Consider the following 107,971-nt stretch of genomic DNA (forward strand, 5'->3'; position numbering starts at 1 on the left):
GACCTTTTAAAGAGCTGGCATCTCATCCATCACCAAATCAGGGTCTAAGGTGCAAAGGACACTTCCTGTGTGTCTTTCCCCCTATGTGGTTGTTTCTTAGGGGGAGGCGGGCGGGGTAGCGCGCTGAGAAATGAAGCCCTCTTGTCCCCTAGTTCCTCTTTCTGTTTCTGCAGTTTTCACTTCCCCTCCTATCAGAAACCCCCCTGTGGCTGTAACGCTTTCTCCCCTCCTTTCCCTGTCATTTCTTTTGCGTGTCTTCCTTGACACCTCTTCCGGGCTGGTCCCCATCACCCCGCTACTGCTACTTTCTCTGTCTTCACATCTTGATTTCCATTTCCCCCAAGGTATTGGCAGACGGTTTCAATACTTTCAAGAGTACCCTTCACACTTGCAATCCCAGTTGGCCTTTCCTGGCGCTTCTTCACTGCAGACATTGGGTGCAGACATTGGGTGAAGGAGCAGGGGCTGCCGTCTGACTGCTGTCACTTGCCAGCTACCACCAGCCATCTGGGGTGAAAGGGAGAGAACTTGTGTGTAGTTTCCTGATGCTCCCTGGTGAGTCAGAGAGAGATTTTTGGGAAGCCTTTACCTCCCACTCTTTCTTGGAGCTACAGGTCCCCACTTCACCGCAATGGTGCCTTTTGGAAAAATAGAAATGAAATAATGTTGTATTGAGTAAGCTGCCTCTGAAGCCTAAAATCTCATCAGGGCCTTTGCTGCCTGTCAAAAATTCCAGTCCTGGGCTTCCCTGGTGGCGCAGTGGTTGAGGGTCCGCCTGCCGATGCAGGGGACACGGGTTCGTGGCCCGGTCCGGGAAGATCCCACATGCCGCGGAGCAACTAAGCCCGTGTGCCACAACTACTGAGCCTGCGCGCCTAGAGCCGGTGCTCCGCAACAAGAAAAGCCACCGCAATTAAAAGCCCGCGCACCACAACAAAGCCCCAACGCAGCCAAAAATAAATAAATAAACAAATAAATTTAAAAAAAAAACAACTTACATCTGCTAACCCCAGCCAAGGATTTTTAGGTCTCTGATTGAAGAACACCCTTCTCTCTAAAGTAGTTGTCTAGTCTTTATATAAACGTGTTTGTAGAGTAAAAAGTTGCATTTCTTGAAAACTAGTCACAAGTTATTCAAACTCTCTTTCTTGGAGAAAATTAGGAAGGCATTTCTAAGTTTATGTGTAATATTCCTCCTCTATTATAGGACCACAGAACAGGCCCACACCTCTGGCTTGCCCACTGATTTTTATAACTAAGAAAGTGAAAAGTAATTACAAACATCCAACAGGGTATAGGAAATCTATTTTCACTCAGTGTGCATCCTGGAGAATCGTCCTGCTTCCATCCTAAATATCATTCCAAACTCGGCATCATTCAGCAGACTTTTAATTATGGCCCAGGGCTGTGGCCATGACAGCGTTTCCCATTTCATTTATTGATTTATTCAGTTTCCATACAAGTAGCTACTTCAGCAGCACTTTGAAATAATTTTGTTTTCAAGATATTAATGGACATTCGTATATGAACCTACAGTTTACAGAATGCTCTACATCCATTACCTTTTGACTCCCTCCTAATCACTATAAGTAGTTGTGGTTTGTGAAAGGACTTTTAAAATAGTATCTGCAGCTGACATTTGCCTACAGATACGTACTGAGGCAAGGGCTTACTTAATGAGGGGATTCCCAGGCAGTTCTCTGGGGATGTGCAGAAGATGCCATATTAGAATAGCCATAACTCCTCCCATTTTTGTTATTTTTGTGGAAATCTGTGAATAGCATTATCTTGAGTGTACTACACCCTGAAATACTCAAGTGGTTCTGAAAATGTACTAAGAAAAAGGTTATAAAGTGGATCAGTGGGAAAAAGGAAGAGGTTTAATTTATATATGTATATATATACATATATATATAATTTTTACATGTAATTTATATATCACAATCAAAATTACAAATAATAAAAGTATTCCTGTGAATTTTACAACCCAGAAGGTATTCAGTACCTGAGAGAGAATGAGAGAGAGAGAGCAAGAAAGTGAAAGGTGGGACCTTAGAAATCTTGGCTTTCTAAGATTTCTAAATCTTGGAACTTCCTTCCCTTAGAGACATAAAAGGTGAGAACAGAAAACGTGAGGGCTAGAGGTAATCCTTCTCATAAAAATAAACATTCACACACCACACACACACACACACACACACACACACACACACACACTGCTTAAAACAGCTAGAAAGATTCTTCATTTCTTTTTTTCCTCCAAAATGTAAATGGCAGACTTTTTTATTCAACTATATTTCAAGGGTAAGTTGACACTGGACGCCCCTGGTGGCGCAATGGTTAAGAACCTGCCTGCCAAGGCAGGGGACACGGGTTCCATTCCTGGTCCGGGAAGATCCCACATGCCTCGGAGCAGCTAAGCCTGTGTGCCACAACTACTGAGCCCACATGCCTAGAGCCCGTGCTCTGCAAAAAGAGAAGCCACTGCAATGAGAAACCTGTGCACTGCAACAAAGAGTAGCCCCCACTCGCTGCCACTAGAGAAAGCCCATGCACAGCAATGAAGACCCAATGCAGCCAAAAATAAATTAATTGATTTTTTAAAAAAGGGTAAGTTGACACCATCATCTGAGAAGTTACTCCAGCCAGAAACTGGGAGTCACCTTTAACATCGCCTCCATCCCACCCCCACCCATCCCAGCCAACCAGCCATTCAGCCTTTTCTATTCGACTCGTGAAATACGTTTAAGGTCTGTCGACTTCTCTCCCTCCTCGTCCTAATCCAAGCCTCCACCACTTCTGACCCGGATTCTCACAGAACCCGTCTCCCCCGCTGCCAGTCCCTCCGTCGACACTGCACACCAGGAGCCGCCAGACAGACCTGCCATTGCAGAGTGAACGGCAGGAGGAAAAGCTTCAATTATAGAACTTCAAGATAATAGAACTTGAAGATAATAGAACTTCAATTTATCTCATCCTTTAAAACGACTATTCTGTATTTTATAATACACATAACATGATGTGTATACAAACGTGCTTGTATTGGCATGCGGAATTTAAATGTTTTATTGATAGAGGTACACTACTTAAAAAGTTTGGTGGGCACTGCTCTATACAGCAGTCAGAGTGATTTTTAAAAATACATATCTGGTCATGTTAATTCTTTAGCTTAAACCATTCAATGGCTTCCCATCATGCACAGAGTCCAAAATCTGTGACAGTTCCTGCAAACCCTGAAGGACGTGTCTACATCTCTGGTCGCCCTGCAACCTCCTCCCTTTCCCGGGCGTGGGGCTCTGTCCCCCTGACTCTCTGCTCCTCCTCTGAAGCCACGTTTTTCCCCGCAGGAAACCACACACGCCCTTCCCTCGGCCTCCACGAAGCTTTAGGTCTCGGGTTTAATGTTGTTTTCTTCCCCGACACCCCCGGCCCCGCATACCATCTCTCTCCAATCCAAATGTCCCTGGGTTCAGATCTCCTAGCGCCCTGCATTCTCCACCACGGGACTTGACAGAGCTGCTATTATACATGTATAGTTTCTGTTCAATGTCTTCCACACTAGGCCATAATCTTCAGGAGAACATGTTTGCCACTGTAACTGCCGGTACCTAATAAGCACAATAAATGTTTGTTGAACAAAGAATGAATTCAAGTACCGATTCCCACCCACACACTTACTTCCAAAAGTTAGGGAGCCTCAGAGGACTGTCAGAGCATCGTCTCAGGGAATCTCTGGCCTTTCCAGGGTTCACCTGCCCCGCTCCAGAACACCTGAAGACTGGGCCCTGATGAGCCATCTGTTGGTCTACGAGGACTTTTGAGAGGCCCGTGAACAATCCCTCCCCAGCGCTGTCTGAAAAGCTTTATCACAGCACTTAGTGATGTGTAACCACCTCTTTCCGCTTCTGCTTCTACACCAAGACTGATTGTCTTCAGGACTTGGAGCTTCTCATTCATCTTTGGGAGTAAAAAGGAGGCATTTCACAAGTGACTGGAGATTTCTGGTGTCCCAAGTTCTTTTGTAAAAAAAAAAAGTTTCAGCTTGTTTAATTTCCAGAATTCGCAAAAAGTTCAAGCTATCCCTTAGAACAAGGCAACTGTACTGGGTGGATATTTTTATTTTTTATTTTATTTTTTTGCAGTACGTGGGCCTCTCACTGTTGTGGCCTCTCCCGTTGCGGAGCACAGGCTCCGGACGCGCAGGCTCAGCGGCCATGGCTCACGGACACAGCCGCTCTGCGGCATGTGGGATCCTCCCAGACCAGGGCACGAACCCATGTCCCCTGCATCGGCAGGCGGACTCTCAACCACTGCGCCACCAGGGAAGCCCGGGTATCTTTATTTTTTTTTAATTTTTATTGAAGTATAGTTGATGTACAATGTCGTATTAATTTCTGATGTACAACAAAGTGACTCAGTCATAAATATATATATTCTTTTTCATATTCTTTTCCATGATGGTTTATCACAGGATATTGAATATAGTTCCCTGTGCTATACAGTAGGACCTTGTTGTTTATTTATCCTGTATATAATAGTTTGCATCTGCTAATCCCACACTCGCAATTCATCCCTTCCCCACCTCCCTGTTCTCTATATCCATGAGTCTGTTTCTGTTTTGCAGATATGTTCATTTGTGTCGTATTTTAGATTCCACATGTTAAGTGATAGCATATGGTATTTGTCTTTCTCTGATTTACTTTGCATAGTATGATAATCTCTAGGGCCATCCATGTTGCTGCAAATGGCATTATTTCATTCTTTTTTATGAATGAGTAATATTCCACCGTAAATATACCACATCGTCTTTATCCATTCATCTGTTGATGGACATTTAAGCTGTTTCCATGACTTGGCTATTGTAAATAGTGCTGTTATGAACACAGGGGTGCATACATATTTTCTTTTTTTTTTTACTTTTAAAATTTATATATTTATACATATGAACAAGACTTACCAAAACATTAACTATATTTTTTTCTCTATAGAAGGATTACAGGTGATCTTTATTTCATGTTATGTTTATCTATGTTTCCCAGCTTCTATGGAGGTGTATACTAATTTTATTTTTTAGAATTTTATTTTTTTATACAGCATGTTCTTATTAGTTATCCATTTTATACATATTAGTGTATACATGTCAATCCCAATCTCCCAATTCACACCACTACCACCACCCCCCGCCACTTTCCTCCCTTGGTGTCCATACATTTGTTCTCTACATCTGTGTCTTTAATTCTGCCCTGCAAACCACTTCATCTGTACCATTTTTCTAGGTTCCACAAATATGCATTAATATACAATATTTGTTTTTCTCTTTCTGTCTTATTTCACTCTGTATGGCAGTCTCTAGATCCATCCACATCTCTACAAATGACCCAATTTTGTTCCTTTTTATGGCTGAGTAATATTCCATTATATATATGTACCACATCTTCTTCATCCATCATATGTCGATGGGCATTTAGGTTGCTTCCATGACCTGGCTATTGTAAATAGTGCTGCAGTGAACATTGGGGTACATGACTCTTTTTGAATTATGTTTTTTTCTGGGTATATGCCCAGTAGTGGGATTGCTGGATCATATGGTAATTCTATTTTTAGTTTTTGAAGGAACCTCCATACTGTTCTCCATACTGGCTGTATCAATTTACATTCCCACCAACAGTGCAGGAGGGTTCCCTTTTCTCCACACCCTCTCCAGCATTTGTTGTCTGTAGATTTTCTGATGATGCCCATTCTAACTGGTGTGAAGTGATACCTCATTGTAGTTTTGATTTGCATTTCTCTAATAATTAGTGATATTGCGCACCTTTTCATGTGCTTCTTGGCCATCTGTATGTCTTCTTTGGAGAAATGTCTATTTAGGTCTTCTGGCCATTTTTGGATTGGGTTGTTTGTTTTTTAATATTGAGCTGCATGAGCTGTTTATATATTTTGGAGACTAATCCTTTGTCCATTGATTCATTTGTAAATATTTTCTCCCATTCTGAGGGTTGTCTTTTTTTTCTTGTTTATGGTTTCCTTTGCTGTGCGAAAGTTTTGAAGTTTCAGTAGGTCCCATTTGTTAATTTTTGTTTTTATTTCCATTACTCTAGGAGGTGGATCAAAAAAGATCTTGCTGTGATTTATGTCAAAGAGTGTTCTTGCTATGTTTTACTCTAAGAGTTTTATAGTGTCCGGTCTTATATTTAGGTCTCTAATCCATTTTTAGTTTATTTTTGTGTATGGTGTTAGGGAGTGTTCTAATTTCATTATTTTACATGTGGCTGTCCAGTTTTCCCAGCACCACTTATTGAAGAGACTGTCTTTTCTCCATTGCATATCCTTCCCTCTTTTGTCATACATTAGTTGACCATAGGTGAGTGGGTTTATCTCTGGGTTTTCTTTGTCCATTGATCTACATTTCTGTGCCAGTACCATATTTTCTTCATTACTGTAGCTTTGTAGTATAGTCTGAAGTCAGCTCCATTTTTGTCCAGCTTTGTTTTTTTTCCCTCAAGACTGCTTTGGCTATTCGGGGTCTTTTGTGTCTCCATACAAATTTTAAGATTTTTTGTTCTAGTTCTGTGAAAAATGCCATTGGTAATTTGATAGGGATTGCACTGAATCTGTAGATTGCTTTGGGTAGTATAGTCATTTTCACAATATTGATTCTTCCAATCCAAGAACATGGTATATCTCTCCATCTGTTGGTATCATCTTTAATTTCTTTCATCAGTGTCTTATAGTTTTCTGCATACAGGTCTTTTGTCTCCCTAATCAGGTTTATTCCTAGGCATTTTATTCTTTTTGTTGTAATGGTAAATGGAATGTTTCCTTAATTTCTCTTTCAGATTTTTCATCATTAGAGTATAGGAATGTAAGAGATTTCTATGCATTAATTTTGTATCCTGCAACTTTACCAAATTCATTGATTACCTCTAGTAGTTTTCTGGTGGCATCTTTAGGATTCTTTATGTATAGTATCATGTCATCTGCAAAAAGTGACAGTTTTACTTCTTTTCCAATTTGTATTCCTTTTATTTCTTTTTCTTCTCTGATTGCCATGGCTAGGACTTCCAAAACTATGTTGAATAAGAGTGGCGAGAGTGGACATCCTTGTCTTTTTCCTGATCTTAGAGGAAATGCTTTCAGTTTTCACCATTGAGAATGATGTTTGCTGTGGGTGTGTCATATATGGCCTTTACTATGTTGAGGTAGGTTCCCTCTATGCCCACTTTCTGGAGAGTTTTTATCATAAATGGGTGTTGAATTTTGTCAAAAGCTTTCTCTGCATCTATTGAGATGATCATGTGGTTTTTATTCTTGAATTTGTTAATATGGTGTGTCACATTGATTGATTTGCGTATATTGAAGAATCCTTGCATCCCTGGGATAAACCCCACTTGATCATGGTGTATGATCCTTTTAATGTGTTGTTGGATTCTGTTTGCTAGTATTTTGTTGAGGATTTTTACATCTATATTCATCAGTGATATTGGTCTGTAATTTTCTTCTTTTGTAGTATCTTTGTCTGGTTTTGGTCTCAGGGTGATGGTGGCCTCATAGAATGAGTGCGGGGGTGTTCCTTCCTCTGCAATTTTTTGGAAGAGTTTGAAAAGTTTGGGTGTTAGTTCTTCTTTAAATGTTTGATAGAATTCACCTGTGAAGCCATCTGGTCCTGGACTTTTGTTTGTTGGAAGATTTTATTAATTAATTAATTTATTTTTGTTGTATTGGGTCTTCGTTTCTGTGCGTGGGCTTTCTCTAGTTGTGGCAAGCGGGGGCCACTCTTCATCACGGTGCGCGGGCCTCTCACTATCGCAGCCTCTCTTGTTGTGGAGCACAGGCTCCAGACGTGCAGCTCAGCAGTTGTGGCTCACGGACCTAGTTGCTCTGAAGAATGTGGGATCTTCCCAGACCAGGGCTCAAACCCGTGTCCCCTGCATTGGCAGGCAGATTCTCAACCACTGCACCACCAGGGACGCCCCATTGGAAGATTTTTTTTTTTTTTTTTTGTGGTAAGCGGGCCTCTCACTGTTGTGCAGCACAGACTCCGGATGCGCAGGCTCAGCGGCCATGGCTCATGGGCCCCACCACTCCACGGCATGTGGGATCTTCCCGGACCCGGACATGAACCCGTGTCCCCTGCATCGGCTGGTGTACTCTCAACCACTGTGCAACCAGGGAAGCCCCTGTTGGAAGATTTTTAATCACAGTTTCAATTTCATTACCTGTGATTTTTCTGTTCATATTTTCTTTTCTTCCTGGTTCAGTCTTGGAAGGTTATACCTTTCTAAGAATTTGTCCATTTCTTCTAGGTTGTCCATTTTATTGGCATACAGTTGCTTGTAGTAGTCTGTTAGGATGCTTTGTATTTCTGCGGTGTCTGTTGTAACTTCTTTTTCATTTTTAATTTTATTGCTTTGAGTCCTCTCCCTCTTTTTCTTGATGAGTCTGGCTAATGGTTTATCAATTTTGTTTATCTTCTTACAGATCCAACTTTAGTTTTATTGATCTTTGCTATTGTTTTCTTTGTTTCTGTTTCATTTATTTCTGCTCTGATCTTTATGATTTCTTTCCTTCTACTCTCTAATTCCTTTAGGTGCAAGGTTAGATTGTTTATTTGAGATTTTTCTTGTTTCTTGAGGCAGGCTTGTATTGCTATAAACTTCCCTCTTAGAACTGCTTTTGCTGTATCACATATGTTTTGGATCCTTGTGTTTTCATTGTAAATTGTCTCTAGGTATTTTCTGATTTCCTCTTTGATTTCTTCAGTGATCTCTTGGTTATTTAGTAACGTATTGTTTAGCCTCTGTGTGTTTGTGTTTTTTACATTTTTTTCCCCTGTAATTGATTTCTAATCTCATAGTGTTGTGGTCAGAAAGGTGCTTGATATGATTTCAATTTTCTTAAATTTATTGAAGCTTGATTTGTGAACCAAGATGTGATCTATCCTGGAGAATGTTCTGTGTGCATTTGAGAAGAAAGTGTAACCTGCTGTTTTTGGATGGAATGTCCTATAAATATCAATTAAATCTATCTGGTCTACTGTGTCATTTAAAGCTTGTGTTTCCTTATTAATTTTCTGTTTGGATGATCTGTCCATTGGTGTAAGTGAGGTGATAAAGTCCCCTACTATTATTGTGTTACCGTCAATTTCCTCTTTTATAGATGTTAGCAGTTGCCTTATGTATTGTGGTGCTCCTATGTTGGGCGCATATATATTTATAATTGTTATATCTTCTTGGATTGATCCCTTGATCATTATGTAGTGTCCTTCCTTGCCTCTTGTAACATTCTTTATTTTAAGGTCTATTTTATCTGATATGAGTATTGCTACTCCAGCATTCTTTTGATTTCCATTTGCATGGAATATCTTTTTCCATCCCCTCACTTGCAGTCTGTATGTTTCCCTAGTTGTGAAGTGGGTCTCTTGTAGACAGAAGATATATGAGTCTTGTTTTTGTATCCATTCAGTGAGCCTGTGTCTTTTGGTTGGAGCATTTAATCCATTCATGTTTAAGGTAATTATCGACATGCATGTTCCTATTACCATTTTCTTAATTGCTATGGGTTTGTTTTTGTAGGTCCTTTTCTTCTCTTGTGTTTCCCACTTAGAGAAGTTCCTTTAGCATTTGTTGTGGAGGTGGTTTAGTGGTGCTGAATTCTCTTAGCTTCTGCTTCTCTGTAAAGCTTTTGATTTCTGTGTTGAATCTGAATGAGATCCTTGCTGGGTAGAGTAATCTTGGTTGTAGGTTCTCCCCTTTCATCACTTTAAATATATCATGCCACTCCCTTCTTGCTTGTGTAGAGTTTCTGCTGAGAAATCAGCTGTTAACCTTGTGGGTGTTCCCTTGTATGCTATTTGTCGCTTTTCCCTTGTTGCTTTCAATAATTTTTGTCTTTAGTTTTTGTCAGTCTGATTACTATGTGTCTCGGCGTGTTTCTCCTTGGCTGTGCCCTGAATGGGACTCTCTGTGCTTCCTGGACTTGGGTGGCTATTTCCTTTCCCATGTTAGGGAAGTTTTCGACTACAATCTCTTCAAAGATTTTCTCGGGTCCTTTCTCTCTCTCCTCTCCTTCTGGGACCCCTATAATGTGAATGTTGTATTTAATGTTGTCCCAGAGGTCTCTTAGGCTGTCTTCATTTCTTTCATTCTTTTTTCTGTTCCACAGCAGTGAATTCCACCATTCTGTTTTCCAGGTCACTTATCTGTTCTTCTGCCTCAATTATTCTGCTACTGATTCCTTCTAGTGTACTTTTCATTTCAGTTATTGTATTGTTCATCTCTGTTTGTTTTTTTTGTTTTTGTTTTTGCCATACACGGGCCTCTCACTGTTGTGGCCTCTCCCGTTGTGGAGCACAGGCTCTGAATACGCAGGCTCAGCAGCCACGGCTCACGGGCCCAGCCACTGCGGCATGTGGGATCTTCCCAGACCGGGGCACGAACCCGTGTCCCCTGCATCAGCAGGCGGACTCTCAACCACTGTGCCACCAGGGAAGCCCTGTTTGTTTGTTCTTTAATTCTTCTAGGTGTTTGTTAAACATTTCTTTCATTTTCTCGATCTTTGCCTCCATTCTTTTTCCGAGGTCCTGGATATCTTCACTAACATTATTCTGAATTCTTTTTCTGGAAGGTTGCCTATCCCCACTTCATTTAGTTGTTTTTCTGGGGTTTTATGTTATTCCTTCACCTGGTACAAAGTCCTCTGCCTTTTCATTTTGTCTTTCTGTGAATGTGGTTTTCCTTCCACAGGCTGCAGGATTGTAGTTCTTCTTGCTTCTGCTGTCTGCCCTCTGGTGGATGAGGCTATGTAAGAGGCTTGTGCAAGTTTCCTGATGGGAGGGACTGGTGTTGTGTAGAGCTGGGTGTTCCTGTGGTGGGCAGAGCTCAGTAAAACTAATCCGTTTGTCTGCTGATGGGTGGGGCTAGCTTTCCTCCCTGTTGGTTGTTTGGCCTGAGGCGACCCAACACTGGTGCCTGCCCGGCTCTTTGGTGGGGCTAATGGCAGACTCTGGGAGGGCTCATGCCAAGGAATACCTCCCAGAATTTCTGCTGCCAGGGTCCTTGTCCTCACGGCGAGCCACAGCCACCCACTGGCTCTGCAGAAGACCCTTCAACACTAGCAGGTAGGTCTGGTTCTGTCTCCTATGGGGTCACTGCTCCTTTCCCTGGGTCCCGATGTGCACAGTTCTTTGTGTGTGCCCTCCAAGAGTGGAGTCTGTTTCCCCCAGTCCTGTCGAAGTCCTGCAATCAAATCCCACTAGCTTTCAAAGTCTGACTCTCTAGGAATTCCTCCTCCCGTTGCTGGACCCCCAGGTTGGGAAGCCTGACGTGGGGCTCAGAACCTTCACTCCAGTGAGTGGACTTCTGTGGCATGTGTTCTCCAGTTTGTGAGTCACCCACCCAGCCATTATGGGATTTGATTTTATTGTGACTGTGCCCCTCCTACCGTCTCACTGTGGCTTCTCCTTTGTCTTTGGATGTGGGGTATCTTTTCTGGTGTGTTCCAGTGTCTTCATGTCAATGCTTGTTCAGCAGTTAGTTGTGATTCCGATGCTCTCGCAAGAGGGAGTGAACGCACACCCTTCTACTCCGCCATCTTGAACCAGTCTCTCTTTTCGAATTACAGTTTTATCTGGGTGTGTGCTCAGGAGTGGGATTGCTGGGTCATATGGCAACTCTATTTTTAATTGTTTGAGGAGCCTTCGTACTGTTTTCCATAATGGCACCAGTTTCCATTCTGTGTGGGGTATCTTTATAAGGCTTATTTTGGTATATTAAATGCTTATATCCTACCCTTCTTGAGAACTTGCTTTGTCGAGGGGGTAGAACAAGAGAATTAACTGTCTGCCTGGTTCTGCTTTTTTCTTCTCCCTCTTAGAGAAACTAACTTAAAAGAGAGGGTGACTCAGGAACTGAGCGTAAACCTGGAATAAACAGCAGAGAGTACGTGGATGCTGCTTTTGCCCACATCCACAAGGACATAAGAGAGAGAAGCAAAAGGAAAGAAAAGACGTTCTTGATGCTCTTTGTGGTAATTACACAACATGGAAAGATCAGAGAGTTAGAAAAATGCTTTCTTGGGACTTAGGATGGATTTAAAACAGAACAAGTAACTGTTTTTGTGTTAGGACAGCAATCTCATACAGATCACCTATATTCATATCTAGCAGCTTCATCCGAAACAGTATAGTTGATTCATGTAGTATCTTCCAGATTCTACACACAGGACAGCCTTAATCTTAGCCCCTGAGCTGTTTAACTTTTAAACTTGGATCCTAATAAGGGTTCGACTTGCTTGCTTCAGTACCAAGAACTGCAGTGGAACAGCTGCCATACAAGGGCAGGAAGGCTTCTAGGAGGGGTGGGGGAGGGGCGCCACTTCAGCACAGTGTTATGTAACCACAAGGGGGGCGCTGCAAAGGGAAAAGCTCCCTCTGCCTTGCTTCAAAGTATTGAATTCTAAAAATGTCTCAGAGACACCTAATGATCACATTTGAGTTGCTGGAGTTAGAAGCTTAAATATAATTAGACCCAGAAAATCAATTCAATCTGATGGGCTCATACGGCTGCTATTTTCAATAACTTTAGATACTTGGTGTCCCCAAGAAACAGTTGTAAAAATGTATGTACAGTATGTTTCAGCAGGAGAAATGTCAATTCCTTTTTCATTGACAATGAGTTATGCATGTTGATCTACCAACAGTCCCCAAACAAGGTGCATTCCAATAGGTCCTTTCTAAGTCAGTCGTTAGGCTGGAACATTGTTTCCCATGGAAACAATTTTAGATGTGGTGGTTCAGATGGCCAGATATGGCCAAAGAAGTCCATTAACCTAATTTTACTAAAGACCCTGACCACCATGGATGACAATGCTTTTCTGTAAGAAAATGTTTCCTAACCTCTGAGCTGGCCTTCCTGTAACTCATCTTCCCCTGTCCTGGCAGGAGTGCAGGAGGCCCTGAATGCAGAGGCTGGCTGGGGGTGAGGGTGATGCAGGCAAGTGTAGGCTACTCCACAGCAAGACCAAGGGCTCCAAGGTGAGAGTGAGGTCTGGTGGCACCCAGACCCTGGAAGGCAGTGCACCTGTGCAAGTAACCACCATCACTGTATTTGCAGTATTTTATTTTCTCCTGACAAGAACTTCCTAAATGTTCAGAATGACATGACTATCTTCTGCTGAGCCTATACCCTGTGCTAGAGCACAGTGTTAATTGCTGTATCTACATCATTTCACTTAATTCTCCAAACAAACTCCAGATCTTTGAGGCCAGTTATTTTATCTAGATTCAAGAAACAGGGCAGGGGACAAGAGGGGCAACAAACAGGGGAAGAGGGGTCTGCGAGTGGGAGGTACAAACTACTGGGGGTGAGACAGGCTCAAGCCTATTGTACAACACAGGGAATAGAGCTGATACTCTGTAATAACTGTAAATGGCATGTATAAAAATTAAAAAAATAAAGAAGAAAGAAACAGGGCAGGAAGGCGTAGGGATGTTAAGTAACTTGCCTAAATTCACAGTGAGAGCCAGCACTTGAACTCAAGCTTGTTTGACCCAGATCCATACTGTTCTCCAGGGACTTAGGAAACACTTCCAACAGTCTACTGTTTATTTTCATTCAATGGTTTTCATTAAGACAAAATTATCCTGCTCAGCGAATGGATTGGATTAATTGATTCAAGAAATATTAAGTGCTTTATTTATATGTGGATGATGCAAGGAGGTATAAGCTGGGAATCTAGTGGATACAAAACATCCAAACACGAAGATTATTTAGGTAACGTTACAAATGACCAGTGCCACATGAGTGGATATACCGTAACTTGTTATATAGAGCGATGGCTTACGGGAGGTTACTGTGAGCTGGTGTTAATAGAGAAGGCCTCATGAAGGATGCTGGACTTGAGCTGCTCCTTGAAGAAATAGGGTTTAGATAGAGGACATGCCTGATGAAGGGCTCAGATGAGCAAAACTTGCATGCTAATGATCCTTCAATTAAGAGATGAGACTAGAACTTCCGGGAAGATGGCGGAAGAGTAAGACGCGGAGATCACGTTCCTCCCCACAGATACACCAGAAATACATCTACGCATGGAACAACTCCTACAGAGCATCTACTGAACGCTGGCAGAAGACCTCAGACCTCCCAAAAGGCAAGAAACCCCCCACGTACCTGGGTAGGGCAAAAGAAAAAACTAAACAGAGACAAAAGGATAGGGACGGGTCCTGCACCAGCGGGAGAGAGCTGTGAAGGAGGAAAAGTGTCCACACACTAGGAAGCCCCTTCGCGGGTGGAGGCTTCGGGAGGCGGAGTGGGGGAGCTTGGGAGCCGCGGAGGAGAGCACAGCAACAGGGGTGCGGAGGACAAAGCGGACAGATTCCAGCGCAGAGGATCGGGCCGACCGGAACTCGCCAGCCGAGAGGCTTGTCTGCTCGCCCGCCGGGGCGGGCGGGACTGGGAGCTGAGGCTCCGGCTTTTGTCGGAGCGCCGGGAGAGGACTGAGGTTGGCGGCGTGAACACAGCCTGCAGGGCGTTAGTGCACCGCGGCTGGCCGGGAGAGAGTCCGGGGAGAAGTCTGGAACTGCCGAAGAGGCAAGAGACTTTTACGTCCCTCTTTGTTTCCTGGTGCACGAGGAGAGGGGATTAAGAACGCTGCTTGAGAGAGCTCCAGGGACGGGCGCGAGCCGCGGCTAAAAGTGCGGAGCCCAGAGACAGACATGAGACGCTAGGGCCGCTGCTGCCGCCACCGGGAGGCCTGTGTGCGAACACAGGTCACTAGCCACACGCCCTTCCGGGGAGCCTGTGCAGCCCGCCACTGCCAGGGTCCCGGGATCCAGGGACAACTCCCCCGGGAGAACGCACAGGCGCGCCTCAGGCTGCAACTTCTCACCGGCCTCTGCCGCCGCAGGCCCGCCCCACACTCCGTGCCCCTCCCTACCCCCGGGCCTGAGTGACCCAGAGCCTCCGAATCAGCGGCTCCTTTAACCCCGTCCTGTCTGAGCAAAGAACAGACGCCCTCCGGCGACCTACACGCACAGGCGGGGCTAAATCCAAAGCTGAGCCCCTGGGAGCTGTGAGAACAAAGAAGAGAAAGGGAAATCTCTCCCAGCAGCATCAGAAGCAGCGGATTAAAGCTCCACAATCAACTTGATGTACCCTGCATCTGTGGAATACCTGAATAGACAACCAATCATCCCAAATTAAGGAGCCCTGTGGATGAAAGGCTCTTGGTGCTGCAGCCAGGAGTCAGAGCTGTGCCTCTGAGGTGGGAGAGCCAACTTCAGGACACTGATCCACAAGAGACCTCCCAGCTGCACATAATATCAAACAGCAAAAATTTCCGAGAGATCTCCATCTCAACGCCAGCACCCAGCTTCACTCAACGACCAGCAAGCTACAGTGCTGGACATCCTATGCCAAACAACTAGCAAGACAGGAACACAACCCCACCCATTAGCAGAGAGGCGGCCCAAAATCATAATAAGTCTACAGACACCCCAAAACACACCACCAGACGTGGACCTGCACACCAGAAAGACAAGATCTAGCCTCATCCACCAGAACACAGGCACTAGTACCCTCCACCAGGAAGCCTACACAACCCACTGAACCAACCTTAGCCACTGGGGACAGACACAAAAAACAACAGGAACTACAAACCTTCAGCCTGCAAAAAAGGAGACCCCAAACACAGTAAGATAAGCAAAATGAAAAGACAGAAAAACACACCGCAGATGAGGGAGCAAGATAAAAACCCATCAGACCTAACAAATGAAGAGGAAATAGGCAGTCTACCTGAAAAAGAATTCAAAATAATGATAGTAAGGTTGATCCGAAATCTTGGAGATAGAATGGACAATAGAATGGACAAAATGCAAGAATCAGTTAACAAGGACCTAGAAGAACTAAAGATGAAACAAGCAACGATGAACAACACAATAAATGAAATTAAAAGTACTCTAGATGGGATCAATAGCAGAATAACTGAGGCAGAAGAACGGATAAGTGACCTGGAAGATAAAATAGTGGAAATAACTACTGCAGAGCAGAATAAAGAAAAAAGAATGAAAAGAACTGAGGACAGTCTCAGAGACCTCTGGGACAACATTAAACGTACCAACATTCGAATTATAGGGGTTCCAGAAGAAGAAGAGAAAAAGAAAGGGACTGAGAAAATATTTGAAGAGATTATAGTTGAAAACTTCCCTAATATGGGAAAGGAAATAGTTAATCAAGTCCAGGAAGCACAGAGAGTCCCATACAGGATAAATCCAAGGAGAAATACGCCAAGACACATATTAATCAAACTGTCAAAAATTAAATACAAAGAAAACATATTAAAAGCAGCAAGGGAAAAACAACAAATAACACACAAGGGAATCCCCATAAGGTTAACAGCTGATCTTTCAGCAGAAACTCTGCAAGCCAGAAGGGAGTGGCAGGACATATTGAAAGTGTTGAAGGAGAAAAACCTGCAACCAAGATTACTCTACCCAGCAAGGATCTCATTCAGATTTGATGGAGAAATTAAAACCTTTAGAGACAAGCAAAAGCTGAGAGAGTTCAGCACCACCAAACCAGCTCTACAACAACTGCTAAAGGAACTTCTCTAGGCAAGAAACACAAAAGAAGGAAAAGACCTACAATAACAAACCCAAAACAATTAAGAAAATGGGAATGGGAACACACATATCGATAATTACCTTAAATGTAAATGGACTAAATGCTCCCACCAAAAGACACAGATTGGCTGAATGGATACAAAAACAAGACCCATATATTTGCTGTCTACAAGAGACCCGTATGCTAACACATATATATGGAATTTAAGAAAAAAAAAAAAATGTCATGAAAAACCTAGGGGTGAAACAGGAATAAAGACACAGACTTACTAGAGAATGGACTTGAGGCTATGGGGAGGGGGAAGGGTAAACGGTGACAAAGCAATAAAGAGGCATGGACATGTATACACTACCAAACGTAAGGTAGATAGCTAGTGGGAAGCAGCCGCATAGCACAGGGAGATCAGCTCGGTGCTGTGTGACCGCCTGGAGGGGTGGGATAGGGAGGGTGGGAGGGAGGGTGACGCAAGCGGGAAGAGATATGGGAACATATGTATATATATAACTGATTCATTTTGTTGTGAAGCTGAAACTAACATAAAAAAATAAAAATAAAAAAATAAAGCAGAAAAAAAAAAAAAAAAAAGAGATGAGACTAGCTTAATTTGTATCATGCTGCAGAGAAGTGTAAAATAAAATTGAAAAGTTGGGGCCAGATGGCGCAGAGACCTCTAGGATTTCTTTGTTGTAATTCAACTTTTTGAACAAGCAATATACAGTTAAAAATAAAATTTATAAAAAGGAACAGAGGAAAAATCCCTCCCTTTCACATAGGTAACCATCATTAAGTTTCCTGTGCATCCTTTCAGGTTTTCGTGTGTGTGTGTGTAGACACAAGCAATTATATGTGTTACTTTCCCCCTTTGTTAAAAGGTAGCAATATGGTCTGTAGAAATTTTGGATAGCAATAATTTACTATTGTATATGTTTTTCTTACTATTTAAAATGATTATGGTTAATTATTAAAATATAATAGTGTTTCCCACTGTGGATTTATTAAACAGATATCAATAACTGGGAGCCAGAATAGGAACAGTCATTTCCAGAGGTGGACCCACCCACGGTCAATTTTATATCTATGGAACTACATGCTAGGAAGTGTGGGTGTAGGCTGGTGTGGCAGTGCTCCTCTACCACATCACCCTAACACCTGTACATTCCTCACCTTGGCTTTCTTTAGTTTTATAATTCCCTGCTTGTGTGTCTGCCTCATTCACTTAACTGGAATCCTTTGAGGCAAGGACTATAGAACTCATTTATCTTCGTATCATCAACATCTAATATAATGCCTGGCAAATATGAGATTATTAAATGAATGTTCAAATGATTTCATAAATAGAGAAAAAGTGACTGTGAGTAACCTTCAAAAATGACTTAATTTATCTGAACCCTAGGATATTAGAATATTAGGAGAAGAAATGGTATTTTATCCTATCTGGTAATGTGGTCTGATGCAACACTGTGGAGGCATGTAAAGAAAGATCAGACAGTAGAGAGGAAGAGTGAAGATACTGGGGGAGGGAAAGAGGAGAAAAAATGAAGCAAAGCAAGTTCTTGGAGCAACCAGGAGGGAGCTGGGCCTCGGCAACAGTGGAGATGTTAGCCCAAGCAGAAGTATGGGTGTGAAAATAACTGGAGGTAGGGGGTTAGGGAGTTGAGATTATGCCTGAAGAGCTCATATTAAAAAAATTTTTTTAAAATAAATAGAGAAAATTGAGGAAAGTAGAGTTGAATAGAGAGGCCTGGGCGGCAAATGTTTGAAATAGTTTTAGGGACTGAGAGGAAAAGCTGATTGAAAGTAACAGCTGCTTTATAGCCTTTCTGGAATAAGGCCAGTTATATCTTTAAGTAAAAGCGTTGATAAGCAATGCTGAGAGTCTATTTGAGGCAGGAGATTATGAAGTTGCAATTCTTTTGTGCCAAATAATATGTGAGGTGCCCTGGCCCTACAGAGATTAAAAATCAACATGCCCTCAAGTAGCTTTTGTCTAGTATGGAGAAGAGTATCTTCAAAATATGTTTAGTTCCAACACTACCACCTTACTCTTTAAATGGTTTTATTATAACATAGTTAATATTGCCATATAATATGGCTGTCACTGCTTCTAAATATTGTCTATATGTGAGAAAAGTTAAGCAACCTCTTAGAAACTTTCAGATATGGTTATACAAAATAATTTTCATATCCAGGTACTTTAATCCCTCAAGCTGTGCTATGTCAAATGTTGACACCGTGCTAAAAAAGAAGTTATCTTTCTAAGTGCATTAAGGAAATTGTTGTCATTGAAAGTATATTTCTATCTGTTAAAAACAAACAAACAGGCCATTTCAGTCCCTGTATATACAAACTGATTTTATTAGGGTCCTTAAAGGCAAAATATTTGTTCCAGTTGACCTCAGAATCAAACCAAATCTGCTCGGATGGAAACTTGCTAATAAGCAAGTTAAACTCAGTCAGGTGTGGGTCCCTAGAGCTCACGTAACACAGGAAAAACATGTAAGCAAGAAGTACGTTTACTTAAACATGGTAACAACCACAACTGGACAGAAAAAAATTACACATCTGTTCAATTTAAATGTGTAAAAATTTCCCATAGTTACTTTTCAAAATGTTATGAGAAACATGATGCCTTCCAAGTTCCGGCTTGCAAAATAATTTGCCCTTTCTGCATCAAATCCAGTCTCCAAACTGGTAAGGTACATTTTAGAGAGGTTTTTCAGAAAGCATTTGGGATTTCACTTCTAAAAGCTAACCTGAAGACACCTGAGCATTAATTACAAATTTTCTTTGTCATTAATAAATTTCAGCTAAAAGGCAGTAATTTTTACAAATCTTTTTTTTTTTTTTCTGCGGTATGCGGGCCTCTCACCGTTGTGGCCTCTCCCGCTGCGGAGCACAGGCTCCGGACACGCAGGCTCAGCGGCCATGGCTCACGGGCCCAGCCGCCCCGCAGCATGTGGGATCTTCCCGGACCGGGGCACGAACCCGTGTCCCCTGCATCAGCAGGCGGACTCTCAATCACTGCGCCACCAGGGAAGCCCCCTTTAATTTTGTTTCTTTTCTCAGAAGTCTCTTTCAAGAATTATCTATTGGTTAGAGAAGATCTGAAGTTCAGTAATCCCCTTATTTTCCCTTCAGTTTTTAGTTATGTTACATTTACAGCTATTTATTGATTGATATTTATTGATATTTTTATTTTGGAATAGAAAATAAAGTGTTAATTTTCAAAGTTTAAAAAAAAACTATGTTTATTGAAGATGATATGATCTTGGAAAACCTCAAAGAATTAATTATAAAACAAACTCAAACAAAAAAGAACTTAGCAAGATAGCAGGATATAAAGTTAATATGCAAAACCCAATGGCCTTCAGATACATAAATAATGACCAGTTAGAAGATAAGATGGAAGAGAAAACTCCATTTAAAATGGCAACAAAAAAAGATAAAATACTTAAGAAACACTTAAGAAATACAAAAATTTTATATGAAGAAAACTTTATAGTTTTCCGGAAAACTTAGAGTTTGCTGGAAAAACATAAGAGTATCTTTGAGCAAATGGAAAGACATCCCTTGTTCTTGAATAGAATGTTTCATCATCAAGGTATCAGGTCTATATTAATTTAAAATTTTAATACAATCTCAATAAAAAAAATAGCACCTGGATTTTTTTTCTGGAATTTGAAAAGTTGAAACTAAAGTGTGATCTCAAGTCAGTTGTCAACTTGGAGCAAAACTGTGACTTAAGGAGGAAAGCTGTATTTGGCATTCCTCTCAGAAATGAACTCGCCACCACTGAGCCAGTCCTATTCACCTCTAGCAGATTTGCTGCCATGTGGGTTGCTAAATCAGCCAGTTTCCAAAAGAAGCTGGAAATCTCAATTTGCATGTGACCTTTTACAGGTGAATATATTGACAACTAATTTAAATTAAAAATAAAATACAGGTTAGGCAAAATAAAATATACCTCGCAGGTCATATCTAGACCACAGGTGGTCAGTTTTTGATCTGTTGGAAGTTGGCAAACTTTTTCTGTAAAGCGTCAGATGGTAAATATTTCAGGCTTTGTAGGCTACATACAGCCTCTGTTGCATACTCCTATTTTTACATCATTAAAAATGTGTATAAAAGGCATTCTTAGCTCAAAGGCTGTAAAAAAACAGGCCTTGGATTTGGCGCTCAGGGTGGCAGTTTGCCATTCTTGGTTAATAGAAATCATTAGCCTTGAGATTCAATGAATACTTTCAAAGATAGCCATATTACCTGAACTCTCTTACAAATAATTTTTAAAAAGTCAAGCTGGGATAAACATAATATAAATTCACTGCAGTGGACATCTCATAATGCAGTACATTTCCCTCCTGATATTCAGGAAGCACATCCTGAAAGGGAGTTTATGTATAATTTTAAGACACCTTCCCCCCATCTGTCACATTGTAACTGCTCTTACAAATGATGCCATATTAGCTGGAAAATGCTTTCTATTTTACTCCAATCATGTTCGCAAAAAAAAAAAAAAAAAAAAAAAAAAAGCCCCAGTATTATCGGGTTTACAATTTAGATCTTTCTGCTCAGGAATTATTAGGGTGGTTCTTGCTTCTTGGCTGTCAGCTGTACACATTTCCTTTTCTAATCCCTTAGAATCATGTTTGATAAAGTTTAGGATAATAGCACCTATTTCTGAGACAGACCAAGAACTTTATAATCCTATTAGACTAATGATGCGGCAAGCATCAGAGGAAAAGTCATATCCAATTCATCCTTATGGATTGCTTTGGTCCTGGCCCAACCTCAGAAGTGACATTTCAGTGATCTGACCTGGCCCTGAACCATTGTGAAACTTACTAGGAAACTGTAAAATCTTTTCTAGAATCCTTTAAAAATAAGACAGGTAGTGAGATTTTAAAAATAACTACATGTGAAGAAGATTGATAAGATGGAAATCAGCTCTCAAATACCTTTTAAACTTCACAGTTCATTGAAACGATACTGGGAGTATCAATTATAACATTTACTGAATCAAATTTGATCCTGGATCACTATTCATTTGACTCTAGGTCTACCTAAGTTGCCCTCAGTCTTCAGATCAATTACAAAACCAACCCAGGACTAAGGATTACCTAGAGTTTGGCTGGACCAATGCCCCTGGGCTTCTTAATCAGTATCTCTAATTACAGGGCAGAGCAAGCTCAAAAGCAGCTCTTCAAGATGAAGAAGAGCTGATGTGCTGGAATAGGCAAAAGCCAACTTAGTAGTGAGCCAGCCAACATCACTAAGATTAAATCACATAAACTATGATGAACTATATTACATGAAAAACAATGGTACTGGGATTCCCTGGTGGCGCGGTGGTTGGGAGTCCGCCTGCCGATGCAGGGGGCGCGGGTTCGTGCCCCGGTTCGGGAGGATCCCATGTGCCGCGGAGCGGCTGGGCCCGTGGGCCATGGCCGCTGAGACTGAGCGTCCGGAGCCTGTGCTCCGCAACGGGAGAGGCCGCAGCGGTGAGGGGCCCGCGTACTGCAAAAACAAAAAACAAAAAACAAAAAACAAAAACACAATGGTACTAAAACTAAAAACTCATCACTCCCTAATTATTTTACATTTTACCATTATCTGTGCTCTTGAGATTTACGTCTATTGTATATGCATGGTAGAAATACTATACAACAGTGTGCTACTGGGCATCTTTCCCCAGCCCTGCACTGTCATCATGTTGGTAATCTGAAATTGGCTATGCTGGGAGTATTTATAGGCAAATACTATAGGCAAATAGGCAAATACTATAAATAGGCAAATACTATAAGGCAAATAGATAGGCAAATACTATAAACCAGGCAAATACTATAGACAAATACTATAAACCAGGCCCCACTCCACTTTCCAAAGAGTCAGTTTAGTTAAACATCCACCAGCACATGTCTGGCTTAGGAGGATACCACAACCTCTAAATAGCTCATGAACAGACTCCATCTCAATCATTCTTGTGCTAGACCCATAAAATATTCAAAAAAAATTTTTGAAGTTGTCTAAATATTTATGAAATAGAATCTTTTAGGGATCATTAGAAATGGATTTCTTTTTGAACATACATACCTTCTCTCTGAACAAGGAAGCATCTTTTAATTTTTAAAATAAAAAAATTATTTTTGGCCACACTGAGTAGCTTGTGGGATCTTTTTTTTTTAATTAATTTTATTTATTCACTTTTTTTTTTGGCTGCATTGGGTTTTCGTTGCTGCATGCGGGCTTTCTCTAGTTGAGGCGAGCAGGGGCTACTCTTTGTTGCGGTGTGTGGGCTTCTCACTGTGGTGGCTTCTCTTGTTGTGGAGCACAGGCTCTAGGCGCACAGGCTTCAGTAGTTCTGGCATGCAGGCTCAATAGCTATGGCTCGTGGGCTCTAGAGCACAGGCTCAGCAGTTGTGGCGCCCAGGCTTAGTTGCCAGCGGCATGTGGGATCTTCCCCGACCAGGGCTCAAACCCGTGTCCCCTGCATTGGCAGGTGGATTCTTAACCACTGCGCCACCATGGAAGCCCTAGCTTGTGGGATCCTAGTTCCCCGACTAGGGATCAAACCTGGGCCCCTGGCAGTGAGAGCACGAAGTCCTAACCACTGGACTGCCAGGGAATTCCCAGAAGCACCTTTTCTAATAAATAGCAAACTGGGTCTGAGAAATCGTGGAATTCCCATTAGTGTATTAGGGAAAGGCTTACGATAGGTTATTTTTATTTTTTGTCCTTTGTCTCTCACCTCAAATACTTTCTCCTGTGAGAAGAGCTATTGCCCGAAGGCAACACAGACTGGCCTTGAGAACAAAGTTGGACCAATAAGCTCCCGCCCACATCCAGGAAGTGATTAAGTAGGTCTAGGGCAAGTCCATGCAATACAAAGACCAGATTCACTAACAAACGGCATGAATACCATCTGGGTCATTTCAGACATACGGAGTACCTCATTCAAGTCACTCAAAAGAGTATCAAAACTGGACAGTGTGAAAAAAAATTAAGGCATATGTGTAACGGGCATTACACACATTAGTTTTTTTTTAAGGCACTTTTTTTTAAAATTAATTTTATTTATTTAGTTTTGGCTGTGTTGGGTCTTTGTTGCTGTCGCAGGTTTTCTCTAGTTGTGGCGAGCAGGGGCTACTCTTCCTTGTGGTGCACAGGCTTCTCATTGTGGTGGCTTTTCTTGTTGTGAAGCACAGGCTCGAGGAACGCAGGCTTTAGTAGTTGCAGCACGCGGGCTCAGTAGTTGTGGCTTGCAGGCTCAGTAGTTGTGGCACGTGGCCTTAGTTGCTCCGTGGCATGTGGGATCTTCCCAGACCAGGGATTGAACCCGTGTCCCCTGCACTGGCAGGCAGATGCTTAACCACTGTGCCACCAGGGAAGCCCCCACACATTAGTTTTGATTTTTCTTTTAAGTTTGTCTTGGAGCGCCTGCAAATACACTAAATGCCTAAGCTGAACTGGAAAAAGATATATACACAGGGCATACATTATTTTTAACCTCCTCTTTTTTAGGTAGTTGAAAAAAAATCCCTGAACTCTTGCTGGTTATGTGTGCAATACTAACAGCACTATATCATCTTATAGAAAGTGCATAAATCAGGACAAAGGGCCACGTGCTTGTTCTTTACAGTAGAAAGGCATCAAACATTCAAAAGAAAGTAGTTTTCATGTCTGAGGAATTACTACCTAACTCCAAGTTTGAGGAACACCAACTTTCTGTGTTTTTTCCTGTGGGAAATTTGCAAATATGATGCTATACACTGAAAATCACTCCCTCACATTTTTCCACTAAATACTGAGAAATAGTAAAGCAGCCATTAGAGTTTTTAAGGTTATTTCCAAGCATGTATGTATGGGCGTATAGGTATAATACAGCCTTCAAAATTACCCTTAGTTCTTAATATTTAATATTTGAGAGAAACTAAAAAATGTTATGTCATGGGCTTTAATCTATAAAAAATTATTGGTAAAACTAACAGGTGGATGACTTTACTTGCATTCTCCTACTCTAATGAGCACTGAGAGAACATGGCTATTATTCTGCTTTTGACTGATCAAAAAGAGTGCAAAACATCTACACTTTATACTTTATTTAAAATTAATAAAACAGTTATAGGTAAATGAAAATTCAGTACATTTAGCTGGATAATATAAAAATTTACATATTCACAAGCACATAGCTCCTTCACTGACATCAAACATTTTAATCTAGGTAGTCAAAGTCTTCTGGAATTCCAAAATTTTTATCAATTTTATTTTCTTCGAGCCCAAATTTTCTTTTGGCCCAAGATTTTATTGCAAATATGTTATCTATAAAGAAAATTGAGAAATATTTTTGAGAATTGAAAACATAATCACAAAACATTTCAAATATAATTACATTCAGCTTTTTTTTTACTTCTATTACTTTTAGAAGTATCAAAATAATGAGTTTTCTGTATTTTCAAGAGTAGCAGCAATTAACTTCAGAAGAAAGAAAAGATTTAATGATTATTTTGAATAAACAGATTTCATATTAAAAAATTCAGTAGGGGGCTTCCCTGGTGGCGCAGTGGTTGAGAGTCTGCCTGCCGATGCAGGGGACACGGGTTCGTGCCCCGGTCCGGGAAGATCCCACACACCGCGGAGCAGCTAGGCCCGTGAGCCATGGTCACTGAGCCTGCGCGTCCGGAGCCTGTGCTCCGCAACGGGAGAGGCCACAGCAGTGAGAGGCCCATGTACCGCAAAAAAAAAAATTCAGTAAATTAGCTGCCACTAAAGAATACCCTTTAGAATAATTCAAAGCCAGGGAGAGGTTAATGGTGCCTCTTCCACATTTCCACAGCAAAGGCAGGATTCTGTTACCTCAGGAATTAGAGTTGCTCCTGTTCCCAAATGGAACCCCTTTCCCTCCCCCACAGAGAGAATGGCTTCCAGACAATCAGGCCAGGGAGAAGGGGTGAGGAGGAGAGAAGCGATTCTCTTTTAAGACTAAAAGAGGAACACATATATCCTGAATGTCTTCTAGGGAATTTAAATGCAGTTTACCACTGAAAAAAGTGTTACATCTATATAAAGGGATTTATCCCAAGGAAATAAATTGTGTACAAAGATTTATGAGCAAATCTTCATCCCAGTGTAACAAAAGAAAAAAATAAAAGCAATCAAAAAATCTGGAAACTATAAATGCTGGAGAGGGTGTGGAGAAAAGGGAACACTCTTGCACTGCTGGTGGGAATGTGAATTGGTACAGCCACTATGGAGAACAGTACGGAGGTTCCTTAAAAAACTATAAATAGAAAGACCATATGACCCAGCAATCCCACTACTGGGCATATACCCTGAGAAAACCATAATTCAAAAAAGAGTCATGTACCAAAATGTTCACTGCAGCTCTATTTACAATAGCCAGGACATGGAAGCAACCTAAGTGCCCATCAACAGATGAATGGATAAAGATGTGGCACATATATACAACGGAATATTACTCAGCCATAAAAAGAAACGAAATTGAGTTATTTGTAGTGAGGTAGACGGACCTAGAGTCTGTCACACAGAGTGAAGTAAGTCAGAAAGAGAAAGACAAATACCGTATGCTAACACATATATATGGAATCTAAGAAAAAAAAATGTCATGAAGAACCTAAGGGTAAGACAGGAGTAAAGACACAGACCTACTAGAGAATGGACTTGAGGATACGGGGAGGGGTAAGGGTAAGCTGTGACAAAGTGAGAGAGTGGCATGGACATATTTACACTACCAAATGTAAAACAGATAGCTAGTGGGAAGCAGCCGCATAGCACAGAGAGATCAGCTTGGTGCTTTGTGACCAACTAGAGGGGTGGGATAGGGAGGGTGCAGGGGAGGGAGACGCAAGAGGGAAGAGATATGGGAACATATGTATATGTATAACTGATTCACTTTGTTATAAAGCAGAAACTAACACACCATTGTAAAGCAATTATACTCCAAGGAAGATGTAAAAAAAAAGCAATCTAAATGTCTAATCAAGTAGAAGGGTGTCAATGCATAGGCAGTGAAGGATGCAAGGCAGTACCAACGTGCTCACAATGGCTGCACTGAGGGAATGGGAATGATGGTGAGTTTTCTTTTTTTAATTTTACACATTCTCTTTAATGTACATATACCATCTTTAAAATGAATATGTATTATAAATACAGAAAAGTAATGGTATACAGTTTTCTGGTTCAGAGTACTCTATAAAACATTAAGCACTGTGTTAGTTGTGATAATGAAATGAAGGGTTAAAGTAGGTTCTTTTGGAGTGTTATTGGCCGAATTATCACCTCCCCCTAGTTCATATGTTGTAGTCCTAAACCCCACTACCTCAGAATATGATTGTACTTGGAAATTGGGTCTTTAAAGAGGTGACTAAGTTAAAATGAGCCCACTGGGGTGGACCCTAATCCAATCTAACTGGTGTCCTTACAAGAAAAGGAAACGTGGATACACTGAGACACTAGGGCCAGGCATTGGCAAGACTCTGTCAGGACACAAGGAGAAGAAGCCAAGGAGAGAGAGGCCTCAGAAAAAACCAAACCTGCCTACACCTTGAGTTTGGACTTCCATCCTCCAGAACTGTGAGAAAATCAATTTCTTTATTTATGCCACCTGGTCTGAAGTATATTGTTATGGTACCATTAGGAAATTAATATATGAAGTTCAATCACTCTTAAAAATATTGTTTTAGGAAGTTTAATTCCAAGTATCAAATATTGATAACTAAATGTTTGGAACGAAGTTCACTGCTGAGGTGAATACTACTATATCAAATAGAATAATGTTAACAAAATATCCTCATTTCTTTAAATAAAGAGTTATAGGATATCAACAGATATTAAAATAAATCTTTATGTAATGATCTAAACCAAATCTCTACTTTTCATAAGAATCTAAGAGAGAATACTAATAGCACTCTAGGATAATCTGTTTAATTTGATTAGTGTCTGCACAACTTGTGCAATCTTGACAGTCACAACCAAATACTTATAGAGGGCCCATTGCTACATAAGACAGCTATTAAGTGTATTACAGGTATTCCAGAACATAAAGAGCCTATGCCTTCAAACTGACACAAGAGTAGAGAGAGAAAAATCAATTTATCACTAAACAATTCCAAAGTGATATGTGTGTTAGAGAGAAAAGATCAAGTGTTATGTGTAGAGCTTGTACAATAGGCTCCAAGAATACAGAAAGATTTCCAGAAAACAAGAGGACAGATGCAATGCTGTAGGAGCCTTGGAGGAATGTATTTCAACCCGGGAACAGGAGAGAAGAAAACGAGGCACCACAGTAAGACTAGAGCCTCTGCAGGAAGGAGTTCCTGGTTCATGTGAGGGCAAGAAACCATTTTATTATAAACCTTCAAAGATTAAGAACAAACAAAAGAATAAACAAATAAAAAGCCTCTGTATACAATGCTTAATGGACCAATTCAAAAAGACTCTGATTAAATATGTCCCTGGGCCACTCGATGTCTGCCTTCAAGACAAAGTCACCCGCAATTTTGATAGTTCATCCCTGTCAATTAATTTTTCTATTATGTGGAAATGTTTATGAATGGATAAAAAAATACTTTTATTTTTAAAGAAACAACCTTAAGACTGGTAGAATTCATATTAATTTATATGGTGGCAAACCCAAGATATATACAGGAATAGGATGGGCAATATCACATGCATGTTAGGACCTCACAACATCTTTCCTCCCTCACTCATTTAGATGTCTCTCATACAAAGTCGTAAAAACTCCACTATCTTAGTTATTAGGCAAGATTTTATATAATTTGATAAGTCACTTTTAAAGTTACTTAATGTCGCAAAACATTTAGATGCTATATTTCTAGTTATATTTATACCCTGAGGTGACTTCTCATTCTATAAAATTGAAATACTGAATTACTGAACAGTAAGTATGCTCAATTTAAAATACATTTTAGGGACCTTTTCAGTATAAAGAAACCAAATCTTAACTAATAATTATATAACGATCTTTAGTTATAAGTATTATTGATGTTTTCTTTTTGTTTGTTTTGAAAACAGGAAGGTTTTCTGAGGTGTAATTCGTTTTAACTCCATGATTTTTTCATAACACTTTTATGTTGGAAGGAGCAAGTTGTAAACTCAAATGGAAATATGTTTTTTTGTTTGTTTGTTTTTGCGGTACGTGGGCTTCTCACTGTTGAGGCCTCTCCCATTGCGGAGCACAGGCTCCGGACACGCAGGCTCAGCAGCCATGGCTCACGGGCCCAGCTGCTCCGCGGCATGTGGGATCCCCCCGGACCGGGGCACGAACCCGTGTGCCCTGCATTGGCAGGCGGACTCTCAACCACTGCGCCACCAGGGAAGCCCCCAGAAATATTGTTCTTAACAGCTGTTTCTACTGTTCTGAAAATATTATCCTTCCTGTATGATTTAAAAAGTTTCAGGTTCTTTCTCAGCTAATAACACAAGGGAAAAAAAAGTTGTTCACATTTTTTTAATTATAATTTTTGAAGTTTATGATCAACTGGAAAACATGAAAGGATTTTTTTAAGAGACAGGGAAAAGGGGAGTATTTGTTTATCAATGTGTCTAATGGTGTGCTAAACGGCTTACAAACTGTTTTATTTAATCCTTCCAAAATGTGAGGTAGATATTATCCACATTGAACAGATGAAGAAGCAGGGTCAGAGAGGTTCAATAAATCACATAGCAAATAAGGAGAACAACCTGGATTCCTTTGAAAGTCAAGTTCCTCCCACTATATACACAGGCTGCCTGTGCCTACTGTTTGCTGAGCTGCTTTGTTAATTAGGGGAAATCATTTTGTGACTCTTGTCTTATTTTTAACCTAAAAATCCACTTGCTTTTTTACTTACTCAAAATTTTATATTTCTCAAACCTATATGATATCACTGTATTTATTATTTATTTATACTTTATTGGACACACATTTCATTATTCTCTTTTATTTAATGTTAGTTTGCTGTTTTTACCCTCCTTTGTTCTTATCACTAAAGCATTACACTAGGAAATAACTTTGTAATAAATAAGACTGCAATTTTATAGGGACCAAAGGCCAGTTATATTGATTTTATCACTGTACTTAATTCTAAAATAGACAAGGAAAAACGATTCTTAAGTTTTCTGTGAAATACAGAGGTCTGGACATGGAATCAGGGAAATCTGGCTCTATTCCCTGTTCATCCAGTGACTAATCACCTTTGACTTAAGGCAGCTACTTCAAGCTTTCTGCATCTCTGTGTCAATGCAATCTTATCCATGCTGTCCCACGGAAACAGAATAAGGGTAACACATATAAAGGCATTAAAGACTCTTACCAGGATGGAAAGGTTCAATTACCATTATTTCATAATTAAATACTGAAAAAACATCAGTGTAACTTCCAGACAGGTTTTAACAATAATAATCATACTTGTATATAATTCACAACAATCATTATTTATTAATGTTCTTCTAAATTTTAAGACACATAGATAATGCCTCATTAGTTCCCATTTCTTAGTATATACCTGGTATAGACCAGAGGGTGTATCCATTGGCAAATGGATTAATGAGGCATTTACATGAAAGCAGGTACACAGAGAAGACTACCCCGTGTGGTGGGTGAGAGCTTGGACTCTGAAATCTAATTCCTGTTCCACTGCCTAGCACCTGTGTGACTGTGGGTTCCTAGTGGCCTCAGTTTCATCTCTAAAATTAGGGATAATAATCCTATCTACCTCATAAGATTGTTGTGGAGATAAAATGAGAATGCAGCACAGACACGCTTTATAATGCCTGGCTCATAATCAGCCCTTGACAAATGTTTGCAATTATTATTATGAGCAAGAAGACAAATCTTTAGGATTGCATGAAACTCTTAAAAGTTGTATCTTGCATTAATATATAAGAAGGTTAAGTGATTAGCCCAAGTGATTTATCTAGGAAAAGTTACACAAAACTTAAAGAAATCATTGGTTTTACAAAAATGCCTTACACTTTACAAAATGACTCATAATAAGATTTTAAAAATTCCTCAAGTAAATGAAATGATTTAAGATATAAAAACTTGATTAATACATACACTTTCAGAAATGTCTTTTCTTGAACTTAACCAGGAACAATAGTTCCTGCATTTCACATCACAGTAAGTGTACAAGAGTTTGACTAGTTTATCAGTGCCACTGTAATACATACCAGTCCATCTGTTAGCAGCTTCTTTGGCCACTTCATTTGCTTGACCTGAAAAAAACCCAACCATATATATATAGATTCATCCTTTTCGGAAAAAAAAGCTCAAATAGTGACACTGTATCTCACAAACCTGCTCAACTTCCCAAGGAAATTTTAGATAGTTGCAGTTATCTTAGTCATGAATAGAAAGTCAATGTGAACAATTTCCCTTTCCTAAATGTCCACTATTATGGTACTTCCTCTTTAAAAACATGTTTAACCGAGATGTTTCTCAAATAATTTACACCAGAAGAAGATAAAATAATTTAAGTTTAATGATAAGCATTTTAGTGTATACATATTAGACAACAATAAACTTGACAATATAATTTTAATGGCCATACAGTAGCCCTGAAGGAGGAAATATTTACTTTATATTTAATTATACTTCTTGCTATTATATGTTATCTGTATCTATATGATGTCGTTCAACTTAATCTGCACAGCACATAACAATGCCATGATCACCTGGGCATAAATAGTATTCATAATGATAGCATTTATTTATTTATTGAAATACAAGTTATATACCAAAGAATTCACCATATTCAAGTGTATTATTCAGCGGTTTTTAGTATATTTACAAGGCTGTACAACCATCACCACTACCTAATTCCAGAACATTCTCATAACCCAAAAGAAAATCCCATAGCCATTAGGAGTCACTCCACTTCCCCTTACCCCCAGCCCCTGGAGACCACTTACCTACTTTCTGTCTCTATGGATTTGCCTATTCTGGACATTTCATATAAATGAAATCATATATGTCTGGCTTCCTTTCACTTGGCACAATGTTTTCAAGGGTTGTCAACTGTAGCATGTATAAATACTTCATTCCTTTTTACTGCCAAATAATATTCCATTGTATGGATATACCACATTTCACTTAGTCACTCACCAGTTGATGGACATTTGGGCTGTTATTACTAATACGAATAATTTAACAATTTTTGTGTGAACATGTTTTCAATTCTTTTGGGTACATACCTAGGGGTGGAACTGCCAGCTCAAATGGTAACTATACATACAATATTTTGGGGAACAGATAACTTGTTTTCCAAAGTGGCTGCATGAACACACCATTGTAAAGCAATTATACTCCAATAAAGATAAAAACAAAAACAAACAAAAAAAAAGTGGCTGCATCATTTTCACAGTCCCACCAGCAATCTAAGAGTTCCAACTTCTCCACATCCCCACCAATAATTATTTTGCCTTCTTTTTATTATAGCCATCCTAATGGATATCTCCTTGTGTTGTGATTTGCATTTCCCTAATGACTAATGATGTTGAGCATCTTCCCATATGCTCATTGGCCATTTGTATATTTTCCTTGGAAAAATGTCTATTCAAATCCTTTGTCTGTGTTTAAATTCTTTTTATTGTTGAGTCATGAGTTTTTTTAATGTATATTTTTGATATTGGACACTCGTCAGATACAGGATTTGCAACTATTTTCTCCCATTCTGTGGGTTTTCTTTCCACTTTCTTGACAATGTACTTCGACACACAAAAGTTGTTAATTTTGATGAAGTCAAATTTATCTACTTTTTCTTTGGTTGCTTGAGCTTTTGATGTCATATCTAAGAAAACTAGGCTACAGAGACACACATCTATGTTTTTTTTTCTAAGAGTTTTATAGGTTTAGCTCTTACGTTTAGGTCTCTGCTCTACTTGAGTTAATTTTTGTATACAGTGTGAGGTGGGAGGCCGGGTTGATTCATTTGCATGTGGATAACCAGTTGTGCCCAGCGTCCTTGGTTGAAAACACTATTTTGTTCTGATTGAATGGTCTTGGTACCCTTGCTCAAAACCTTGTTTACTTCTGGACGCTCAATTCCATTTCATTAACCTGTATGTCTATTCTTATACCAGTACCAAATTGCCTTGATTACTCAAGTTTTGTAGTAAGTTTTGAAATTGGGAAATTTGAGTCTTCCAACTTTTTTCTTCCCCAAGGTTCTTTTGGCTGCTCTGGGTCCCCTTCATTTTCATATGAATTTTAGGACTAATATCAATTTCTGCAGAAAAGAAATTGGAATTTTGGAGGTTTTACAGTTAATCTGTAGACCAGTTGGGGGGGTACTTCCACCATGACAACATTTAGGTCATTCAATTCATGAACATGGGATGTCTTTCTATTTATACAGGTCTTTAATTTCATTAAATGTTTTTTACTTTTCAGTACAAGTCTTGCACTTCTTTGATTAATTTTACTCCTAAGTATTTTACTCATTTTGATGCTACTGTAAGTGGAATTCTCTCTTAATTTCATTTTCAGGCTGTTTATTGATAGTTTATAAAATACAAGTGTTTTTTATATATTGATTTTCTATCTTGCAATCAGCTGACCTCACTTGTGAACTCTAATAGTTGTATTTTGCTGTTGTTGTTTTGTGGATTGTTTAGGGGTATCTATCTATCTAAGATCATGTCAACTGCAAATAGAGATAGTTTTCTTTTTTTCTTTTCAATATGGATGCTTTTTATTTCTCTTTCTTACCTAACTGCCCTGGCTTGAATTTCCAGTACAGTGTTGAACAGAAGAGGTGAGAGTGGACATCCTTGGGGAAAGCATACAGCATTTCACCATTCAATGTGTTAGCTGTTCTATTTACAGTAGGCAGGACATGGAAGCAACCTAAGTGGCTATTGACAGATGAATGTTTAAAGAAGATGTGGCACATAGATACAATGGAATATTACTCAGCCATAAAAAGAAACGAAATTGAGTTATTTGCAGTGAGATGGATGGACCTAGAGATTGTCATACAGAGTGAAGTAAGTCAGAAAGAGAAAAATAAATACTGTATGCTAACACATATATATGGAATCTAAAAAAAGAAGGTTCTGAAGAACCTTGGGGCAGGACAGGAATAAAGACGCAGACATAGAGCATGGATTTGGGGACACGAGGAGGGGGAAGGGTAAGCTGGGACGAAGTGAGAGAGTGGCATGGACTTATATACACTACCAAATGTAAAATAGATAGCTAGTGGGAAGCAGCCACATAGCGCAGGGAGATCAGCTCTGTACTTTGTGACCAAGACGGGTGGGATAGGGAGGGTGGGAGGGAGACGTAAGAAGGAGGAGATATGGGGATATATGTATATGTATAGCTGATTCACTTTGTTATAAAGCAGAAACTAACACACTATTGTAAAGCAATTATACCCCAATAAAGATGTTTTAAAAAAAAAGTTAGATGTGCATTTTTTTTTTGGCTGCACCACATGGCACGTGGGATCTTAATTCCCCAACCAGGGATGGAACCTGTGCCCCCAGCATTGGAAGCGCAGAGTCTTAACCACTGGGCCGCCAGGGAAGTCCCAGCTGTGCATTTTTTACAGATACACTTTTTTTGTTTGTTTGTTTTTGTGGTACGCAGGCCTCTCACTGTTGTGGCCTCTCCCATTGCGGAGCACAGGCTCCGGACGTGCAGGCTCAGCGGCCATGGCTCACGGACCCAGCCACTCCGCGGCATGCGGGATCTTCCCGGACCGGGGCACGAACCCATGTCCCCTGCATCAGCAGGCAGACTCTCAACCACTGCGCCACCAGGGAAGCCCACAGATACACTCTTATTAGACTGAGGAAGTTCACTTCTTTTCCCAGTTTGTTGAGTGTTTTTATTACGAAAGGGTGTTGGATTTTATCAAATACTTTGTTTATTGAGACAATTATGTGGGGTTACATCCACGTTTATTCTATAAATAGGTTGCATTAGATTTTTTTTGTACGTTGAACCAACCTTTCATCCCTGAGATGAATGTCACTTAATCAGGGTGTATAATCCTTTTTATATACTGCTGGATTTGATTTGCTAGAACTTTGTTGAGAATACTTACATCTATATTTGTAAGCAATACTTAACTATAGTTTTTTTTCTTACGAAGTCTTTGGTTTGGGTATCAAGGTAATACTGACTTCAAAGAATGAGTTAGGAAGTGTTCTCTCTTTTCTAATTTTTTTTTAATTGAAAAGTTACTTCTTTAAACTGACAGAATTCACCAGTGTAGACTTGGCTTTTCATTGTAAGAAGTTTTAAATTTCTAACTCAGTCTCTTAACATGTTATACATCTATTTACAGCGTTCATTTCTGCTTGAGATAGTTTTGGTAACTTGTATCCTTGTAGAAATTTGTTCACTTCATATAACTTATCAAATTCATTGACATACCACTGCTCATAGTACTCCTTTATAGTCCTCTTTCTATCTGTAAGGTCAACAATGATCCTTCTAATTCATTCCTGATTTTAGTAATTTGAATCTTCCTTTTTTCCTGGTCAGTCTAGCCAAAGTTTGCCAATTTTGTTGATCTGCTTAAAGAACCAACTTTTGGTTTTATTGACTTTCTCTTGTTTTTCGATTATCTAGCTCTTTTATTTCTGTTCTAGTCATTTTATTTCCTTTCTTATATCTGCTTTGGGTTTAGTTTGCTCTTCTTTTTCTAGTTTCTTAAGATAGAAGTCTAGGTTTTTGTTTTGAAAGTTTTCTCTATTTTTCAACATAGGCATTAAAATATTAATAAATTTCCCACTGAGCAATGCCTTCATTGCACCCAATAAGTTTTTGTATGTTTTCATTTTCACTATCTCATAGTATATTCTAACTTCCCTTGTGATTTTGTTTGAGCCATCCCTTTTGGGAGTGTGTTGATTAATTTCAACATATTTGTGAATTTCCCAAATTCCCTTCTGTAATTTATCTCATAACATTCCACTCTCATCAGAAAACATACTTTGTATTATCAATCCAATTAAATTTATTGGGACTTAAGCTTAATATGTGGTCTACCTTGAAAAATATTTCATGTGCACTTGAGAAGAATGTGTCCCCTGCTGTTGTTGAATGTTCTATAGAGATTTAGTTGGTTTGTAGCATTAAGTCTTCTAATTTCTTGCTTATGTCCCATCTTGCTATTCCATTCTTTATTCAAAATGGAGTATTTAAATTTTAAACTATTATTGTTGAATTGTCTATCCCTTCAATTCTTTTGGTTTTTGCTTATGTATTTTGGTTCTCTATTGTTAAGTGTATATATGTTTGTAATTGTCATATCTTCTTGAAGAGTTGATCCTTTTATCATTACAATTATAAACTGTACTTGTCTCTAGTAACAATTTTTGTCTTAAAATCTATTTTCTCTGGTATTAGTTTAGCCACTCTAGCTCGCTTTTGGTTATTGTTTTCATGGAATATCTTTTTCCAGCTTTTACTTTTACCATATTTGTGTCCTTGAGTCAAATGTGACTCTTCTGTAGATAATATATAGTTTATGTGTTTTTAAAGTATTCTGCCAATCCCTGCCTTCTAATTGGAGAGTTTAATCCATTTACATTTAATACAATTACTGACAAAGTAGGATTTACATCTGCCATTTGCTATTTATTTTCTATAAGTCATATGAATTTTTGTTCCTCAATTCTTCCACAGTTGCTTCATTTTATGTCAAACAGATATTTTAGTGTATCAGTTTAATTCCCTTATTTCTTTTACCAAATATTTTGGGGATGTTTTCTTAGTGACTGCCCTGGGGATTACTATTAACATCTTAATTAGAATGACCAATAGTACACAAAAGTTTTGCTCCTATGTAGCTCCATTCCCCTCCCCACTTTTATGCTGTTATTGTCACAAAATATATTTTATACATTGTGTGCCCAACAACATGTTTATCAGTATTGCTTTATGCAGCTGTAATTTAAATCAGATAGAACATAACAGATACAAACAAAAATACACACATACTGTCCTTCAGATTTACCTACGTAAATCTATTTTATCACTTCATCTTGATCAAGTTACTGTCTAGTGTGCTTTCACTCCAATGAGAAGGACTTCCATTTTTTTTTTTTTTTAAGGGCAGGTCTGCTAATGACAAACTCTTTCACTTATTCACCTCAGACTATCTTACTTTGTCCTTCATTTTTGAAGGAAAATACTTCTGTATATAGAATTCTTGGTTGACAGTTTTTTCTTGCAGCACTTTGAATATGTCATCTCAATGTCTCTGGCTTCTATGGCTTCTAATAAGAAAAAAGCTGTTAATCTGACTGAAGATCCCTTATATATGATGAGTTGCTTCTTTCTTATTGCTTTCAAGCTTCTGTTTATCTTCTGACAATTTGATTATGGTAAGCCTATGTGTGGATCTCTTTGACGTTGTCCTAATTGGAGTTTATTAAGCTTTTTGGATGTGTAAATTAATGTTTTTCATCAAATTTGGGACATTTTCAGCCTTATTGTTTTGGCCCTTTCTCTCTCATCACTTTCTGGGACTACCATTGTGAGTATGTTGGCATTTCTGATGCCATACCACAGGTCTCTGAGACTCTGTTAAAGTTTCTTCACTCTTTTTGATTTCTGTTCCTCAGATTGGATTATCTCTATTGAACTATCTTCAAGTTACTGATTCTTTCTTCTGCCTGCTCAAATCTGCTGTTAATCCTTCCAGTGAATGTTTTACTTAATTACTATAGTTTTCAGCTCCAGAACTTCTATTTGGTTTTTTCTTAATAATTTCTACCTCTTTATTGATATTCTCTACAGTAAACTCCCTACATATGAAACTTCAAGTTGTGAACTTTCAAAGATGCAAACATGTGTTTGCATGTCCAATCAAGTAAGTTAGTTCACATATCTGGCGTACACTGTCACGTGCATGCATCCTCTACAAGTGGTTGTGCTTTTGTGTACTTTACTTACAGTACTATATAGAGTAAAATAGTACAGTATCTTTATTTCAAGCAAAGGATGCCCAGAAGCAAGCGTAAGAGCAGCGGTGATGTAGCTGGTACAGCTAAGAACTGCCAATGTGTTTCCATAACAATGGAAACAATGGTGAAAATAATTGAGAGAGTGGAATGAGGCAAAAAGATGGAATTGGAAGCCCAGAGAAAGGATGAAGAGAGACAAAAGGAAGAAGAAGTAACTGAAGAACCGTAGAGATTCATGACGCAGGATATGGCAAGGGGATTTTCTTTATTTGAGGAGGCACTGTTAGTTTTTGAGGCACAGGACCCGAATGTTAAATCAGCCGTTCAGAATCCAATCCAGTGCTACTGTGTCACCTATGATGAGAAAAAAAGAGCTATGACCCAGACATCACTGGATCGCTTTTTCAAAAGGGTAGACAGAATTGAATCCAGCAAGGAACCAGAAACTGTGCCATCAACTTCAGGCGTGAGTGAAATTGCAGCTTGGCCTCCGTCTCCTATTGCTGATGATCCTTCAGCTCTACCAACTCCCACCTCCTCTCCCTCCTCCAGTCAGTAACTCTTCTTGCCTGTTCACTCGATGCCAGCCCCTGTATGCCAGCTGTTGTACTGTACTACTGAATTTTTCAAGTACTGTAAGATTAAAAATGTTTTATTTTTTGTGTTTGTTTTTTATGTATTATTTGTGTGAAAAGTATTATAAACCTATTACAGTACAGTACTTTATAGCGGATAGTGTTAGTTGGGTACCTAGGCTAACTTTGTTGGACTTAGACCAAACTGGACTTACGAACATGCTCTCAGAACAGAACTTGTTCGTATGTAGGGGACTTATTGTATTTGGTGAGATATCATTCTCAGACTTTCCTTTAGTTCCTTAGACATTTTTCTTTAGCTCTTTTAACATATTTAAAATAGCTGATTTAAAGTCCAAAATCATGCATGAGCCATATTTTCTTGTTTCTTTTCATGTCTTGCAACATTTTGTTGAAAACTGGACATTTAAATTAATATAATGTTGCAACTCTGGAAATCAGATTCTTCCCACCTTCCCAGGGTTGCTGTTGCTGCTACCTGTAGTTATTGATAATTTAGTGATTTCTCTGAACTAATTCTGTAAAGTCTATATTCTTTGTTATGTGTGGCTACTGAAGTCTCTAGTCAGTTTGCTTACTGATCAGCCAATGACTGAACAGAGATTTCCTTAAACACCTGGACTAAATCTTCAAGTCTTTGCTGAGAGTCTGTGTGTGTGTGCTGGAGCAGGTTTCAACAATACTCAGGCAATTTACAACTCTGCTTTAGCCTCCACTTCTGTACAGAGTGTCAAGGTCAGCTAGCAGTGGGAGATTAGGACCATCTCAGGTCTTTTCTGAGAATGTGCACAGCCCAAGGTGTGCATGTGGCATTCTAGATTTCCAGGAATATGCTGATTTCAAGGCACCTATGAACATCTCTTTTGGCCTCTCCTTTTAAACTTTATGGTTAGTCTACTCTTTTCCTTAACTGTTACTCATCACCCAAGACAGCTATGAAGTTAAAACTCTTGCCTTTAATTGTTTTAGACAAATGCTCCCCAGGAAGACGCTGTTAGTGATGGGCATACTCCAAGTCATGTCAAAAAAAACACCAATCCTTTCTATTGGTGGCTTTTAGGGAAGCACCAGAGACGCCAAATAATGAAAATTCTTTGGAGTGAGGGTCTTAAAGAGCTCCAGGTCCATTCTATTCCCTTGATACCAAGAAAGCAGGGCCATTATTTTTCAAGATTATTGTTGAGCTGGAGAGTAGGAGAGGAGAATAGGGCAAGTTAAACACCACAAAGCTTGCCCTTCATGCAGAGATCAGACCATTTTTCTTGAACAGGCAATTCTTCATTTAGTTTCTAAAATTCTGGAAAAGTTGTAACAATATTTGCCAGCTTTAATGGAAGTGTACATTTTCAAAGGTCCTCACTCCACCATTTTCATTGTCATCTGGGCATTTATTTCTAAGAAAATCTCTTAAGTACTCCTAAGATTTACTTTCCAAACCTTTTATTGTGAGAACTCAGTTTTTACTACAACTTATTTTATCTGTTCTCACTTAAATAATGTTCAGAATAGCTAAAATAAAAATTTATTATTGCTTTTACTTCTCATTTCTTGGATATTTGCAACTAATCTTGTTAATAGTTGTTTAGTGATATCAATAATTCAATTGGCATGATGAAATATAAGTATTTCCTGCAGGAATTATTGAGAAATAAGAGATAATACATAGCTCTATCTACATGAACATAAGGGTTACAGCTATTATCAGCAGAAAACTTGTTTCAAAATAAGCAATGATGGACTTAGAGATAAGCCTGATTATTATAATTTGGGTACTACAGCCATGTTATTAAGAACCCAATCCTATTAAATTTGTGAAACTCATAATCCTTTAATCTAGTATAATCTGTTCTGCAATAACACATGGCCAAATCCTATGAAGCCCATCATTATCAAAAAGCACATTTTAAAAACAAGAATCTTGGGGGGAACCTTCAAGATGGCAACGAGTAAGACGTAGAGATCACCTTCCTCCCCACAAATACATCAAAAATACATCTACACATGAAACAACTCCTACAGAACACCTACTGAATGCTGGCAGAAGACCTCAGACTTCCCAAAAGGCAAGAAACTTCCCACATACCTGGGTAGGGCAAAAGGAAAAAAAACAGAGACAAAAAAATAGGGACGGGACCTGCGCCTCTGGGAGGGAGCTGTGAAGGAGGAAAAGTTTCCACACGCTAGGAAGCTCCTTCACTGGCGGAGACGGGGACTGGCTGGGGGGGAAGCTTTGGAGCCACAGAGGAGAGCACAGCAACAGGGAGGGGTGCAGAGCGCAAAGCGGAGAATCCCGCACAGAGGATCAGTGCCAACCAGAACTCCCCAGCCTGAAACACTTGTCTGCCCACTGGGGTGGTGTAGGGGCTGGACACAGAGGCTTGGGCTTCAGAGGTCAGACCCCAGGGAGAGGACTGGCATTGGCTGTGTGAAGACAGCCCGAAGGGGCTAGTGTGCCACAGCTGAGGGAGTCTGGGAAGAAGCCTGGGTCTGCCAGAGACTCAAGGGACCATTGTTGTGGGGTGCGCAAGGAGAGGGGCAGGCCGGAAATAGAAGCTTCTTGCTCCATGTGCTCAGATGGCAGGAAACTGCCTACACAAGCTCCAGGGGCGGGAGTGAGCTGTAGCTGTTATTTCGGACCCCAGAAGCAGGCACAATGGCTACTGCTGCTGCTGCCACCAAGGGTTCTGTGAGCAAGTGCAGGTCACTGCCCACGCCCTCCTGGGAGCCTGTGCAGCCCACTACTGCTGAGGATCCCGTGATCTGAGGCCAACCTCCCCAAGAGAGCGCATGGTGTGCCTCAGGCTGTTGCAAACTTCCTGCTGGCCTCTGCTGCCACAGGCACTTCCCGCACATCCCAATGGTGACTGCTGTATCCCTCCCTTCCCCAGGCCTGAGTGAGCCCTAATCAGCCACTGCTTTGCTTCCTCTTGCCTGGGTGGGGAACAGACGCCTGCAGGTGGCCCACACACAGATGTGGGGCCAAAACCAAAGCTGAACTCCAGGGGCAGTGTGACCAAAGAAGAGAGAGGGAAATATGCCCTTGCAGCCAGAGGAGCAGCAGATTAAATCCCCACGGTCGCCTTGGTAAACCCTGAATCTGTGGAATATATGAATAGACAAGGAGTGTTCCCACAATTGAGGCTGCAGACTCTGGGGGTAACTGTGGAGTTTGGGGACAAGTACACACGGGAGTCAGGCCAGATCAGAGTCTGAACTGGCCCCACAGTGCCCACAGCAGGTCCAGGGACCGACCTAGAAGTACTGGGGACATCTTGGGCAGGCAGGGATTGGCTGTGGCTCACTGTGGGGGCAGGACACCGACACCTGAAGGTCCAGGAAAATACTATTATTATTATTATTTTCTTCGTTTTCTTCTGTTGTTCTTCTTTAATTGTTCTTTTAATTTTTACTTTTATTTACTTTTTCCTTTCTTTTTTATCCTTTTATTTTTAATATTAAACATTTTTTTCTATTTCTACTTTACTTTCTCATTATAGTGTGTTTTCCCTTGCCTTTGTTTTTTTCCCTTGTTTTGCTTTATTTTTCTTCTTTTTAACTATATTTTCTATTTTTACTTTACTATTTTGCTGTTTTGTGTTTCTTCCTTTTGCTTTCTTCTTTCGTTTTTATCTTTTTCTTGTTTTGTGTGTTTTATGCTTTCTTTGCCTTTTTTTAGCTTGCTTCTGCTTTTGATTTGTTTTTGGTTTTTGTTAGTTTAGTTTTAGTGTTTGTTTTTGGGTTCATTTATTTGTTTGCTTGTTCTTTTCATTTTTTGTTTTCTCTCTTTTCTTGTGTGTGTGTGTGTTTCTTTGTGTGTTTTCGTCTGTTTGGTTATTCTTTTACCATTTGTATTGGGGTTTTATTCCTCTGTTCATTTTCTTTTTTTTCCTTTTCCTCTGTGCCTTGAGGCTTGCGGAGTTTTGGTACTCCAGCCAGGGGTTGGGCCTGAGCCTAAGAGGTTGGAGAGCCGAGTCTAGGATGTTGGACCACCAGAGAACTCCCGGCACCTGGGAATATTAATCTGTGAGAGTTCTCCCAGGGGTCTCCATCTCAACACTAAGATCTGGCTCCACCCAACAGCCAGCAAGCTCCAGTGCTGGACGCCTCACGCCAAAAAACTAGCAAGACAGGAACACAACCCCACCGATTAGCAGACAGGCTGCCTAAAGTCATACTAAGCTTACAGACACACCAAAACACACAACCAGATGCATCACTGACCATCAGAGGGACAAAATCCAACTCCACCCATCAGAACGCAGGCACCAGTCTCCAGCACTAGGAAGCCTACACAAGCCACTGGACCAACCTCACCCACTGTGGGCAGACACCAGAAGTTCTGAGGAACTATGACACTGTAGACTGCAGAAGGGAGAACCCAAACACAGTACGTTAAACAAAATGAGAAGACAGAGAAATATGCTGCAAATGAAGGAGCAAAGTAAAAACCCAAAAGACCAAACAAGTGAAGAGGAAATAGGCAGTCTACCTGAAAAAGAATTCAGAGTAATGGTAGTAAAGATGATCCAAAATCTCAGAAATAAAATGAAGAAAATACAAGAAACGTTTAACAAAGACCTAGAAGAACCAAAGAGCAAAAAAAACAGTGATGAACAACCCAGTAACAGAAATTAAAAATACTCTAGAAGGAATCAATAGCAGAATAACTGAGGCAGAAGAATGGATAAGTGAGCTGGAAGATAGAATGGTGGAAATAACTGCCGTGTAGCAGAATAAAGAAAAAACAATGAAAAGCATTGAGGACAGTCTCAGAGACTTCTGGGACAACATTAAAGGCACCAAGATTCGAATGACAGGGGTCCCAGATGAAGAAGAGAAAAAGAAAGGGTCTGAGAAAATATTTGTTGAGATTATAGTTGAACACTTCCCTAACATGGGAAAGGAAATAGTCAATCAAGTCCAGGAAGCGCAGAGCGCCCCACACAGGATAAACACAAGGAGAAACACGCCGAGACACATATTAATCAAACTATCAAAAGTTAAATACACGACTTCCCTGGTGGCACAGTGGTTAAGAATCCACCTGCCAATGCAGGGGACACGGGATTGAGCCCTGGTTGGGGAAGATCCCACATGGCGCGGAACAGTTAAGCCCATGTGCCACAACTACTAAGCCTGCACTCCAGAGCCCGCAAGCCACAACTACTGAAGCCCATGCACCTAGAGACCGTGCTCCACAAGAGAAGCCACCACAATGAGAAGCCCTCGCACTGCAACAAAGAGTAGGCCCTGCTCACCATAACTAGAGAAAAGCCTGCGCACAGTAATGAAGACCCAAAAATTTAAAAAAAGAAAAATTAAATACAAAGAAAAAAACATTAAAAGCAGCAAGGGAAAAGCAACAAATAACATACAAGGGAATCCCCATAAGGTTATGAGCTATTTTTCAGCAGAAACTCTGCAGGCTAGAAGGGAGTTGCAGGATATATTTAAAGTGATGAAAGGGAAAAAACTACAACCAAGATTACTCTACCTAGCAAGGATCTCACTCAGATTCGACAGAGAAATCAAAAGCTTTACAGACAAGCAAAAGCTAAGAGAATTCAGCACCACCAAACTAGCTGTACAACAAATGCTACAGGAATTTCTCTAAGCGGGAAACACAAGAGAAGAAAAAGACCTACAAAAACAAATCCAAAACAATTAAGAAAATGGTAATAGGAACATACATATCAATAATTACCTTAAATGTGAATGGATTAAATGCTCCAACCAAAAGACACAAACTGGCTGAATGGATACAAAAACCAGACCCATATACATGCTGTCTATAAGAGACCCACTTCAGACCTAGGGACACATACAGACTTAAATTGAGGGGATAGAAAAAGATATCCTATGCAAATGGAAATCAAAAGAAAGCTGGGGGCTTCCCTGGTGGTGCAGTTGTTGAGACTCTGCCTGCTAATGCAGGGAACACGGGTTTGAGCCCAGGTCTGGGAGGGTCCCACATGCCGCGGAGCAACTGGGCCCGTGAGCCACAGCTACTGAGCCTGCACGTCTGGAGCCTGTGCTCCGCAACAAGAGAGGCCGCAATGGTGAGAGGCCCCCGCATGCCACAACTAGAGAAAGCCCTCGCACAGAAACAAAGACCCAACACAGCAAAAATAAATAATTAATAAACTCCTACCCCCAACATCTTCTTTAAAAAAAAAAAAAAGAAAGCTGGAGTAGCAATACTCATATCAGATAAAATAGACTTTAAAAAAAAGACTATTACAAGAGACAAAGAAGGACACTACATAATGATCAAGGGATCAATCCAAGAAGAAGATATAACAATTGTAAATATTTATGCACCCAACATAGGAGCACCTCAATACATAAGGCAAATATTAACAGCCATAAAAGGGGAAATCGACAGTAACACAGTCATAGTAGGAAACTTGAACACCCCACGTTCACCAATGGACAGATCATCCAAAATGAAAATAAATAAGGAAACACAGCTTTAAATGATACATGAAACAAGATGGACTTAATTGATATTTATAGGACACTCCATCCAAAAACAACAGAATACACTTTCTTCTCAAGTGCTCATGGAACATTCGCCAGGATAGATCATATCTCGGGTCACAAATCAAGCCTCAGTAAATTTAAGAAAACTGAAATCGTATGAAGCATCTTTTCCGACCACAGCGTTATGAGATTAGAAACCAATCACAGGGACTTCCCTGGTAGCGCAGTGGTTAGGAATCCGCCTGCCAGTGCAGGGGACACAGATTTGAGCCCTGGTCTGGGAAGATCTCACATGCCGCGGAGCAACTAAGCCTGTGCACCACAACTACTGAGTCTGGGCTCTAGAGCTCGCGAGCCACAACTACTGAACCGTGTGCAAGAACTACTGAAGTTCCCATGCCTAGAGCCTGTGCTCCACCACAAGAGAAGCCACCACAATGAGAAGCCTGCACGCTGCAATGAAGAGTAGCCTCCGCTTGCTGCAGCTAGAGAAAGGCCATGTGCAGCAACAAAGACCCAATGCAGCCAAAAAAAAAAAAAAAAAAAATCAATTACAGAACAGAAAACTGTAAAAAACACAAACACATGGGAGCTACACAACATGCTACTAAATAACCAATACTAAATAATCACTGAAGAAATCAAACAGGAAGTCAAAAAATACCTAGAAGCAAATGACAACGAAACACAACGACCTAAGACCTATGGGATGCAGCAAAAGCAGTTCTAAGAGGGAAGTTTATAGCAATACAAACCTACCTCACAAAGCAAGAAAAATCTCAAATAAACGAAATAGAAGAAAAGAAAACAACAGTAAAGATCAATAAAACTAAAAGCAGATTCTGAGTAGATAAACGATAAACGTTTAGCCAGACTCATCAAGAAAAAAAGGGAGAAGACTCAAATCAATAAAATTAGAAATGAGAAAGGAGAAGTTACAACAGACACTGCAGAAATACAAAGGATCATAAGAGATTACTACAAGCAACTATATGCCAACAAAATGGACAATCTGGAAGAAATGGACAAATTCTCAGAAAGGTATAACCTTCCAAGACTGAACCAGGATGAAAGAGAAAATATGAACAGACCAATCACAAGTAATGAAATTGAAACTGTGATTAAAAATCTTCCAACAAACAAGTCAAGGACCAGATGGCTTCACAGGTGAATTCTATCAAACATTTAGAGAAGAGCTAACACCCATCCTTCTCAAACGCTTCCAAAAACATTGCAGAGGAAGGAACACACCCAAACTCATTCTACGAGGCCACCATCACCCTGATGCCGAAACCAGACAAAGCTACTACAAAAAAAAAAAATTACAGACCAATATCACTGATGAATATAGATGAAAAAATCATCATCAAAATACTAGCAAACACAATCCAACAACACATTAAAAGGATCATACACCATGATCAAGTGGGATTTATCCCAGGGATGCAAGGATTCTTTGATATACGCAAATAATCAATGGGATACAACATATTAACAAACTGAAGAATAAAAACCATATGATCATCTCAATAGATGCAGAAAAAGCTTTTTGACAAAATTCAACACCCATTTATGATAAAAACTCTCCAGAAAGTGGGCATAGGGGGAAACTACCTCAACATAATAAAGGCCATATACAACAAACGCACAGCAAACATCATTCACAATGATGAAAAACTGAAAGCACTTCCTCTAAGATCAGGAACAAGACAAGGATGTCCACTCTCACCACTATTATTCAACATAGTTTTGGAAGTCCTAGCCATGGCAATCAGAGAAGAAAAAGGAATACAAATTGGAAAAGAAGTAGAATGGTCACCGTTTGCAGATGACATGATACTATACATTGAAAAACCTAAAGATGCCACTAGAAAATTAGTAGGGGTAATCAATGAATTTAGTAAAGTTGCAGGATACAAAATTAATGCACAGAAATCTCTTGCATTCTTATACTCTAACAACAGAAGATCAGAAAGAGAAATTAAGGAAACAATCCCATTCACCATTGTAACAAAAAGAATAAAATACCTAGGAACAAACCTACCTACAGAGGTATAAAAGACCTGTATAAGAAAACTATAAGACACTGATGAAAGAAATTAAAGATGACACAAACAGATGGAGAGATATACCATGTTCTTGGATTGGAAGAATCAATATTGTGAAAATGACTATACTACCCAAAGCAATCTGCAGATTCAGTGCAATCCCTATCAAATTACCAATGGCATTTTTTACAGAACTAGAACAAAAAAATCATAAAATTTGTATGGAGACACAAAAGACCCCGAATAGCCAAAGCAACCTTGAGGAAAAAAAAATGGAGCTGGAGGAATCAGGCTCCCTGACTTCAGACTATACTACAAAGCTACAGTAATCAAGACAGTATGGTACTGGCACAAAAACAGAAATATAGATCAATGGAACAGTATAGAAAGCCCAGAGATAAACCCACTGACCTATGGTCAACTAATCTATGACAAAACAGGCAAGGATATACAATGGAGAAAAGACAGTCTCTTCAATAAGTGGTGCTGGGGAAACTGGACAGCTACATGTAAAAGAATGAAATTAGAACACTCCTTAACATAATACACAAAAATAAACTCAAAATGGATGAAAGAGCTAAATGTAAGACCGGACACTATAAAACTCTCAGAGGAAAACATAGGAAGAACACTCTTTGACATAAATCATAGCAAGATCTTTTTTGACCCATCTCCTAGAGTAATGGAAATAAGAACAAAAATAAACAAATGGGACCTAATGAAACTTAAAAGCTTTTGCACAGAAAAGGAAACCATAAACAAGATGAGAAGACAACCCTCAGAATGGGAGAAAATATTTGCAAACGAATCAACAAAGGATTAATCTCCAAAATATACAAATAGCTCATGCAGCTCAATATCAAAAAAAAAAAAAGAAACAACCCAATAAAAAATGGGTGGAAGAGCTAAGTAGACATTTCTCCAAAGGAGACATACAGATGGCCAAGAGGCACGTGAAAAGATGCTCAACATCACTAATTATTAGAGAAATGCAAATAAAAACTACAATGAGGTATCACCTCAGAATGAGGTGAATGGTCAGAATGGTCATCATCAAAAAACCTACAAACAATAAACGCTGGAGAGGGTGTGGAGAAAAGGGAACCCTCTTGCACTGTTGGTGGGAATGTAAATTGATACAGCCACTATGGAGAACAGTTTGGAGGTTCCTTAAAAAACTAAAAATAGAATTACCATATGACCCAGCAATCCCACTATGGGCATATACCCAAAGAAAACCATAATTCAAAAAGACACACGCACCCCAATGTTCACTGCAGCACTATTTACAATAGCCAGGTTACGGAAGCAACCTAAATGCCCATTGACAGAAGAGTGGATAAAGAAGATATGGTACGTATATGCAATGGAATATTACTCAGCCATAAAAGGGAATGAAATTGGGTGATTTGTAGAAATGTGGATAGACCTAGAGACTGTCATACAGAGTGAAGTAAGTCAGAAAGAGAAAAACAAATACAGCATATTAATGCATATATGTGGAATTTAGAAAAATGAACTGGTTTGCAAGACAGAAACAGAGATACAGACATAGAGAAGAAACGTATGGACAGCAAGTGGGGAAAGGGTGGGCGGGATGAATTTGGAGATTGGGATTGACATATATACACTAATATGTATAAAACAGATAACTAATGAGAACCTGCTGTATAGCACAGGGAACTCCACTTCGCTGTACAGTAGAACCTATCAACACTGTAAAACATCTATACCCCAATTTAAAAAATTAAAATAAATAAATAAAGAAAAACAATAATCTCATTGGGGAAAGGGGATTTGGAGTGAGTCAAGTTAAAACCTAAAACGTTCTCTAGATTTAGTGATAAGGAGATTACTGCCATTTACTACTTACATATCTAAATTTCTTGAATCTGTGGGTTTATAGTTTTTATCAAATTTGAAAAAAATTAGCCTTATTTCTTTTGATACGTATTTCTTCAGATATTTTTCTGGCCTGAAACACCCCTGCCCTGCCCCCACCCCCAACATACACTCCTTTTGGGACTCTAATTACACATATATTGGGGTCACTGAAGTTGTCTTATAGCTCATGGATGCTATTTTTCATTAAAAAAAAAATTTTTTTCCCTGAGTTTCATTTTGGATAGTTTCTGTTGCCATGTCTTTAAATACACTAATCTTTTCTTCTGTGGAAGTTTAATCTGTTGTTAATCCAATTCAGTGTATTTTTCTTTTCAGACACTGTATTGTTCATCTCCAAAAGTTTGACTTGGGTCTCTTTTATATCTTCAATGTTTCTACTTAACTTTTTGAACATATAGAATACATTTATAATAATTATTGTTATGGTCTTCTAATTCTACTATCTGTGTCAATTCTGGGTTAGTTTTGATTGGAGGATTATTCCTCTCACTAACAATTATGTTTTTCCTACTTCTACGCATGCCTGGTAACCTTTCATTGTATGCCAGAGATTATGAATTTTACCTTGCTGGGTGCTAGATATTTTTGTACTCCTATAAATATTATTGAGCTTTGTTCTGGAATGCATTTAAGTTATTTTACAGTAGTTTGTTGCCTTGAAGACTTGTTCTTATGGTTTGTTAGGGGGGTTGACAGCAGAGCTCAGTCTAGGGCTACTACCTTCTATTGAAGCAAGACCGTCTTGAGTACTCTACTCAATGCCTTGTGAATTGTAAATTTTTCTAATCTGGCTGGTGAGAATAGACACATTCCTGGTCCTGCATGAGTGCCTGGCACTGTTTCTTCTAGTCCTTTGAGATGGTTCTTTCCCCAGTTTTGGTTAGTTTCCTCATATGCGTGCATAGAATACTTGAGAGGAACCCTCTCTAGATACCCAAGGTTCTCTTTCTGTGTTACCCCCTCCTCTCTAGTATGGTATCCTGTGAACTCTATCCACGTTGGTCTCCCTGATTCTCAGTTCCACCTCCTTGACTCAGGGAGTCTGTAGGTCTCTGCCTAGGTTCTTCTTCCTTGTGTTGCAGCCAGGAAACTCTCTCAACAAAATAAGCTGGGACAATTGTAAGGCTTACTTTGTTTCCTTTTTCTAGGAATTGCTTCCCTTTGCTGTTTGATGTCAAGTATCTTGAAAATCATTATTCCATATATTATGTTTGTTTTTGTTCTTATGTGGGAGGATAAATTCAGTACACTACTACTCTATCTTGGCTGAAAGTCAAAGTGCCACATTTGAATAAACTTCTGTTAGCTGTTCTGAATTTTAAAAGCAGAGGACAGGACATCACTGTATAAAAGTATGAACTAAAGTTAGTCTAAAAATCCTTTCTATAGGTATACAGGCTCTGACAGGTTTTTTTTCTTCTGATTGTAGTTCCATAGCTTTCCATAGAAAAAGAAATCCTACCGTCACATCTAAAATATATTTATAAAATAATGTAATTATTCTACATATCTACTGTCTATTAAATATGCTGTAATTTTCTATAATTATGTATTCTATAAAAATAGATGATTCTTTAATGGAATTAAAAAGTAATAGCACAAAGCCAGGAAGGAAGGACTCTTATCCTCTCATTCCCCTATTAAGATAAAAAATGTACAATGTGAAAATTTCAAAAATTCACATATGTGTAATAGATTCATGATTATAAATTCTATAAGGCCCAAATACAGATCCATCTTATGTGGATGCATAAATATTAAAAGATAATCTAGATGTGATGTTGATGAAGAAACATAAAGTCTCTTAATTCACTGTAACCAGAAAACTTTCTGCTCATTCACTTAGACCTCATACCCTGATTATTACTCATTCACATTGGTGTGTTTTCCTTGGGTTGAGAAATAAATTACCAAACTGTTAAACTTAAGGGTAAAGATGGAGAGCAGAATTCAGGCAACCAGTATAAAACTATAGTTGCAACTTCTATCTCAACTATGCTATTCTACTCTCCAGAAAACACACCATCCTTAACATACTTGAAAAGTCTTCCTTCAAGTTTTATTACCTTTCTAAGAGGTGATGCACTTGCCAAAATTGCTGCATGATTCAGAGGTACAAGGAATATCAACATCTCAAGTTACATGCTTGAAATGAGTTTTCCCACTTCGTTAATTAGTCTGGCATAATTCTTTACCCCTAGTGATTTTCTGTACCTCAAGATGATCCACTGGCTTAGGATCACAATCAGTATATTTCAGAATAGTTTTTAAGTCTAAATAAGAGTTTTTAGTCATTTCTGTGTGGACAGATATCATCAAATTGTGAAAAGGACTAAAAATGAGAGGACACAAGTGGAGGTGGTATCAGTCAGGGTCATCTGCCCAGGGAAAGAGCTGTGGCAATACAATGGGGACCACAAAGTGAAAAAGCAGAAGCCTTCACTGGGTATGGCTAAGAGCTATGGGTCCCTAGACAGAAAAGGGAATGAGGCGGGTAAGCAAAGAGTTGGTACTTCAAGAAAAAAGTCCAAGAATTACACAAAACTAAAATCAGGAAGGAAGGTAGAACCAAGTAAAAGTGATAAATGAAAGATCAAATTTGGTTACTGTGAAAACAGAATTTCCATGATCAACTGTTGGAGGGCATAGCTATGCTGATCCGGAAAATAAACCACCTGAAGGTATTAAAAATCTGGTAAGAAAACTGTTCTTAAAATGCTCTTTCACAAGAAAATGCTCTAGATAGGATACACACCATTTGATGTCCTCTTTAACAAGCAGTCTGTGTCTCCTTTTAAAGGTGAATCATGAGCAGCCCTCACTTCCTAGTAGTGAACTCCTAACTTGTCTCCTGGCTGCTTTGATGTGCTTGTGTTCACTGAGGGTCACTTGATATTAGTTAAAACTTTAAAACAGATTAAAGTGCTTAATTTTGTAGCACATTCGGTTAGTACTTTCTTCTGCAGGAAGATGATAAATGAAATGAATCCATGGGCAGCACGAAAGAGCTCCCCAAGTACTTAATTCACAGAAAATGACCGGCTCAGAGGGTTCTTCTGCCTCCACTTTGCTTTGAAAATCACCCTGGGTAATCAGCTGAACCAGGGCTACTACATATTTTCTAGGCCAGGCATGGACTACATGTACTTGCATGGCATCTCCTGGAGTTGTGCAAAGCAGAACCTGTCTCTAAAATTAAGTTTAACTTTAGATTATACTAATTGAACTGCTTAAATTTTTTTTTAATTGTAAAGAATACCATCAAACTTAATTGTAACCAAACTATTCTCAGGTTAATTTAAAAATACCAAATATTTTCAATTTCTCTCAAAGTCTTCAATCACATACCATAATATCAGTTTTTCTAGATATTTCACTTGATAAAGTTTCCTAAATGAAAAGACAGGCTAAAACAGAAAAATGAGGAAAGTCATGCATATTTTTCTAAGCAATTAAATGCAGTATCTTTCATTTCCTCAAATATTCAAAATTCTATCTTTACATAAATATAAAAAATATACTGAAAATGAAGCTTTGGGGACTCTGTTTTAAAAGTAAGGAAAAACATCATTGGAATATTTAAAAGGCAAGTCAATACACAGACTACTTTTCTGCAACTTGTAAACTCGTATTTTTTGGTATTACTTTTCCTAGAAGATAATGGTGGATTTCTTTCTGGAGTCAAGGTACTTGAGGCCAACTTAACTCCTTCTCTGACTTCTCAGTTTCCTAAGCCTGTATTTTATGTCTTTATCCTCCTACCCCACCGACCGTCCTTATTCTTGAAATGCTCATAATTTCAAAGTTGTCACTGTTCAGTGCTTTAACATTAAGGCTCCTTAATGCAAATATTAATGCAATATTAATATTATTAAGGGCTTTATTTTCTCATATACGTGGTGAATGGTTATCAGGCAACCAGAAGTATAAAGTATCTTTGTTAGCAAAGATAAAAACCCTCAAGGTGTAATACAAACTTACGTATTTCTTCCACAACTTGCGGGTCACATTCTTTGTATTTTTCTACTTCGGCCTTTAGCTGTTCCCTTTGGTCTCGAAGTGAAGAAAGCTCTTTTGCTAGCAAGGTTCGCTCTTCCTGTATTCAAAATAACATTATGTACAATTAAGACAAACAAAATGCCATAAGTTTATACATTTTATAAACATTTTATTTTCTCATAACTGATACGCATTAGGTTTTGACGATATTATATATACATATACATATATATTCACAGCATAAGAACGAACTCAATTCTCATTTTTCTCTGCAATCTCAATTATCTTATATAAATGTTAACTGAATGGAAATTAATATGTAGAATGGAAGGCTCATAAACAGATGAGAGGTTACCAACTATGTCTGAACTCAAAAGAGGACTGTTATCACATTAGGAAAAAAATTATACCACTTCTTGGGTAGTTTCGCAAGATTGTATCTATATATATGTAAGTAATATTTTATGGCAACATCAATCATTATACAATTTTCCTTGAAAGTGTTCTAGATAATTTTCCAGACTTCAAGGATGATTAACCTTTAAAAATATCAGAAATAACAGAACTGTAGCTTGTGACCTCCTATCACTTTCCTTTAAAGGTAAACCAGAATAAAGCTTTTACACAAAATGATCCAATAAACACCATTTGAAATTTCTAGCCATAGTTTTCACTAACAGGTAGAAGTAATAGTGCTATCGTATTCAGTTCATATGTGTGAAAAATAAGTCCAAATAAAAACCAAATACTGGAAAAGGTTACGGTACAGAATTATAGGAAAAGTCTGAGGCAAAACCAAATAAGAGTTCAAACTGCCTGATGGGACTTGTTTAAGGTTCCTTGCTAGCTTGTATTTTTGTACTTGTATTTTTCTACTTTTGCCTTAAGCTATTCTTCTTGGTTCCAAGTGAAGAAAGCTACTTTTGCTAGAAGTTATATAACAGAATGCATGTACAGACCTCTGAAGTAGCAGAGTCCAACAGAACTGTGCAATGACAGAAATGTTCTAGATTAGTCTTCTCCAATGCAGGAAACTACATAGGGATACTACATAGGGATACTGAGTACGTGAAATGTGACTGTTACTGAGAAACTGAATTTAATCGTATTTAATTTTAATTCAAATGTAAATTGTTACATATGATTAGTGTATACCACATTAGCATAGCGTAGGAGAGATTGAAAATTAACTGCAATATAAGATGATCATTATTTGCTATTAACACCCAAATTATACATACTCCACAATGAAAAGCAAGAGGAGAAAAAGCTAATGAAGACAGGAGAAGCAGGGTGGTGACTATCTGTGTGGATGCAATGACAGCTCTCCAGATACCCTGAGTTGGGAGCCTGGTTATTAGCACCAAGACCTTTGCCAAATTGCTTAACCTTTTTGTGCTTTCAGTTCCTCAAATGTAAAAATGAATATAGTAATAGTAGCTACCTCCTTAGACTGTTGGCAGGATTCAATATAGAAAATGCGTTTGGAACAGTACCTGCCTGGCTCATAGTAAGCAGAATATATATGTTAGCTATTTCTTTTTCTTCATTACCATCATCAGCAGTATCATCATCACCATGAATAATATCTAGGAGATAGAAAAAGCTTTCAGATATTTCTGAAAACTCGTGACTAGTGAACACAAGATGAACACAAGAGTTCATCTTTCTCAGGAGTCTTTCTGAACTCCTATAATCTTCTGATAGCTGTAGGTACCAACTGGGTTTGCTAGTAGGTTTTTTTCCTAGTTTCAGTGGTTACAGTGGACTGGGTAACCTTCAGCAGACTGGCTGACTACTTTGTGGCATGAACATGTCACCATTAGTTGAAGGTGCTTCTACAAGTTATTGCCAAATCAAAGGAAAAAAACAGGATCAAATAAAGAAGTGGTAATTGCTGTCAACTGAAGAAGAAATAAAACAGTTTCAGGTTATGTCCAGAACTTACCTTCCCTTAAATATTCTTCAGCAATTACCATTCTCCAATTCCTATCCGTCACTGTCCTGACTATTCACATGAAAGAATGTATGTAAAATAACTCTGAAAAGCATAAAGCCATGTAAACCTGTGATGTATTCTTTTCTATTGGGTTGGCCAAAAAGTTCGTTTGGGTTTTTCTGTAAGATGTTACAGAAAAACCCAAACGAACTTTTTGGCCAACCCAATACAATGTGACAAGTTTTTGAGTCTCTTTCACAAGTCGTACAAATAGAGGTTGAGATGAAATGCTTAGAGGTTCATGTTGATCTTCAACATTTTTTCAAGTCATAAGTCCATACCTGAGATAATGATAAAACTAAAAAGTAAAGTGAATTTTTAAAAACCCCTAACACTTTTAAAAATAAAATAGTAGGTCAAAATTCATGTAAATAATTTAGAAATATTACAAGGCCATGAAAACACTGTATTGATAGTTTTTTTTCTTTTTTTAAATTTATCTATCTATCTATCTATCTATCTATGGCTGCACTGGGTCTTTGTTGCTGTGCCTGGGCTTCCTCTAGTTGCCGCGAGCAGGGGCTGCCCTTCATTGTGGTGCGCTCATTGCAGTGGCTTCTCTTGTTGCAGAGCATGGGCTCTAGACATGTGGGTTTCAGTAGTCGTGGAGCGCAGGCTCAGTAGTTGTGGCTCTGGGGCTCTAGAACTCAGGCTCAGTAGTTGTGGCGCATGGACTTAGCTGCTCCGTGGCATGGGGGCTCTTCCTGGGCCAAGGATTGAATCCATGTCCCCTGCATTGGCAGGCGGATTCTTAACCACTGCACCACCAGGGAAGTCCGATAGTTTTCAATTTATTCAGTGCCAAGACTCTTACAAAGCTGACTCTTAAAAATTTACATAAACATTTATATAAGGCTTACTTTGTGCCAGGCTCTCTTCTAAGTGCTTTGCAAATATTAGCTAGTTTAATCACACAATAACTCAGTGACATAGATTTTATTATTCCCCATTTTACAACTGAGAAAATCGAGAAGAAAGAGTTTAGGAGACTTTCAAACCCAGGCAGTCTGGCTCCAGGGTTTATGCTTCTATGCTACACTGCCATACACAATATAATACAATAATAATAAATCTAGATTCACAATTAGGGAATCCTACCAGGTCAAATGTTCACAGCCTTTGCTGTGACTCACTTCTTTTCTAGTGGGAACAGCATCCTCCTCACAGGAAGCTCGATGCTTTTATTCTTCTATTTAGAATTGACATTATTAAAGAATCTACAGATACAAACTTACCGTTTCATGTCGGCCAATTCTAGCTTTCTCGATGCTTTTCTGCAGGTTTGCATGCTTTTGGTTTACCTCAGATAACTAGAGAATTGAAACAAATAAAATGGTTTGCTAAGATAAACTTGCTTAACATAAAGTTTATGAATCAAGAAGACAAAATGAGATTTGTCTTCAGCCCAAGTCAGTATAACAAAAATGTCAAAGACTACGTTGGGAACTAATTTCTCTAACCTGAAGAAAACCAAGTACCATGAATCATTAGGGCAGGCTGAAAAAAAAAAGTTTAAAATATTTCTTTTTATACTATACAAAAAAGTATACAATATGCTTTCAATCTTTTCTACAGTCTTGATTTATTAGGTTCCCCGCCCCCATCACAAATAACTTGAGGTATATTATTTAGTTAAAAATTTAACTTGAAAGTTAAAAAAAATCTGTTTTATATAAATTCTCTCTTCACATTTCATTTCACTTCTGACGAAAGACTTGTTTGAAACACTCTATACTGTTTCTTATAGGCTGGTAGTACTGTGACCTGCTTCACTAACATAGAGTCAAAAATGAACACATCACTGTATACTAAGTTCTTAGAGAAGAAAAAATCTATTAGTTTGTTGCCAAATTTAGGCATGCTTTACATAAGTTAAAAGTGAGCAGTTTAAGCATTTTACGAAGCTTAGAAAGTAGTAAGTTATATTGTAAAAGGATTAAATAATACCAGCCTAAAGAGACCTTAGATACAGAATATTCATTAGCATGTGGCTGGGCCCACACCAAAAATGACTGGTTAACTTCAGAACATTGCCTCCCCGTCTCAATTTTATTAATCTCACCTGGGCCCAAGATTAAATAAATAATCACAGGAAATTCTCAGTACTAAATTCTCCATCACATTTTTTGCTACATAAACTAGTTAGAAATTTTAGACTCATTTGATTGGGTAAGGGCTTTTTAAAAATATATTCCACTCCTCACTAACTCTTGAGTTATGATCATTTGGGAAATAATTAACGAATGGATGAGTAATTTCTTTTGGCTGATTCTAAGAAACTGACCTTTCACCACATGACCTTGTTATATGTAGAGGGTGAATTATATTTAGATACCCTTTTTTTCTTAAAAATCACAAACAGTATCTTCAAAAAGTTTGTAGCTTAACCCTGACTTTGGGAAATGTTCCACTTCTCAATATGCACAAAGGGAATATTGTCAGTTTTCCTTTAATGGCTCTCTAGTCCCTGATTCTCATCCATAGCATGAACAAGATCCATCTGTGATGCCAAGAAGACACCACGACCAAACCAGTTATACCTCTTCTTGAGAGTAATTATCTTCCTAAGTTAAAGAAACAAAAATCTGCTGTAGAGTTAAGAGCCAAAATAAGCTTTAAAGCCCTAAATTTAGCAAAGAGACCTTGTTCTTTAAAACAAGGGTTCTCACTTATAACACTCTGTTTAAAAGGTTAATATTCTACCCTGAAGGACCCACCTGAAATAATTAATAAATGCATGTAACATCTGAATTCAGGAGTAGAGAATTTTCCAATGAAAAAATACACACGTACATTAGCATAACACTTTTCCATTACAAATGTTTTAAAAATAACCAAGTAGGCAGATGTTACCCAAAAAATGAAGAACTATGTAAAACTTAGCCAATAATTAATGGACATATATCTTAACTCTATTAATGAAGTGTCTCCCCGGTATTGTACGTCTGCTTGTAATTATTTACAACTTAAAAACATTTGGAAGAGAACTAATTCAGGAATTCCTTAACTCTGAAGATAACCTTATGTATTTTAAATGTGATTTCATGACTCGTCATTTTAAGTATCTTGGTAATGGAGGGAGGCACAATCTAAATGATGTTATCAAATGAGAAGCTTCTGCTAATTATCCTAAGTACTGAAACAATTTGGCCAACTCAATAGTGAAGGCTTCTTGGCTCTGTTTACTTCTTAAAATCTCAACTACTGGAAACAATGAAAGCAACTCTTGTGAGGCAGCCCGTGCTACCAGTTTTTCATCTACATATCGCTTAGAAGGAATACTGCTATAGTTCCTAACACATACCTTGGAATTAAACCAAATCCAGGCCTCAAGTGATTAAGAGCTGAGATTTTCAGCCACTCTATAGGTATTATCTAAACCACAAGTTCTAAACTTTAGCACACATCAGAATCACCTGAACGGCTTGTTAAAACACAGGTTGCTGGGCTCCACCTCCCAGGTTTTGAACAGTAGAGGTCTGGGATAGAGCCTAATAATTTGCATTTCTAACATGCTTCTGGTTAGGGGCACCACACTTCTGAGAACTACTGGATTACACATAAACCTGTTTTCTTGCAGTAACAAACCCAACTAAAACACACAAGATATTAATATATGGGAGAATATTACCTAGTTCATCAGCAAAAAATGAATTATTGCTAAATACTGTAGTCTGAACTAGAAACAAAATATCTCAATATTTCTGTCACTGAAAGAAATACAAAAGTCCACATTTACAAAAATAGAAAAAGAAGCGATACTCTATAGTTAAGAAAAGTATTCACCACAGGATTCCTTTAAAGGGCAAACTCTTGACACATTTCTATAACATAAAACAAGAACCAACTATATATATTAACACTGTAACAAATCCATTTCCAACTTTCACTAAAGCAAATAATAATTTTTAAAGCCAAGTAACTCAGAAAAAACAGCAGCAGCAACAACAACAAAAATGTCTTGTAATTAGTAAGAAGAGGATGTCATCTTTATACTTGAGGAAGGATCTGACACAATGGTTCTCTTTAATGCATTCCAGACCACCTATACAGATACTCAGGATTCAGAAACATAATGCCAATGTTTTCTAAAGAGCTAATTCACTGCCTGGAGGAACTGCCTATTCAGAAGAGGAACAGGAAGATTGATTCAAGCTGGCTGCACTGGAATTCTGATTTGCTCCTTTTCAGAAATAAAAAAAATTTCAAAGCATTATGAAAAAAATATAGAGTTTTCATACGTGGGAAAGAATGTCAAGGAACAGAGGATGGGGAAAAGAGGTAATAGCAAGAGAAACCAGAACAGTCTACTGCTTTATCAAAACTCATGTACGGTATGTTATGGAAAAAAAAGGTTCTATGTCTTGTTTTTCCTTAAAAAAAAAAAAAAAGCAAGGCAGTATAATTTAAGATTTCATATGTTTAAAAACTCTTATTAGTGTCTCTACAATTTTAAAATTTATTTTTTAAGGCAATATTCCATTTAGGAATCAATCATAAGGAAACAATGAACACTATAAAGATGTATTTCTATATAAAGATGGGAGCTATATAATTGTCTTAACAATAGAGAAATGTTAAATCATTATTTCACAGTATGGATGTGTCACAATTATGTAGCCAAGGGAAACATTTTAAAAGAACTTTTAATGACAGATACAGAACAGAGTTTTAAAAAAACTGGAAACAAAAGTGTCAATACATGAGAGCCTATCTATCACCAAAAAAACTCAAAACCCCCCCAAAACTAAAAGAAAGTGCACAAAACTTAACAAATGGTTACCTCTGTATTGTGGAACATACTTATAAATTTTCTATATTATGAGCACATATAACTACTACTTAAAAAATCCTTTTCCTGGGAAAGGGGGTAGGGGGAGGAAAGGAATAGGTGAGGGAGATTAAGAGCTAAAAATTTCCAACTGCAGAATAAATGAGTCATGGGTATGCAATGTACAGCATGGGGAATATAGTCAATAATTATGTGATATCTTTGTACGGTGATGTATCATAACTAGAATTATCATGGTGATCAGTTTGAAATGTACAGAAACACAGAATCACTATGTTGTGTAATAGGAACTAACAAAGTATAGTAACTTACGGAAAAAGAGATCAAACTTGTGGTTACCAGAGACAGGGGTTGGGGGGATTGGATGAGGGCAGTAACAAGGTACAAACTTCCAGATATAAGATAAATAAGTACTAGGGATGTAATGTACTACATGATAAATATAATTAACACTGCTATATGTTATATATGAAAGTTAAGACAGTAAATCCTAGTTATGACAAGAAAGAAAAATTTTTTTCTATTTCTTTAATTTTTTATCTATATGAGATGATGGATGTTCCCTAAACTTACTGTGGTAATCACAGCATGACGTATGTAAATCAAATCATTATGCTGTACACCTTAAATTTATACAGTGCTGTATGTCAATTATATCTCAATAAAACTTGAAGAAAAAATTATTTTCCCATTATAAGCAATATATGAATATATTTTCAAGAGATTAAAATGAGTACATTTTTGTTTTAAAAGACTCAAACAATACAGAAGTATTTAAACAAATTCCCCTTTGCTCTCCACCTCTGCACCATCACCACTACCCCCCTCCTAAGGAGGGACCCCTATAAAGTCTAGGGGGCATCCTTCTTGTCCCAATTCTTTTGCTTCATATACTGATATGATCAATGTGGAGAACATGTCAAAACACACATGGAATTATCCTTTATGTTTCATGTCAACATATTTTCTAAGGTCTCTTCATTCTCTAAAAATTAGATTTTATTTTTTAGAGCAGTTTTAGGTTCACAACAAAATTGAGTGGAAGTTAGAGAGAGCTCCCATACAACCCTTGCCTCCACATACACACAGCCTCCCCCAATCATAATTCCCCAGAGTGGTACATTTGTTACAACTGATGAACCTACACTGACACATCGCTATCACCCAAAGTCCATAGTTCTCATTAGGGTTCACCCTCGGGGTTGTACATTCAATGGGTTGTAACAAATGTATAATGACATGTATTCATCATTATGGTATCATAGAATATTTTCACTGCCCTAAACATCTTCTGTGCTCTGCCTATTCACGCCTGTCTCCCCCCAACCTCTGGCAACCACTATCTATATAGTTTTGCCTTTCTAGAATGTCATGTAGTTGGAATCATACATTATGTAACCTTTTCAGATTGGCTTCTTTCATTTAGTAATATGCATTTAAGGTTCTTCCATGTCTTTTCATGGCTTGATAGCTTATTTCTTTTAATCATTGAATGATATTCCATTGTCTGAATGTACCACAGTTTTTTTATGCATTTACCTACTGAAGGACATCTTGGTTGCTTCCAAGTTTTGGCAATCATGAATAAAACTGTTATAAACATTCGTATGCACATGTTTTCCACCCATCTGAGTAAATCTCGAGGAATGCAATTGGCTTCTCTGTACTGCTACACTTATCTGTCTATTCTTACACAACTAGCAAGTTTTAATTACTGTAGCATTATATTTTGATATCTGATAGGGAAAATCCTACCTCATTGTTCTTCCTTTTTAAATACTTCCCTGGTCTTTCTTGTAGTTTCTCTACTACATGAACTTGAGAATTACCCATAAAAATCTAGTGGGATTTTGGTTACCATAACATAAAAATGACATAAATTGATGTTTTTATAGTTGAGTTTACTTATTCATGAATATGTTGCTCCATTTACTTAAGAGTTCTTTCATGTCCTTCAGTAGAGTTTTGCAATTTTCTTCATGTTTGCCTTGCCCATTTCTTGTCAGGCTTTAATCCGTTTTTTTTGTTTGTTTGTTTTTTTGTTTTTTTGCAGTACGTGGGCGTCTTACTGTTGTGGCCTCTCCCGTTGCAGAACACAGGCTCCGGATGCGCAGGCTCAGCGGCCATGGCTCACGGGCCCAGCTGCTCTGCGGCATGTGGGATCTTCCCAGACCGGGGCACGAACCCGCGTCCCCTGCATCGGCAGGCGGACTCTCAACCACTGCGCCACCAGGGAAGCCCAATACTGGTTTTGGTGCTGAGGGATAGGCAACGACCCCAGGCCTAAGCCTGTCACTGTATGAATGCTCTTCTTCACAGTGGTTGATTTCAAGTGTTGAATCAGGATAAGATCAAAGTCTTTTGTTCAATGGTTGTGGGAAACAACTCTCTCCTGCCCTCTGGATTGTAAACTGTATAGCTACAGGGAAGCAAACAAACCAACTTACTGCTGGCAGCCATCTTAGAACCATGAAGAAAGCCAACTTGAGGACAAAGGCATTACACAAAAGGCAAAACCAAGAGAAACAGAGTCAGAATCTTGATTAAATTATGCCTGAAGCATGCTCTACTTTTGAAATATTTTAATTTAAATGAGCCACTAAATCAATCTCACCGTTATCACTCATACCAAGTAAACTCGGTTTTTCTACCTTTACCACAGTAAACACTGTAACTGTTACAATGGATAAAGCTTTAACAATAGTCTATTTCATACAGTGCTGGCCAGCTATGAAAGCTGTGAAATATTTTGGAAGACATCAAATTTAAAAGATTCTTATTCCTCTATATTGGGTTATAGAACTAAGTCTTCAAGAATAGGAATGAGTAAAGTAATATATACCAGGAAGGCTCTTCATTCAATGAACATTTATGAAGTGCTCACTATACACACAGTTACAATACTATTGGCTCAAACCTTTTCACTAAATAAATATAGTAACAAATAAATCAAGGCATGTATGAGCATTGAATGTCTGTTGAGTATCTTTGAAATATTTTCCTTATGCTACAAGACAATGCTCATTAAAAGATAACACTCCATGAAGCTAGTAAAAATACAGCATATTAATATTCCATTTAACCAGGAGATCAAATTTCCAGCAATCCAGCCCTGTGGAACACACTAAAGAACCTGAGAAAAGTATATCAGGAATCCTAAATAATGGACACAGGAAAAACATGGGAATCCCATCAGGAAAGCAACATAAAGGGAAAGTGAAGCCACTCAGTAAGTGCACAGTTGAGGAGAATTCAAACACCCACACATAATAACTGCTGAAGATGAGATCATGGTAATCAAACATTACAGTGTAAAGAAACAAACTGTTAGAGCAGTGCACAACAAACAAGAGATTAGCATTCCTTCAACTAGAAATATCAGGAATATGTTCAATAAGGTTAAAGTGATAAAAGGAGAAACAGAAAGCTAAAGAAATTACAAGAAGAAAAAAGCAAGATTTGAAAATCAACTATCTGAAAATGAACTATTGTAGATGAACTATTTTTAATTTCTAGGAAGCAGTAAAAAAAAATTAAGTAAAAAAAATATTAAGAAGTAGTTAAGAGATACAGAAGATATAAAAAGAAGCTCCAACAGAAGCCTTCTGGTATCATGAGAATGAAGTTAGAAGTTGTGACTATAGTCAAAGCCTTATGCAGAATCCAGTTAGAAGTCATTCAGATATTTTGAAAGCCAAAGCCATGCAAAATCCAAATGATACTGGGAGGGAAGTTAGATACAAAGTTATGGAGGAACATAGACTCGTCAGACATGAGAACTGGGTTCTAATATGAGAAATTCAGAAATGAGGGCTAAGTAGTAGGGGCTACGAATTGTCTGCCAACTTCCATTTTTTCTTAGTAATAGGACTTCAAACGATAGTGAAAATAAATAGGAATTATTATCTTTCAGTGCTGTGGGCAAGAATATGTCCTAGATAGGGAGTCTGTTAAGAAATCCATCTGACAAGAAAACCCAAAATCCACTCGGTGGAAGGGCAACGCTGAAATTATTTGGAATGACAGAATTGTTTAACAAGTAAACTTTTTTAAATCAAGGGGAAATTTAAAATTAATTATAAAGATGAGCAGATCTGTATTATTAATACCTTTGTGTTAAGAAATAACCTATACATATTTTGCATTGTACTCATAGGGTAAAACCATAGAAGCAACTTAATTCCTCCCCCACATCTGCCATGTTAGAAACAGCTCAGTGAGGGAAGTACTTCCTCTGCCACTAAACGAAGAGTTGGGAGTCCCATGACGTTTTTCATCACTCTAAATCAAGATCTACAATTATTTTAAGTTGCCAAACAAAGCCTTAATTCAGAAATTAGAATGTCTAACATAATAATCAACACTTCAAATCTTGATTTAAAGGTAAGACTTCTCTCCTTTTCAGCAACTGCTGGCTGCCAGTGGGTTTTGCTGGAAAGGGTGCATTGTCCTTTTCTCTTTCCTGGCCTAGAGTTTCTGTCCTCCCTTTAGTCCACTGACTGAAGTTTCTGCCGCCTGTTCCCCACCTCTACCAAGCCTGGAGAAGGGGAGAGAGAACAGAACAAGTAAAGGGGACCTGAAATATCTTACCGTTAAGATGTCTCAGTGCTCTCGGGGCCTGACATGTTTGCTGAATTCTTGCATGGCTGCGCTCCTGGGTTTTTTGTAGTAAGAACCCAGGGTTCCACTATCTGTAATCTCCATGATGCAGAAGACACATTTTATTGCTCTGGGGGCTCCACAACATTCCCGCTCACCGTCCCCCTTCCCTAGCTTGCCTCCTACCCACTTCCAGCCTGTTTTTTCAGATTCATTACACACACACACACACACACACACAGAGTGTTAGGTTTCAATGCCCTCTGGAACAGAATGTAACGTGCCTCCAGATGGGCTCTTGTTCTCTCACTTTTGAGTGTTGGCTCACATGTGGTCCACAGGGACATTCATGTATGCAAAAAACTCCAGGATTGCTGGCCCATTCCTTACTTTTATGTATTGTAATAATTGACAGAATCTACCAATAGATCTACATAGATGCTAAAATCAGCAAATTACTTTTACATAAGGCATTGCTTATTTTCCTATTGTCTCTCAAGAGCACTGGGAAATGATATGCTCACATTTCACTCCTAACATTTATGAATACTTCTTGTGAGAATTAACACTGTCCACTATTGAAATTTCTAATACAAACGTTAACTTAAATACTACTTAAAATGTTTTGATCTAATAAGTTATTCAGTTTAAGTAATTTAGTTTCATTAGAATCTACTCACTGAAAATACAACAAATTACTTGCTAAGAAGCATCAGTTAAAGAGCTTAAGTTAAGCTCAAATATACATTATAATAAACTTCACCTTAAATTTATAAAGCCAAAGAAAAAGTCATAAAGAGACAACAGTGCTGAGAAATAGTGGCTGAATAAAGTAGCTGCCCATAAAGGCTTTTATCTTTTTAAGAGAATGATGCTCTTCTTTTTTTCTTCTATTTCTGCCTCTTATAGTGAAAAGATTCAAGAAAACTTGGATTTTAAAGGATTAAGAAAGGCCTTCTCTTCCACAGCCTAAGCAGCTTTAGCAGAATGAAGAGAGCAACCTAACACATTTGGATGGTATAAACTAACTCAAGAGCTGAGAGCAGCCAACCAAACTAAGATTTGTGGCAAGTTTAAGTGTTAGAAATCACTGAAAAGGTAAAAATGAATTTAACTTTAAAAACTATAATAATTTAAAAAATTTAAATTGAGGTTTCTTTGCATCCAGTCGAAGTTTTTAAAAAAGTTATAGACTAGGAAATTTATGGTTATAAATAAATATAAATACTAGGGAACCTGAACAAAGCCCTATATTTGAATCTGATGAAATGCAGGCCTGGAAGTTCGGACCCATGCCCTTTGGTCAAGTAAGCACCATACTTTAAACAAAAAAAGCACCCAACTAATAGGGTTATTTTTGTGAAACTTCTAAATATATAAAACAGCCAGAGACATTATGAACACTGATATATTAAAATGTACAAAATACTGATATACTTTTTGAGGGCAAAACAAGACAAATGAAATTAGGGCTATCCCAGGAAGCTAAGGATATATATGACTTTGACACTGCCACCACCTGGTGGCACGACACCAAAATTGTAGGTCCAGTTTTTTGTGAAATAAGTTTTTCCAGGTGGCTGATTTGGGGAGAAAATAGTTATGAATGAGAACAGCTGTTACAAACCTGTAACCCATATGAAGCACAGAAGAATGTTTGGGGTATGGTATAGGGAATTCTGTATCTCTGGAGTCAGGCTTCTCAAACTCATCCAGCAAGTAAATCCAACAACAAAGGAGAATAATTACTGGGGGAAGGTTCAGAAGCCTAGCCCAAAGCTACCTACTACAAAAGCAAAACAAACAAATATAAAAAATAAATCACTGAAATCTTAAGTTCTATGGTAAAAATTCCTGCAAGTTTCAAGTTGTAATATTAACTATTATAATTTTTATTATTTAAAATTATTTACTAATAAAAATCCTGTCTACATACTTCCCCTACCTACCCACAATTTTTGAGTCACTCAACCTCAACAAATATATTTAATTCTTGATTATCTGAGACGGTGGAGAGAATAAAAACATTCAATTTAAAAGACATGACTTTTGGGTTTCCCTGGCGGCGCGGTGGTTGAGAGTCCGCCTGCTGATGCAGGGGACACGGGTTCGTGCCCTGGTCCGGGAAGATCCCACATGCTGCGGAGCGGCTGGACCCGTGAGCCATGGCCGCTGAGCCTGCGTGTCTGGAGCCTGTGCTCTGCAATGGGAGAGGCCACAACAGTGAGAGGCCCACGTACCGCAAAAAAAAAAAAAAAAAGACATGACTTTTAAGTGCTTAAAGATATAATTTTGCAGATCTTGTTAGTTGCATGTCTAAAGCCTTTTGTTCTTTGTAAACAGAACTCCAACTTTGTTCAGATTGGGATGGCAGTGTGCTCAGAGAGAAAGTGTCCCCTCCCATTTAACAGGTCCCAGAGGTTAAACTATAATGGCTAACCCTTCCAGCATGAACATGTATCTCAGACTTGGCCAATGAGACAATAAAGGGAAGCCTATTAGGGAAAGGGGGCATTCTGGGATTTTCCTCCTGGAGAGAAAGAGAGAGATGTATAAGAAGAAAGCCCATCATTATTCCTGCTTTGGACACCGTCATGGGAAGATATAGCTGCTGTAGTAGCTACATGCATCCAAAAAGGGAAAGCCAAAAACCATCAGAGAAGCCAGTCCAGACCTCTGATATCAATATGTTCGGGGGGAAGGCTCCTAGACCAAGTATACAATAGCTAGGACTGAGACTAGGCAGTGCTGTATTGATTTACTCATTCATTCAATAACATGTATTTTGTTTCTATGTGTCTCAGTAACTGCATTCCATGCTGGGGATAAAACATGGTTAAGATATCCCTGCTCTCTGAATGTCTGCCGTGGTAATACGGCACATAAAGACTTCACCCTATAAAAGAAATATATGTAAGAGAGACAAAGCACAAAGTAGTACTGAACTTGCTGAGGAGGGGATAAAAACTTCCCAGAAGAAAAGATTTCTGATGTAGGTCTTAAATATCTCTGGTTAATGGACAGGTTGGAGTTTGTTAGGTAGACAAGTAAAAAGAGCCAGTCAGGTGCAGCATGTGAAAACACAAGAAATAAAATGAACAGCATTCATGAAACAGTGTAAACAATTTGGTTAAACTGGTGTGTAGGGTTGTAGAAGGGTAACAGCAGGTTATTAGTCTGGCCAGTGGCAGGAGCTAGATTACAGAGAGCCTTAAAGTCAGGTTGAGGAATCTGGACTTGTTATTCAGGAACAGGAAACCATCCAAATGGCATTAAAAGACACTACTACAGCAGATGGAAGAAAGTGAAGACTGGAGACAGGGAGTTCAGTAAAGACACTAATTCAAAATTCTGAGCCAGAGATAATGAGAGTCTAAGTCAAGACAGTAGCAGTGAAGATGGAGAGGAAGGGAGAGATTTGAGAGATATAACTATGTTGAATCAGAAGAGTTTGGAACCCACTGGGTGTGGAGAAAAGGGAGAGAAAAAAAAATCTAAGGTAAACTACCAGGTTTCTGGTTTGGGCGACTAAGGGGATAGTAGTTTCAGAGTCTATAAGACACAGAGGAGCAGGTTTGGGTAAAGAACTGAGTTTTGAACAAACTGAATGTGAGTTGCCTGCCAGCCATTCAAGTAGGGATGTGTAGTGAGTAGCTGAATACACAGATGTGGAGTTCAGTGCAGAGGTACAGGCAGGAGATAAAACCAGGGAATCAGAAGTATACAGGTGGCAATGGAAGCCATAGGAGTAGATGAGACCTCCCAGGAGAGTGTGCAGAGCTAGGGAAAGGAACTGAGGATATAAGGCTATGGTCCAGTCTGTGGGTCCTTAGTATGTCAAGAGTGGCTGTCTGGCTTTGAGGGCTTTCCCCCCCCATTTCAAAAATGTTAACAGAAAACATGTATTTACTTAAGATGGGGCTACAAAGGCTAGCTAAAATCTCAGGATTTAAATTCTTCTAAATGGTAATTCTTCAAAAATGAGACTCTAATGGAAAGAATAAACTCAATTAGGGAGACTGGAGTATTATTTTAAAGCCTAGATTTATATCAACTAAGTATGTTAGCACTAGTTATTTCACATCAATTTTGAAAAGCTTTCATTGGTGTCATATGTATCTCTAGTTTAAAAAAGTGGGAAAAAAAAACTTAAAATGCAATGGGGAGCAGAAATAAATAAAACAGAGACTAAGCAAAATAGAAAAGATCAATAAAACTAAGAGCTGGTTCATTGAAAAGATAAACAAAACGGATAAACCTTTAACCAGACTCATCAAGAGAAACAGAGAGAGGATTCAAATAAATTCAGAAATGAAAAAGGGGAAGTTACAGACACCACAGAAATACAAAGGATCATAAGAGATTACTATGAATAATTGTATGCCAATAAAATGGACAACCGAGAAGAAATAGATAAATTCCTAGAAACACAATCTCCCAAGACTGAACCAGGAAGAAATAGAAAATATAAATAGACCAATTACCAGAAATAAAATTAAATCAGTAGAAAGAAAGAAAAAAGCTTCCAACAAACAAAAGTCCAGGGCCAGACAGCTTCACTAGGGAATTCAACCAAACATACAAAGAAGAATTAATGCCTATACTTCTCAAATTAATCTAAAAAATTGAAGAGGAAGGAACACTTTTGAACTCATTCTATGAAGCCAGCATCACCCTGATACCAAAACCAGACAAAGACACCACAAAAAGAGAAAATTATAGGCCACTATCATTGATGAACATAGGCACAAAAATCCTCAACAAAATGTTAGCAAAACGAATTCAACAACACATTAAAAGGATCATAAACCATGATCAAGTGGGAGTTATCCCAGGAATGCAAGGATGGCTCAATATCCACAAATCAGTCAATGTGATACACCACATTGACAAATTTTTTATTTTAGTTTTTTAAAAAGTTATTTTATTTTTTTAATTTTTGGCTGCATTGGGTCTTCATTGCCGTGTGTGGGCTTTCTCTAGTTGCAGCAAGCGGAGGCTACTCTTTGTTGCGGTGCATGGGCTTCTCACTGCGGTGGCTTCTCTTATTGCAGATCAGTCTCTAGGCACGTGGACTTCAGTAGTCATGGCACGCGGGCTTCAGTAGTTGTGGCATGCGGGCTCCAGAGCGCAGGTTCAGTTGTTGTGGCGCATGGGCTTAGTTGCTCCACAGCATGTGGGATCTTCCCAGACCAGGGTTTGAACCCATGTCTCCTGCACTGGCAGCCGGATTCTTAACCACTGCACCACCAGGGAAGCCCCACATTAACAAATTGAATAAAAATCATATGATCATCTAAACAGATGCAAAAACAAAAAGCTTTTGACGAAACTCAACATCCATTTATGATAAAAAACCCTCTCAACAAAGTGGGTATAGTGGGAACATACTTCAACATAATATAGGCCGTATATGACAAACCTACAGACAACATTATACTCAATGGTTATAAGTTGAAAGCATTTCCTTCAAGATCAGGAACAAGACAACAATGCTCACTCTCACAGCTTCCATTCCACCAAAAAATTGTTAGAACTAATAAAATAATTCAGTAAAGCTGTAGGATACAAAACTAATATAAAGTATCTGTTGTGTTTCTATACACTAATAATGAACTATCAGAAAGAGAAATTAAGAAAACATTACCATTTACAGTTGCATCAAAAAGTGTAAAACATCTAGGAATAAATCTAACTAAGGAGATAAAGACCTTTACTTGGAAAACTATAAAACACTGACAAAAGAAATTAAAGACAAAATATACCATGCTCATGGATTGGAAAAATATTGTTAAAACAACCATTCTACCCAAGGCAATCTACAGATTCAAAACAATGACTATCAAAATACCAATGGCAATTTTCACAAAACTAGAACAAATAATTCCAAAATTTGTATGGAAACACAGAAGACCCCAAATAACCAAAACAATCTAAAGAAAGAAGAACGGGGCTTCCCTGGTGGCGCAGTGGTTAAGAATCTGCCTGCCAATGCAGGGGACACGGGTTCAAGCCCTGGTCTGGGAAGATTCCACATGCCACGGAGCAACTAAGCCCGTGAGCCACAACTACTGAGCCTGCACGTCTGGAGCCTGTGCTCCACAACAGGAGAGGCCACGACAGTGAGAGGCCCATGCACTGCGATGAAGAGTGGCCCCTGCTTGCTGCAACTGGAGAAAGCCCTTGCACAGAAATGACAACCCAACACAGCCAAAAATAAATATAAATAAATAAATAATTTTATTAATAAAAAAAAAAAGAAAGAAAGAAGAATGAAGCTAGAGGTATCATATGCCCTGATTTCAAACTATACTGCAAAGCTACAGTAATCAAAACAGTATGGTACTGGCACAAAAACAGACACATAGATCAATGGAACAGAATAGAGAGCTCAGAAATGAATCCACACACTTATGGTCAATTAATCTACAACAAAGGAGGCAAGAACATACAATGCGGAAAAGCCAACTCTTCAATAAACGGTGTTGGGAAAACTGGACAGCCACATGTACAAGAATCAAACTAGAACTTTCTCACACCATATACAAAAATAAACTCAAAATGGACTAAAGACTTAGATGTAAGACCTGATATCATACACCTATCAAAAGAAAACACAGGCAATATGCTCTTTGACATGGATCTTAGCAAGATATTATTTTGGGTATGTCTCCTCAGGCAAGGGAAACAAAAGCAAAAGTAAACAAACAGGACTACATCAAACTAAAAAGCTTTTGCACAGTGAAGGAAACCATCAACAAAACAAAAAGGCCACCTACTGAATGGGACAAGATATTTACAAATGATATATTTGATAAGGGGTTACTATCCAAAATATACAAAGAATTCATACAATCCAACATCAAAAAACAAACAACTCAATTAAAAAATGGGCAGAGGCTCTGAACAGGTATTTTTTCCAAAGAAGATATACAGATGGCCAACAGACACATGAAATGATGTTCAATATCACTAATCATTAGAAAAATGCAAATCAAAGCCACAATGAGATATCACCTCAGACCTGTCAGAATGGCTATCATCAAAAAGACAAGAAATAACAAGTGTTGGTGAGGATGCAGAGAAAAGAGAACCCTTGTATACTGTTGGTGGAAGTGTAAATTGGGGCAGCCACTATGGAAAAGGCTATGGAGGTTCCTCAAAAAATTAAAACTAGAACTACCATATGATCTAGCAATTCTGCTTCTGGGTATTTTTCCAAAGAAAACAAAATCACTAATTCAAAAAGACATATGCATTCCTATGCTCTTTGCAGCAATATTCACAATAGCCAAGATACAAAACAACCTAAGTGCCCACCACCGATAGATGAATGAATACAGAAGATGATACACACACACACACACACACACACACACACACACACACACACACAGGAATATTACTCACCCACAAAAAAGAATGAAATCTTGCCATTTGCAATGACATGGATGGACCTAGATGGTATACTAAATGAAATAAGTCAGAGAAAGGCAAATACCATATAATTTCACTTATATGTGGAATCTAAAAAACAAAACAAATGAACACATATAACAAAACAGAAAAAGAGTCATAGATACAGAGAAGAAACAGGTGATTGCCAGAGGGGAGCGGGTGAGGGACGAGTGAAATATGTGAAGGAAATGAAGAGGTACAAACTTCCAGTTACAAAATAAATGAGTCATGGGGATGAAATGTACAGCATGGGGAATATAGTCAATAAAAATTAAGATAAAATGGGGCGCTTCCCTGGTCGTGCAGTGGTTAAGAGTCTGCCTGTCAACGCAGGGGACAGGGGTTCAAGCCCTGGTCCAGGAGGATACCACATGCTGTGGAGCAACTGGGCCCGTGTGCCACACTACTAAGTCTGCGCTCTAGGGCCCGCAAGCCACAACTACTGAGCTCACGTGCCACAAATACTGAAGTCTGTGTGCCTATAGCCCATGCTCTGCAACAGGGGAGGCTGCTGCAATGAGAAGCCTGCGCACCACAACAAAGAGTAGACCCCCCTCACCACAACTAGAGAAAGCCCACGCACAGCAATGAAGACCCAATGTAGACAACAATAAATAAATTTTAAAAAATTTTTTTAATAAAATGGGAATAAAGCAATAGAGTCATGAATCTAAAACATAGCCTAGATCAGTGGTCCCCAACCTTTTTGGCACCAGGGACCAGTTTTGTGGAAGACAATTTTTCCACAGACCAAGGGAAGGGGGTATCATTTCAGGATGATTCAAGTACATTACATTTACTGTGCACTTTATTTCTATTATTATTACATTGTAATATATTATGAAATAATTATACAACTCACCATAATGCAGAATCAGTAGGATCCCTGAGCTTGTTTTCACTTGCCACTCACTGATAGGGTTTTGATATGTGTGCAAGCAACTGATTTATTATGGCCTCTGTGCAGTCAAACCTCTCTGCTAATGATAATCTGTATTTGCAGCCACTCCCCAGCGATAGCATCACCCCTTCAGCTCCACCTCAGATCATCCAGCATTAGATTCTCGTAAGGAGCATGCAACCTAGATCCCTCACATGCGCAGCTCACAGTAGGTTCCTATGAGAATCTAATGCCACTGCTGATCTGACAGGAGGTGGAGCTCAGGAGGTAATGCGAGCAATGGGGAGCGGCTGTAAATACATATGAAGCATCGCTTGCTCGCCCGCTGCTCACCTCCTGCTGTGCTGCCTGGTTCCTAACAGGCCATGGACTGGTACTGGTCTGTAGCCTGGGGGTTGGGGACCCCTGATCTAAGGGAGTAAGTATGGAGAAGAAAACATCCTTTAGAATGATTCTTGAAGAACATGAAGTGGAGAGAAGAAAACAGTAGTAAACGAAAGCAGAATGGTCAGAGAAAGATTAATTATCAAGAGTAAAGAGCTCTAAGAGACAGTCAACCTCATCAAAACTGTTAGAAGGAAGGGGTTATGAAGAGAGTAAGGCAGAAGAACGGCACTGAAAGCATTAAGTGTTGGCACTAAAAGCAGCGAAATTCCAGAGACGAAACTGAGGCAGCAGGTATCAAAAGCAAAACAGAATTTTGCTACCTCTTCTCCATTCTATAATAGTGCCTGCTCGTTTCTCTTTTGCTAAACACGCGTTAATTAATTAATTCAATTTATTTACGGTCTAGTCTTTGCACTAAAGTATGAATTCACTGAGGACAGGGCTATGTCTTAATCTTTTTATTTCTAGCACCTAGCATGGTGCCACAGTACATGCTGAAGGATGGTTGTACTTCACAAGAACTTGCTGAAGGACCGAATGGCTCCCCATTTTACTCAGGATAAAACTATGTGATAGCATGGATGGCCTTACATTGCCTGGCCACCTTCCCACTTTATCTCTATGCTCTGAGTTCTACTACTCCCTTTCACTTATACTTACTCTAGCCAGACTGGTCTCTTTGACGTTTCTTAAACTTACTGGGTATGCTGGTGTCTTGAGGCCTTTGTGTTGGCTGTTTTCTCTGTCCAAACATTGTCTCTCTCTGGATGTTTCTCCCCAAGATGTATTCACAGGTTAACTCCCTCTCCTCCTTCAAATTTCACTTTCTCAAGGTCTACTCTGACTACTCTATTTTAAATCTGCACCCCACCCCCCAACTCTAGTACTATTTAAAAATTTTTTTTCACATACCCACCACTTTTTCATACAATACATAGTTTGCTTAGTGATGTTTATTGTTTGATGTCTGTCTCCCTCCACTAGAATGTGAGCTCCACAAAGGTAGGGATCTTTGTCTGTTTTGCTCACTGATGCATGACCCAAGCACCCTGAATGGTACCTGGCCCAGAGTCTGCTCAATAAATAAACACATGAGTCACAGTGACAGACAGAAAATGAGAGTCTACCAGACGGTGTGGTAATACTTTCTCAGCACTGTGAGTATCTGAGGATATTTCAAATTCAGATACTGGAAAAATCCAGGAAAGGAAGAGAAAGCTGGTAAGAAAGAAGCGATGGAAAACACACAGACTTGCCATAGGTGTGATTGAGCACAGGTGGCCTTGGTGAAGAAAGTAGGGATAGGGGAAGTAGAAAAATAAATGAACGTCTGTATGTGAGAAAGTTTGAAAAGCTAAGACCTGATGCTCTCAGTCTTTTCCATCAAGTAGAATGCAATATCAAAACTCCAAAAAGAACTGGTAATTTTACTTAAGAACTACAAATAGGAAGTAGCTTTGTAATTTAGCTTATTAAGAGGAGAAATGAAAAGTTGCCAACTGTTTACCGTTTATATATATATGTGAACTTTGTGATATCAAATGCTACAAAAATAAAAGTTCCTTCTTATCTGGAAGAGATAGTAAAAATTATAAATCAAGAATGGAATCATTAAAATGTCTAGTGGTGACTTGTAATCCTTATTGAAAATTATTTGAAGAGGTAATATCCAATACAATAAAGACAGAAAGAACTTCCACTGAGAAAAACTGGCTTGATTTTGATGTATATTACTTCTCACAGTTTTATTTCCTAAGAAAAGTCCATTTTGGAACATTAGTTAAGCATAATTATGGAAGTTTATAATGTGATTATGCCATTAGGTGATGAGCCTCTGGCTTACTACAGGAAGTCAATGGAATTCTTGTCTCATTAACAAAGGGATACGGAGCTTTGACATGGGAGAGGCAAATATAAAACTTTTTTTGAGAGAGAAAGTTGCACTATCTTCTATGAAACAAATCAGTTTATTTTAATAAACTGAACATAACCTGATAATCCTAACTAAAGAAGCAAGTAATGTCACTTCAAAAAATTGTCACATTCTTCTTCATTTTTTTCTTTCTTTATGTAAATAAAAACAATGACGAGCAACAAACTACAAATGCAACAAGCCATACAGTCTCTGTGTACTCTCCACTGTCAAGAGTCACTTACCTGTTATAATAGCTACCAGTGACTGCCTTTAGAGAGCCAGGCCTGCAGAGGATGCAGTATATACATGCCCTCATTGGAGGTTTTGATATTGCCATTTTACAGATTAAGGAACTGAGATCCAGAGAGATTAGGTAATTTGATCAGGTAGTAAAGGGCAATATTGCTGGTTTAATCCAGGTCATCTGGATACCAAAGCCTATGTTTTTCACTGAGAATCCTGTTCCTCTGGGCATCATACTAATACATTAAATTTGTTAACTTTCTAAATACAAATACACAATGTCCAGAACAATTTCAAGGGAGGCATCTCCAAGGGAAAAAAAGACTATATTTTGAGCTATAAAGCATATACTTAGCTAATATTAATACTTTGTTTTGTTTTGCTTTTGGCCGTGACGTGCGGCATGTGGGATCTTAGTTCCTCGACCAGGGATCAAACCCGCGCCCCCTGCATTGGAAGCACACAGTCTTAACCCCTGGACCGCCAAGGAAGTCCCCTAATACTAATACTTTGAAACAAGGGATTAGAATAAAATGGCATTTTTGATCAAGAAGAACCTTTCAATGCAGAAACTAAAATTTCTAAAATAAATAAGAGCCTCTGATACTTAAAAAATCTCAGCAGACAAAATGTGCACACGTATCAATGAAAATATATTTGTACAGCAAAAATAGCAAAAAAGAGGTTATCTATACAACAAATAAGATATTGGGCAAGTATTTCCCTATTTCAAGGATATATAAAAGCACAAATATTATTTTGTTGATGCCCTGCATCACCCCTACAACCAAATGGGAAAAAATCAACGATAAAGCAGAGCATTTTCTGTACAACCCATGTATTCACAGGGAATAGGCTACATAACCATTAAACACTTTTAACTGATCAATCGTGCTGCAGTTACAGAATTTATACTCTCACAAAATAACATCCTATTTATAACACTATGCCTGCAGCCAACCCTTTTGGTTGACTGACTCATCTAAGCCGTCCCCAACCTCCTTCCTCCCTTTTACCCACTTCCACTCCTAGTCTCCTCTATAGAGAGATGTGACACTGTTTCGCTCTATAGATGTAACCCAAAGTCTGTTGGAGAGCTCTGAGAAAGCTTTTGTTTTCCTGCTAAGAGAGACAGACATTCCAGCAGCTTCCCTTTCCCCTCTTCCATCCTATCCTTCAGATATGGCAAGAGGAGCCGTGGCAGCCATCTCATGACCATGATGGAAAGGCCAAGAGGACCACAAAGATGCGGACATACCACTAAGCCACCGATCAACATTAACAGATACCTACCTCTAGACTATATGTGAGAAAAATAAACTTCCATTTATTTAAGCCACTGTTAGTCAGATATTCCATTATTTTTAGACAAAAGCATTCTTGATCAAACATACACCTTTCAGGCTAACAAGAACATGGTTTAGAAGCTGGTCAGTTGTCTGATGTGTTCATTCATTCATTTACATGGTTAAATGCCTACTTTACACCAGAATTTAGTACTAGGTTTTGAGGACAGAAAGTTGAATATGGCTTTTAGCTTGAGTCACTCACACTCAATACAAGAGGGAGATGTGTAAACAAGACAAGTGTGATAAATGCTCTAACAGAGCATGAACAAACTTCAATGATAGCACAAAGAGGAACCATGAGATTTTTTTCTCATTGTTGTTTTGAAAGTCAAAGTGTAGGTTTAAGTCAGAAAAATATAAGACCAGCCAGAACCGGTCCTGTTCTGTCCTCTTCAAATGACAAACTGAAGACAGGAGAGGCAGGAGAGTCTAAGAGGAAAGGAAGAACATTAGACACTGTTGAGGGTTTCTGATAAGGGCCCTTATCTACCCTCTCTGGTATTGTAAGATTAGCTACAAATACAGATACAGGAGTACAACTAGAAAACCTGGAGGGCATAGGAACAGAGAAAACCTATCACTTCCTGTCTGGAACCCTGGGAAGAAGCAGCCTCACAGGTACTGTCCACACCATCATGGCACAGGAGGTGCAATGTTTGCCTCTGTTTTCTGGAGCAGAGTGGGCCTGGGACAATGGCTAGCTGGGCAATTTCACAGTGCACACGCCTTATGTGGCCTCCATACTGCCAGTGGAAGCATCTTTCTAAAATAAGGTTCTGACGGTCTCACTTCCTACTCAAAATTCTTCAGCTTAGATACACAGAGCCCTTCATTATCAGGATCTGCCTACCAATTTAGCTTTGGCTCATTCATCCCTCACGCACAATTGAGCGGTACAAAACAACTCAAGATTCTCTCATACATTATGTAGTCCATACACATCTATCTGGTCTTGGCATATAATAACAAAAGCTAAAGCACTTACTATGGATTAGTCATTGTTGTAGGCAGTTATATACAACACATTTAATTGTCACAACTACCCTGTGAAGTAGGAAATATTACGACCACTTTATAGACGAGAAAACAGAGACACGAGAGGTTTCTAGTAAATGGAAGAAGTTGGATTTGAATCTAGAGAGTCTGGGTCTAGAGTCCACTCTCTTAAACCACTGTGCTACACTGCCTTAACATACAGGTCTCTGTACTCAGAATGTCCTTCACCCTCAACTCCCTTATGGACTCCCATACATCTTTCCAGAATGAACTTAAATGTCTCCTTCCTTAACTGTAAAGCCTTTCCTTAGCAGAACTAACCTTCACCCTCTGCCATCCTCTTCCATGTTGTACATTACCACACCATACTGCAGAGGTTTGTTGACAGGTGTGTCTCCTCACTAGACTGAAGTCCTGGAGGACAGGAACTACCTAATTTATCATTATATCCCTCTCATTAGTCTCAATGCCTGCCATAGCAAGCATTCACTAAACATTTACTGAATTGAATGAATTTCAATAGAGGTAATGCCTATTTCTATTCAAAAACATTTCAAGTTGTCCACACAGCCCAAGAGTGGACTTACTCTCTATCCACTCAGTTTTACCAATAAAGAATTCCATATACTGATGGTTCCCAACCTGTGATGGTTTGACTTACAATTTTACAACTTCATGATGGTGCAAAAGCGATCCACATTCAGTAGAAATTGTATTTGGAATTTGGATCTTGTCCCAGCTAGTGATAGGCAGTACATACTCCCCGTGATGCTGCATGCTGAGCAGCAGCTCCCAGCAGCTCCCAGGCAGCCATGCCATCGCCAGGGTAAACAACCAACATGCTTACAACCATTCTGTACCCAGACAACACTTCTGTTTTTCACTTTCAGTATTCATAAATTACATGAGATATTCAACACTTTACTATAAAATAGGCTTTGTGTCAGATGATTTTGCCCAACTGCAGGCTAACGTAGGTGTTCTGAGCCCTTATAAGGTAGGCTAGGCTAAGCTATGATGTTCGGTGGGTTAGGTGTATTAAATGCATTTTTGACTTGCCATAGTTTCAACTTCCCATGGGGTTACTAGACGTAACCCCACTGTAAGTGGAGGAAGATCTGTACTCATTTCTAAAAACTGGTAAAAAGGTTTTTTTACTACCTTCCACTAGTAATAAATAGGTTGCAAACCAGAACTTGGTGAAGAACTAAGGAAGATCTCAGCAGAGCAAGAAAACAAAGGGTATGATTTCTGTAATTCTGACCCTTTAAATTTAAAAAATCGTTAAAAACTGCTACAAAGACTTGCTGCAGCACTGATGAAACTCTCTGAATCAGTGGACTGTTATCAAGACTAACTTCACATCTTTTGTTTCCTCTAATTCTCATTCACTTCTAGCCTCCAGAACCATGAGAAATAAATGTCTGTTGTTTATAAGCTACCAAATCTGTGGTATTTTGTTACAGCAGCCTGAATGGACTAAGATAAACTCTTAAAACTGTCCCTGGCTGAGTGCTTAGTAAATTCTGGCTACCGTTACCACAACAGCATCAGTGGCTCCCTCTGTTCCCCTCAGTAATCTCCATCCATCTAAATCTAGGCAACTTTCAGCTCAAAATAATCATTTCTAAGAAGTCTCCCTTAACTATATAGACTTTTTTTTCATAAAAGCTAATTAACATCTTTTCATTAAAAGTTAATTAACTACGTAAGGTATTTATCTTGCCCTACCGAGTGAAGTATAAATTATCTCAACATGAAACACATATTCTGTTATTTTTATATTGCTCAAAGAACTTAGCACCAAGCATGTACAGAGGCACACAGTGAATATCTGTAGAAGCAGTTAATACAATCCACACACAGTTGATGGTTTATTTGCTATCTTAGAAAATGTCAAAGAGAAACATAAATTATAACCATGAGGATTTTTAGACTGTCTTTAATAATGATCAACATATACAACCTAAAGGCAAGAGAGAAAAAAAAATGTCTCTTGATTTAATTTTCAGACTTGCTACAAGAATGCCCATTCTCAAGAGACAAGTACATTCCTGTACATAATTGGAATCACTGGCAGAAGCGAAGCAGAACAGAACGATAGGAAAAAAAAAATTAAGATCTCCCTCTCTCTAATCTGGAAGTAATTAACAAGAAACTCAAAAGAAGTTAACATTTTACTTTGGCAATATGTTGAACAAACTGATCTTTCAGTGCACTTGAATTTGGAATCTGCTTCAATTCAAAATTAGCTGAGTGACTTCTATCTTTATATAAATCCCACCAACTCTTGCAGCATTTTTAATCTCTATCACTCATTCAGGCAGTCAGCCATATAACACTTTTCACTTTTCATTTTACTATTTCATGTGTATATATCTTATCTTCAGCACAGGTTACAGGTTCTTTCTTAACAAAGCATGGATCTTGATTTCTACTTTTTCGAATTACCTCCAGTATCTGGTAAAATGTTTTGCACACAGTGGACCCTCAAATATTTGTTCTAACTGAACAAATAAACTTACAGTATATACTCCTGGGTGAGTACTAATTTAGTCAAATCTCCAGCCACTACATAACTGAGTGCCTATGTACACTGGCACTTTACATACACCACTTAATCCACTCAACCCTTTGAAGTAGATATAAACATTTTTTTACATATTGGGAAACTTTAAAGGTTTCAAAGAGCTTAAGAAATTTTTCCAAGATACTTACAACTAGTAAAAAGTGAAACTGTGATTTCAATCCATGTTTGATTTCTAACTACTTCTCCCGTTAAGCCATATTGCTTCTCTAAAATGATGAGCACCCTTCAAAGCCATGGTTGAAGGGCATAGTATGATACTGACATTCCCTCTTAAATTTCAGTGAGAGAATAAAGTAGGTTTAGGTTGGTGAAATGGTACTGAGTTTCTTTTTTAATTTTTGAATTTTATTTTATTTTTTATACAGCAGGTCCTTATTAGTCATCCATTTTATACACATCAGTGTATACATGTCAATCCCAATCGCCCAATTCAGCACACCACCACCACCACCACCCCCTTCACTCTCCCCCCTTGGTGTCCATACATTTCTTCTCTACATCTGTGTCTCAATTTCTGCCCTGCAAACTGGTTCATCTGTACCATTTTTCTAGGTTCCACATATATGCATTAATATACGATATTTGCTTTTCTCTTTCTGACTTACTTCACTCTGCATAACAGTCTCTAGATCAATCCACATCTCAACAAATGACCAAATTTCGTTACTTTTTATGGCTGAGTAATATTCCATTGTATATATGCACCACAACTTCTTTATCCATTCATCTATCGATGGGCATTTAGGTTGCTTCCATGACCTGGCTGCAGTGAACACTGGGGTGCATGTGTCTTTTTGAATTATGGTTTTCTCTGGGTATATGCCCAGTAGTGGGATTGCTGGATCATATGGTAATTCTATTTTGACTTTGTGAAGGAACCTCCATACTCTTCTTTATAGTGGCTGTATCAATTTACATTCCCACCAACAGTGAAAGACGGTTCCCTTTCCTCCACACCCTCTCCAGCATTTGTTTTCAGATTTTCTGATGATGCGCATTCAAACTGGTGTGAGGTGATACCTCATTATAGTTTTTTTTTTCATTGTAGCTTTGATTTGCATTTCTCTAATAATTAGTGATGTTGAGCAGCTTTTCATGTGCTTCTTGGCCACCTGTATGTCTTCTTTGGAGAAATGTCTGTTTAGGTCTTCTGCCCATTTTTGGATTGGATTGTTTGTTTTTTTAATATTGAGCTGCTTGAGCTGTTAATATATTTTGGAGATTAATCCTTTGTCCGTTGATTCGTTTGAAATTATTTTCTCCCATTCTGAGGGTTGTCTTTTGGTCTTGTTTATGGTTTCCTTTCCTGTGCAAAAGCTTTGAAGTTTCATTAGGTCCCATTTGTTTTTGTTTTTATTTCCATTACTCTAGGAAGTGGATCAAAAAGATCTTGCTGTGGTTTATGTCAAAGAGTGTTCTTCCTACGTTTTCCTCTAAGAATTTTATAGTGTCCGGCCTTACATTTACGTCTTGAATCCATTTTGAGTTTATTTTTGTGTATGGTGTTAGGGAGTGTTCTAATTTCATTCTTTTATATGTAGCTGTCCAGTTTTCCCAGCACCACTTATTGAATAGACTGTCTTTTCTCCATTGTATATCCTTGCCTCCTTTGCCATAGATGAGTTGACCATAGGTGCATGGGTTTATCTCTGGACTTCCTATCTTGTTGCATTTATCTATGTTCCTGTTTTTGTGCCAGGACCATATTGTCTTGATTACTGTAGCTTTGTAGTATAGTCTGAAGTCAGGGAGTCTGATTCCTCCATCTGTTTTTTTCCCTCAAGACTGCTTTGGCTATTCGGGGTCTTTTGTGCCTCCATACAAATTTTATGATTTTTTTTGTTCTAGTTCTGTAAAAAATGCCATTGGTAATTTGATAGGGATTGCACTGAATCTGTATATTGCTTTGAGGAGTATACTCATTTTCACAATATTGATTCTTCCAATCCAAGAACATGGTATATCTCTCCATCTGTTGCAGAAAGAAAGAAACTATTCTTTCATCAGTGTCTTATAGTTTCCTGCATACAGGTCTTTTGTCTCCTAGGGTAGGTTTATTCCTAGGTATTTTATTCTTTCTGTTGCAATGGTATATGGGAGTGTTTCCTTAATTTCTCTTTCAGATTTTTCATCATCAGTGTATAGGAATGCAAGAGATTTCTGTGCATTAATTTTGTATCCTGCAACTTTACCAAATTCATTGATTAGCTCTAGTAGTTATCTGGTGGCATCTTTAGGATTCTCTATGTATAGTACCATGTCATCTGCAAACAGTGACAGTTTTACTTCTTCTTTTCCAATTTGGATTCCTTTTATTTCTTTTTCTTCTCTGATTTCTGTGGCTAGGACTTCCAAAACTACGTTGAATAAGAGTGGTGAGAGTGGACATCCTTGTCTTGTTCCTGATCGTAGAGGAAATGCTTTCAGTTTTCACCACTGGGAATGATGTTTGCTGTGGGTGTGCCATATATGGCCTTTACTATGTTGAGGTACGTTCCCCCTATTCCCACTTTCTGGAGAATTTGTAGCATAAATGGGTGTTGAATTTTGTCAAAAGCTTTTTCTGCATCTATTGAGATGATCATACGGTTTTTTTTCTTCAATTTGCTAATATGGTGTATCACATTGATTGATTTGCATATATTGAAGAATCCTTGCATCCCTGGGGTAAATCTCACTTTATCATGGTATATGATCCTTTTAATGTGTTGTTGGATTGTGTTTGCTAGTATTTTGTTGAGGATTTTTGCATCTATATTCATCAGAGATATTGGTCTGTAATTTTCTTTTTTTGTAGTAGCTTTGTCTGGTTTTGGTCTCAGGGTGATGGTGGCCTCATAGAATGAGTTTGGGAGTGTTCCTTCCTCTGAATTGTTTCAAAGAGTTTGAGAAAGATAGGTGTTAGCTCTTCTCTAAATGTCTGATAAAATTCACCTGTGAAGCCATCTGGTCCTTGACTTTTGTTTGTTGGAAGAGTTTTAATCACAGTTTCAATTTCATTACTTGTGATTGGTCTGTCCATATTTTCTATTTCTTCCTGGTTCATTCTTGGAAGGTTATACCTTTCTAAGAATTTGTCCATTTCTTCCAGGTTGTCCATTTTATTGGCATAGAGTTGCTTGTAGTAGTCTCTTAGGATGCTTTGTATCTCTGCAGTGTTTGTTGTAACTTCTCCTTTATCATTTCTAATTTTATTGATTTGAGTCCTCTCCCTCTTTTTCTTGATGAGTCTGGCTAACGGTTTATCAATTTTGTTTATCTTCTCAAAGAACCAGCTTTTAGTTTTATTGATCTTTGTTATTGTTTTCTTTGTTTCTATTTCATTTATTTCTGCTCTGATGTTTATGATTTCTTTCCTTCTGCTAACTTTGGGTTTTGTTTGTTCTTCTTAGTCTAGTTCCTTTAGGTGTAAGGTTAGATTGTTTATTTGAGATTTCTCTCGTTTCTTGAGGTAGGCTTGTATAGCTATAAACTTCCCTCTTTTGCTACATCCCATAGGTTTTGGATCATTGTGTTTTCATTGTCATTTGTCTCTAGGTATTTTTTGATTTCCTCTTTGATTTCTTCAGTGATCTCTTGGTTATTTAGTAATGTATTGTTTAGCCTCCATGTATTTGTGGTTTTCATGTTTTTTTCCCTGTAATTCACTTCTAATCTCATAGTGTTGTGGTCAGAAAACATGCTTGATATGATTCAATTTTCTTAAATTTACTGAGGCTTGACTTGTCACCCAAGATGTGATCTATCCTGGAGAATGTTCTGTGCGCACTTGAGAAGAAAGTGTAATCTGCTGTTTTTGGATAGAATGTCCTATAAATATCAATTAAATCTATCTGGTCTATTGTGTCATTTAAAGCTTGTGTTTCCTTATTAATTTTCTGTCGGGATGATCTGTCCATTGGTGTAAATGAGGTGTTAAATTCCCCCACTATTATTGTGTTACTGTTGATTTCCTCTTTTATAGCTGTTAGCAGTTGCCTTATGTATTGAGGTGCTCCTACGTGCATATATATTTATAATTGTTATATTTTCTTCTTGGATTGATCCCTTGATCATTATGTGTGGCCTTCCTTGTCTGTTGTAACACTGTTTATTTTAAAGTCTGTTTTATCTGATACGAGTATTGCTACTCCAGCATTCTTTTGATTTCCATTTGCATGAAATATCTTTTTCCATCCCCTCATTTTCAGTCTGTATGTGTCCCTAGGTCTGAAGTGGGTCTCTTGTAGACAGCATATATATGGGTCTTGTTTTTGTATCCATTCAGCAAGCCTGTGTCTTTTGGTTGGAGCATTTAATCCATTCATGTTTAAGGTAATTATCGATATGTATGTTCCTATGACCATTTTCTTAATTGTTTTGGGTTTTTTTTGTAGGTCCTTTTCTTCTCTTGTGTTTCCCACTTAGAGAAGTTCCTTTAGCATTTGCTGTAGAGCTGGTTTGGTGGTGCTGAATTCTCTTAGCTTTTGCTTGTCTGTAAAGCTTTTGATTTCTTCATCAAATCTGAATGAGATCCTTGCCGGGTAGAGTAATCTTGGTTGTAGGTTCTTCCCTTTCATCACTTTAAGTATATCATGCCACTTCCTTCTGGCTTGTAGAATTTATGCTGAGAAATCAGTTGTTAACCTTATGGGAGTTCCCTTGTATGTTATTTGTTGTTTTTCCCTTGCTGCTTTCAATAATTTTTCTTTGTCTTTAATTTTTGCCAATTTGATTCCTTTGTGTCTCGGCATGTTTCTCCTTGGGTTTATCCTGTATGGGACTCTCTGCGCTCCTGGACTTGGGTGGCTCTTTCCTTTCCCATGTTAAGGAAGTTTTCGACTATAATCTCTTCAAAGATTTTCTCGGGTCTTTTCTCTCTCTCTTCTCCTTCTGGGACCCCTATAATGCGAATGTTGCTGCATTTAATGTTGTCCCATAGGTCTCTTAGGCTGTCTTCATTTCTTTCATTCTTTTTTTTTATTCTGTTCCGCAGCAGTGATTTCCATTATTCTGTCTTCCAGGTCACTTATCCGTTCTTCTGCCTCAGTTATTCTGCTATTGATTCCTTCTAGTGTAGTTTTCATTTCAGTTATTGTATTGTTCATCTCTGTTTGTTTTTTAATTCTTCTAGGTCTTTGTTAAACATTTCTTGCATCTTCTCAATCTCTGCCTCCATTCTTTTTCCGAGGTCCTGGATCATCTTCACTATCATTTTTCTGAATTCTTTTTCTGGAAGGTTGCCTATCTCCACTTCATTTAGTTGCTTTTCTGGGGTTTTATCTCATTCCTTCATGTGGTACATAGCCCTCTGCCTTTTCATCTTGTCTATCTTTCTGTGAATGTGGTTTTTGTTCCACAGGCTGCAGGATTGTAGTTTTTCTTGCTTCTCAGTACTGAGTTTTTGTGTGTGTGTGTGTGTGTGTGTGTGTGTGTTTTAATATTTATAGCAAATACCAAGTGATATCAATCTTTTATGAATGACATATCAAAATCTCACTCTGCAGTGCTGAGAACAGAAGGTATAGGTCCTACTGCCTATGACTTGAACTGTGACTTCTGAGCAAGAGTGTGAGATTAACCTTTGACCTCCAGCTTGTATATGGGGCTGCGAGGATAGGAGTATGTCACCAAACACACTGGAAGCCAACCCTCAGACCAGTAGGGAAAGGAGTTTATTGACAGCAACTAATTAGAACATCTTATCCCTCATTCAGAATAAATAAACAATGATATTAAGTTCACTTATTAAAAATAGATTCACTACACTAGCAAGAATCTCTTGCTTACTTTTTATGCCAAACTCCTTCACTTGCTAAATAGAGATTATGTTAAATCCAGAGGCGAAGAAATGAAAAGCATACATTTGGCCAGATTATCTCTGGTTTACAAAGTCAAAAAAGAAATGCTTAATCAGCACCTGTTATGGCTAGTTTCAGGGATGAATAACTGTCTGGAAGAAGGTAAGAAACAATACCAGAAACACCAACCATAAAGAAACAAGTTAATAAACTGGACTTCCCTAAAAACTTAAAACTTCAACTCTCCTAAACACAGTTAATAAAACAAAAAAAAATGAATCACTGACTGGAAGAAAACATTTGGAAAGCATTTATCTGATAAAGGATCTGTACCCAGGATGTGCAAAGAACTATCTAAACTTAATAATAAAAACAAACATATAGATTTTAAAAAAGGCAAAAGATCTGTATACAGACACTTCATCAATGAAGATATATGGATGACAAACAAACACATGCAAAATACTCAACATTGTTAGTCACCGGGGAAATGGAAACTAAAACCACAAGATATCATTACATACTTATTAGAATGGGTATCATACCAAGTATTAATGAGGATGTGGAGAGATCAGAACTCTCATACACTGTTGGCAGGAACCTAAAATAGCACAGGCGCTTTGGAAAACAGTCTTGGCAATCTCTTAAAAATTTATACATACAACTACCATATGATCCAGCCATTCCGTCCCTAGGTATTTACGCAATATAAACTAAAAGATATGTTCATACAAAGACATATATGAATATTCATAGAAGCTTTATTTATAATAACTCCAAACTAAAACAAACAAAACCCCCAAATGCCCATCAACAGGTAAACAACTGTTGTATATCTATACAATGAAATACCATTCAGCAATAAAAATGCATGAGTAATATATACAGCAACATGGATACATCTCAGTTATGCTAAGTATAAGAAGCCAGGAAATAGAGTATATAATGCATGATTCCCTTAATATAAAATTCTAGGAAATATAAACTAATGTATAATGGCAGAAGGCAAATCAGTGGTTGCCTGGGGATGGGGGCAAGGGAAGCAGTGTGTGTGTGTGTGTGTGTGTGTGTGTGTGTGTGTGTGTTGGGGGGTGGGGGAGGGTGGTGGGCAGGAGACAAAGATTAAAAAGGGGAATGAAGAAAATTTTAGGGGTGATGTGTATGCTCCTTATCTTGATGGTGGTGATGGTTCCATGGATGTATATATATGTCAAAACTTATCAGTATAGGGCTTCCCTGATGGCGCAGTGGTTGAGAGTCCGCCTGTCAATGCAGTGGACATGGGTTCGTGCCCCAGTCCGGGAAGATCCCACATGCCACAGAGCGGCTGGGCCCATAAGCCATGGCCGCTGAGCCTGCGCATCTGGAGGCTGTGCTCCGCAACGGGAGAGGCCACAGCAGTGAAAGGCCCGTATACCACAAAAATAACAAAAAGAACTTATCAGTATATAAACTTTAAATATGAGCAACTTGGGTATGTCAATTAATCCTCAATAAAGCTTTTTTTAAAAAAATAATCAAAAAGATAAGATTTATACATTTGGGAAGTAAAAAGAATGAAAAATCTGTGATATGTATCCTCTAAGATGGTTCCAATGATCCTTGCCTCTTGGTATTTATGCCCATGTATAATCTTTCCTTGAATATGAAATTTAATGATTTGTTGCTAGGGAATGGAATGAGGCAGAGGTGATGGGATGTCATGTCCAAGATTAAGATACAAAAACCCCTGTGGCTTCTGTCTTGGACTCTCCACACACATCTCCTCTGAGGAAAGGCAGCTGCCACATTGTGAGCTGTCCTATGGAGAAGCCCATGATATAAGGAACGAGGGAGGCAGCTGGCTAAAAGCTATCAAGGAATTAAGGCCATCAGTCCAATAGCCTTCCAGGAACTGAAGACCTCAGCCCCATAGCCTGTAGGGAACTAAATTCAATAACCATTAAGATTGAGTTCAGAAGTAAATCTTCTCCCAGATGAGCCTTCTGATGAGAATGCAGCCCTGGCCAACAGTCTGACTACAGCCTCATGTGAGACTCTGAGCCTAACTAAACTACAGCCTCATGTGAGACTTTGAGCCTAACTAAACCTGATCCACAGAAACTGTGAGATACAAATGTTTGTTTCTTTAAGCCATGAAGTTTTGAGGTATGCAGTTCTGTTCCAGCAATAGATAACTAATACAAGATCTAAGTCACATTTATATAAAAAAAGTCTTCAAAGCAAATTTAGCCATTTTGGATATATACTTTTAGAATACAAAGAGAGTATTTGACTAAAACTACATTAAATGGGGGCTTAATTTTCTTATGCAATTTGAAGTCCAAAGGTAAGGCACTCTAAGGCTAGTGCAGTGTGTCAAAATGCCACCAGAGACCCAAGCTCGTTTAATCCAGGCCCAGCCATTCTTAGGGAATGTCTTCATCCTAACACTTGTTACCTTAGGGTCACAATATGATCTCATGTCCATATCACAGATAAGAAGAAGGGGTTTTGCCTTTATCAGGAAAGTGAACATTTTCTCAGAAACCTCAAGCTAGTCTTCCACTTACATCTCATTCATCAAAAGTGTTTCCCACTGCCATTCTTAGATGCAAGGGAATCTGGGAAGATAAACATTTTTTAGCAAGACACACTGCTCCCTCAGCATAGTAAATGTTTTGTTAGTAATGAAGAAGGGGGCAATGTTTATTAGACAGGCAACCAGCAGTATTTGCTAAAGTCATACATTTTATTTATGGTAAAACCAAAAATATTGCAGGAGTTTATAGAAGGGCAAGAACACAGTAAGCTATGGGAGCTTGAGAAGGTTTCTGAGGGGAGATGTTTAGAACTGGCTAGGTAGAAAGGAAAGACGAGGGAAGTCTCAAGGGGGATAAAAGCAAGAACAAAAAGTCATGAAGACAGGAAAATGTAACAAGGCCTAAAAATAAATTACCCTGTATAAAGTTTTTAATTGCATAACTAAGTTTAAAAAAAAATCCTGAGTGATGAATATGCATGTTGTTTCCTAGCAAGGAAACAAAATGCATCATCGTAGATATGCAACAAGCTCCTACTGTATAGCACAGGGAACTATATTCAATATCTTATAATAAACTGTAATGGAAAAGAATCTGAAAAAGAATACACACACACACACACACACACACACACACACATATATATAACTGATTCACTTTGCTGTACACCTAAAACTAACACAACATTATAAATCAACGATACTCTAATAATAATTTTAAAAATGCAGCATCATGTTTAAGAGATGAGACATGGGCAAAGGATCTGAATGGGCATTTCTCTAAGGAAGATATACAAATGGCCAGTAAACATATGAAAAGATGGTCATGATTAGTCATAAGGGAAATGAAAGTCATAACCATAATGAGATACCACTTCAAACCCACTAGGATGGCTGGAATCAAAAAGTCAGGTAACAACAAGTTTTGGTGAGGATGTGATGAAACTGGAAGCCTCATACACTACTGCTGGGAATGCAAAATGGTGCAGCTACTTTAGAAAACAGTCTGGAAGTTCTTCAATCAATGAAATATAATGTTATCATATGACCCAGAAATTCCCAAGAGAAATAAAAACATATGTCCACATAAAAACTTGTACATGAAATTTTATAGCAGCATTATTCATAACAGTCAAAAGGTGGAAAAAACATAAATGGCCATCAACTGATGAGGAGACAAACAAAATGTGGTATATCCAAACAATGGAATATTATTTGGCCGTAAAAGGGAATGAAATACGGATACATATTACAGCATGGATTAACCATGAAAACATTACGCTAAATGAAAGAAGCAAGTCAAGAAAGACACATATTATGTGATCCCATTCATATGAAATGTCCAGAACAAGGAAATCTACAGACACAGAAAGTAAATTAGTGGTTGCCTAGGGCTGAGGGGGTGTAGGTGGGCTGCTATGGCCTTGGTTCAAACCACCATTACTTCATAGCTGGATGATTCCAAGAACTTAACTACCTGGTTTCCTGCTTCCATTCTTTGTTCGCTAATGGATTCCAAATGCCTAGAACAGTATCTGGCACATCGAGGAAAGTAAGTATCCAATAAATCTGTTGTTGTTATTTTGACTTCAAATCCTGTGTTCTTTTTCACTTGATTTATTTTGTGGGTATGTATCTATCATGGGAGGATCCAAACCCCCTTCCTACTTTGGCGAATTGCAGGCACCAAAAGGAGGCAGCTACCTCCCACCATAGAAACTAGAAACCCCAATTATTTACTTCCCCAGTTCCCCTGATAACTAGAGTGTGGGCACATGGTCGAGGCTTGGCCAGTCTCATGTACCTCCAGAACTGTGAGCTGGTACAGAAGTTTCTTGGTGGTTTTTTGTTTGTTTGTTTTATTTTGGTGGCAGCAACATCTGGTTCTTCAGCCAGGAGTGCCAGTGGAGTTATCTTCTGAGGTCAGCAATGTCAATAGAGTTCGGTGCAGTGTTTGAGGCACCAGTATCCTCACCAGAAAGGCTTCATGGTGTGTTCTGGCTGTGGTCTGGCTGTGTATCCTCCCTCAGTTCCTGCCTACTTTTAGAACTGTGTGTCCATCCTTCCCCATGATTCTGGAAGTCTATCTTATATCTTTCAATAAATTTCTTTTCTGCTAATGTCAGCCAGAGTTAGTTGTGTTGCTTGTAATTAAGAACACTGACTGAAAAAAGGCTCCCCATAAAGTTGAACCTTCTTAAACCCAGGAGCATCATTTTAAAAAGTGGTGTTTCAGGAGGATTTTCCTGTGAAGAAACACAATCTCACATAACCTCTAAACAGAGAGAAATTAATTTACTTTACTATTGTTGTTTAACTTTTCCTGTTCTTGTTATCTTCCAGAAAAATCGGGATTCTTTCTCCCTTCACCCCAAAACAAGTCCACAGCCCCTTTCCCTAAAGTTTCATTCCTTGCCTATATAGTAGTCCCCTCATATCTGTGGTTTCATATTCCATGGTTTCAGTTACCTGTGGTCAATCACAGTCTGAGAATATTAGATGGAAAATTCCAGAAATAAACAATTCATAAGTTTTAAATTGCATGCCATTCTGAGCAGCATGATGAAACGTTGCACCTTCCTGCTTCATACCACATGGGACATGAGTCATCCCTTTGTCCAGTGTATCCTATCCATTAGTCACTTAGTAGCCACCTTGTTCATGGGGTTATTGTCATGGTACCACAATGCATGTTAAAAATTTAATGGAAGCCACTAAATGAAAAGAGGATTAAGTAAAACAAATTTCTTTCTTACAAAGCAAATCTATTATTTTAAATTGTGGTGGTGGTGGGACTTCCCTGGTGGTCCAGCGGTTAAGACTCCACGCTCCCAATGCAGGGGGCCTGGGTTCAATCCCTGGTCAGGGAACTAGATCCCACATGCCATAACTAAAGATTCCTCATGCTGCAACTAAGACCTGACGCAGCCAAATAAATAAATAAATATTAAAAAAAAAAAATTGTGGTGGTGTACCTGAGATTCCAGAACCTCCAGCTTACGTTTCCTGGCATGAAGAGCTTTACTTGGAAAAGCCCAATAATAATTAGATGTTCCAATCCTCTCACAGTCAACCATACCATCATCAACCAAGCTTTGAAGGACTTCTTTTACTGACATAGCAGCTAGGAGAGATAATTTTTTAAAGACTTCATATTAAGACACATCATAAATCAAATTAAAAGGTCAAGAACTGGGGAAACACTTGCAATAAATATTATAGATTGAGTCAATAAGTTAATAAATAAGGAGCTTTTAAAAATAATAACAAAAGAAGACAAATACTCCAACAGAAAAATAAAATAGATCAATGGGCATCTATAAAATATGTATGGTCAGGGACTTCCCTGGTGGTTCAGTGGTAAAGAATCCGCCTTCCAATGCAGGGGGGACGCAGGTTCAATCCCTGGTTGGGGAACTAAGATCCCACATGCCGGGGGCAACTAAGCCCGTGCCACAACTACTGAGTTCGCGTGCCTCAACTAGAGAGCCTGCGTGCCGCAAACTAGAGCCCATGCGCCCTGAAGCCCACGCGCCACAACTAGAGAGAGAAAACCTGCACGCCACACTAGAGAGAAGCCCATGCGCCACAACGAAGGGCCCACATGCTGCAACTAAGACCCAACACAGCCAAAAAAATAAATTAAATAAATAAATATTTTTTTAAATGTACGATATTTGTAATAATATCGTCAATAAACAAGAAAAATGTTCAAACCCACTAATAATTGAAGAAATGCAAAATAAAGCATGAGATACGATCTCTCAACTACCAAATTTAAAACACTAAAAATTGTAATAAAGGATTCAGGGAAATGGGTACTCTCAACATGGGTGGAAAAATGTGGCAATATGTACCTAAAACCTTAGGTTTATGCATATCTCTTATGCAGAAATTTCACTTTTATAAATTCAGCTAAAGAAAATAATGATGGATATGTATAAGGATGCTTGTCAAAGCACTGTTTTCAACAGCAAAACCCTGGAAATCAGTACAATAACGGGACTCAAAAGTACTTTTTTTGTAATGATATACAATGCATTCATTAAATTTACATTATAAAATATTTAATGGCCTGGATATATATACATCCAAAATATATTATATAGAAAAGTAAGTTAAAAGACAGTATGCACTTATGTGACAGTAGTTATCTTGAATTAAGGTTAAGAGGCAATTTTTATTTCCTTCCTCTTGCTTATTTTTCGTATTTTTTTCCAACAATGAACATGTATTACCTTTCTTGCTAAGGAAACTAAAACAAAACTACTATATAAAATTAAACAATAAATAAATAAATATATTGGATGTTATGGTTAGGGGTAAGATTAAAAATCAGAAAAGAGTTTTTAAAATAGCATGTAAAAATACAAAGTCATATTTCACAAATGTCTGAAATTATAAACCATTCTTACTTTCTATCAAGTAAAACTATACCAAGAAATTATCCATATTTTAAAGTCCATTTTAATTTTCCCTAGAGCAGATCCCCCAATTTAATAAAATCTATTAAATATTTAAAGATTTAATAAATAAAATAATAAAGTCTACACCAAATGCAAAACATTCAACCTCATGTATAAAGAAGTACAAACTGAAATGAAATGTCAAAGAATTCTAAAAATGAAAATAGTTCTGAGAAACGAATTTGGGTATAATAGCCTTTCCTGAAGGCGATTTGAGAACACACATAAAAAGCCTAAAACTAGACAAGTCTCTTTTTCTATTCAATTTCTGGGGACATTTCTTAATGAAGTAATATGAGATTTGGAAAAAAGTTTACAGCAGGGGGAGAGGAAGGGGTGAATAGGTGGAGAAGCGCAGAGGATTCTTGGGGCAGTGAAAATATGGTGTATGATACCATAATGACACCGTCATGATGGATCCATGTCATTACACATTTTTGTCCAAACCCATAGAATGTACAACACTAAGAGTGAATACTAATGTAAATTATGGACTTAGTGTGATTATGATGTGTCCATGCAGGTTTGTCAACTGTAACAAATGTACGATGGTAAATGATATTGATAATAGGGGAAGTTATGCATGTGTGGGGGCAGGAAGTATAGGAGAAATACTGTGCCTTCCTCTCAATTTTGCTGTGAAACTAAAAGTACTCAAAAAATAAGTCTTAGAAAAAATTTATGGATGGCATGTTAATTACACATTAATTTTAGCAGCAAAATTTGGTAACAACCTAGATGGTCAACAATAGCTAATGGGCTAAGCAAATTATGGCACAGTGGGTGGCCAGAGAATGAAACATTAGGAGATGCACAGGTTGTAAATCATTTTTTTTAAAGCAAATGACATAGGAAAGTGTAGATGATATGATGGTATATGGAAAAATACACAAACACAAAACTGTATATGCAGCATGGTTCCCTCTCAGAGAAATGGACAGATACATACAAACACAGATAAACAGAACCTAAGAATAAGATATCAAAATACACCAAAATGTTAACAGTGGTGATCTCAGAATAGAGGGATTATGAACAACCTTTATTTTTATTATATTCTTTATAATTTCCAAATCTGTTAAAATAACATGTATAGCTTATATAATCAGAAAGTAAGGTTTAAAAATATATATATCATATGTAGTGACCCCTCAAAAGATAACCTCCAGAACCTGTGAATGTGACCTTATTTTGGAAAAGTTCTATAGAGAGGTAATTAAGGACCTCATGATAAAATCATCCTGGATTTAGGGTGGGTCCCAAATCCAATGACACGTGTCCTTATAAGACACAGAAGAGGAGAAAAAAAAAAATGGGAAGGCCATGTGAAGGCAGAGGCAGAGATTAGAATGATGTGTCTATAAACCAAGCACTGTGGGCAGCCACCAGAAGCTAGGAGAGAAGCATAACATGGATTCTCCCTCAGAGCTTCCAGAAGGAACCAACCCTGCCAACACCTTGATTTTAGACTTCTGGCCTCCAGACTATGAGAAAATAAATTTCTACTGTGTTAAGTAGAAATTAAGTTTATGGTAATTTGTTACAGCAGCTGTAGAAAACTAATACACTATGTAAATCACATTTAACAAATACCAGAACATACATGAAGAAGTTTTTACTTCTTCTGAAGTAAATTATACCCATAAATAAATAAATGTGTATAATTGTGTGTATGTATACGTATGTGTGTGCGCACACAGGCATGCATGCATATTCCACTGTAGTTTCCCTACAGCAGATACTTCAAACACAAGAATCATGGTCATGGCCCAGAAACATTACATTGGGACTTTTATAGACATTATTCATCTCTAGAAATTTATGTTTCCATGAAGTGAAAGACTGTTGCAGGAAAGATGATGGGTATTTACCAAAACATTCTGGCACAATTTTGATACTTACTAATGCCTTTTTCTTTGGGAGCAATCTTCTCCATGTCTTTTAATTGAAATACATCTTTCTGTTTAAAAGAGTTGAAAGATGAAAAACATGCATTTATTTTCTACTATATATTTATATTTACCATAATTATGTTTATAAAATATTGTACTAAAAAACCATGACTGGAAGTGAATAGTGCAATAGAATCGAGAATTTTAGAGCTAGAAGAAACTGTAATTATCTTGTTCAATACCTTCAACAGAACCTAAAATGGACAGATTTTGCATGAACATACAATTCTTTAAAGTAACTGGAGGGCAGAATGCAAAAAACATCTTCCCAATGAAGTATAAAATCTAGTTATGATGAATCATTTGTTAACATGAGATAATCAGCTTCTCTGACACTTTGATTTGAAGAAAACACAAATAGTGCTTTGCTTAGCATATACCATACATCACAGATTAGCAGTTCTAACTAAAAGCAAAACAGACAGCTGTCAAGATTTATTTACATTTAAGGTTTCATGGAAGAGCCACACCTAAGTAAGAAAAACATACAATTTACGGCTGTCTATCAATCATTCACCCGTACATGCTGCATGTCCACCACATGCAAAGCAAAACATTATGGGAAGATATACACAGAGAATATTTAATCTTATGGTTGGAAAAAACTCTATGCCGAATACTCCTTTCTTCTTGTAATAAGCTGTGGTTGAACTGGTAAAAAGAACTTGGATAATAAAAGTGAAATATTTGAAAAGACTGAAGTATTCAGTAATTAGAACAGAATTATTGTGATTAGTGTTATGGAAATCTGGGATCTATTTCTTCCAACATAAACTTGAAAAGGTAACTTCAATAGGATGGAAATTAGACATCATAAAAATTTAAAACTTCTGCTCATCCAAGTGCACTGTTAAGAAACTGAAAAGACTGACTGGAAGACAATATTCACAAAACATACCAGACGAAAGACCAGTAGCCCAGATATACAACCCCCTGCAAAAAAGATGAACTGATAGATGGATAAAGGAATGGACAGATGAATATATATATATATATATATATATATGATAAAGCAAGTAGAGTATAAAATGTTAACGGTAGAATCTAAGCTGGGCATATAGGTATTCACAGTGAAATTCTTTCCTCTTTAATAATGAAATGTTGAAAAAAGTAACTTCACCTCAGTACACTTAAGATTTAGTAAATTAAGGAAAATACTAAGTCATTGGTCCTAGAGTGTGAAATAAATTTTTGCACATCTGGGAATAAACTATTAAAAGAGAATTCTGTAGGGTCTCAGAGAACATGTAGTAAATTACTAACTTCAGGCCTCTAATGCGTTTAAAAAAACCCAATTAATCAAACCTATTTGCAAATACCTTAGGAAAAAGAACATGAACTCATTGAGACATCTGCCTAGATGTGGTTATCAAGGAAAAGCCCCAGACATACTGGCCGCCCCCGTGGGGTTGCTATGTAAATAAATGTGCTTGCAAAGAACTAGCCTCAGAACTAAAGTGTGGTCATTTAAGTGGACAGAGAAAATGGTCTCAAGTAAATATTGGTTCTCCCCTACATTAAACAGAGATAATAAAGGAGAGATGAACACAATGGTTTAGCTCTCAAAAACAAAAAACTATGTGTAAAGATACCATGGAAGACACACAGTTATAAAGTTAGATAACTTTTAATTAAGCACTTATGACCTGAGCATTATAATGTTTTACACAGATTATTTCATTCAATCCTCATACCAACTTTGTGAACTAGGTACAATTATTATTAGCCTTTTTAATAGATGAAGAAACTGAGACTTAGGTCAAGTAACTTGCTTAACATCACAAAGCTATCAGGTAATACAGACTTCAGATACAAGTTCACTATCTTTGAGCTGTACTGTGGCCATGTTCTTCCTAAGTGTAACAGGCAAAGAATTAGTAACTTCAAATAAATCTATGTATGTATTCATATGAATTGATACGTATAGGAATATATGAACTGAAATCAATCAATTAATACAATTAATTCCTATCTTTACCTAAAAACTCATTAACTATTGAACTTCTTTAACCTCTAATACTCATTATAGTCATGGTGCCTTAGTCATTAGTGTCTTAATGTCATTGAGAGCAGTGTTGAAAAAATTTTAATCAAAAACAGCCAACAATATCATAAAGAACAAATTAACTCCCCTCACCACTCTCCCCAGCTTTCCACTGCCTGCTAGGAATTAAATCTACTTTTCTTGCTCTAAGACCATAGGAAAAATATTTCAACTCAGCAGAATAAGTAGTCATAATCTTTACCTACAAACGTAATCAATTTATCGTCCTAATCATATCATCATTATTAATATGATACTCTGTTCTGAATTGCCAATGACTTTTAGTAAGTCATTGTATGTAAGGAAGACTAGTAAGATTTCACTTAAAGGGCAAACAGTTAAAAAAAAAAAGTGCCCATAATATTTCACTTGTTTCACTGAGAATCTGCATTATCAAAATGAAAATGTCAAGTATTATCATTACTTATTAATTTTACATTCTATTTTGCCATTTTCCCTACCTTCTTCATATTGATATTTGTAAATAATGAAAATAGCCAGTAGGTTGGGGCCAAACCAGACTTTGAAGGTTCTGTCAAGAGGTAAGACGTTAAGAAGTTAATATTTTTGTAGGTCAAAAGTTTGGATTTTAACCTGGAAGCAAGAAAAGCCATTGTACAGAAAACAGGCTCTAGAGCCACGTGACTGGGTTTGAATCCTGGTTCTGTCACTTAGGAGCAGAAACTTCAAACGTATTTCCTGTTAGTGGCAGGCACGAATAACTGGAATAAATTAAGGAGGCTATGTACCGTCACATGTGTGTTATACCATATGCAGGCTTATAAATGTAAAGAGGCTGTATTTAGCACTATCTCTATAATCAGATGATCCCCCCTGGGTTTTTATCCTAGTACTATCACTTCTTGTTTTGAGATCCAGGGCTGGTATCTTAGGCTGTGTCTCAGATGTCCAGATCTGTAGAATGAGGATCTCAGAGGGTTAAAAAGGATAAGATCAGATAACTACACCAAGTGCTTAGAATAGTGAATGGCGCCTAGGAAGCACTCAGTAGATGTGAGCTATTATCATTATTATTTTCAGGTAAAAGGGGACACAATCAAATATATGCTTCAGAAAGTTAATTATGGTGCCAGAGTATAGGGCAGTCTGGATAGAAGAGACTCTACAAACCCTGGGATAGGATTCTTTCATGCTCCACAGCTCACAGGAACCACAAGTGTTTGTAGAATTTTATTCATTCTTTAGGAAATTGGTCACTATTGATTTCTAATAAAAAAATACAGTTAACACTGGATGACATAAACTTAAGGAGAAAATTACACAAAATACTAAAAATCTTAAGGAAAATGACTTACCGTCTCAAAAAATATTTCCATCATGCGGGTTCTCTTTTCCTCTGCACTTAGTCCTTTTTTCTTCGACTAAAGCACAAAAGTTAAAAAGTAAACAGTGCAATTAAAAAAAAACACAAAACAATGCTTTTTAAGACAACTTGGTTCAAAACATTGTCAGAAATAATGCATGGTCTCATCTGAGACCAAGAGGTTTAATAACTCTCAGAGCGAGGCCTCAAGATGGATTTTAACAACTCTACTACTTTATGCCAAGCCTTGTGGTAGGTGCTGCCAGTATAATAATAAGAACTGTGACTGAGACAGTGCCTGGCATTTTGTAGAAACTCAATATTTATCAAATGATCCAATAAGTCACTGTATTTACCTTCAAAAGACTTAATCTCTCAAGGAAAATAAATAGACATAACTACTTATAGTTAATGAACAGGTACATGTACAAATTGCTACCCAGGAAAGAATAAATTAATTCCACCCTGGAAAGGGAGGAGGGTTAGCTAGGAAGGCTAGAGATGAACAAGATTTTGGCAAGTTGAGAAATGGTGAGAAGGGTGTCCTGGACAGATCACACACAGGCACAGTGTTACGGAAGTACATGGAATGCTCCAGAAAGACAAACACTCAGGGATGATTATTATACAAGTGGAGTATGTAGATGGAGTGGCAGATGAGACAATAAAGGTTGTCTGGGGCCAGATTATGGAAGGCTGACTGTCCAGCCAAAGAGAGCAGACTTTACTTCAGGCCACGAGGAGCTACTGAGCAATTTCTAAAGCAGGGAGTGACAAGATAAGAGTTAGGTGGCATTGTGGAGGGAAGGCTGGAGGAAGGAAAACCATGTCCAAGTAGAAAATGAAAGCCTACTTCAGGTTATTATTATCCTGTCACTACCCTTTAGCTAACTTGAAATTAAGATAATTAAGATGTAACCGAGGGACTTACCCGGTGGTCCAGTGGTAAAGAATCTGCCTCCTAATGCCAGGGATGCAGGTTCAATCCCTGGTCAGGGAACTAAGATCCCACATGCCGCGGGGCAACTAAGCCCACGCACCACAACTACTGAGCTCGTGTGCCTCAACGAGAGAGACTGCGTGCCGCAAACTACAGAGCCCACGTGCTCTGGAGCCTGCGTGCCACAACTAGAGAGAGAAAACCTGCAGGCCACAATGAAAAGCCCATGCACCGCAATGAAAAAGATCTCACGTGCCACAACAAAGACCCAACGCAGCCAAAAAAATAAAGAAAATAAACAATAAAATTAAATAAATATTTTTTAAAAGATATAACTGAAATGTATTTTAATAATAAATTTTACCATATATTTTATATAGGGTATATACCTAAAGCTAAAGTCTGAATTTTCAAAACGCCAAATTTCCTCAATGCAAATATTCACAGAAAATAACAAAAGAGAACGAGAACCATAATCTCTAGTACTCTCATGGAGGATTCCACACTAATGCTTCTGAAGTAATCTGCATCTTTCTTAAAAATTGCATGGGATTATAGAGGAACATAAATTGTTTCGTAAGAACTTTAAAATACTGTATACCACATAAAAAGCAGACATAAATAAACCAACAATAATAAACCTATCCAACCATAAACTCCATCAGAAACGAGAGCCTACACTAGACAAGGAAAGGAATTTGGAATTGCCGTTCTGAATGCATTCCAGAGTACATGGTCTAGAAACCCATTAACCCCTTTTCACAGCAAATCATCCAGTGTTCCTTGATGAGTTACACAGGTAAAATAAGTAGCCTCAAAGTTTATCTTTTTCTCTTTTCCCTCTGTCCACAATTTTAAATACTGCAGTTCCCCAGGGTTCTTTCTCTACTGATCCCCTCTCTCCTCACACCTGTTCTTTGATCTCACCTGCTTTCATGGTTTTAACAAACACCTATGCTGAGAACTCAAATCTTTACATCATTGGATTAAGTGGGCGCCTGAGCTCCAATCTCACGTACCTACCTGTCTGCTGAATAGACGTCAAACTCAGGAGGTCTAAACTGACCTCTCCTCTCCCACATCTACTCCCCAAACCTGCTGTTCTGGATCCTGAGTTCAGTTAGATTCCACCTTGTTACCCGAGCCAGAGGCCTGGCAGTCACCCTAGGTTCCTTCATCTCTCTTACTCCACATCCAACCAATCACCAAGTTCTGCCAATTTCAGGGCTTAACTGTTTCTCAAATCGATCCTGTCTGCTCCATCCCTACTACCTCTACCTTAGTAGAGGCCTTCATTATCTGTTCCCTACTACATACCTGCAGTCCGCTAACCATGCTTTGTCCCACCCTCCAGCCACATTCCACGCTGCCAAAAAGCAAACCTCTCCTTTGCCATGCCTATCCCTTACTTAAAACTCTTCAGTGGCTCTCAACCATCCAGAAGTATCCAATCACCCTAGAATGACATACAAGGCCTTCTGTCACCTGACCCCAACCTACCTCTCACAGGTACCACTCCCCACCTCAAATTTACCATAACAACATGAAGAACTAGGCAATTTAAGCTGTAATACAAAAACTACTTGTAATTCTCCACTTGCAGCATGCTCTTTCCCATTTCTGTGCCTTTTTAAAAATGTTGTTCTATCTAAAACACCTTCCTCTCATGCAAATCAAAACCACAATGAGGACTTCTCTGGTGACCCAGTGGTTAAGAATCCGCCTGCCAATGCAGGGGACACGGGTTCAAGCCCTGGTCCGGGAAGATCCCACATGCTGCGGAGCAACTAAGCCCGTGCGCCACAACTACTGAGCCTGTGCTCTACAGCCCGTAAGCCACAACTACTGAGCCCGCACTCCACAACTACTGAGCCCTCGAGCCACAACTAATGAAGCCCGCACGCCTAGAGCCCGTGCTCTGCAACAAGAGAAGCCACCACAATGAGAAGCCCGCGCACCGCAATGAAGAGTAGCCCCCGCTTGCTGCAACTAGAGAAAGCCCACGTGCAGCAACAGAGACCCAACGCAGCCAAAAAACAAAAAAAAAACCCCAAAAACAAATAAAACAAAACGAAACAAACAAACAAATAAACCACAGTGAGATATCACTTCACACCTGTCAGAATGGCCATCATCAAAAAGACCACAAATAACAAACTGGTGACAATGTGGAGAAAAGGAAACCCTCGTACATTTTGGTGGGAATGTAAATTGGTGCAGCCACTGTGGAAAACAATGTGGAGCTTTCTCAAAAAACTAAAAATAGAACCACCATATAACCCAGCAATTCCACTCCTTTGTGTATATATCCCAAAGAAACAAAAACACTAATTCAAAAAGATACATGCACCTCAGTGTTCATAGTAGCATTATTTACATTTGCCAAGATATGGTAGCAACCTAAGTGTCCATCAACAGATGAATGGATAAAGAAAATGTGGTATATGTATAATACACATATACATATGTACTTATATACATATGTACATACACACACACACACAATGGATTTTTATGACTCAGTCATAAAAAAGTGGCAACATGGATGGACTTGGAGGGCTAAGTGAAATAAGTCAGAGAAAGACAAACACTGTATGATATCACTTATATGTGGAATCTAAAAAATACAACAAACTAGTAATAAAACAAAAAGGAGCAGACTCACAGATATAGAGAACAAACTAGTGGTTACCAGTGGGGAGAAGGATGGGGGGAGGGGCAAAATAGGGGTGGGGGAGAAAAGTGTTATTATGGGATTATATGAAATCATATGTGTGAAACTTGAAAACTGTAAAGTACTATAGAATTTAAAGACTCTTTCATTCAATAAAACAAAGCAAAACAAAACAAAAAGAGTTCTTCAGAACATGAACTGCCTTTGCCTTCCCGGAGGCTAGTGCCAGGTTAGAAGAGCAGTTGTAAAGACCAGCCCTCAATTTCAGGACCATGTATCTAAGATTTGAGGCCATTCAGACTCCCAAATCCCACACCACCTCTCTGCACTCCCATAGATACATTTCAGGGTGAACTGATAATAAGGAAGTCTGTGATAACCAGATATTGCCTTACTTGGAGAGATAAACCAAAGGAATCTCAGTTCCATGAAACCATACACTATGAAGACACGGTCACTAAACCTAGGGTAGAGAGCTAGAGTTCAGTATGACGTTATTAGCCTCCCTTCACACTGGCTTCTGCAGTATCTGAATAAAGCAAGATATCCACACTCAGTTAGAAGGCCCATTCAGCTATTTCTCTAGTCCACTTGGTCTCAAACTGCCATATACAGAGATTAGAATCATCTCGGGAGCTTTTAAAACTACTGATGCCCAAGCACATCCCATAAGAAATGAATCAGAATCTCTGAAATGGGGCCCCTTGGCCTCATATTTTTAAAATCTTGAGGTGCTTTAATTGTGCCCTAGGATTGAAAACACTGTTTCTCTCAGCCCAGAATCTGAAGGCTAAGTTAGGGGCACTGTGGGGCAGTGAGAATCCCCTTAGGACTTTAGTCTGTGGCTGCACCAGTGGAAAATAGAGCCAAAGCTTTAGAAAAGGCTCCTAATATTTTGTTATTATAAACGGCTCCCTGAGAGACCCTGGACTCCGCAAGAATCTGCCACGCAGAGGCAGGCAATGAGGAGAATCTAATGTCCTGAAGGCACACTGTTTTAGGAAAGCTCTTATCACTCAGCTCAACAGCTTATTAAAGTCACTCAAGAAATATGGATGGAATCAGGAAGAAATAGAAAATATGAACAGACCAATCACAAGCACTGAAATTGAAACTGTGAATAAAAGTCTTCCAACAAACAAAAGCCCAGGACCAGATGGCTTCACAGGCGAATTCTTTCAAACATTTAGAGAAGAGCTAACACCTATCCTTCTCAAACTCTTCCAGAATATAGCAGAAGGAGGAACACTCCCAAACTCATTCTACAAGGCCACCATCACCCTGATACCAAAACCAGACAAGGATGTCACAAAGAAAGAAAACTACAGGCCAATATCACTGATGAATATAGATGCAAAAATCCTCAACAAAATACTAGCAAACAGAATCCAACAGCACATTAAAAGGATCATACACCATGATCAAGTGGGGTTTATTCCAGGAATGCAAGAATTCTTCAATATACACAAATCAATCAATGTGATACACCATATTAACAAGTTGAAGGAGAAAAACCATATGGTCATCTCAATAGATGCAGAGAAAGCTTTCGACAAAATTCAACACCCATTTATGATAAAAACCCTCCAGAAAGTAGGAATAGAGGGAACTTTCCTCAACATAATAAAGGCCATATATGACAAACCCACAGCCAACATCGTCCTCAATGGTGAAAAACTGAAAGCATTTCCCCTAAGATCAGGAACAAGACAAGGTTGCCCACTCTCACCACTCTTATTCAACATAGTTTTGGAAGTTTTAGCCACAGCAATCAGAGAAGAAAAGGAAATAAAAGGAATCCAAATCGGAAAGGAAGAAGTAAAGCTGTCACCGTTTGCAGATAACATGATACTATACATAGAGAATCCTAAAGATGCTACCAGAGAACTACTAGAGCTAATCAATGAATTTGGTAAAGTAGCAGGATACAAAATTAATGCACAGAAATCTCTGGCATTCCTATACACTAATGATGAAAAATCTGAAAGTGAAATCAAGAACACACTCCCATTTACCACTGCAACAAAAAGAATAAAATGTCTAGGAATAAACCTACCTAAGGAGACAAAAGACCTGTATGCAGAAAATTATAAGACACTGATGAAAGAAATTAAAGATGATACAAATAGATGGAGAGATATACCATGTTCTTGGATTGGAAGAATCAACATTGTGAAAATGATTCTACTACCCAAAGCAATCTACAGATTCAATGCAATCCCTATCAAACTACCACTGGCATTTTTCACAGAACTAGAACAAAAAATTTCACAATTTGTATGGAAACACAAAAGACCCCGAATAGCCAAAGCAATCTTGAGAACGAAAAACAGACCTGGAGGAATCAGGCTCCCTGACTTCAGACTATACTACAAAGCTACAGTAATCAAGACAGTATGGTACTGGCACAAAAACAGAAAGATAGGTCAATGGAACAGGATAGAAAGCCCAGAGATAAACCCACGCACATATGGTCACCTTATCTTTGATAAAGGAGGCAGGAATGTACAGTGGAGAAAGGACAGCCTCTTCAATAAGTGGTGCTGGGAAAACTGGACAGGTACATGTAAAAGTATGAGATTAGATCACACCCTAACACCATACACAAAAATAAGCTCAAAATGGATTAAAGACCTAAATGTAAGGCCAGAAACTATCAAACTCTTAAAGGAAAACATAGGCAGAACACTATGACATAAATCACAGCAAGATCCTTTTTGACCCACCTCCTAGAGAAATGGAAATAAAAACAAAAATAAACAAATGGGACCTAATGAAACTTCCAAGCTTTTGCACAGCAAAGGAAACCATAAACAAGACCAAAAGACAACCCTCAGAATGGGAGAAAATATTTGCAAATGAAGCAACTGACAAAGGATTAATCTCCAAAATTTACAAGCAGCTCATGCAGCTAAATCACAAAAAAACGAACAACCCAATCCAAAAATGGGCAGAAGACCTAAATAGACATTTCTCCAAAGAGGATATACAGAGTGCCAACAAACACATGAAAGAATGCTCAACATCATTAATCATTAGAGCAATGCAAATCAAAACTACAATGAGATATCATCTCACACCAGTCAGAATGGCCATCATCAAAAAATCTAGAAACAATAAATGCTGGAGAAGGTGTGGAGAAAAGGGAACACTCTTGCACTGCTGGTGGGGATGTGAATTGGTACAGCCACTATGCAGAACAGTATGGAGGTTCCTTAAAAAACTACACATAAAACTACCATATGACCCAGCAATCCCACTACTGGGCACATACCCTGAGAAAACCATAATTCAAAGAGTCATGTACTAAAATGTTTATTGCAGCTCTATTTACAGCAGCCCAGAGATGGAAACAACCTAAGTATCCATCATCGGATGAATGGATAAAGAAGATGTGGCACATATATACAATAGAATATTACTCAGCCATAAAAAGAAACGAAACTGGGCTATTTGTAATGAGGTGGATAGACCTAGAGTCTGTCATACAGAGTGAAGTAAGTCAGAAAGAGAAAGACAAATACCGTATGCTAACACATATATATGGAATCTAAGAAAAAAAAATGTCATGAAGAACCTAGGGGTAAGACAGGAATAAAGACACAGACCTACTAGAGAATGGACTTGAGGATATGGGGAGGGGGAAGGGTAAGCTGTGACAAAGTGAGAGAAAGGCATGGACATATATACACTACCAAACGTAAGGTAGATAGCTAGTGGGAAGAAGCCGCATAGCACAGGGAGAGCAGTTTGGTGCTTTGTGACCGTCTGGAGGGGTGGGATAGGGAAGGTGGGAGGGAGGGAGACGCAAGAGGGAAGACATATGGGAACATATGTATATGTATAACTGATTCACTTTGTTATAAAGCAGAAACTAACACACCATTGTAAAGCAATTATACTCCAATAAAAATATTAAAAAAAAAAAAGAAATATGGATGAGGTGTATCATCCGCTAACACTGATTTCAGGCTAACTTATTCATCAGTCTCCTTCACCACTACAAAGAGTTTTCATTACTAAACACCGTGGGAGAGTATCATGGCCTTTTACAAGTAAGTAATGTAAAAGGATGCCATATTACTTCATATTTAGAAATTTCTCCAAAAAATCAACAAGGGCTCATGTATAATTTAGGATTAAAGAAAATCTCCTCGTAGTATAAGTTAGAGATACGCTCAAATTAGTAAGTAAGGGGGCTCAAAATTTGACTTGAGGACAATGAAGGAAACTTCTCCAACTAGGAGTTAAAGAAATCCTAAGTGGTTCAGTGGTTAGGGCTCTGCGCTTCCACTGCAGCGGGCACGGGTTCGATCCCTGGTCGGGGAACTAAGTTCCCGCAAAAAAATTTTCTAAAGTTAGCCCTGTTGATCAGTAATACAATTTTTTTTTTTTTTTGCGGTACGCGGGCCTCTCACCGCTGTGGCCTCTCCCGTTGCAGAGCACAGGCTCCGGACGCGCAGGCTCAGTGGCCACGGCTCACGGGCCCAGCCGCTCCGCGGCACGCGGGATCCTTCCAGACCGGGGCACGAACCCGCGTCCCCTGCATCGGCAGGCGGACTCTCAACCACTGCGCCACCAGGGAAGCCCACTAATACAATTTTGAAGAATTAAAAGTAGATGGTATTTGCTGCCCTCAGAAGTGGCTGACCACACCACATTTCTCCAATTCCAAAAATATGCTTCGACTTATAACTACTGTTTACCCAGCAAGCGCAACCAAAATCGAAACAAACAGCTATTAATTCACAATCAGGAAAAGAACAAAAGTTATCTTTGATCAACATAACAGTAAACTTAGTTCTTAACAATACATGAAAAATAGGAAGTATGTCTCTTACAAAAAGTTTTATTCTAACTTGTTCCATGTTTCTCCATTATATTCTGAGGTAAACATCAGAAAAGAGTTAATAGCACATTAAACTATTTAGTATTAGAAGGTGATGTAGGTGTAGAAAGATATTAGGTAAAAAGACAAAAACCAAAAAATTAATGCATATGGGCTGCATAGTACTCAGTAGTCAGTTCTATCACGCCAGTAACTCTATAAAGGAGAAATATGGTATCACGGAACACTGGTACCAGATTTAAGTGTGGGCCTGTTTGGCTTCCTACACCATTTTATGCCCAGGTGGCTGGGTTGTTAGTTTAACCACAAAGAAACCGTTATCAGATTTGATTACATCTGGGCAAATATCTTCAGATAAACATCGTACAACCTATATCTCCGTCCACCACCAGCTTGGCAAAATAACGGCCACTTAATTAAGATATTAAAATCTTAGATCCACTTCATTAGACGGTGATTCTCTGCCAACAGAAGGGGGTGGGGGATGGAACTCTGAAGGTTTATGAAAATGATTTGATGAGCAGAAAGACATTAAATTCACAAAGAGGAAGAGACGATTTGGAATCTAACCAGGACTTAACCCATTAGGCAATGCAAGGAAGACGAAGTCGGTACGGTGCTTCCCTAATAAAGCGACTCCGAAAGCACAAAAGGGCAGCCCTGCCCTTCGTAAAAACCAACGCATTTTCAACAGAAATCCTCTAACTGGCATAAAATGAAGATTTGTCAGGTCACTTTGGAAATTGTGAGCAATACTGAAATGTGCTCTAAATGCTACAACACCCCAAACCACTCAATCTTCAAAGATCAAGCAAGCTCCTCGGGCCCCCGGAACCCCCGGCGCTGCCCGCCGACACCCGTTCCCTGTCCTCCACCGGGGGCGGCGCCTTGGTGGCCGGAAGCGGGGAGCCTGGGCACTACTTCTGAAGTGACTCCTGGCCTTGCTAACAGACTGCTGAATCCGTGAGACACTCGGGGCACGTTCTCGAACGCCCGTATTTAACTTGACCTGGCCGGGAGGGAGCCGGGGGGCACAAGGACGGGGATCCCAGCGCGGCGCCTCAGCTTAGGGGCTCAGGCGGCGGGAGCCGAAAAGCGCCGGGCGGCCGGGGCGTCGACCTGGCGGGGGAGCCGGCCTCTGCAGCCTACCCGGAGGCCAACGCCGGGCCCGGGTGGCACGCAGCCGAGGGGCTCTGCAGCCGGGCCACTGTGGAAGAGGGGACCGGGGAGCGCGCCCCTTGCTCTTACCATTGCGCGGGCGGCGCGTCTTCCGGCGGCGGGGCCTGAGCGCAGCGAGAGGCGGGGCGGGCCCAGGCGGGTTTGATTTTGGCGCCGACACCGCCCCGGGGGCGGAGCAGCGAAGGGGAGGTAGGGAAGAGAGACCGGCTGTCGCCCAGACGGCGCGCAGCGACTCCTGGTGGCTCCGCGGAGCAGCCGGCCAGCCGGGGTGGGGCGAGGCCTGCCCTGGGGGCGGGGCCTGGTTGCCCTCCGGTCCGTCCTGGTCGGTTCAAGATGCTGGCGAGCAGGGTCTCCCAGCTGCTTCCGCGTCTTCAGTCCTGCGTGCTGACTGTGACTCCTTTTTTTTTTTTTTTTTTTTCAGAA

General features: G+C 38.7%; 1 protein-coding gene across 2 annotated transcripts; it reads right to left on the reverse strand.

The window, feature by feature from the left end:
• Window positions 1-459: 459 nt before the first annotated feature.
• On the reverse strand, window positions 460-107,676 carry MND1 (meiotic nuclear divisions 1). Of its 2 annotated transcripts, none has more exons than XM_067734742.1 (8): window positions 107,618-107,676; window positions 97,899-97,964; window positions 94,489-94,546; window positions 91,096-91,244; window positions 55,825-55,899; window positions 52,573-52,687; window positions 30,804-30,848; window positions 460-507 (listed from the first exon to the last, which is right to left on the reverse strand). In XM_067734742.1, the coding sequence occupies exons 1-8, from the start codon at window positions 107,618-107,620 to the stop codon at window positions 494-496; spliced, it is 525 nt and encodes a 174-aa protein (XP_067590843.1). In that variant the 5' UTR covers window positions 107,621-107,676; the 3' UTR covers window positions 460-493. The 2 variants fall into 2 exon arrangements, with proteins under 2 accessions (XP_067590843.1, XP_067590842.1); XM_067734741.1 differs by lacking the exon at window positions 460-507 and adding an exon at window positions 24,698-24,932.
• Window positions 107,677-107,971: the final 295 nt, after the last annotated feature.

This window comes from Pseudorca crassidens, chromosome 4, assembly GCF_039906515.1.
Source record: "Pseudorca crassidens isolate mPseCra1 chromosome 4, mPseCra1.hap1, whole genome shotgun sequence".
Lineage (NCBI taxonomy): Eukaryota > Metazoa > Chordata > Mammalia > Artiodactyla > Delphinidae > Pseudorca > Pseudorca crassidens.

What these genes read in the sequence shown, in the direction of transcription:
- MND1 (XM_067734741.1), bottom strand. An exon ending in TGGAAATATTTTTTGAGACG is followed by an intron (nt 94,547 to 97,898) that starts GTAAGTCATTTT and finishes TCTTTTAAACAG; the next exon opens with AAAGATGTATTTCAATTAAA. An exon ending in AGCTGCTAACAGATGGACTG is followed by an intron (nt 24,933 to 30,803) that starts GTATGTATTACA and finishes TTTTCTTTATAG; the next exon opens with ATAACATATTTGCAATAAAA.